We start from the raw sequence: 132,145 nt of genomic DNA on the forward strand, positions 1-132,145 counted from the left end.
GGGACCCTATATATATATATATATATATATATATATGTTTGATATGAATTTTTCCAAGAAAGCTAGAGGGCTGCGGTATTAGATTGTTAATGGGATAAACAGGGAAAGTGTTTTTCATCCTATAATGGTTTAATTAGATTTGGACCCATTTGGATCTAACGAATTAAATTATGGATCCATTAATTGAAATCAGTATAATCTAAACAATTAATTAAAATTTTTTTTTTTTTGATCCTGACAATCAAAACCCAAAATCCAATGGTTAGATTTTTGTTCATCGAGATATGAATAATCACAATGCATATAAGTCACGACATATGGATTTTTTTGTTTCAATGGCTGGGATCATGCGTTTAGAGCATTTAGATTCCCAAAAGTCAATTGGTTCCAATCCTTTAAGCTATATTCCTGAATCCGGCTCCTGAAATAATTAGATCAGAATCGATTGAATTTTGGGTTTTATATGTTCCATTAACAAGGTAATATTGCTCACAATCCAATGATCCCAGCCGTAGATCTATCACTTTTGTTCTTTATAAATCTGGACCAACCGCTTTCTTTTAAAGCCCAAATATGTGGGCCCACACACTCATTTATCAGGGTTAACTGTATATTTAGAGACCCAGCAAACATGTCCACGTGTAAACCTATGAAGTTGTTTATTTTCTACCATGACATGGAAAACTTTTTGACTTAAACAAAGTCGTATTCGTGAAAATGTAAACCGTTCACATTATAAAAGTCAAAAGTCAGGGTCAAAGATTCAAGATCTGAAACTGCTCAACTTTAATTTTTTTCCACACGTGCAACGGACTTTGACTATGTTTTTTTACAAAAAATCAATCGCCTTCAATCTTTCAAAACTTAAATTTTTTTTTTCTTCTCTTTGATTTAGAGGACTAAGTCATAAAAACAATCAAATAGTTGATTAAATTGTTGGAAGAACAAGTGGCAATCTTGTCACTAAAAGCCAAGTTTGAAGACAATGACTTTCGTTGAAAAAATTCTAGTGCTTTTGACAAGATGTTAAAGATTGATATTTTGATGACTTTTCGTCGAGCTTTCATCCATGATTATAGTCAGGACAGAGGCAGGGGAGGATTTACGATAGACGATAGGGGCAATGGGGGCATTTGACAAGATGTTAAAGATTGATATTTTGATGACTTTTCGTCGAGCTTTCATCCATGATTATAGTCAGGACAGAGGCAGGGGAGGATTTACGATAGACGATAGGGGCAATGGGGGCATTTGACAAGATGTTAAAGATTGATATTTTGATGACTTTTCGTCGAGCTTTCATCCATGATTATAGTCAGGACAGAGGCAGGGGAGGATTTACGATAGACGATAGGGGCAATGGGGGCATTTGACAAGATGTTAAAGATTGATATTTTGATGACTTTTCGTCGAGCTTTCATCCATGATTATAGTCAGGACAGAGGCAGGGGAGGATTTACGATAGACGATAGGGGCAATGGGGGCATTTGACAAGATGTTAAAGATTGATATTTTGATGACTTTTCGTCGAGCTTTCATCCATGATTATAGTCAGGACAGAGGCAGGGGAGGATTTACGATAGACGATAGGGGCAATGGGGGCATTTGACAAGATGTTAAAGATTGATATTTTGATGACTTTTCGTCGAGCTTTCATCCATGATTATAGTCAGGACAGAGGCAGGGGAGGATTTACGATAGACGATAGGGGCAATGGGGGCATTTGACAAGATGTTAAAGATTGATATTTTGATGACTTTTCGTCGAGCTTTCATCCATGATTATAGTCAGGACAGAGGCAGGGGAGGATTTACGATAGACGATAGGGGCAATGGGGGCATTTGACAAGATGTTAAAGATTGATATTTTGATGACTTTTCGTCGAGCTTTCATCCATGATTATAGTCAGGACAGAGGCAGGGGAGGATTTACGATAGACGATAGGGGCAATGGGGGCATTTGCCCCCCCCCCCCCAAGCAAAATTTCTAAAAATTCAATTTGGTTTATGTTGAGTTTACCCACACAAGCTTTTGACAGTTACCCCCACTCACTCAAGTAGTTGGGTTTATTAGAATCCTTATTTGGTTAATATTTAGCATTTACCCCTACCCCAACTAATGACATTGCCTCTGGAATAAGGTATTTTCTCATACTAATAAGAAATGACATAAATTCTCCTTTCTATAATCTCTAACAAAAAAAAAAAAAAAAACAAATCAATCATGAATTTTCGCCTAAAAAAACAGTCATCTTCGTGTTCTTCAACCTTATTGAGTAATCATAGTTTGCCCTCACTAAGAGAAAATTCTGACTCCTCCCCTAATCATAGTCATGGAGAGGTCAACGGTTTGAATATCTAAGGGGTATCTTTAATATTCACCAAAAGCCATTATGCTATTAAGTCATCCAAGAGGTATCTCTTCCCAGAGAATCCCTAGAAAATCTCTACTTATCTCTTGGTAATCTATATTAATTTTTGAGATATCTTTCACTTTTCCATCTCAGCCATATTTAGATGTAAAACCTCAAATAATATTGTTTGGAAGGGGTGCAACTTGGTTCTGTTTGAGGTCAAATTGGAACGGAACCAAATTCCATTGGAACTAAATCAATCCAAATCGAACTAAAGTCGGTTTGGTTCAGTTCAGTTCTATGGGTTGCCAATATTTTATAAATTGTAAGAAACATTTTTTTAATAAAAAAATAAACATATAAATTTCATACACTAAATCACTAATCTTTCTATAAAAAGTCATTAGTTTATCCATAAAGATCATTAATCTATATCCTAACTCCTAAAATAATTCATAATAATTATAATATACATATATATTTATTTATTGTATAAGGGCTCGGTTCTTAGTTTGGTTCGGTTCTATACAAACTTGATCCGAGAATCAAACCAAATTGATTGATTCTCCATCTTCCTTACTCGGAACCAAACCGCAACTTGTTCCAAACCAAATCAAGTTGCACCCGTAACTCTAACACGACTCAAATCCAATAGCCAGTTCAATATTTTTTTGTAAAAAAATACTTGATCCTTAATTAAGAAAAAACGATAGGTGGGGCCCACTAGTTTAATAGTGAATCCCACTATTTGTATGAGTCAGTCCAGCATATGTACTCAATCCGTGACCGTGACCCACAATAGAAAAAGGAGTCGTGCGGGGGTGACACAAACGGAGACGTGACAAAATGATGCTTTTCCGCGAGATATGAGTAAAAAGCATCTATGGTTATGTGCGCGCCACCACATCATTTTGTCACCTTTGTGTCTCCGTTTGTGTCATTCCAGTATTTTCCTAGAAAGAGAGACAATAGAAACAAAGTGAGATTAGAAATTAGAAATAAAGCCGGATTAGAAGAAACGCAGGTATAGGTCTTGGATGTTATAAATACAGCTCCTTGCCTCTCAATTTTCTCTACTATTCAATTAGAGATTAGAATTAGAGATCAGAGAAGAAAGAAACAAAGAAAGAAAGAAAGTTGTTGATTTTCTTAACATTATTTCGACAAAGAAGGTGATCACTTTGATAAGCAATGATGGGGAGAGATTTGAAGTGGAAGAGGCCGTGGCCATCCAATCAGAGATGATCAAATACATGGTCGAGGCCGAATGCGTAGCGGATGGTATCCCATTGTCGAATGTGAAGAGCGATATAATGCCAAAACTCATAGAGTACATGAAGAAGCATGTTGGTGATTCTTCTTCTTCGGATACTACTGATATTAATGCTGAGTGGGATTCTGAATTTATAAGCAGTGCTGATCAAGCTTTATTGTATAATCTCATCATGGTCTCTAAGTATCTAGAGATAAAGGACTTGTCGAATTTAGTGATCTAGAGACTGGTGGACATGATAAAGGGCAAGATAGTAGAGCAGATTCACGAAACATTGAACGATTTCACTCTAGAGGAAGAGAAGAAAATTCAGAAGGAGAATCAATGGGCCTTCGAGTAAATCTATACTACTTTGAGATTTACATTTTTTTTTTTTCTTTTAGATTTTCAAATAAAAAAGATTTTATATTTGACTAGTAGTTAGTAGAAGAAGATGAATTTCCAAGAAATTAATTAGAGGGTATGTGCTATTTGTTAGTATAATATGAGTATGAAGAGAGTTGATAAATTGAACACAGAACAGAGGAACAAACTGAGTTGTTTTATTCGTACTGAAACTAGCCTATATATAGGCATACAAGCAGCTGAAACATAACAAAGGACTTCCAACTATTGCATAAGAATAGGTCCACTAAAACACATTCTTACTGACTTGTAACTACAACCAAAAGACCAGGAGAAAAATAACAAACCAATAAACTACTTCCTATAGACCAGGACAAAATAACAGACTCAACAATACTAAATTAAAAAACTACTATTATTGAAGACTTGGTCAAATGACTAACTACAGACTTCTTTTAACACCCTCCCTTAAACTGATATCTGCAGAATTCAGTTTAGGAATAAACTTCAACACCTTGCAACATTCACCCTTGAACATCCTTTAAAGAACATAGTCCAAGCATACTTCGAAGCTTCATGAAAACAGCAGGCTTGAGGGGCTTGGTCAAAATATCTGCAATCTGATCTTCACTTCTACAGAACACCAAATCAATAACTTCATCTTTACATAAATCACGCAAGAAATGATACCTCACATCAATATGTTTGCTTCTCCCATGTAGAACTGGATTTTTTGACAGCTTTATTGCAGAAATATTGTCACAGTAAATCAAAGTTGGACCTTGTTGCTGGTTGTATAATACCTCAAGTATCCTGCGTAACCAAATAGCTTGACATGAACTTGATGCTGCAGCAACAAACTCAGCTTCAGTTGTTGACAAAGTCACTATTTGTTGTTTCTTGGAAGACCATGTAATAGCTCCATAATTGAACATGAACATAGTCCCGGAAGTACTCTTTCTATCATCAAGATCTCCAGGATAATCACTATCTGAGAATCCAATCAAGCTTGAATTTTCATCACTTTTGTACAGAATTCCAAAATCAGTAGTACCTTTCAAGTAGCGAAAAATTCTCTTTGCAGCTAAGAGATGAACTTCAGTCGGATTCTCCATGTATCTGCTGATTAAACTGACAGCATGCATGATATCTGGTCTTGTTGCTGTCAAATACATAAGACTCCCAACAATTTGCTTGTAAAGAGTAGCATCTACCCTTTTACCTGCTCCATTCTTTGTGAGTTTCAGACCATGTTCAGTTGGAGTTGAAACTGAGTTGCAATCTTTCATTTTAAACCTGTCTAGAATTTCTAGAGCATATTTCTTTTGAGAAATGAAAATACCAGCAGATGATTGCATCACCTCAATGCCAAGAAAATAGTGCATTAATCCCAAATCTGTCATATCAAATTCTTTCATCATAGACTTCTTAAAATCAGCAAGCATGGCTTTATCATTACTAGTATAAATGAGATCATCAACATATAAACACACAATTAAAATCTTCTTATCAGCACCGTATTTAGTGTAAAGTGTGTGTTCATATGGACATTTGATAAAACCTCCCTTAGTAAAATAAGCATCTATGCGACTGTACCAAGCTCTTGGTGCTTGTTTCAGTCCATATAATGCTTTTTTTAACCTGTATACCTGATTCTCATAGCTTTGCTTCACATATCCAGGGGGTTGGTCAACATAGACTTCTTCCTCCAACTCTCCATGCAAAAATGCCGACTTTACATCTAACTGATAAATAAACCATGAGTTCTGGGCAGCCATGGATAACACCAAACGAATAGTGTCAAGCCTTGCAACTGGAGCAAACACCTCTTTGTAATCAACACCATGTTCCTGCTTGTACCCTTTTGCAATAAGCCGAGCTTTGTACTTGTCAACTCCCCCATCTTTTTTCAACTTTGTTTTATAAACCCATTTAACACCAATGGATTTATGTCCTTTTGGAAGATCGATTAGCTCCCAACTATTATTTTTCTCTATAGACCCAATCTCTTCATTCATGGCTTTTTGCCATTTTGAATCCTTGACAGCTTCTTGGAAGGTAATGGGATCACAATCTGATAACAAAGCATAATGGGCAATTGTATCATAATTATCAGATTGAACACCACTTACCTCATAATCTTCCATCCATGCTGGCCTCCTTCTGATTCGTTGAGATCGAGAAGTTTCCTCTACTGTTTGATTTTCGTTGGAGTCTTGTGGTTGTTGTAGTTGCTGATCTAATTGCAGCGATGTAGTACTAGTCGACGGAGGTGGTTGCATCTGCATTTCTTCTTCCTTTCCATCAAAACTCACAGGTATTTGCTGCTGCCCTGGACTGTTTTCAGCCCAATTCCAAGTGTTTTCTTCATCAAAAACAACATCGCGGCTGATGACGATCTTCTTTGTGGTAGGATTGAACAATTTATAAGCTTTGGATTGTTCACTAATTCCAAGAAAGACACATGTTTCACCTTTGTCATCTAGCTTCTTCCTCTTCTCATCTGGAATGTGTGCATATGCAATGCACCCAAAAATCCTGAAGTGATCAACGGTTGGCTTTCGTCCACTCCAAGCTTCTTCTGGTGTCATGTTTTGAACAGCAAATGTAGGACTCTGATTTAAAACATGGACACTCCAATTCACTGCTTCTGGCCAAAATTTCTTCGGAACTCTCCCAGTTGCCAATATGCTTCTCACCATATTTAGAATTGTTCGGTTCTTCTTCTCCGAGATTCCATTTTGCTGGGGTGTGTAGGCTGCTGTCAATTGTCTCCGAATACCATGCTCATCACAGAAAACATTAAATTCCTTTGAGCAAAATTCTCCACCACGATCTATACGAAGAGTTTTAATTGTTTTGCCCATTTCATTTTCAACATGTGCCTTGAAGCTTTTAAATGCACTAAAAGCTTCTGATTTTTCTTGCAAGCAATAAACCCAAGTTTTTCGACTATAATCATCAATGAAGGTAATTAAGTATCTTTTACCTCCATTAGATGATGGGTTTATAGGTCCACAAATGTCAGAATGCACCAACTCCAAGACTTTCTTCGTTCTCCATGATTTTCTTTGTGGAAATTGCTCCCGATGTTGTTTGCCGACAACACACTTTTCGCATACTCTGTTGGGAGGAATAATTTGAGGAAGCCCAGTCACCATGTTCTTTTGAGAAAGAGTCTTCAACCCATTGAAATTCAAATGACCATAACGAAGATGCCAAAGCCATGTTGAATCATTTTCCTTGACTATTAAACAACTCTGAAGAGTCTCAACTTGTAGTGGAAACAATCTGTTTGCTGTCATCTTAGCATGAGCAATTAGACCCCTTTTAGAATCATGGATTTCACAAGCACCATTCTTAATTGTAGCCTCGTATCCTTTTTCTTGTAGCTGTCTAAGGCTCAATAAATTACTTTTCAAATCAGGAATATAAAAAACATTTGACATAGTCTCAATGTTATTATCTCTAGTCCTGATTTGAATGTCACCCTTTCCCATAACATTTACTTTAGAATTATCACCAAAGCTTACAATAGTACGAAATTCTTCATTTAAATGAGAAAAGAATGACTTACTACCACACATATGATTGTTGCAGCCTGTATCCAAATACCATATGTTTGGTCGAAGCTTGTTTTCATTTACATGGAACGCCATCAATAAAGTTTCTTCTTCCTTCTCTGCAAAATTTGATCTCTCCCACCTTCCTTTGTCTTGGGGCAATCTGGTGTAACATTCAGATTGATAATGCCCAAGCTTGTGACACCTGAAACATTCTACCTTGGATTTGTCTGGTCGTTGATCACGTCCTCTCCCTTTGCCTCTAAAGTCAGAATCAGATTTTTGATATTGTCTGCCTCCATCTTTATTACCTCGGCCTCCTCTTCCTCTGCCTCTCCCTCGACCTCGATCTGCTGATCTATTTGGCGTCGAAGCGTTGTTGTCAGTTGAAGCCTTTAGAGCTTGCTCCTCATTATCTTGCTGAATAATTTTTTTCTCATGAACCAGCAATGATCCTTGCAATTCATTAATTGAAAGTGCATCGAGATCCTTCGATTCTTCAATAGTACAAACGATGTAATTAAATTTTGGAGTCATTGATCGAAGAATCTTTTCTACTATTGTAACATCTGTTATAGTGTCGCCGTGGATACGCATCTTGTTGACGATTGCCATCGTCCGTGAAAAGTAATCCATAACTGGCTCTCCTGACTTCATCCGAAGTGTTTCAAATTCCGAACGAAGAGCTTGAAGTTGCTACCTTTTTGACCTTGCTGATCCTTGATACTTCTTTTTCATAGATTCCCAAATCTGCTTGGAGGTGTCTTTGCAAAGAATGGTCTCCAAGATTGAGCGATCAATTGCTTGAAAGAGATAATTTTTGGCCTTGAGATCCTTCAACCTCTGTCCGTCAAGATCAGTTTTTTGTTGGTCTGTTAGCATTGTGCCTGCTGCTGGTTCTACCACTCCAACTTCAACGATCTGCCAATACTCCTTAGACTTAAAGAAATTCTCCATCAACATGCTCCAATGATCATAATGACCATCAAAGCGTGGAATTGCTGGTTGAACAAAATTTTCAGAGGCCATAATCACTGCTGCACCTAAAAAAATGGTAAGCTGCTGCTTCAAAATTGTCTCACAAAACCTCTCTTATCTCACTTTTGGCAATGTCTCAGTTTTATAGACTCACCCTCACTCTTTTTGGCTCTCTTAGCTTCACTATTTTTTTTAAAAAAAATTGCTTCTAACTCACTGATTTTCTAACCTGGCTCTGATACCACTGTTAGTATAATATGAGTATGAAGAGAGTTGATAAATTGAACACAGAACAGAGGAACAAACTGAGTTGTTTTATTCGTACTGAAACTAGCCTATATATAGGCATACAAGCAGCTGAAACATAACAAAGGACTTCCAACTATTGCATAAGAATAGGTCCACTAAAACACATTCTTACTGACTTGTAACTACAACCAAAAGACCAGGAGAAAAATAACAAACCAATAAACTACTTCCTATAGACCAGGACAAAATAACAGACTCAACAATACTAAATTAAAAAACTACTATTATTGAAGACTTAGTCAAATGACTAACTACAGACTTCTTTTAACACTATTTCCTAATTATTATTCAATATATCACTTTTCTTTTCTATCTAGCACCCAAAAAAAATCAAACTTTGCTTTTCTTTCTTTCTTTATTTATTTTGGCTAACCGAGTGTCCGGGCTAGCTTGCGCGCACCACGACTAATCTCTTGGAGGACTACCACAGCAACCCACCGTCATGGTCCCCCAGTTAAATCATGAGAAAAACCCAAGAGAGGAATCGAACCCGTGACGTGCGCCTAACCCACACTTCACGTGCTCGCCCTTACCACTTAGGCAACCCATGGGTGGGTTACTTTTCTTTATTTGTATGTTACTAAATTTTTGGATTTCCTTTGTTCTTTTTCCTTGCAAAAGTTTTTGCACACTTCATCCACTAGCAGTGCTAGGGATGCAACTTGGTTCGGTTTGAGGTCAAATTGGAATCGAACTGACATAGATCTATGTCTATTCCACCAAATAAGAACCAGAATCGAACCAAATTCCATTGGAACCAAACCAACTCAAACCAAACTAAAGTTGGTTTGGTTTAGTTTGGTTCGGATCTATGGGTTGCCAATATTTTATAAATTGTAAGAAATATTTTTTAATGAAAAATAAACATACAATTTCATACAATAAATAAATATATATATATATATATATATATATATTTATTGCATAAGGGCTGGGTTCTTTGTTTGGTTCAATTCTATACAAGTTTGATTCGAGAGTCAAACCAAATTGATAGCTTCTCCATTTTCGTAATCCGAAACCGAACTAAACCACTCCAATGCTATCAATTTGGTTCAATTCTCGATTTGAACCGGACCAAGTTGCACCCCTACTATGAATATCCAATCAAGATTCATGTAATATTCATCCAAGAAATCTCATTAAAATCAGTTCTCACACTCATATCTTCAATCCTCAAAGTTGGTAGTACACTTTGCCGACAAGGTCTGAGATTACCAAATTCTATCTCTTTGAGATAACAACAAGAAAAGAAAAATTCATTCAAATGTGGAATGATCCCCACAATAATTCAGAGATTTCTTAGCATCAACTTTAATCTCCTCCAGTTTCTTCTCATCCACAATCTCTAATCTTTTGAGGTTCCAAGCTGGCATATAGAGTTCATAAAGGTCAAGGAGTTTGCAAAGGCTGAACATGTTTCAATAGCAATGCTTCTATTGCAGGGAATCAATAGTAATGCTTCTATTAACCAATCCTGCAACATCTTCGTCAGCTTTACCGCTCTTAAATTTATCAAATTAAGTCAAAACTCAAGGCCTCGATATTGAGGTTAGTGTGTAACCAACAGTTAGCGGTGTGCAACTAGTCTGTCCCTAAATTTAAGTGAAAGACACTTTTATCTTTTATTAGGGATAGATGAATTTGACTCACGAGTATTTATCAAGCCCAGCCCGATAAAAGCCCATTTATAGATGGACGGGCTTGGACCTGGAATTTGGAAGCCCAATCTACTCCTTGATCCCTCTTTTTTTTTTTCTTCCCCCTGACCCTAACAACTATTTTTCTTAAACAACCCATTAGAAAAAATAATAATGTGGAAGGGCATATCTAATCACCCCAGAAGTAAAGCGTCATCTCATTTATTAACGTCATCCCTAAATTTGAGTAGCTCCAACACATTACCCATCCCCTCCTAACTGCTGTTTTGGGTAGTGGAGTCAAAAAAATATTTTCTCCAACCCAAGACCTATCCCTTAACATTTTTTGGGTCTTGAAATTTTCGATACCCAAAATATGTACTTCCACTTGGTTACCCATCTTTTTTTAGAGGGAAAAAATTTAGGCAGTTATGTTGATAACAATTCAATTTTTTTTTTTTTTTTGATAAATGATAACAAGTCAATTTCAGAAAGTTTTAAATCTGAATTGAAATAAAATATATTAAACAATTTAGAGGTAACACAGTTGGAGTGCATACTCCATGGATACCCATAATTGTTACCCCCAGTGCCTAAAATAATCATTTATGAGTATGGTAGAAGGTGCTGCTTTGGAGTTGCTCTTACAAAACTATCGTTTTTGTGAAATCTCGAATTAACTATTCTCCCACCAAGAAAGCTCTCTTTCCTAACCGCATCACTTGGTAGGATTCTGACTTTGAAGTAGGTAGCAAGTTTCAAATTTTGAAGGAACCCTCCTCGTTACAAGACACGTTGAGTTTTGAATTTATTTCACACCTTATATTTCTGCCCAAATTTGAAACACTTCCTTGAAAATGTCACATGTAATCCAATGGAGAGGGTTCCTTCAAAATTATGAAGCGGGCTCGCCGCTTCAAAGTTTTTTCCACCTTGTAGCCATCTTCCGCATCTCAAAATTGGCTGTACACATCGGTTTAAATTCCCATGGCTATCTGGGTGACGTCTAAAATCAAGCTTTTTAGTCATTTGTTAAAACTAGATGTCTAAGGTCATAGAATACACATCGGTTTTACAAAAACAATGTCTATTGTCTGATTTTTCCACATAGACCTTATTTTACACATGCCCACCTGTGATTACTGGACAGAATAAAAATAAATAAATTTCATAAATAGTAAATACATTCAAAACAAAACAAAAGATTATAAATTTGATTTACAATTACAATCAACTTTAAAACTCGAACTTCAATTTACACCGTAAAACCTATAAAAATGCAATGAAAAAATGGATTACAAAGTTCCATTAAACATTGCAAATATCAATCAAACTAGACCTATAGAAATTATAACAATAAACGTTTGCTTGAGTTAAATAAAATAGCCCGGCACATCCAAGATCCGATGTATAAAAAGTAACATTCGCACGAGTTAAAAAAAAATATCCATGAGTGATGTCTACTACATTTAAAATGTACCAGGCAAAGCACCTGCTAAAAGTCAATCCATTTACACTCCAACTAAGAAATCATCTATAGATTAAAAAAAACAAAATGTAACTTTCTGCTTCATAAAGGTAATTCGGGGAAGCCTGATACATATTTTGGTGAGAAATGAATGTAGGATTAGTCTTTTTTGGAATTTAGACATATTGGCACTTCACAATTCAGAAAAAGAAAGTAGAGCTACTTAGCTTTCACAGTGGCAGCCCCAATTAGCTCATAAAGCCTGAAAAATTCAAGAGCGACTTCAAATCCTACATTTGGAAAAATAGGAAAAAGGAAGGTTCTGGTCAATTGGACAAAGTACTTGCAAGAGTCTTGAAAGTGCAACATTAAATAACAGCCCATTTATTCATGTCTACCAATAAAAATTCACCGAAATTGTTAGAAAGAACCCTATAATCCGAAGTATAAATCAACAAGAACACAAAAATCTCACAAGACACAAGATATACGTGGTTCGGTCAAAGCATTGACCTCCCTCCACTGGTGAAAATGGCGATTTCACTATAATAACCAAAGAAGAACTAGATTACAATTTCTCTTTGCCTCTCGTATATCTCTCTTACCCTTTCAGGGTTACAAAGGGATTAAACTGGTCGGATCCAAAATCAAACCAAATGATACACGACAACTCTCCATATACAAGAATAGAAGACATAACCCAACAGTAATCAATAGAAAAATATATGCACATTAAAAAGAAAAAAATTTCCTCTGATATTCCTAATAGTTCGATAGTTTTATTCAACACGACACTTCCAAGATATGTCTTCAACTATGAGAAATGCTATACATTCAGATTTAGCATACTAAACCGAAAATGTCATGACAGTGTCAAAAAACAGGGAATAATGAAAAGGTACGAGAACACTCATAACTCGCCTATATCGATTCCCTAACATTAGTCTTAGTGTCTTCTTCTGCAGTATTGTTTGAATTGTGTTTTGTGTTGGTTTCCTTCGTACCTTAACTCCAAGTAGATCATTCTTGTTACCTCCACTCAAATTGAACACAAATCAATGTAGCATGGTTGGCTTAGGGAGATTCAAAAAATATCTAGAGAACTTTATAACTTAAAATGCTTAGTATGTTTCTATTCTTCTGCCGTAGACAAATGGCAATTGAAGATTAACATGTTAGACTCGAAATATGCAGAAACAAACGGCAATCCATGCCAATTAAACTAGGCATGTAAAAACTTCGTTGATGAAGCAACAATGACCAATTGTTATTTTATATTATTTTGAAATTTTATAGAAAATTTTTACATTATTTTGAAATTGACCGACCCGGTCCATTCTGTCTTAGACATCATCTTAACTAAGATGCCACAATAAAACTTGGATGAAGGCTCATTGTAGACAAGAAAGTTGGAAGAAGGCCCATCTTAATTGTTTTTTGACCGAGAAACTGATGTATGCTTTGGTTCCAAACTTCCTTTGTGGGTTGGTATTTGGTTTTTTTAATTCTTTTTAGGGAGGGTTAAGCCTTTACAAATATGATCTCTAATGAAATCTGGTTAGGTGGCCAAACCACGTCTTAGGAAGCGGAGGTCTTGAGTTTGAATCCCTTCTTAAGGGCCACCGTCAAGGATTTATACAAGACATTACCTGGTGCGTGTTGGGTGGAGGGTGAGATTGCACATGGCCCGATGGGTGTTCGTAGAGGATGGGGTAACTCGGTTCCCAAAAAATATATTTGTTTCATAGGGATCAGTACAGTTTTTCTAGGATCAAATCCACGGGAATCCCTATGAATATCTTTCTAGGCATTTAAGTATAATTGTAGCACAATGTTCATAACCAATTGATCCTCCTCTACATCATACTCCCAACATCCAATTCATCTCAGCCATAATATTCTTAATGAAAAGATAGATATATTGAATGATGAAAACATAAAGCAACAAAGTAAAACTCAAAGAAGATAAACTTGATGAAATTAAAACTCATAAAAAGACTATATTTATGTAGAGGACATAATATATTTTTAGTAAGCATGTAAGGGACATTGCTTATTAATAATAAGGTGAAGTCAAAAGGTGTCGTCTTATTGTATTCAGTACCACTCATCCCATACTATGTTATCTTGATCTTCTTCTCCTGTTCATCCTTCCCTTTCCCTTACGATCTTATCGACTTCCATTCCCTATTTTACACGGATTTCAAATACTTGGGTCACCATCTTCATCGATAAAACACAAAATTCCCCATAATTAGTATCATTGAAAAGCAATCACAACCGTCCATATCTATAACCATCACATCAAATAAAATAATGGCAAAGAGATGGAGAATCATATCTTTAACTCATCTACGTCAATTTTAACAAAGTCAACATCTGTGTGCGATGTGAGGTTGCAACCTAAAGTCACTTCAGCATTATTCTTTTTAAGTTCTAAAGAGAATTTTCTTCTAATGGCTATAGAGCATGGTATCAGATTCCTATGGTCCTTCGGCTTGAAAAAATGATGTGACTTCCAATCTCATTTTCATCGTTGGTGACGAATTAAGACATACATCTCTCTCTCTCTCTCTCTCTCTGGATTCTAATGAGATCGGTCAGTGAGGCTTGTTGGTGGAGTAGAAGTAGTTCGATGCCAAATTGAGTGGCCACAAATGCCCCTACTTTTATTTTTAAATTTGATATAATCCAATTATTTTAATAAAAAAATCAAGAAAATTGATTAACCGAACAAAAACAACTTTTTCCTCTTATCTGTTCGAAATTTCAAAGCATATAAAACTCTAGCAAAACCTCTTTGTCGAAAAATCCTATTAAAGTTCAATCGAATTCCATCTAAATGTGACATATATTATTTGTTCTATTTGTTGGGTCTTTCACATGCTATTAAACAACTTCTCCCTTTTCTCATTTACTAAAATTTGTTCTCCTCATCAAACTTAGATGTATTAATATTTATTTAACTTTGAAAGAAAAGAAAAAAAAAAAAAAACTCATATTATCAAATCAAAGATGAAAATTTTTATGCTTCTTGCACTAAATATTTTTCATCATTTACTTTATACGTGCTTACCTTGTGTGATAAATATCACGTTGTTGGGTTATGTCTTTTAGTTTTGATATATGAAGATTTGTCGTGAATTCAACCCGGATCTTTTGATGCTCCGCTAACGACCCGTATGACTCATTTACGTCAAAATATTAGACTCATTTGGTTTGGACTTGAATCCGGCTTATTTACCCTCTTTGTAACCCTAAGTATATAAAGAATAAGAGATGAAACCTTAAAAGGATAGTAAAGATATATGAGAGGCAGAGAAATTGTAACTATGTTCTTTTTTGGTTATCATAATGAAATCGTCATTTTCGACTGTAGACGTAAGTCGACACTTTTACCGAACCACGTATATCTTGTATCTTGTGAGATTATTTGTGTTCTTATTGATTTATACTTCGGATCTAAGGGTTTTTTTTTAACACATGCATAGTTGTTAAGATTTTTATCATTGCTATAAAAAAAAAATTCATAAATTGAATATAAGAATTAAGTTAAAAAAAAATTCATAAATTGAATATAAGAATCAAGTTCTTACTCATTAAAAGAAGAATACTTCGAGTACATATTAGTTGAAGTGCCAGCTGCCTAACTGGCGCCTTCATCCGCATGCTTAAACATAAAAATCTCCTTTGATTCATGTTGGAATTATTTCATTTTGAAGATTAAAATGATTTTTTTTTTTAAATATATATAATTAAAATACTAGAGGAAATTGAAGATAGAAATTTGTAAGGAGATTTATTATTTTTATTTGATTTAAATGTAAAACATAGTTTAACTTTTCATTGAGATAAAAGGTGGGACTAAAAATTCTAAATTTTTTGTTCCTTTCACATGCAAATTAATAATTTTCAAATAATGAGTAGATTGAATTTCGAAAGAATTTATAAACCTTAATAAGATTTCAAATCTTACTAAGTAAGAAAGGATAATTAGAGGTTAATTAATCTTAAGGTTGAAGATTGGGGTAACAAATTTTATCCAAGAAATTGAAGTTAATCGGTTGACTTTTGTTTCAAATTGAAGATGAGGGTAATAAAGTCATTTTACTTTCAACTATTAGAGAAGAGTAAGGTCTAATCCCGTCTCAATAGCAATTTCGGACCGATAAGCGGTTAATGCCAATAGGTCGTGAGTTTAATACCCAATATGAGCATTAATTCCTTAGGGGCCACCCACGAGGCAGCACCCTCACTTACCTGGTGCATGTGATATGCGGGCATTGCACATGTCACTGAACTAGTCTTTGGACAAAACCATGGTCTATGGACTGGGCAAAGCTCAATTATGGGCCGGTCTGCTGTCTACAAGGATGCATGGTTATCAAAAAAATTAAAAAAAGACCGAGGTCAAGGGGCATGTAGGCCTATAGGTAAATAATTAAAGTGCCCTATGTTTTTAAACTAATAACATTGCCCCCTTGATTAACGAGAAATGATCAAAATACCTTCTTTTTTTCCACCCCTGATTGGAAGGAAAAAGTTCGTCATAGCTTCCAGTCAAGATTGAATTACTATCGAGTAATTTCAAAATCGTTATTATGATGATAAAGATGATGATTCTGCAAGTATTTACGATTATGTTGCTTTGATATTAAGATGTGTTTTAAGTTCCATTGTTGCTATTTGATAAAGATCAATGGGATGCATATAAAATTACATATTTTTAATTATAACGTGAATTGAGATGATTTTAGATACGTGGCAAAGTTTTATCAGCCGAAATCATGTTGAAAATTTCTCTTTGAAACATATTTCACTATGATTTCTTATATCTAACATTCACCCGATTCTAATAGAAAATGAAAATGTAATATACATTCTGAGGAATGTGTCCTCAAGAATAGAGCCCCTGTTTCCCCTACAGCCCATGGTTTTAAATCTTATCCAAGACCAAGACAACTCGTCTGATACGTGGACGAGACTGATAGACAAGTCAAGCATATTGGACGATATTTAAAATCATGCACGATTCATCTGTCTCATTGTTGAATGAAATAACTCAATGACTCGATCTTGTTCATGGACGAGATGAGACATCAAAACGCATTTTAAAGCCATGCTACAACCATAATTAATGTTTGTGCTAATAATTAAGATTTATGATAGAAACTTTGTAGAAAATTTTATAATTATTTTGAAATTAAGTTTGAAAAACCATCCTTTATTAGATATTATCTAACTAAGAGGTCACAATAAAATTTGGACGAAGGCCCATCTTAATCATTTTACGATGAAAAACTACTGAATGCATTGGTTCCAAACTTTTATACTATTTCGAGGAATATATATATATTTTTTAATTTTTTATGATGGGATTGTCTGAACTTACATCCGACTAGGGGGACAAGAAGAGCCAAGTTTGGAGCCGAGGCATATGGGTCCCTCCCTCAAGAAATATAATTCACTATGCTGTGTTCTACCAGATACCCAACTTGGTAAAAAAAATTCATTGTTATTTTGAAATTAACCCGACTCCCTTTGAGAAATCAAACTGTCTTAGACAAGAAAGTTGGAAGAAGCCCCATCTTAACCATTTTTGGACCAAGAGACTAATATATGCTTTGGTTCCACATTTTCGTAAGGAAAATGCTAAAATGACACAAGGTATTTATTGCGATTCTCACAAGTCTGATGTGGGATGTGCACATAACCATAGATGTGTTTCCTCATGATACTAGTAAAAACCATCTATGATTATGTACACATTTCCACGTCAGACTTGTGAAAATTGCAGTAAATACTGTCACCCCAGCACGACTCTTTCCGTAATGCATTGGTATTAGGGTTTTTTCTATTTTTAAATTCTTTTAGGGTTAGTTAGGGCTTGACAACAAATGGCAAGATTTCATAGAGATCAATATCTGTTTCATAGAACCATTTAAGGGTCGGTGTGGTGACCAAGACCTCACCTCAAGAAGCGAAGGTCTCGAGTTCGTATCCCTTCTTAGGGGCCACCCTTAGGGATTTATCCATGAAACTACCTGGTGTGTATGTGGGTGGAGGGGACTGCACGTGCCTCAAGAATTAATTGAGTGCTCTTAGAGGTTCCTAAGATCAAATCCATGGGAATCCCTATGATCTTTCTAAGCATTTAAGTATGATTGTAGCACAATGTTCACAACCAATTGATCCCCCTTTACTATATACTCCAACATCCAATTCATCTCAGCCATAATATTCTTTATGAAAAAATAGATGTATTGATTGGTGAAAACATAAAGCAACAAAGCAAAACTCAAAGAAGATAAACTGGATGAAATTAAAACCCATAAAAAGACTATATTTATGTAGAGGCCATAACATGACCAAGCCAACATAATTTATTTTTAGTAAGCAAGTAAGGGACTTTGCTTACTAATAATAAGGTGAGGTCAAAAGGTGTCCTCTTATTGTATTCAGTACCACTCATTCCATACTTAGATCTTGTGCATCTTGATTTTCTTCTCCAGTTCATCCTTCCTTGTCCCTACGATCCTATCGACTTCCTTTCCCTGTTTGACGAGCACCAATGTTGGCATCGCTTCTATTTCAAATTCTTGGGCCACCATCTTCATCATCAATCATATGGTTGATCAAGTACAAAAAATCACCATAATTAGTATCATTAAAAAGCAATCACAACCGTCCATATATATCTATAATCATAACATCAAATAAAAAAATGGCAAAGAGATTGAGAATCATACCTTCAACTCATCCACATCAATTTTAACAAAGTTGACATCTGTGTGTGTGGCAGACAACTCGTCAAAGATTGGTTCGATGAATTTGCATGGTCCACACCATGTAGCAGTGAAATCGATCACCATCTTTAGAATCACAAGAAAAAAAATATCAATTCCCTTGCCATATTGAAAAATGGATTGACATTTTCATTTTTTCAAATATTTTTTTGATAAAAACTTTTCATGAAAATGAGTTAAGGGCTGATTTTCAATATGCATTTACAAAACTAATATGAGAGTTATCTCTTACTATAGTCATCATTTATGCTAAAATTCAATTATTCTCACGAATTAAAAAGGATATTCATGTGGAATCCATGATCACATTTATTCCTTTGTGGGATCATAATGATTTAAGTTTGGATGATTCTAAAACTTTTACCAAAAGAAAAAAAAAATTATTTTATAAGAAATTTTTTAAAATGAAAAATGTTTAACTATTTTTCACTAAAGTTTAATTTTTTTAATTTTTAATTTTTAATTTTTAATTTTTAATTTTTTTAATTTTTTTTTTTTTAAATTTTTGTGACTATTCATGCTGAAATTTAATCACTTTCATGAAACTCATTAAAAATAAAAGAATAATGATGAATGTGCGTGGTCTTGGTACACATTTGGATATACGACTGGCATGACAAGAGCACATAACCGCACATCTATTTCTTGTGAATAGCAATGAAAACCATCTATGATTCTGTGCTTTTGCCATGTCAGCCGCATACGAAGTTAGGTACACAGCTGACATGGTGGGGGCTTAGAACCGCACATCTTTTTCCTGCGTATCCCAATAAAAGTCATGTACGGTTCTGTGCCCTTACCACGTCAGCCGCTTTCCAATGGCCTACATTCATCACGACTCAAAATGAAGTGATTTTCTAATTTCAAATTACGTTTGATGGATGACATCAAATATACGGCTGAGAGGAATCCATTTCGTTTGAGAATCTCTAGGGAACGTGTTTCCATCTCATCCGTATGTTTAAAAAGAGAGGGAGAGAGAGAGAGAGAGAGAGAGAGACCAATTGGGAGGATTGTTTAAGATTGTTGAAGTGAGTCCTCCACTGAGTGATAGAGTGGAATGGTTGAACTCGAGACTGAGTCGAAGACCCACCAGTACTACGGAAGGAAGATTGGTGATTGAGCGGTCCAGCAAAGGAAGATTGGCGAGTCATTGATCTACCAAAGGAGGATGATGGTTGACGACAAAACGGTTTATCACCAAAGGATGGTTGATGACTCAAAGACTGATCAAACGATGGTCGATGGTTTAATAGTTCCATCTTTTCTATTCTTCGATTAATAGTCCACATCTTCTGTTCTTCTACAACAAACCCCAACTCAACACAAAAACACGTCAAATCTTTAGTTTGACACGCCTTTTCTTATCTAATGTTTATTGGTCTCTGCATGGCTTCAGAATGAGGTGGTGGTTTTGTTTATATAGTAGATTTTTTTTTTGTTTTTAAGAGAACTTTTTCTCAGAGTCGTGCGGGGGTGACACAAAAGTGACTTAGATGCTTTTCCGCGTGATACGAGTGAAAGGAATCTACAGTTATGCGCACGCCACCACATCTTTGTGTCTCCGTTAGTGTCATTCCAGCACGACTCCTACAAGCCGAATTGACAGATATCGTAAGATTCAAAAAAAAAAAAAAAAAACTTCTTAATTCTTGAACAACGATGAAAATGAAACTGGAAGTCACATCATTATCCGATCCCATCCTCCATATTCCATACGCATTAGAAAAGGAAAATGCTGGAATGACACAAACCGATAACCAAAGGTGAAAAAAATGATGTGTTGGCGCGTACATAACCGTCGATGCTTTTTTATTGGTATCTCGCGGAAAAGCATCTACCGTAATGTGACCACATAATTTTATCACTTTTGTGTCTCCATTTGTGTCACTCCAACATTTTCCGTGGTGATAATACTCAATCGACGCGTAATAGTCAAAGTCATTTTCATTATAAAAAAAAGAAAAAAGCCAGAAAATTGGTTCGTGCATGGTTTTCGAAATGACAAAAGTAATCTTGGTTTACTATGTAATCTTTGGGTGTCGTGATAATCGGACTACCCCACGTGGCACACTCAATCCACTCTCCTGACATAACAAGTTGGGAAACGTGATAATCTGTACGTCTCAGGTTACACAGTTCCCTTGGAATGCATATTTTTATGGGGATGTGCAATGTTGTATCCTAATAAGTACATATCTATACTTCATGAACTTGTCACTTCAGGAGAGTGGATTGAGTATGTCATGTGAGGAGTCAGATTATCACGACTCGAACTTAAAAATCCTTCAATTAATCATTTAATTATAAATAAGCCCTTTTAATATATGTGTGTTTGCAAATGCCACCTAAAAATATATAAGAGTAATAATTTTCTGACTCTCATATGTGGCATACTCTCTTGATGTGGCATGTACTGGAACCATAGGTCTTTTTTCCTCCGATACACAATTGCACATATCTATGGGGATGTGCATATGTATAGCTCAAGGCATAAATCTATGGCTCTAGCACATGCCACATCAAAAGAGTATTTTGAGTATGCAACGTGAGGAAGTCAAATTATCACGACTCAATATATAATTAAAAAAAATAATTAAATATACAAACTTACGTGTTTAGTCCTACATGGGCTAGAAGTTTTGGAATTACCTTATTTTTAATGAGGATGATCTGTATGATTAAGAGATCATCTTCACCAAAAATCAGCCCATTCTAAAACTTCAAGTCCCATTATATTTATATTTCACAAAAATGACAATTCACATGAGTTGAGTCAGTTTTATTACATTATACCATTGGACCACCAATGTGGTCTAATTTTTAAAACACTCATAAAAGCAATTCCAATTGGACTCTCCATCATCACTAGGCATTTCATTATAGATATTCAAAGGGTATGTACTCTAAACTTGTTATCCAAAATGACTCTCCTTAAATCTATAATCAACGATCATCCTCATTAAGGGCCAAAAGATAGAAAGAGAGAGAATCTCACTCTCTTCTTTTCTTTATTAAAAAAAGTTTCTCTCCAAAATAGATAGCAGAATGTAGAGTGCGTTGGAGTCCCTTCAAAGCCCTTTGGCTCTCCAAAATGATAATTGGGAGGGGATATAAACCCCGAGTGCAAGTGCATTGGAGTTGCTCTAAGAGACATCTATCTTAATGGGTAAACCTGATTTTAAAAACATTTATCCACATTAGTGGTAATGGATGAGAAATCAATGTATTCAACCCGATCTAATTACATAAAAGGATTCAACTCACCATGTTTCTCAATTTTATTTTCTTAAAGTTTTCGGGATACGAAATCATCCAACAGTTGTGGTTGATTTGTCAGGTGTGATGGATTTGACGCGATTTGCATCGCACGACCACGTTAATACCCGATTAAATGCAATGAATCAAAATGGTACCTGATCGAGAACGATCTGGTGCGTTGGATCAAGTTAGTACCTGATCAGAATCGATCAGGTGTGTTGATTCATAATTGGTATTTGATAAAGGACGATCGGATCCGTTCGATCAAATGACAACTGATCGGACGCGATCAAAACCATTAGATCATACAAATTCAACTAATAGGTATTAATTAAAAAGCATGAGACACATATTTTCAATAAGATGCGATCTACATCGTTAGATTTGATATCAGACACAATCCAATGACTATTAAACCAAGAGACATTAAATCATAGTTCTTGATCAACAGACACAAAAATGATTATAAAAAGTATATAATCTTCAGTTTCTTATTATTTCCGAGTGTTCTAGATTAAATCGGACCGTACATAATTTGAGTGTAGACTTCTCTGTATGCTAAAGGCATTTCTTTTTTAACCCCTTGTGTAATATGGTTTTATCTACTAGGGAATAATATTTGTTTAAAAGAGATCAAATCAGAAGTTATATTTCTTTCTTCATTGAATTACATCCGATTTTAAAATCATAATATCCAACATTCAATACCACTCATCCCATACTATATTATATTGTGCATGTTGATCTTCTTTCTCCAAATCATCCCTCCTTGCCCCTACCATCTTATTGACTTCCATTTCCTGTTTATCGAGCACAAATGTTGCTATCTCACGTATTTCAAATACTTGGGCCATCATTTTCATCATCAATCATTTGATTGATAACACACAAAAATTCCCATAATTAGTATCATTGAAAAGCAATCACAACCGTCCATATCTATAACTATCACATCAAATAAAATAATGGCAAAAGAGATGGAGAATCATACTTTTAACTCATCCACGTCAATTTTAGCAAAGTCAACATCTGTGTGCGATGTGAGGTTGCAGCCTGAGTCACTTCAGCATTATTCTTTTAAGTTCTAAAGAGAATTTTCTTCTAATGGCTATAGAAGATGGGATCAGATTCCTATGGTCCTTCGGCATGAAAAAAATGATGCGACTTCCAGTCTCGTTTTCATCGTTGGTGAAGAATTGGGAGATTAAGGCATATATACAGATCTCTTTCTCACTCTGGATTCTAATGAGATCGGCCAGTGCGGCTTGTCGGTGGAGTAGAAGTAGTTTGATACCAAATTGAGTGGCCACAAATGCCTACTTTTAATTTTAAATTTGATATAATCAAATTATTTTAATAGAAAATCAAGAAAATTGATTCACCGAACAAGAACAACTTTTTCCTCTTGTCGGTTCGAAATTTCAAAGCATATAAAACTCTTGCAAAACCTCCCTATCGAAAAATCCTATTAAAGTTCAATCAAATTCCATCTAAATGTGACACATTATTTGTTCTGTTTGTTGGGTCTTTCACATGCTAATAAACAAATTCTCCCTTTTCTCATTTGCTAAATTTTGTTCTCCTCATCAAACTTAAATGTATTAATATTTGTTTAACTTCGAAAGATTAAAAAAAAAAAAAAACCCCTCATATTATCAAATCAAAGATAAAAATTTTCATGCTTCTTGAACTAAATTATATGTGCTTATCTTGTGTGATAAATATCACGCATAGTTGTTAAGATTTCTATCATTGTTATAAAAAAATTTCATAAATCAAATATAAGAATCAAATTCTTACTCATTAAAAGAAGAATACCGAAAAGCTATTTTAATCATTTCTTCAAGTACATATTAGTTGAAGCCACATGGTTTTTAAACTCGTCCGAGACCGAGACGTATCGCCCGAGTTAACTCGATATCAGAGCTGAACGAGACCAACTCACAAAGACATTTTTTGTTCGAGATTTACGAGTTACGTTCTATTTTTTGATTGGTCTCACGAGACGTCTCAAACATATCAGAAAACTCGTTCGAGATGACTCAGTATGGGAGATGAACGAGACAAGACGAGATACCGAATTTAAAAACCATGAGTTGAAAGAGCCAACTTCCTAACTGGCACCTAATGCAAGTGGGAATGTCATAGACCTAGGATCAAACATTGCCTTCGTCCACATGCTTAAACAAAAAAAGCTCCTTTGATTGTGTTAGAATTATTTCATTTTGAAGATTAAAATGTTTTCTTTAAATAAATAGTTAAAATATTAGAGGAAATTGAAGATAGAAATTGTAAGGAGATTTAGTATTTTTATTTGATTTAAATGTAAAACATAATTTAAGTTTTCATTGAGATACAACGTGGGACTAAAAATTCTAAATTTTTGTTCCTTTCACATGCAAATTAATTACTTTCAGATAATGAGTAGATTGAATTTTGAAAGAATTTACAAACCTGAATAAGATTTCAAATCTTAACAAGTAAGAAAGGTTAATTAATCTTAAGGTTTCAGATTGGGGTAACAAATTTTATCGAAGAAATTGCATTTAATCGGTTGACTTTTGTTTCAAATTGAAGATGATGGTAATAAGGTCATTTCACTTTCATCTATTACAGAAGACCAAGTCAAACCCCGTCTCAATAGCAATTTCGGACCAATAAGTGGTTAATGCTCGTCGATCATGAGTTCGATACTCAATATGAACATTAATTCCTCAGGGGCCACCGGCAAGGGTGCACCCTCACTTACCTGGTGCATGTCATGTGCATGTGTTGCTGGTGTCCCTGGACTAGTCTTTTGACAAGACAATGGTCTATGGACGGGGCAAAGCCCAAATACAGCTCCGATCCGCTGTGCACAAGGAAACATGGTTTTTAAAAAAAAAAAGAAAAAAAAAAAAACCGAAGGTCAAGGAGCATGTAGGCCTGTTGGTGAATAATTAATATGCCCTATGTATTTAAATTAATAACATTGCCCCCCTTGATTAATGAGAAATGATCAAAATACCCTTTTTTTTTTAGTCCCCATGATTGGAAGGAAAAAGTTTGTCAGAGCTTCCAGTCAAGATTGAATTGCTATTGAGTAATTTCAAAATTGTTATTATGAGGATAAAGATGATAATTCTGCAAGTATTTACGATTATGTTGTTTTGATATTAAAGACACTGCAAGATGTGTTTTAAGTTCCATTGTTGGTATTAGATAAAGATCAATGGGATGCATATGAAATTAAATATTTAAATTATAACATGAATTCAGATGATTTTAGATAAGTGGCAAAGTTTTATTAGCTGAAATTGCGTTGAAAATTTCTCTTTGAAAAATATTTCACTATGATTTCTTATATCAAACATTCACCCGATTCTAATAGAAAATCAAAATGTAAAATACATTCTCAAGAATGTGTCCTCAAGAATAGAGCCTTGTTTCCCCTACAACCCATGGTTTTAAATCTTGTCCGAGACCAAGACAACTCGTCCAATATGTGGACAAGACTGATAGACAAGTCAAACGTATTAGACGAGATTTAATACCATGCATGATTGTCTCATCGTTGAACGAAATTACTAGATGACTCGATATTGTTCATGGACGAGACGAGATGTCATAACGAGTTTTAAAACCATGCTACAACCATAAGGTCTCTTGACGTTTGTGCTAATAATTAAGATTTGTGATAGAAACTTTGTAGAAAATTTTATAATTATTTTTGAAATTAACCAGACCCGGTTTGAAAAACCATCCTGTATTAGATATTATCTAACTAAGACGTCACAATAAAATTTGGATGAAGGCCCATCTTAATCATTTTACGACGAGAAACTACTGTATGCATTGGTTCCAAACTTTTATACTATTTGGAGGAACATTTTTTTCTTTTTTTTTTTTAATTTTTTATGACGGTATTGTCTGAAATCAGAAGAGCCAGAGCTGGAGCCAAGGCATATACATCCCTCCCCCGGAGAAATATAGTTCACTATGTTGTTTTCTATCAAATACACAACTTGGTAAAAAAAAATTAATTTATTATTTTGAAATTAACCGGACTCCCTTTGAGAAATCAAATAGTCTTTGACAAGAAAGTTGAAAGAAGGCCCATCTTAATTAATCATTTTTGGACCAAGAAATTTAGAAACTAATATATGCTTTGGTTCCAAATTTCCGTAATGTGTTGGTATTGGGTTTTTTTTTAATTCTTTTAGGGTTGGTTAGGGCTTTACAAGATTTCCTAGAGATCATCAATATTTGTTTCATAGAACCATTTAAGGGTTGGTGCGGTGGCCATGACCACATCTCAAGAAGCGAAGGTCTTGAATTCGAATCTCTTCCTAGGGGTCACCCTCAGGGATTTAAGCATGAAACTACCTGGTGTGTATGTGGGTGGATGGGACTGCACGTACCTCAAGAATTAATTGAATGCTCTTAGAGGTTCCTAGGATCAAATCCATAAGAATCCCTATGAATATCTTTGTAGGCATTTAAGTATGATTGTAGCACAATGTTCACAACATTGATCCTCCTTTACCACATATTCCGACATCCGATTCATCTCAGCCATAATATTCTTTATGAAAAGATAGAAATATTGATTGATGAAAACATAAAGCAACAAAGTAAAACTTAAAGAAGACAAAACTTGATGAAATTAAAACCCATAAAAAGACTATATTTATGTAGAGGCCATAACATGACCAAGCCAACATAATTTATTTTTAGTAAGCAAGTAAGGGACTTTGCTTACTAATAATAAGGTGAGGTCAAAAGGTGTCCTCTTATCGTATTCAGTACCATTCATTCTATATTTATATCTTGTGCATCTTGATCTTCTTCTCCAGTTCATCCTTCCTTGCCCCTACGATCCTATCGACTTCCTTTCCCTGTTTGATGAGCACCAATGTTGGCATCGCATCTATTTCAAATTCTTGGGCCACCATCTTCATCATGGATCATACAGTCAATAAAGCACAAAAAATCACCATAATTAGTATCATTAAAAAGTAATCACAACCGTAATATCTATAACCATAACATCAAATAAAAATATGGCAAAATGATTAAGAATCATACCTTCAACTCATCCACGTCAATTTTAACAAAGTTGACATCTGTGTGTGTGGCAGACAACTCGGTGAAGATTGGCTCGATGAATTTACATGGTCCACACCATGTAGCAGTGAAATCGATCACCATCTTTAGAATCACAAGAAAACAAATATCAATTCCCTTGCCATATTGAAAAATGGATTAACATTTTCATTTTTTTCAAATATTTTTTTGATAAAAACTTTTTCATGAAAATAAGTTAAAGGCTGATTTTCAATATGCATTTACAAAACTAATATGAGAGTTATCTCTTACTATAGCCATCATTTATGCTAAAATTCAATTATTCTCACGAATTAAAAAGGATATTCATGTGGAATCCATGATCACATTTATTCCCTTGTGGGATCATAATGATTTAGGTTTGGATGATTCTACAACTTTTACCAAAAGAAAAAAAAAATTATTTTATAAGAAATTTATTTATAATGAAAATGTTTAACTATTTTTCACTAAAGTTTTTTTGTGTGTGTGATTATTCATGTTGAAATTTAATCACTTTTATGAAAATCATTAAAAATAAAAGAATAATGATGAAGGTACATAGTCTTGGTATAAAGTTGGAAATACGGCAGATATGACAAGAGCATAGAACCGCACATCTTTTTCCTGTGAATTCCAATGAAAATCATTTATGATTCTGTGCTTTTGTCATGTCAGCCGCATACCCAACTGCATGAATAAATGATGGACGCATGTGGTCCATGTGGTCCTAGTACAAAGTTGGGTATGTGACTGACATGATGAGGGTTCAGAACTGCACATCTTTTTCCTGTGTATCCCAATGAAAGCCATGTACGGTTCTGTGCCCTTATCACGTCAGCCGCTTTCCAATGGCTTACATTCATCACGACTCAAAATGAAGTGATTTTCTAATTTCAAATTACGTTTGGTGGATGACATCAAATATACGGCTGAGAGGAATCCATTTCGTTTCAGAATCTCCAGGGAACGTGTTTCCATCTCATCCGTTTGTTTGTTTAAAGAGAGAGAGAGAGAGACCAATTGGGAGGATTGTTTAAGATTGTTGAAGTGAGTCCTCCACTGAGTGATAGAGTGGAATGGTTGAACTCGAGACTGAGTCGAAGACCCACCAGTACTACGGAAGGAAGATTGGTGATTGAGCGGTCCAGCAAAGGAAGATTGGCGAGTCATTGATCTACCAAAGGAGGATGATGGTTGACGACAAAACGGTTTATCACCAAAGGATGGTTGATGACTCAAAGACTGATCAAACGATGGTCGATGGTTTAATAGTTCCATCTTTTCTATTCTTCGATTAATAGTCCACATCTTCTGTTCTTCTACAACAAACCCCAACTCAACACAAAAACACGTCAAATCTTTAGTTTGACACGCCTTTTCTTATCTAATGTTTATTGGTCTCTGCATGGCTTTAGAATGAGGTGGTGGTTTTGTTTATATAGTAGATAAATTTTTTTTTTTTTTTTAAAGAGAACTTTTTCTCAGAGTCGTGCGGGGGTGACACAAAAGTGACTTAGATGCTTTTCCGCGTGATACGAGTGAAAAGAATCTACAGTTATGCGCACGCCACCACATCATTTTTTTCACCTCTTTATGTCTCCGATAGTGTCATTCCAGCACGACTCCTACCAGCCGAATTGACAGATATCGTAAGAATAAAAAAAAAAAAAAAAAAACACTTTTTAATTCTTCACCAACGATGAAAATGAAACTGGAAGTCACATCATTATCCGATCCCATCCTCCATGTTCCATACGCATTAGAAAAAGGAAAATGCTGGAATGACACAAACCGACAAACTAAGTGACAAAAAAAATGATGTGTTGGCACGCACATACCCGTAGATGTTTTTTTATTGGTATCTCGTGGAAAAGCATTTATGATAATGTGTGTGACACCACATAATTTTATCACTTTTGTGTCATTCCAGCATTTTCCGTGGTGATAATACTCAATCAAATCCCTGACGTGGACAAGTTTGGAACTGTAGATTTGTATGTCTCAAAATACATAATTGCACTTCCTCGTAAAAAGTGTGTCCCGAGGGAACTATGTATATCGACAAGTAATTGTCAAAGTCATTTTCATAAAAATAAAAAATAAAAAAGGTAAGAAAATTGCATCGTGCGGTTTTTGTAGATGCTAAATTTCGCTATACTCTGAGATGCTCTTCTTTCCTCTCGTAACTCGCTCGGACTTGCAAATGAGTCCACTCCGACGATCAAGTTAGAAACTGTATTGTTTTCTTTTTTGAATCTTATTTTTATTTTTTCAAAGAAAAGGAAGAAAAATGAACCCCTTTCTTCAGTTGTTTCCCTCCCTTTATAGGAAGTCTTCTATCCTCGTTCTCTGAGCCCTCCCCTGAGATGACTCAAAGTAGTTAACTTACTCTCTGGTTTGTTAGTTGTAGGGGTGGTTACAACTACTCTGACAATCATGGAGTAATCAGGACTGATCTGTCACGGTATGGGTTGCCATATCAGTCCATTGATGGTACACCTATCAGAGTCGTCTTACCGACCTATATTAATTTCTGATATTCACGAAACTTTCCTCCGAGCTACATGATGGGTTGGCGACGCATGTACGAGCTGCGTATCCGCATATCCGAGAATTTCCCATCATTATATCCACCGTGTTTGTTATCCGAGCTACTTGATGGGTCGGTGGCGTCCGTACGAGCTACGTGTCTATGCGTCCGAGAATTTCCCTCCACAATTTTCAAAATTACAAAAGTAATATTGGTTTACTATGTAATCTTTGAGAGTCATGATAATCGGACTACCCCACGTGGCATACTCAATCCACTCACTTGACATAATAGGTTGGGAAACGTAGATTTGTACATCTCGGGTTACACAGTTCCCTTGGTATACACATTTTTATGAGGATGTGCAATTTTGTATACCAATACGTACATATCTATGCTTCCCGAACTTGTCACTTTAGGAGAGTGGATTGAGTATGTCATGTGAGGAGTCAGATTCTCACGATTCAAATTTTAAAAATCCTTCAATCAATCATTTAATTATAAATAAACCCTTTTGATATATGTGTGTTTGCAAATGCCACCTAAAAATATATAAGAGTTATAATTTCTGACTCTACCATGTGGCATACTCTCTTGATGTGGCATGTACTTGAACCATAGGTCTTTTTTCTTCCGATACACAATTGCACATCTCTATGGGGATGTGCATATGTATAGCTCAAGGCATAAATCTATGGCTCTAGCACATGCCACGTCAAAAGAGTATTTTGAGTATGCAATGTGGGGAAGTCAAATTATCATGACTCAATATATAATTAAAAATAATAATTAAATATACAAACTTACGTGTTTAGTTCAACATGTGTTAGAAATTTTGGAATTAGCTTATTTTTAATGAGGATGATCTGTATGGTTAGGAGATCATCCTCACAAAAAATCAGCCCATTCTAAAACTTCAAGTCCCATTATATTTATATTCCACAAAAATGACAATTCACATGAGTTGAGTCAGTTTTATTACATTATCCCATTGGACCACCAATGCGGTCTAATTTTTAAAACACTCATAAGAGTAACTCCAATTAGATTCTCCATCATCACTAGGCATTTCATTATAGAGAGTCATTTTAGATATTCAAAAGGTATGTACTTAAAATATATTATTCAAAATGGCTCTCTTTAAATCTACAACTAACGATCATTCTCATTAAGGACCAAAACATAGAAAAAGAGAGAATCTCACTCTTTTCTTTTCCTTATTAAAAAAATTTTCTCTCCCAAATAAAGAGCAGAATGTAGAGTGCATTGGAGTCCCTTCAAAGCTCTCTGGCTCTCTTTAAATCTACAACTAACGATCATCGTCATTAAGGGCCAAAATATAGAAAGTGAGAATCTCACTCTCTTCTTTTCCTTATTAAAAAAAGTTTCTCTCCCAAATAAAGAGCAGAATGTAAAGTGCGTTGGAGTCCCTTCAAAGCTTTATGTCTCTCTAAAGCGATAATTGGGTGGGGATACAGACCCTAAGCCCAAGTGCATTGGAGTTGCTCTAAGAGACATTTGTTTTAATGGGCAAACCTAATTTTAAAAACATTTATCCACATTAGTGGCAATGGATGAAATATCAATGTATTCAACCCGATCTAATTTCATAAAAGGATCCAACCCACTATGTTTCTCAATTTTATTTTCTTAAAATTTTCGGGATACGAAATCATCTAATTGTTGCGGTTGATCCATCACGTGTGATGGATTGGGTGTGATCTGCACCGCACGATCACATTAGTATCCAATCAAATGCAATGGAATAAAATGGTATCTGATCAAGAACGATCTGGTGTGTTGAATCAAGTTAGTACCTTATCAAAATCGATCAGGTGTGTTGATTCATAATTGGTATCCGATCAAGGACAATCGAATCCGTTCGATCAAATGACAATTGATCAAACGCGATCAGAACCATTAGATCATACAAACTCAACTAATAGGTATTAATTAAAAAGCATGAGACACATATCTTCAATAAGATACGATCGACATCGTTATATATGAGATCAGACACAATCCAACAACTATTAAACCAAGAGACATTAAATTATAGCTTTTGGTCAATAGACACAGAACTAATTATAAAAAGTCAACCAGAAATTAGATTTCTTCATTAAAAATTTATATACTTTTCTCATTATAAGTTTAAGCTCTTGACATCCTCAGTTTTTTTATTATTCCCGAGTGCTCTACATTAAATCAGACCTTACATAATCCGATTTAGTTATTTGAGTGTAAACTTCTCTATATCCTAAAGGCGTTTCTTTTTTAACTACTTGTGTAATGTGATTTTAATTAGTAGGGAAGAATATTTGTCTAAAAGAGATCAAATCAGATTCAAGCCTAAAAATTATTTTTCTTCCTTTATTGAATTACACCCGATTTTAAAGTCCTAATATCTAACATTCAATACCACTCATCCCATACTATAGTATGTTATGCATCTTGATCTTCTTCTCCAGGTCATCCTTCCTTGCCCCTACCATCTTATTGACTTCCATTCTCTGTATAACGAGCACAAATATTGCCATCGCATGTATTCCAAATACTTGGGGTCATCATCTTCATCATCAATCATATGATTGATAAAACAAAACAAAACAAAAAAAAAAAAACATAATTAGTATGATTGAAAAGCAATCACAACCGTCCATATCTATAACTATCACATCAAATAAAATAATGGCAAAGAGATGGAGAATCATACCTTTAACTCATCCACGTCAATTTAAGCAAAGTCAACATCGGTGTGCGATGTGAGGTTGCAGCCTGAAGTCACTTCAGCATTATTCTTTTAAGTTCTAAAGAGAATTTTCTTCTAATGGCTATAGAGGATGGGATCAGATTCCTACGGTCCTTCGGCTTGAAAAAAGTGATGCGACTTCCAGTCTCGTTTTCATCGTTGGTGAAGAATTGGGAGATTAAGGCAAACATCTCTCTCTCTCACTCTGGATTCTAATGAGATCGGTCAGTGCGGCTTGTCGGCAGAGTAGAAATAGTTTGATACCAAATTGAGTGGTCACAAATGCCTACTTTTAATTTTAAATTTGATATAATCAAATTATTGTAATAGAAAATCAAGAAAATTGATTCGCCGAACAAGAACAACTTTTTCCTCTTGTCGGTTCGAAATTTCAAAGCATATAAAACTCTAGCAAAACCACCCTATCGAAAAATCCTATTAAAGTTCAATCGAATTCCACATGCTAATAAACAAATTCTCCCTTTTCTCATTTGCTAAATTTTGTTCTCCTCATCAACCTTCAATGTATTAATATTTGTTTAACTTTGAAAGATTAAAAAAAAAAAAAAAAAAAATTCATGCTTCTTGAACTAAATTATATGTGCTTATCTTGTGTGATAAATATCACGCATAGTTGTTAAGATTTCTATCATTGTTATAAAAAAATTTCATAAATCAAATATAAGAATCAAGTTCTTACTCATTAAAAGAAGAATACCGAAAAGTTATTTTAATCATTTCTTCAAGTACATATTAGTTGAAGGTGCCAACTTCCTAACTGGCGCCTAATGCAAGTGGGAATTATTTCATTGCCTTCTTCCACATGCTTAAACAAAAAAAATCTCCTTTGATTGTGTTAGAATTATTTCATTAAAATATATGTTTTCTTTAAATATATAGTTAAAATATCAGAGGAAATTGAAGATAGAAATTGTAAGGAGATTTATTATTTTTATTTGATTTAAATGTGAAACATAGTTTAAGTTTTCATTGAGATACAACGTGGGACTAAAAATTCTAAATTTTTGTTTCTTTCACACGCAAATTAATTACTTTCAAATAATGAGTAGATTGAATTTTGAAAGAATTTACAAACCTTAATAAGATTTCAAATCTAACCAAATAAGAAAGGTTAATTAATCTTAAGGTTGAAGATTGGGGTAACAAGTTTTATCCAAGAAATTGCAGTTAATCGGTTGAGTTTATTTCAAATTGAAGATGAGGGTAATAAGGTCATTTCACTTTCATCTATTAGAGAAGACCAACTCAAACCCTGTCTCAATAGCAATTTCGGACCGATAAGAGGCTAATGCCCGTAGGTCATGAGTTCGATACTCATTATGAGCATTAATTCCTCAAGGGCCACCTGCGAGGGTGCACCCTCACTTACCTAGTGCATGTCATGTGCGGGCGTTGCAGGTGTCCCTAGACTAGTCTTTGGACAAGACAATGGTCTATGGATTGGGCAAAGCCCAAATACGGCCTGGTCTGCTGTGCACAGGGATGCATGGTTATAAAAATAAAAATAAAAAACTGAGGTCAAGAAGCATGTAGGCCTATTGGTGAATAATTAGTATGCCCTATGTTTTTAAACTAATAACATTCCCCTTGATTAATGAGAAATGATCAAAATACCCTTTTTTAGTCCTCATGATTGGAAGGAAAAAGTTTGTCAGAGCTTCCAGTCAAGATTGAATTGCTATTGAGTAATTTCAAAATCGTTATTATGATGCTAAAGATGATGATTCTACAAGTATTTATGGTTATGTTGTTTTGATATTAAGGGCACTACAAGATGTGTTTTAAGTTCCATTGTTGCTATTTGATAAAGATCAATGGGATGCATATGAAATTACATATTTTTAATTATGACATGAATGGAGATGATTTTAGATACGTGGCAAAGTTTTTATTAGCTGAAATCGTGTTGAAAATTTCTCTTTGAAACATATTCCACTATGATTTCTTATATCTAACATTCACCCAATTCTAATAGAAAATGAAGATGTAATATACATTCTCAGGAATGTGTCGTCAAGAATAGAGCCTATTTCCCCTACAACCCATGGTTTTAAATCTTGTCCGAGACCGAGACAACTCGTCCAATACATGTACGAGACTGATAGACAAGTCAAACATATCAGACGAGATTTACAACCATGCATGATTCATCTGTCTTATTGTTGAACGAAATGACTCGATGACTCAGTCTTGTTCATGGCAAGACGAGATGTCAAAACGAGTTTTAAAGCCATGCTACACCATAAGGTCTCTTAATGTTTGTGCTAATAATTAAGATTTATGATAGAAACTTTGGAGAAAATTTTATAATTATTTTGAAATTATCCAGACTGAAAAACCATCCTGTGTTAGTATTATCTAACTAAGACGCCACAATAAAATTTGGACGAAGGCCCATCTTAATCATTTTACGATGAGAAACTACGGTATCATTGGTTCCAAACTTTTATACAATTTGGATAATATTTTCTTTTTTTTTTAATTTTTTATGACAAGATTGTTTGAACTTACGTCCAACTAGGGAAATCAGAAGAACCAGAGCCGGAGCCAAGGCATATAGGTCCCTCTCCCGGAGAAATATAATTCACTATGTTGTGTTCTATCAGATACTCAACTTGGTAAAAAAATTCATTTATTATTTTGAAATTGACCTGACTCCCTTCGAGAAATCATACTGTCTTACACAAGAAAGTTGGAAGAAGGCCCATCTTAATCATTTTTGGACCAAGAAATTTAGAAACTAATATATGCTTTGGTTCCAAATTTCCGTAATGTGTTGGTATTGGGTGTTTTTTTTAATTCTTTTAGGGTTAGTTCGGGCTTTACAAGATTTCATAGAGATCAATATTTGTTTCATAGAACTATTTAAGAGTTGGTGCGATGGCCAAAACCACACCTTAAGAAGCGAAGGTCTTGAGTTTGAGTCCCTTCTTAGGGGCCACCCTCAGGGATTTATCCATGAAACTACTTGGTGTGTATGTGGGTGGAGGGGACTGCACGTACCTCGAGAATTAACCGAGTGCTCTTACAGGTTCTTAGGATCAAATCCATGGGAATCCCTATGAATATCTTTCTAGGCATTTAAGTATGATTGTAGCACAATGTTCACAACATGGATCCTCCTTTAGTAGATATTCCAACATCCAATTCATCTCAGCCATAATATTCTTTATGAAAAGATAGAAATATTGATTGATAAACATTAAGCAACAAAGTAAAACTCAAAGAAGACAAAACTTGATGAAATTAAAACCCATAAAAAGACTATATTTATGTAGAGGCCATAACATGACCAAGCCAACATAATTTATTTTTAATAAGCAAGTAAGGGACTTCGCTTACTAATAATAAGGTGAGGTCAAAAGGTGTCCTCTTATTGTATTCAGTACCATTCATTCCATACTTATATGTTGTGCATGTTGATCTTCTTCTCCAGTTCATCCTTCCTTGCCCCTACGATCCTATCGACTTCCCTTCCCTGTTTGACGAGCACCAATGTTGGCATCGCATCTATTTCAAATTCTTGGGCCACCATCTTCATAGTCGATCAAGCACAAAAAATCACCATAATTAGTATCATTAAAAAGCAATCACAACCGTCCATATCTATAACCATAACATCAAATAAAAATATGGCAAAAAGATTAAGAATCATACCTTCAACTCATCCACGTCAATTTTAACAAAGTTGACATCTGTGTGTGTGGCAGACAACTCGGCAAAGATTGGCTCGATGAATTTGCATGGTCCACACCATGTAGCAGTGAAATCGATCACCATCTTTAGAATCACAAGAAAAAAAAATTATCAATTCCCTTGCCATATTGAAAAATGGATTGACATTTTCATTTTTTCAAATATTTTTTTGATAAAAACTTTTTCATGAAAATGAGTGATGGGCTGATTTTCAATATGCATTTACAAAACTAATATGAGAGTTATCTCTTTACTATAGTCATCATTTATGCTAAAATTCAATTATTCTCACAAATTAAAAAGGATATTCATGTGGAGTCCATGACCACATTTATTCCCTCGCGGGATCATGATGATTTAAGTTTGGATGATCCTACAACTTTTACCAAAAAGAAAAAAAATTATAAGAAATTTATTTAAAATGAAAAATGTTTAATTATTTTTCACTAAAGTTATTATTATTATTATTTTTTTTTTGTGATTAGTCATGTTGAAATGAACATATTGAATCACTTTTATGAAAATCATTAAAAGTAAAAGAATGATGACGAACGCATGCGGTCTTATTACACAGTTGGATACGCGACTGACGACGAAGACACAGAACCACACATCTTTTTTTGTGCCTCTGTCCCGTCAGCCGCGAACCCGTGAACCCTACCACATGATGAACCCATGCGGTCTTGGTAAGAAGTTGGGTGCATGGTTGACATGGCGACAGCACAGAACCGCACATCTTTTTCCTGTGTATCCCAATGAAAGCCATCTATGGTGATGTGCCTTTGCCACGCCAGCGGTGTTTCAACCGCCTACATTCATTACTGACTCAAAATAAAATGATTTTCTAATGTCAAACTACGTTTGATGGATGGCATCAAACATACGGCTGAGAGGAATCCATTTCGTTTCAGAATCTCTAGGGAACGTGTTTCCATCTCATCCGTTTATTTAAAGAGAGAGAGAGAGAGAGAGAAAGAGAGACCAATTGGGAGGATTGTTTAAGATTGTTGAAGTGAGTCCTCCACTGAGTGATAGAGTGGAATGGTTGAACTCGAGACTGAGTCGATGACCCACCAGTACTACGGAAGGAAGATTGGTGATTGAACGGTCCAGCAAAGGAAGATTGGCGAGTCATTGATCTACCAAAAGATGATGGTTGACGACAAAACGGTCTATCACCAAAGGATGGTTGATGACTCAACGATTGATCAAACGATGGTTGATGGTTTAATAGTTCCATCTTCTCTATTCTTCGATTAATCGTCCACATCTTCTGTTCTTCTACAACAAACCAACTCAACACAAAAAATACGTCAAATCTTCAGCTTGGCACGCCTTTTCTTTGCTAATGTTTATTGGTCTCTGCATGGCTTCAGAATGAGGTGATGGGTTTGTTTATATAGTAGATAAAAGTTTCTTTTTTGATATTTTTTTAAAAAGAGAATTTTTTCTAGGAAAATGCTGGAATCACACAAAGGTGACAAAAAAAAAAATTGATGTGGCGGCGCACACATAACCGTTGATGCTTTTTTCTAATGGGTATGGACCATGGAGGATGGTGATGTGACTTCCAGTTCATTTTCATCGTTGGTGAAGAATTGAGTTTAGGACCTCTCTCTCTCTCTCTCTCTCATATTTTCATCTCTGGTGAAAAATTGGGAGATTAAGACATCTCTCTCGTGGGATTCTTTTGAGATCTGTAAATGCGGCTGGTCCATTGATATTTGAGTCGTGATAATACTCAATCGAGTCTCTGACGTGGACAAGTTTAGAATCGTAGATTTGTACATCTCGAGATACATAATTGCACTTCCTCGTAAAAAAGTGTATCCACGGGAACCGTGTATCCCGACTCGTAATAGTCTGGGTCATTTTCATAAATAAAAAATAGTCAAGAAAATTGGATCGTACATGATTTTTGAAAGAGTCATGCTCAGGTGATGCAAATGGAGACACAAAGGTGATAAAATGATGTGGTGTCGTGCACATTATCGTAGATGCTTTTTCGCAAGATACGAGTAAAAAGCATCTGCAATTATGTGCACGTCACTACATCATTTTTGTCATCTTTGCATTTCCGTTTGTGTCATTCCAACATGTTCCTTTTCGAAATTACAGTGTAATTCGCACGTGGCACACTCTATCCACTATCTTGATCTAACAAGTTGGGAAACGTAGATATCTATGCCTTGTGTTACATGATTCCCTTGGGATACACATTTTTATAGGGAAGTGCAATCTTGTATACTAAGACGTAGGTATAATGATTCTCGAACTTGTCACTTTAGGAGAGTGGATTGAATAAGCAACGTGGGGAATCAGATTATCATGATTCAAACTTTTAAAACCCTTCAACCAATCATTTAATTGTAAATAAGTCCTTTTGATATATGTGTGTTTGCAAATACCACCTAAAAATATATAGGAATAATGATTTTCTGACTCCCCTATGTGGCATACTCAAAATATTCTCTTAATGTGGCATGTACTAAAACCATAGATCTTTTTTCCTTGGATACAAACTGCACATATCTACGGGGATATGCATATGTATATCCAAAAGCATAAATCTACGATTCTAGCACCTACCATGTCAAGAGAGTATTTTGAGTATGCAATGTGAGGAAGTCAAGTTATCATGACTCTGTATATAAATAATAAAAAATTAAATATACAAACTTACATGTTTTGTCCTACATGAGTTACAAGTTTTGAAACTGATTGATTTTTAATGAGGATGATCTGTATGGTTAGGAGATCATCCTTATCAAAAATCAGCCCATTCTAAAAATTCTAGTCCTATTATATATATATTCCACAAAAATGACAATTCACGTGAGTTGAGTCAGTTTTATGACATTATCCCATTGGATCATCAATTCGGTCTAATTTTTAAAACACTTATAAGAACAATTCCAATTGAACTTTTCATCATCACTAGGCATTTTATTATAGAAAGTCATTTTAGATATTCAAAGGGTATGTATTCTAAACATGTTATCTAAAATAATTCTTCATAAATCTACAGCCAATGATCATCTTCATTAGAGGTCAAAAGGTAGAGAGAGAGAATCTCACTCTCTTCTTTTACTTATTAAAAAAAAAAATGTTTCTCTCCAAAATAGAGAGCAGAATGCAGAGTGCGTTGGAGTCCTTTCAGAACCCTCTGACTCTCTAAAATAATAATTGGGCGAGGATACAAACTTTGAGCCCAAGTACATTGGAGTTGCTCGAAGAGACATTTGTCTTAATGGGTAAACCTGATTTTAAAAACATTAATCCACGTTAGTGGCAATGGCTGAGAAATCAAAGTATTCGACCAGATCTAATTCCATAAAAGTATCCATCTCACCATGTTTCTCAATTTTATTTTCTTTAAAAGGTAACTTTTAAGATGTGAGTTATGGGGGCTTTGTGTATCCACACCATCAAAGAATCTTTTTTAAGATGGTCCCAAAAAGAAAAATGGTTTCCATTTGCCTTTGATCTCTTTGGGTTTGAGAACATCGATTTACGTCTCATTGTTATACAAATCCAATGGGCAAAAGACTAAAGTGCAAAACCCAAACTTTATTCTTCACTTCTTTTCTGTTATTCTTTCCTTTATCTATTTTTGTTTTGTGGTTCGAAAATTTATTCTTCCATCAATTTTATATTTTTTTTAAATATGTGATCGCCAGTTGTAATAATTTGCGATACAGGGGACGAAAGCCATAAAGTAGAGATAGATACTCTGCTCTCTCCCGCTCCTTTTCTCTTTTTTCTTTTTTAAAAACAAAAATATGAAATTCTGACGATGTCAACTCTATCTTTCACTACATACAGATCGATCTCCACTGGAAACAGAGATGTAATATTCCTCTTTTTATTAAAAAGAAACGTGAATGGTGTAAAGGAGTAGCTGTTATAGAAATGCCAACTATTGATTTCGTCACAAATATAAGACTTCGATAAAAGTTTATTTTTCTTATAAAATATACTCTCGTGAACTATAAGATCACAAATATATTTATGTGAGCAAAAAAATACAAACTAAACTAAAATACATCTGGGGATAATTGAAGTATAGAGAATTTCGAATGAAAGTTAAGGTAAATATGCTTTCTAAAAAATTAAAAGTCTAATGCATGTCATAATTACTTGAACTAATCTAACATAACATTTTGGGAAAAGTACTTAATAGTTCTTGACGCGAACATTTCTTTTAGTTTAGTCCTTGACATTTAGTAAATCCCTTTTTTTTTCAAAATAGTCCATGAACCCTACTCTTAACATTTCTTACAATTGAAATATCGAAATTACCCTAACCATTCAAATTCACTATTTTCGTCCAAAAAAATTGGATTACTAGTATCCTAATTGAGTTTTCGAGGCTACATTTCGAGGAAAAGAATATGAGTAAGGCCAACAATGGATTGGTTCAGTACCAAATCAGTATCATTCAAATACCGAGCAAAAATTTTTTAAACATGTACCCAATTTGATCTGATCGGATTAATGAATATATGAATCGAATCTGATCCGTTTTATTTCATCCTTTATTTGAAACCGATTCTATCCAAACACATGCCTTATTTTCAAATTATTAATGTTCAAAAAATTGAAAAATATAAAATCATATAATTTTTTAAAAATCCACTTTTCAACTACTAATATAGAGGGAAACCAAAAAGACTAAAACGTTTTATCTATATGTATTTAAATGAAATTAAGCATAATAATAAAAAATATTAAAATATGTTCAAATTGGATAATCTGATTTTTTTCATGTTTTTTTTTTATTATTATTTTATTTTGGATCGAATTGATTCGAACCAATTTGGACATCGGGTATATTTCAAATCATTGTCAATCCTAGATTTGAAAAGGAAAAAAGAAGTCATTTTCAAGCATTTTGAAGTTGTATGTAAAAAATTAGGGTTTATTCAGATCATCTACACAAGTCGTTACGTCAAGTTTCAAGTCAATATATCCATGTATTTTAGTTGAAATTTTTTGAAAAAGCTAAAACAGATGGATTTTACAGCGTTGAGGTCAACAATTTTTATTTTTGAGTTCAATACTTTTATTGTCGAGGTCATCAATTTTTTTAATTATTGTCAATGTCACCAATTTATTTATTGTCAATGTCGACAATTTTTTTTAAAATTATTTGATGTCGACAATAATTTTTAAAAAATTGTCAACCTCAATATTGTAAATCCACCCGATTTCGTTTTTTTCAAGTTTTTTCAACTAAAATACATGGAAATATTGACTTAAAACTTGACATAACGACTTGTATTCATGTAGATTTCAAACTAAAAGAACCATCATTGATCGATTTTCATCTAAAGATGAAACAAGATAATTGAAAAACCCTAATTTTTTACATACATCTTTAGAATAATTGAAAAAATAGAAGAAAAAAAAATCTCTTGAAAATGACTTCTTTTTTCAAATCATTTTCATCGGAATGAACTCTCCAAAAGTCAATGGAATGGTTATGACAATATCGACATTTCAATCATGAGATTCAAGAATTGTGTTTGAAAAGAGAGATTTACTAAAATGGTGCAAAAGTCAAGGGCTAAATTGTAAGAAAAGTTAGAATAAGGGACTTTCAGGTAATTGTCCCTAATATGTTATATTGGCTAACTTGACAAAATTATCTAAAAAGAGACAATTTTATTTGAAGACGCACACCACGTATTTGAGAGATACCCCTGATTAATGCACGAAGGAGTGATTCCCTTTTGCCGAATCATATATTCGATAAACTATGAATCATTAGGTCATCCTCAACTTGAAATTGATCCTTCTACTCGAATAAACCAACCTTCAAATGCTTATGTGATCAGTAATAAAGAAGAAACTCCCATTTTTTCCCTCTTGGAAGACCATCTTTAAAGATTGGTTGGCTAGCAGGGGCAGGGGCAGAGCCAGGATTTTGCCCATGTGGGGGCAACCAAGAGTAGAAAATTTTTTGTGGGGACAACGGAGAGTGAAAAAAAATTAAAAAAAAAATAGTTGTTGGGGCAAGACAGAAATTTTTTTCTTTGTGAGGGGTAATAGTGGCAGATAAACTTTGGAAATTATTGTGGGGGTGGGGGTGGGGGTGGGGGGGCAAGTGACCCCATTGTAAACCCGCCCCTGCTGGTTATCAACACTGTTGTAGGTCCAACATTGAAATCATTTCAGAGCTTTATCCAGATTCTGTCAACCAACACTTCGAGCTAATAGCGACGTCCATAAAGATCTTTCTAACAAGATTGGATTTGGAACTAATTGTCCTTCCACTTTGTTGGTGTAAACCCATAGAATTTCTCCAAGTAATCAATCACTATTTTGGTAAACTAGATCAAACTCAAGTACTAAGTAGTAAATTTAGAAAGCTTCTTAGAAGATGGTTCATCAGTACACGTAGTCTTGAGAGAACACCCAGCTCACAGACTCAGAGAACCTCACTCATTTGGTGCCGATCCACACCATCCAACCACAAAACAGAAACACTGAATCATCAGAGCTAAGAAAAATGTGACAATTCAATTAGTTAGGCCAAATGGATTACCATAACCATCAAACAAACATCAGGACGGCCAAATGGACAGTCAGAGTCAATGAGTTTGTGGAACTTCTCTAACCTTAAATTATGATTCCAAAACAAATGTTCTCCAAGACGAAATGCAACACTAGGTCAGACATTCATAGAAATCTAAATAGGTTTCTAAACACAACATTTAACATTAGTGCAAACTGCAAAGATATTAAAGGCCTAAATAAAAATTTAAAAAAAAAAGTTGCTAAATATTTTTCAATATGGGTGGGTCCTTATCTTAGTTTGAACTACAGAAGTATCAGGGATTGGAACCAAGGTTTGTTTCAGATGCAAGCCTTTCCTTACCCTTAAAAGCCACTAATCTGACACCCAAAAAGGACTTCAACCCAGGTCACAAACCCCCCCCCCCCCAAATTACTCGACAGTGGCAGGAGTATTGCCACTTTCAGCAGTTGATCCATGATCGCTGTAAGCTTTCCCACCACCAGCACCTCTACCACCCCTACCCCTTGTGTTATAGTAGTTCCTTGGATAATAGTTACCAGGTTGTTCGTAGTATTGGCTGCGGCCATTCTGGTAGCCCCCACCACCACCCCTGCTGCCTCGACCACCACGGCCGTTGGGATAACCCCTTCGGCCACCACCACCACCAACACCTCCACGGCCACCTCCTCTCTGGTTTGGATAAGGTCTTCTCGGAAAGTAATGTTGCTCCCTTGACTCCACATCTCTCTCATTCTGCTCCTCCACCTCATTCTCTTCTTTGTATTGGTCTTGTTGAACTGAAACAGCATCCACAGTATTCAATGCATCTGGATCATCCTGCAAAACGAAAAAATTCCAATTTTCCATACATAAATAAATAAAAAATAAGGGCAAGTGATAAAGAATATTTCCCCTGCTACAAAGACTAAAGATCACCTTGGGGAGATCCTCAACAGGACTTGATTGATCAGCATCACTTTCTTGTCCTTGAAAATTTCCCAATTCTTCATCCTGCCCAAAAACAAGGACCAGTTGGAGAACAATAGAGCATATGTATATATAACATACTACAACATGCACGAAAACCTCTTTTTTTGGCATAAATATTGCTAGACTATTCTCATCCTAAAAAGGATCTGTCAATGAAATGGTTTCTCTTCCAGAAGAAAATGTAGCAAAATATGTGATGATATAATCAATTGATCAATCAATCAACAAAAGCTTGATGATTCTCCTCAAGGGCCTTTACATTATCATTGATAAGATTCAGTATTAGACGAGAAGTACTCATAGGAAAAGCAATTGCATTGATGGTTGAATTGATAGGGATTATCCGTCTGTTAAGGTCTGGCCCGTTTTCAGTATTCTAAGGTATTTATATTTGGAAGGTTTAGGCTAAGGATCTTGACAGGTCACTTCCACTTGCGCATAATTTGTCAATAAATATGTTTGCATTCTCTTATGAATATATGTATGTACATAGTACATACACAACCCGACCATTGAACACAAAATCAAATGGCCATGTTTTATCATAGGGGGGTATCTATAAGCCCCGACCACTGGATTTCTCTTTAATGTCGGGGTCATGTGTTTCTCCAAGAGTCACCCAACCCACAAGATTTAATCCCACCTACCTGTCTTGAGAATAGTTGGTAGTAGAAGTTGCCAATGTGAAATTCACAGAAAAGTTTGTGGGATCGAGGGAAAGCCGTAGTTAAAGACTTGATAGTCATAGGTAATGGGCTATCAATTACTGGATGTAAATTAACGACACCAAAGAGAGACACATAAGGTCAATGATATGCAACAATATATAAGGTCTCCAGTTTATAACTGATGCAGAATGCACAATCTGTGAAGTGAACTAAACTCTATTATAATCCACATGACAGGGAAGACAAAAAATATATAAGAATGGTTCCAAAATGTTTGGCAACCATGAAAGGGAGCTAACTCTCCTGAGAAAACGTGTGGCAAGAAAATTTGTAAACAATTTCACAACCCATTTGCTACTTTGTAACATAACCTCAAATATTTTGATGAACTGAATTAGATGAACCACAATTAAGAAACTGATGAGAGGAAACTTTGGTTAGAAAGCAACTACACTGCCCATAGTTGAAGTGGGGCGATATCTGAAGAAAAAAGGAGTGATAAATGAACACAAATGGAAATGAAAGAAATACCACCACAACCTTACAAGCAAAAAAATGACGAAGGATAAGCATTCAATAGGTGAAGCTTTTAGCTATCAGCTAGTCCACTCGATTTGTGGTCATCAGTCAATATCAGTGTTAGAGATCGCATGCATATGTTGGAGGTGGATACTTTAATTGAACCATAAGCCCTCAAGCTCACATAGTGAATGATTCAGTTCTCCAGTCAAATAATGATGCCCAGACTAAAATCCCAAAACATATTGTGTCGAACCTAATAACCAATAGGTATTAAAAAATTCCCCCTGATCGAGCCTCTGAAATAAAGGATGACGAAAATAATAAATCTAATTTACGTAGATTCCTCCTTTTTCTATTAGGAAGGTAAGCTAGAGCAGCGGAATCCTTCAGATGTGTCCCCGCCTTATAGATGCAATGCCAACAGCCTTCGTCTTGGGTTTGATATAAGTCATGGTCAATTCATCTTGGCTTCACATACTTGTAGCCTCATCTGCACACTACAACATCTAGGCCTTATGTAGGTCCACAGTATTTCTTATTCGAAGAGAAAAGTGATACTCATCTCCACAAAGTCTGTCAAAATTATCCTCAAAGATGTAAATCCCTTCAATGATTGACCTCAACTTCCATTTCATTGAGTCTGACATGCCAATGGGGCCACAGTAAACTTCAAGAACATCCCCCCGTCTCATTTCCAAACACACCACCAACCACATCCAACTGAATGATCTGGGTACAGCAAAACACAACTAGAGCGTGGTGCCATTGACAGAAACATTACAGTTAAAAGAGTCTGGCATAGGTACGTACGCCTTCCACTTTTAAGTGTGCAGGTAATATAGCAGCCAAGCCTAGATTATTTAATGTGCAGTTAACAAAGAAATTAAGTTAAACATTATTCCAATTAGCAAGATGGTTCAGAACCATACTTTCAACACAAGAATCTAATCAACTAGAGAAGTACAAACACAGGCACCAAATTTGACATTATTGAAAAAGTCATGATTAAATCATAATTTTTTTCCTTAACCAAATTAATCGCGAACATCAAGATTAAATTGGAAAAAAATAAAGATCACCTTGATGCACTCGTAAGAGAAGATGACCTTGATGAAGATGAGTGTGACTCTTTTACCGATGAAGCGTCAAAGAATGAGGATGACAATGAATTTGATGATTTTGACTAGTTGATGAATCCTAACTTGGATTCATGATTGTAATATATACATTGAACATTATAAACCTTGAATGTGTCGTGGAACTGTGGTTACTTTTTGTGGCTGTATGGATAATAACAAATTGGGTTTGGTGATTTATTATCCTAGTTAATATGGGATCTAATGATATAATATGAAAATACCACTTATTAGAACAATTGCACAGCTCTCACCCTAGCCCAATTTTCCCCTTTTTTTTTCTCCAAATTTTTCCCTTGCCTACTTCATTCCCAGATTTGGACTTGGTGACTATAAGTCCATCTAGCATACCATACTATTGGAACTCAACAACATGTCTTCAAAAGATTAAAAAATGTCAATACTTCCATATAAGACATATGTAGCATATGGTAGAATCTACAACAGCTCCTTGCCTTCGTCATCAAAGAGACAAAAGTGACGTAGGATAGTAGGGTTTGAAGAGTTGAGGATTGAAAAATGGATGTTTATATATAAGATTTTTGAAAGGATCAATTAAGGATTAGAGACGAAGGTGCCAGCTTGCTAAGTTGGTTCAAGTCTACAAATGTTGATATGACGACCTTGGTGCAAACCCTGCATAACCATTAATAAGAAGAAGAATAAGGGTCTTAGGCGGCAGATATTGAAGGTGTAATGGGGTTGAACGTAAGGGTCAAGTTCAGGGTTTATGGCTCGTTTTTATTTTTATTGTTTATTTATTTTTATTCATTTATTTTTAAATACAAGAAGAATAGGTGTAGAACTTTAAGCAGAATCACACCACTTAAATTTTAAGTGCATAGAGTCACACCACAACGAGTGATGGAATCACACCAACAAAAATAAGGATCTGACAACAAACCAAGCAATTTTTTCTTCGTCCCATTCCCTAAAAGAGAATGCACCATATTGGCTACAACAACCCAACTTGCCACATGGAAAAATAAAAACAAGGAAAACCAGATACTCTTAAATCTAAAAACTTACTAATCAAACAACTAATAGGAATCATAACTATAAAACATGTTGGATACTCCATACAATAAATAAAAATATAGCCTAACAAGACGCTAAGGGGCAACAAGTGCACAAGGAGAAGCATTTAACAAAAAAAAAAAAAAAACTAGAGACCCCAACACACAGCAGAATAAATAAAGCAAAATTATATTTCCTTATATTCTATAAATACAAAATTGTTGAAGAAAATCCATTTAACTCAATGCTCTGTTTATCCAAAAGAATAGACAATCTTTGATTTCAAAGAAAATATCATACTGGTTCTTCTCCATACCTTGGAACACTTCTTGCTCCTTCCAAGTAAGCTAATACATAAAAAAGGACAATATATTCCTAAGAATCATACCTTTCTTGTTAAGAGCATGATTTGTCCAACGACAGAAAAGGTCAAAGTCCAAATAAGGAAGAATCCGGGAGGATAGGGAAAAGCGAGAAATAAAAAAATTCAGGTTCTCCACTTTGTGTGAGTTGAACAAAGTCCTTATAACAGAGCATTGAAGGCAAACAAATGTTGATGAGGTGAAGAACATACACATCCATCTGCTTTTCCCACTTTCATTTCTTCATATGTTTGAATGGGCCATTTGAAGTTTCCTATCCTTGTTATAATACCCTTGAGAGTTGGGTAATGAAAGAAATCTGTTACCCCCTAGTATTCCATAAGATACCAACACACTCCAACCTCCTGAATCCTTTAAGAGTTCCCATTTCATCAATTTCACAACCTGGCAGTCTCCCACATCCAATTCGTGCAACCAGAATCGGAGCTAATTGTTCAATCATTTCATAAATGGGAAGAAAACTATCAGTCCTCTTGGTTACCCTTTTTTATAAAGAAAGGATAAGAATTTTACCATTAAAAAAACGGGTTACAGAAGGTTAGCACAGGAGAAAGAAAAGAAATGATAGATAGGTGACACCTCATTATAAATATCCCAATTAAACCCTTTTTTCAATGAGATGCAGTTATTTCATGTTACAATTTGAAAATAATCAAGAGATATATCGAGTCCAATTACAGTACCAGCTAAAAAAGGCACAATTTATACAATGGACATCTAGATCTAGATGACCTTCAACCAAACGGCACAATTTTGATCTAAAATTACAGTAATTTTCAGCAGTGACACCAAGAAATGCTCCAAATATAGGTTGACAGATAGATCAAAGTGAAGAAAAAACTGCAAACTGGTAAGAGATATCAGAGACAGCTGAAAGAATACAAAAACAACAAGCTCAATTGCAAACATGCTCATTTTAAGTCCTCCAAGTAATCTTGTTTCTTCTTCTTTTCAAAAGGTCAGTAATACAGATACTTGTACTTGTTTAGTATGCTTGTATCATCAATGATGCTAATACTACTGCATGCATAATAATAGGACAATTTTTTCCTATTTCATTCCACATTATTGACTATTTAGTATTTTCTAACCCCTAACAACTTCTTATTCACTTTTTTCAACAAAACTGCAAATGGTATGTTGCAAAAAGTATTTTCTAAGAAGAATACTGAAAATTGCAAAGGCTAAGAATTGATCTACCTCTTGGACGGAAATCTCTATACATGGTCAAATGATCAAGACAACCCGACTCTAAGTAAACTGAACAGGTTTCGGTTTCTGCTGGTTGGGAGGATCACTTCTTGTTGGTTAGGCAGGATGACTAAAAGACCACATATCTTCCGATAACTCTAGAGGTTGTTGAAGAAGGTAATTCTAGGACTAACCAATTTTAATTTGAAAATACATGATTCGAATATGGATATTTCTTTTTAACCGTGTACTTTGAAAGAGATGATATGACCTTAGGCGGATGACATTGAGTCTGAGACAATATGTTTAGAGCAAGGCCAGTGGTTGGAAAGATCCTTCAACAAGGAATAACTTTTTTAAAGGATGTTTTTAAAGAGACATTTCAAATTGTAATGTATGGTCTTAATTAATTCCAATGAGGTGGGAGGTTAGAAGCATTTTAAACCCATTAGCCTTTTGGGCAGTAGTTATAAAACAATTGCAAAATTATTGGCCATAAGGCTTATTATAACGGTTATGGTACATGTTCCTTTTGTTGAGCAAAGGGCATTTGTGGGTGAGAAAATTTTGATCATATCTTAATTAACAATGAATGCATTGGCTCTAGGATAAAAGAAGGCAAGTTGAGGCATGTGTGAAAATTATATTTGAAGAAAGCATAAAATCACGTGAATTGGAGATTTCTCAGAAGATAGCTAATGAAATGCCATCCTTCTCAATTTAATGGGAGTCTGGTAGGATTCTTTAAGAGTTATCACGGCTAGACACAATCAGGTCCTCTATCTCTTTTTGTTAATGGTTGATGTCCTAGGAAAGATGATATCCAGAGCTGTTGGAAATGGAAAACTCGAGAAGTTTAGAGAGAAAGGGCAAACTATGATTCCCATCTCCAATTTCTAGAGAATATGCTAATTTTTGCAAGCGATTCTATAGAGCAATTCAAAAACTTGAGAGGTTTGCTATGGAGTTTTTGGGCTCCCAATAAACCTCAACCAGACCAAGTTCTTCAAGGTGGGCACTAAGGGAAAATATAAAGAGGTTGAAGTAAGTAACATCTTCTAAAGTCGGTAAGCTCCCAACTATTATCTCAACCTTCCATTGAGTGAAAAATTAGATTCAACAGTAATATGGGATTTTGTGATGAAAAAAGTAGATAGCATATAAATATCCTAGTAGGGTAAATATTTATCAAAATGAGGGAAATTGACCTTGATAAAAAGCATATTTCCAACATCCCAATGTATCGCATGTCTTTGTTCTCCATGCCAATGGAAGTAATTAAGGCCATCAAGTAGATGGTTTGTGTGTGTGTGTGTGTGTGTGTGTGTGTGTGTGTGTGTGGAGATATAGTGAGGATTCTCACAAATACCACTTAGTCAAATGGAGAAGGTTGTACCCGAAAAAAGAATGGGGTCTTGGGATCAAAAGGATAAAGGGAATGAATTAGGAATTGTTGTGAAAATGTTATGGATATCTAAGTAAAAAACTTCTAGCCTTTGAGGAGTCTGGAGAATGTTTGGTTGGGATGTATTTTTGTGGGAGAGTGGCTACTCAAAAGCTTATTATAGGAGTAGAGTTTTGACAGAACCATTTGAATTAATAGATTCAAAAGAAATTAAGATATTGTGTTCAATGGAACACACAAAACCAGTTTGAATCAATAGATTCAAGCTTCGAAAAGAAAGAAAAACCAGAAAACTAAATTGAAACAAGAGAAATAACTAAATTTGAAAATTATTGAATGAATATTATCTCAAAATTCGTATGCGAAGCTCCTATATATATAACTTCATCGGAACAACTTAGAATCTTTCTAAAATACTAAAAATTAACATTCATAACCTATTTATAACATAATAGCTTCTTTCTAAACCTATAATAACTCTATTTGGATACTTCTAAGCACTTCAAATTATAGTCTAAATTTTAAAAATAAATTAGAAACTACAAAGAATTGAACTTCTAAAATAACTATGAAATAGAAATTCTACTAGAAATAAAAATATAAATCCTACTAAAACTAGAAAATATAATCTTACTAGAATTAAAAAACTATTAAGACTCTAACTAGGATTGTAGATGTCCTACATTAGGCCCCCGTTCTTGAAGATAACTTGTCCTTGTGTTCGGCACAGATAAAGAAATTCCGCCATCTAGATAGTAAGGAAAAATGTGTATGTCTTACAGTAAGTCCACAAAGTAGACATTATCGCTGATTTGCATGAGGATGCGAAGTAAGCCTATCTTATTGAACTTAGTCTTGTTGTAGGTGTCCGTTAGAAAACGATCCTTGTTAAGGTAGATCATTACAAAATCTCCTTCATACGATTTGAAACGCCCATACTTACGATCGAAGAAAACTTTTACAGTAAACAACCAATTAAGGAAATCGTCGATGTGAAGGCCATTGAATTGTAAGATGTAAAACAACTTTCACTTTGTTGTGCATGAAGGAGTAGGTATTGGCTTTTCCACTATATGTGACATTCTTGTCGTGGAGCCAAGGTCAAAAGTATCTGGCAAGCGCCCATAGGGTCAATGTCACACAAAATCAGATCCTTGTATGCACCTATGATGAATGCATGGTTGCATTATTGAGTGACTTTCTTGCGGTATTCATCAACAACCCAGCCTATTGTATAAGGTTTAAGGTGTGGAGTTGTGGGCAACTTGAGAGCTTCTACCATATGCAACGAGATGATGCTCTCGCTACTCCCACTATCAATGATCAACTAGCACAACTTACCTTGAACTTTGCAAATGGTGTGGAATAAACAATGCCTTGTGGAATGATCAACATGTTGAATGGAAAAAAGGTTGTGAATTACGCAAGAAATACGTTCTCCATCTTCATCATATCCATATGCAGCATAAACCTCAATTTAATCGTCATCTCCAACATTATCAACATCATCACAATGTTCACATTCGACCTCCGCAACTAGGGCTTGTCAATTACGGCACACCCTAGAGGTGTGACCAAGTTTGCTACACTTTAAGCACTTGTTTAGCTTGGGGTGTGCAAAAGAGTTGGTCGGTTTAGGTTTAGGAGGGGGTGACTGATTGTTGTTGGTTTGATTGGGGTAAGAAGGGGTGGAATTACTGTTGTTTTGGGGTTGTGAACGAAGGTCCTGGCTAGTCGGGAGAAGGTTGAAGAGTGTGTAAATGAATCATGTCGGTGTTGATTTTGAGGTAGATAAGTGTCGTAAGAGGGAGGGGCAGATTGAGGGTAATTGGGTCAACGATTATTGTTGTAGGAAGGCTTAGAAAAGGACTTGGGTTTGGTCATGAAAGACTCTACCTTCAGTGCGTTGTTGATAGCGGCATTAAGAGAAGTATACTGGTGAGTAGACAATTTCTTTTGGATATTTCTATTAAGTTTATTTAGAAAACGGCCAATAATTTGGTCTTTATTCTCATGCAACTCATTCCTTGAAAAAAGCCAGGAGAATTCGTCCACATACTCTTCAACACTTTGGGAGCCTTACCTACAATTTTGTAGGTTAATAAAAAATGTTAGGACCCAATCTGGGGGTAAGTACCTTTGCTTAAGCAATTATTTCATGGCTGACCATGATTGCATTGGCCTAAAGCCTGGACATAGTCAATCCCACCAAGACAATGCTGCTCCGATTAGCTTAAAAGCCACAAGTATGACCTTATCCTCTGAAAGTCCCATGTAATCAAAGAGCCTTTCAACATTAGAGATCCAATAAAGGAAATCTTCAATGTGCAAGAATCCATTGAAGCTAGGAATGCCCACCTTAAGCCTATATACAAAAGGCCTCTCTTGGTATCCAGTGTTGCCAGGATGTGAGGGTGGATCATGCATGAACATGTCTTCAGCCTCCTCAAAATCGTGGAAAGACTAATTTGTGGATAGGGGATAATGGCCTTGTCTTGCATTAGGATCAAGATATGAGAGTGGGTGAGTATGGGGAGGGTTAAGGGGAAGTCTATCCTAGTCAAGATAGTGATGTTTAGTTTGTGAGGAGGGGGGGTAGTATAAAGATCCAATTCATCTATGTAATCCACATACTGGGCTATTATGGTCCTTAAAGGATCACTGAAGTTGTTTGATAGATTTTGAAGAGTATTTGGAGGGTTAGGGTTATGAGAAACATGTTGTGGGGGCTAATATGTGGTTGTTGGAGAGTGAAGGGTTTAATTTTGAGGGTGTAGGAGTGGTGTGACATGGCTAGAAGGTTGAAAAAGGTTTAGGCAGTGGTGCAGTTTGGGTAAAACAAATATTCTAGGCAGGATTTTTGGTTTTGAGGGAATTTGGCCTCTAGAAGAGTTTCTAGGGGCTGAATGATGAGGACAATTGAGGGAGGGATAGTGAGAATCCTTGGGTTCTTCATCTCCAAGGGTTTTCTTACCTTTCTCCTTCTCAATAGTGTTGAGAATCATGCCTTAAACAAGAGGACTCCATTTTGATTTTTTCTTTAGACTTCTCGAATTGCATTGCAAATTGGACTTCTTGGACTGCAAATTTGGCTTCAAATTCAGCTTCTAGATAAGATTTTGTGGTAAAATCACCTTCACCAACCATCTTTTGTGGATCGTAGCAAGAGCTCTGAAACCACTTGACGTAGTGAAAGCATGTGAATTATTAGATTTGAAAGGAATTAAGATATTGTGTTCAATGGAATACACATAATTGGAAAAGAAAGAAAAATCAGAAAATTAAATCGAAACAAGAGAAATAACTAAATTTGAAAATTATTGAATGAATATTATCTCAAAATTCGTATGTGAAGCTCTTTATATAGATAGCTTCATCATAACAATTTAGAATCCTTCTAAAATACTAAAAATTAACATTCCTAACCTACTTATAACATAATAGCTTCTTTCTAAACCTATTATAACTTTATTTGGATACTTGTAAGCACTTCTAATTATAATCTAAATACTAAAAACGAATTTTAAAAACAACTAAGAAACTAATAAAGAATCGTACTCCTAAAATAATTATGAAATAGAAATTCTATTAGAACTAAAAATATAAATCCTACTAGAATTAACAAACTACTACGATTCTAACTAGGATTGTGGATGTCCTACATCAAGTTCGGATGAATGTCCTAGAAGAAAGTGGAGTTTAGAATAAACATATGTTTCAAGGGAGGAAGGGAAATCATATAAGATTTTTTTGGGGATAAATTGTTGGAGAGGAAATTCCTCTACAAAGTCTCGCTTCACTCAAATATTTTCTATGTAGAATAAGAAAAACACTATCTAGAGCATGGTTGGAAAAACAACGGAAGACCCATCTTAGGATTTAAGTCTCAAAAGAAACCTGAATAAATTAGAGACCATCATTACTTTGATGAATTGCATTCCTTTCCCTCATCTATGACCAAAGACTGGTGATAAAAAGGAATGGCTCAAGCGTTTAGAACATGTCACTTGCTTCAACCTCCTTATATTTTCCTAGTCGGGCCCAAAACCCCCGTCATCAAAAAGAAAAGAAAAGAAATCCTAGCCATCAAAAAGTTAATTGCTTGAAGAAAAGTCATTGTGAACTTTTGGGGGATGTATAATGAAAATGGAGAAAATAAGATTAAGGAAAACAGAAAGAATGTGTGTCCAGAATCTCAATAGCCATCTCAATTTGGTTTATTTCTTCTTGCTTTTCAACATAGCTTGGCCTCTTCCTGGATTAACTTAGGCTCTCTTTGAAAGTTGGTCTTTTCAAATATTTAACGCTAGAGGTAGAATCTTTCGAAACATATTCCCCTTTTTAGTGTGTGGGGGTATTTGGAGAGAGAGAGAAAGGAATGCTAAGACCTTTGAAGGTAAAGGAGAATAGACTAATCACTATTATCTTGCATGCTAAGGCTGATATACTTTTTTTGGTCTAAAGGGGTCCAAGAATTCAAGGAGTCCACCTTTGCCCATTTCCTTTTTAGATTGGATGTGTCAGCGTTAATTTTGTAACTGATACGTTAGTTGGGGGTTTCAATTGTTCTTTGTGGTTGTTAGCTTTCTCTAGACCATGGTCTCTTTGGTAGGTCACCTCAACCACCATTGAGCCTCATTTGTTGTCTGTATTTTGCTTCCTTTTAAATGAATTTGATTTTACCTATCCAAAAAAAAAGAAATCAGAAATATAAATTAATATTTAAAATGGCCACAACGTATCCAGATATTTGTCTTTGATTTTGGAAGGTAATAACTAATAAGTCAAGTCCCTGCTTCTTGCAAGCCATATCCATGCCCCAATAGAGTACTTCAGGAAAGACTTTTGTGAAGACTAAATTGGCACATAGCTTAACAAAATGGAAGTTAAAGAGTGAATTTGGATGTTGAGTGGAAAAAATCAAGTTCAGGCCTGTCTTTGATTTCTAAACCCATATCAATATCCATATCTGCCCAACTTTGCCGTTGGTCGATGGGATATACTCAACATCTAGGATGTGACAGTATGACAAAGAGAAGCCTTCAGAAAAGAAGCTTGGACCAAGGGATCAAACCCATTATTTCAGTCATATGTATATGAGGGTCGCTTCCCGAATAAAGATATTTTAACAATAATCCGAATAGGGGTTATCAAACTAAGGACCTATGGTAGATTAGCAAAGATGATCACAATTTTCATCATGAACTTCAGGTGATATGGGAAGGGCTCAAGCTAGCTAAGAGGGACTGTTCCAGGGTGAAAGTGGCAGCGGAATCCAAAGTGGCAAATTGGCAACCAATTGTATTACAGGAGCATTTCAAATACCTTGGCAGGAGAGGGATATCACTATCTCTAACTCTCTATTAGGGAGGTTGCCTCCTCTTTTTTGGATGTTTCTTTAGTGTATATCTATAGAGAGACTAACAGAGCAGCTGATAAATTAGCTTGTTAAATCATAAATGAGGGATATAGAAAGCTACACACTACAAAGAGATGGATGAGAGTTTCAGTAGGAACCTCCAAGAGGATAGGGAGGGAAAGATGTACTTAAGAATGTATTTTTTTTTTTCTGGTTGGGGACTGCCTTAACCACCATTATTATTCAAAAAAAAGGGGTCACAAAATTTTCAAAATATTTCCTAGTAACATTGATAGATGCAAATTCAGCATAACTAAATCAGTTAAACTTGTATTTTCTTTTGTTTATTTAAAACTCCCCAAAAGAAAATTATCCACAACCTGCTTTAAGATCACCACATCAATTCCCCAAAAGTGTGTACCTCAAAACAGCTCAAATATAATACACTACCTCAATTACTGACCAAAATTCCCCCAAATTAAAAGGAAAAAAAACACATCATGGAACCTTTTATCAGTCCAAATAAGACTGAATGAGGTGCATAACGCACTAAACTCTTTACATTTCAGATCAAATACATAATTCAGCTAAAGCAGAAAACTTCTCCAGAAAATTGGAATAGCTAAACAAGTTATGCCAATCCTAATACTAAAAGCTGCAATATATATAGATAAGAGATATAGATATATCAGAAAACTTCTCTAGCTAAAATATAATCTTCAATTAGGGGATGGGGGGCAATCTAGTACATTGAATAGCTATAAAAGTTATGCTAAAGCTGCTAAAAATATCAATTCTAAGAACAACTTTTGAACTGTTGATATTGAGGCATAAAAATGAATTGTCAACAGAAAATGAACCAAGGATCATACTTTCAGTGGTAACAGAGCACAAAGATATCAAGCATTTCACCACGTCCTTTACACCATGAAACTATTTAGACACCAATTCTTCAATGCAGACATGGTAGGGAAAAAAAGAGGAAAAGAAAACAAAAGTACATCCATATAGAGGACATTTCAAGATGCATTCATACCTAATAGAGCACATACGAACATAATAGAAAGATATGAAGACCAGGAAAAATAAAAACATAAACTTGTCGTTGAATTAGACAAGTAAATTCATCCTATCTCACTGTTATTAGGTGTGCAATCTTGAAAACCCATGTCACTCAACCAATGCTCCGCTCACATGTTGTAAAGTCGATAATTATGTCAATGCCCGAAATAAAACTTTCTAAAACTTATAATAAAATACCCAGATCATAAAATCCTAGAAACGAAAAATATAAACAAGATTCACCTTCTGCTGGTAAAGCATAAATGTGCCTTCGGTCTGAACAGGCACCGAGGTGTTGTGCACAGGTACCTGACAAGGCCCATACTTCTCGGCTGCTGCTGCCACTTCAACTGGAGCTTTCATTTCAGGTGTCGTGGTGAAATAATCCGAAGCCAGAATCTTGTTGAGCCGCTCTCTCAATCCCGCATCTGCAAACACTCGAAGGATCAATGAAACAAACCTAATCCCACAAATTAGAAAATTTTGGAAAATAAATAATCAAAGAATGAGTCCAATACAAGTAACACTCGCTCCAGCTTCAATGGGTTGATCCGAATTTGCGAGCCAGAGTTTAGCGTGCTCTACGCAGCTCTGTAAAGCGTTCTTGTGAGATTGACTCGAATGAACAGGCCGAGAAATCACGAGTCCTCCCAACGTAGAAATCAAATCCAAATCTTTCTCTCCTAGAAGATCTGTTGCATCGTCGGTCACGTAGTCGTAGGTCAAGCAACAGCCACGCTCGTGCGTCCTAGTTAGCATCGTAGAGGTGAAATCACTCTGAGGTTTCACATCAAATAGGCTCCCAAAGTAGAGAAGATTCAGAAGATCCTCTACAGTAGAGGAATCAAAACTATTTTTCTCCGATTCTCGATCTCGTTCTTCGTCCTCCTTGTTTTCTTTGATGGTTTCGACATCTGAAGGAGGAGGATTTGACGAGATCTGGAGAAGTTGATGAGCGAGATTGAGTTCTTCTTGAACCGCAACAGATAAGGGTTGGCGAAGCTTTTCGTATTCATCGATGAGAGTTAAAAGAGCCGGTTTGGATCGAAGGGTTTCTTCTTGTTCTTTGTTGATGGGTTTTCCTTGAGAGATTCCTTCCTCCATTTGAACGATTCGATTGTATTTTTTGCGGAGACCTCGAAGACGCTTGTTCATTAAGTTGAGGACTGGTCCGTCTGTGGCTTCTGAGGCCGCCATTGTTGTTCTGGTTTATCTTCTTCGAGCTTCTGAGACTAATTACTCGATTGTTGGTGGCGGCGCTACTGGTGGTGGTGGAGATGATGATGTGGTGGAAGACAAGGGTTTTATGAGGTTTTGCCCTTTTTTAGAGTTTTTATTTTTTTCACTTATAGGGGTGGGAGGAGATGAAGAGGGGGGAGAATGGATATATGAAGAGAGCTGCTATTCGCACATCAATTTTTACTTATAACACATTAATCCATAAGTAAACAAACTTGGATTCAGAGGATTGGTGTCTAATAAGTAAAAAAAAAATTGGTGTGACAATAAAATTTCTCAGCTGAAAGTGGATTGAGATCAACGGTTAGAAATAACTAATCATTCTGATTGATCATTTTTGTAGGTTCACGTGAAATGGAACATGTTTTCGATACACCCTTCCACATTTTGGTAAATATTTGAGATACCCACTGTTTTTTAATTGATGACATGCCCCTTGACCTCGGTCTTCTTGTGTAAACTATGTTGAATGACGTAAATACTCTCATCTTAAACCTTTTCCCCGAACAAACCCTTTATTTTTCTTAAAAATCTATCAACTTGAACTCTTACATATAGGTAGATTTCTTTTAAACCATTCAACCTTATCTTCAATCAATCGGTTTGCCTTTAACCATCTGTAGTAAAACCCTTGATTTTCCTATCAAAATTCCATCATTTTTTATTTTTTTTCCCAAGAATCATGTATTGCCCTGAAATATGAAGGTTGGAGTAGATAGAATTGAAGATTACTAGTTTTTAAAGAAGAAAAAAATCAATAGTTTTGGATGTAGGTTGAAGACAAGGGTACTCAAGTCATGGCATCAAGTTCTAGAGGGTATTTTAGGTTTTTGTTCCGAAGTTTTGCCATGTATCTTCCCTAAATGTAACCAATGGTGAAACAAACAAACATTCAAATCAAAACTTACGACTAAATCTTCAAAATTATGAGTCCAACATTCTCTGCTATTAACTCATTAGTACAAATCATCAACATCTAAATCTTGAAAATTATAAATATATTATTCTCCATTCATCATTCAGTCACAAATCGGTAAATAACTAGTAATTGCCATTGAAAAATTCAGGTGTTTTAAAATAGGAGAGAGAGAAGGATATTTTGGTAATTTAAAACTTTTCTTAAGGGGAGGGGAATTAAGAAAAAAAAAAAAAAGTCATTGGACCATCAACTTACAGCTCAAAAAGTAAGGTGGATTTAGAAAGAATCCTTCCCTGGAGAGTGCATCAAGTAATTTTCCCTAACTAAAAAGACTACTTCATTTCCATGAAGTGCACTTAGCCTTGTCCTTAAAAGTCCCATTTACATCCCAAGGACAATTATTTTCCTTAACTATACTAATGTGGTACAGAGGATCAATAATAACACCTACAAATTGTCCTTCCGATCTCATTTACATCCCAAGGACAATTATTTCTCTAAACTTCACTATAGCAAAAAGCTGTCAATTAGACATCCAGACCCATGAACATGATGCAAGGACAACACAATCCTATTGAGAGGCATCTTACGAGTCCACAAATTTTGGAGCAAAATCTCTATTGCATCACGAAAATATGTTACCAACTTTTTCCTCGATATTATTCAAGGGTCAATTTCTTGAGGAAACACGTATTTTCCCATGTAGACGTACAGCATCTCTTCCTTCCACGTCTGCAAAACAATAAATAATTAAATAGCGACCAAAATGCCTTTATTAAACATGCTTCTCCAAATCAATTGGATCAATTTGTAAAAAAGTCACCTCATGTCGATAGGCAATCCTTAAATCCGGTACATTAGTCTTGTGAATATCATTTCCTTCGGGGCCCCGCTTGAAAAACTTTTCCCCAAGCCAATGCAACTGCATAGTAACAAGAAACCAAATCAAACAAATTTGATAATGGCCAAGGCCCTCTGTTAATATTTAAGTTTCATACCTTCGATACATGAGTAAAACCGGATTGATAAACTGAATTCCTTGCTATTTCACATAGATCAGAAGGCGTGAGCTTCCAGACCTGAAAAGTCATTGGTTTGTTAAGAGACACAATGAACTCAACATTTGCCTTGACCAATTATAAGAACTATAAACCATCGAACCTGGGCTGCAACACTATATTCTTCCACAAGTGGTTCTTTTGTCAAATGTATATGCAGAGGATCATCGGTTGAGAGTGAAACATTAAGGCCACGCTGAAAGAACATAGGGAATGGGTTCCAATGATAGTCTTTGAACAAGGAATTGTAGCTCAAAGGCGACATAGCCAATCCAATCTGAACAATGATGAAAGATACTTATTGTTTCATGGAACAAAGAAAGTAAGGCATGATGATGTAAAAATAAATAAAAAATCCAAGGTAACCTCTAGGTAGACTGTAAGATGGTCAACCTACAGACTTTTGAGGTCTGTTTGCCATATTTTTTTACTCCAAAACACATATAATCAACCAATCATGCCATTGTTTTAGCATAGTTGGGACCCATTGAAAGGTGGATTCCAGTCCCCTGCATTTGTCCCATGACTATATGTTTTTGGTAGACCATTCTTACAATCTAACTTAACGTTGCTCATGTTTTCTTTAGCATTATATAACAAGTAATTCGTGTAAAGTAGACAACCTGAGTGAGGTAATACAAATATTGCAAAACTGGAGACTTCTTAAGATTATTTCCGTGTGCGATGCTATGGCATAAAAGGAATGCAGCAGCTAAGTGATCAATGTCTCCTGCCTGTACAAAAGTGTTGGAGAATGATATTCTATACATGAATCAAGACTTCTTGTGAATGAACACATGTAACAGGCATGGGCTATTAAAAACAATGGTAATAGAGCAAACATTATACACAGAGGTCCTCGTTATATTTTAAAAATCGTGGTTCTAACTGAAAATTGAATTCATATTTAAAATTTAAAATTTTAAATCTAAACTTAAATGGCAGTAAATAACAGAGGCTGTGTTTCTAAATAATGATGAGTAAAGCAGTTAATATAAGTTAGAAAACCATAATTATTAGTATTATTTTTTTGGCAAAAGTAGAGACACTGAAATAACGCCAATACATAATGTCGTAAAGGTTTATTTGCATAAAGTAACAGCTGTTATGAACAGTATGCATGACAATAATGGACACAGTTTTTTTCTGAAAAATGGAATGGGTTTTGGGTGTTACCATTATAATGGCCATTTTTACCAGGCTATGAAATGTTATATAAAACCATGGATAAATTACAAGTGAACCTTAAGGAGAAATGAAATAAAACCTCTCCACAGTGAGGCCGGAATTTGATTGTAGGTATTCCTTTGGATTCACGAAGCTGCAAGCAAAAAAAGAGAATGAAAAGTACTATATATTCATTTCCAATGCAAAATAGCAGAGAACATGCAACTTTTAGTTCGGAAATAAAAAAGAATTATGATAAATTGTTGATGGAACAAAAAGATGAGTACGGCATAGACAACTGCATGGTACAGGATATATTTTATATAAAATATAGCTGCACCAGTTCTGGTGTTTGTGGAAATGACTTTAACAACTAGATTTGTTGGTAATCACTCACCACCTATTGGTTATTCTTCATGGTTCATTGTGTTGCATGGACTCAAGAACTGACTTCCAGTTTCACTTGCATTTTTTTCTTAGTAGGTAGATCAATTAAAGCAAATAAAATGGTACAATGGATACAAAGCATACTTCAGGGACGGAGCCAGGATTTTGGCCATGTGGGGGCAATAGCGGTGGATTTTTTTATCCACCACTGTTATCTGTCACAATAACTCATAAATCCCTAAAAGACTGAGAAATCTTGTGGGGGCAAGTGCCAACCCATTGCTCCCACTGTAAATCAGCCCCTGCAAGAGAAACCCCGGTATCAAAGGAAGGCCAATATTAGATCTCAACAAATGACCGCCACCCGAAAAAAGAAGTTTCTGGACCTGCACCCCCTGAAGTGCAGAATAGGCGCTTTGGTCTTCATGACAATAACTTTGGGAGGCTACTCCACAGACCAACAAACACAAAACGCAGAACATTCCAGAGCACCTTTCCTTTTAAGGAGAATGCTTTACCATGCCAACCTTCAAAAGGATCCTTGATTGCTAACAAAAGCGTCCAGCAAATATCGAAACACAAGAAGAAGAAAAAGGAACAACAGCAACTGGTTGTGGACTCATCGGTGGAACTACAAGACGAGCACATGTTGGGCATGGAGACTCAGCTCACAAGATAGACAATGGTGAGAATCTCATCCAGGATTGCAATGCAAACAAACAAAAAAACCACCTTTGATAGGATAGGTGACTTCCAAATCATCTTTGTCAGAAAAGGAGCTAAAAAAGTGTTGAAGAGGTGTTCAACTAAGAAACTTATCATACTAGCTCACCTTTTCAATTGCTCGGTTCCCTCATTAACCACCTGTTTTTTAGCCATCCCCCCTTCTTTTGAAGATATCAACTTGCACCACTGCACCATCACTAGTGTGGCAGTCCCATATTTACTCATTTCTGTTTTTTTCTTTGGTAGTATTGCTACTCATCCAATTCGAAATCCACGTCTAAACAATGATCATTCTGTGTACATGTTTCTTTCTTTCTTCTGATTGCCGAACATTTTGATCCACGATGCATAGTCAGTCTACAGCATTTTCTAGGTAAACCTCTTCTTAATAGCATTGCCAATACGGCTTTTGGTTTCAACTACCTGTTGTGTAATTTTAACTTGAGCCAATTCTAATAGGGCTTGGTTTTTCTAAAATATATCATGAGAAAGGTATTGAAGTTGAAGATAGAATATTTTTGACCATTTTCAATGCATTAACTGCATATGGTTATGCATAAGTTGGATTTGTTACACCTTGACTCAGTGATCATCAGTACTGTAGAAAACTGGAGCTTGAAATTTTCACCAATGACATCATTTCATCATTAAATTCGAACTTCATCTTACAATTCATGTTGAGTGGTACGATTTAACAAATATCAGGAAATCAACGTGAAAGGTGGAGCAAGTGAGGCAAACAATTCTGAAGTCAAGGTAATAGATAGTACTAACCTTGTTGAGGACAAACAAATTTGCATAGCAATAATATGCATAATATGAGTATGCAGGATTAAATTCATTGGTCCATTCAGTTGGTTTGGGCATGTGCTTAGTTGGTCTCCTTTCATGTTTGCTTTCATCGTCTACAATGTCAAAACCAACGACCTGCAATGAGAAATTAAGAACTGCATTAAGCACCTGTTTGAACTGATCTCAAAATTGTGGGATAAGGCTTTGATGATTATGATTTAGCACTTCTGAAAAAATAGGATAAACAGGAAGCAACCATGCCATAAACATTCAATATAAATCCTTGTAAAAAAAATTCAGGAATCTCAGAATCAACATGAAACCACCACCATTATGTGATAAAAAACGCATCAACCCAGTGAAGCTTGCAAGCAGAATTTCTATCCACCTCCATGAAGAAGGATGAACTGACGAAACTGTTTTCTATTGGTATAATACAGCATTAAGGGGCAAGGTCCACCTTAAATGTACCCAAAAAATATGCTGATAAACATTCTTAGTCACATAAATCATGCTCTGTATACATTCTACCTTTTTTTTATATGACCCACATGGATTAATGTAATTGCAAGCTCTTGCAGGTAGTAATGATACCGAGGTAATAGATGAAGATACTTGGTTCTATAGGTTCCAGGGTTTGGGCTCTAGAACATTACAGAAAAGAACAAGCATGACAAGAGGAATGATGAGAAAATGTATGCGAATTCTGTCCACGGCATAAAATTTATTACGTAAGTTGGACGAGTTGAAATAATCATGTAAAATTTCCAGCTGCTCGTATTTGTTTCAGTTTTGTCAGAGCTACAAGACAGAACTGACTTTTAACCTTTGTTCTCTTTCTAGTCATTAATTCACTATCGCATGAGTGAGAAAAGAAACAAAATGAGTGTAATCTTCCTTTGTTAGTAATCTCAATAAAATATACCAGCACTATACAACATGATTTTCCACTGAGAAATATGAAACAGTGTAACATATAAATTTTCCATAGAAAATCATTTTCCACCTGCAATCAACATAGCCTTACATATCATCCACATTTCATATGGACAGTGTGAGATCACAGCCTTCACTTGACTCCTAAATCAAATAAATTCTGAGGACCAGGTTGTATTGCTTCAAGGCATCTATAACATGCAAGTGGTATATCAACCTTACAATGATGGATGTAAGAAGCTTAAAAAGCCATAACCCATAACAACAGTAGGGACAGAGATCAGTGTTGCCTTTGCATCTGAAAACTATTTTCCTCTGAGAACATTTGAAGGGGTTGAGGAGGGCATGCAAGACATTATATTGACCACTAAATCATCTTGTTCTTTTGGTCAAAGATCCATCCAGAATTTAGAAAGGGTTTCTTGACTATTTCTTTTCAGGTGGAATTAGTTATCATATGAGGAGAATTAAGCGCAAATTCTGGTATTGAATAATCCTGTTTGTAGTTTTCGGGGTGGGGCTGGTTGGCAAGAAGGCTGCCTAAGTTTTTTTTTTTTTTTTTGATAAGAGTAAAAAAATTATTAATAAAGAAAAAATGAGAAAAGGAGGCTGAGATAGCCCCCATACAAGGCAAAGAAAAGAAAGAACAAACAAAAACAAACCCAAAAGCAACAAAAAAACACAAAAGAAAGAAAAGAAACTAAGGCTGCCTAAGTTTTGCTGCTAGCTTCCTTGGTAGACCACCTCAACCTCTTAAGACAGCTTTGCTTTGTTGCCCAGCTTCTTTTAATGAATCACTAATAACGAAAAGAGAAAAAAGGTACACAACTCAATAATACAAGGAATCTTCTTCTTCAACCATTACGAAGAGACCAAGATAAACAATGTACTGCCAAAATAAAATTAGGAGCACAAAGAGCTACACAATTAGGTGGTAATCATATAATCATTTAGACATAATCTGAGATTCTCATAAACCTATATATATTAGTATACGAACGAACCTGCATAAGGAATACATGCAGCTGAGGATGAGAATTGGGATCAATTGTGACTTCAAAAAGTGGAATGAACACATTATCTAAAATGTCCTGAAAGGATGTAACAGTTCCCATTTTCCGGTACACGTTGTATAATCTTGGTAGCTGAAATACAGTAATGAACATAAATACAAAAGTTCTTAGAAAAATTCTGAAGCAAATAATGAGAACAGTAGCAGGGAAAAGACAATTGTAAAGATATTATGTAATGTAGATGCTACAATTCAAGACCACATACAAAGCTACACCCTGATAACACCAAAGATAATAAGTCATTTGAAATGGTAATATTTTTCTCCTTTCATCTTATCTAGGGTTGTTATTCAACAATTACACACCAAAACATTACATCTTATGTAATGTCCACAAAAAAAAAAAATTTGACCAAGTCAACCAATATTGACTGGGTCAAGTCAAGTAAATCAAGTCTAGGAATCAGATTAATTGAATGTAGATATTTATTTTTGCTTTGAGATAAGATGGTCTTTTGGTTTAACTTTGTTGTATGACTAAACCATCAAAGAAGGGATAGCAAATGTTTATCCTCAAGTCTTTTCAAGAACTTTTCTTCAGCTCTTCTTTCATCTTCTTCACATTGAAAGAAAGAAGGAAAAGGAAGAGAAAAGAGAAGAATAAGAAAATAAGTCCTTATAATTTCTTTATGATAGTCTTAGTAATATTTAAGAAAAATATTTTTGATTTTGTAGTTGTAAAATAGAATTTATTTTATAGTTCTAAAACATTTTTGATTTGGTAATTTTAAAACAAAATTGTTTTGTAATTATTTTCAACAGTATGCACATGTTTTATATATACTTATACTGATGTTTTTATGAGCTTAATGCATACTCATAGTTGTTGTTTTGTTTAAAAAGAGTTTATCTCAAGCTTGTAGTTGTTATATACATATTTTATACATGCTAAAAAATAAAATACAATAACTATGAAAGTTGTTATTTTTGCACAATATTTACACAACAAGAGATGCTTCGGTTAATTGTTGTGTAAGACATGAAAGAAGAAAAAAAAAAAGAAATGAGGCAGTACATTTAAGAGTGGATTGGATATTAAAACACGTGTATGTTTTACTTTCAATGTATTTTGACAAGAAAACAAATACCTATATGTAGTATTTTAGTGATTTATTAAAGAGAATGTGAAAACCTATAAAGAATAATGTGTTGTGACATTTCCAGAACGATGTGTTATTCTAAGAAAACAGTAGTGTTGTTTGAATTCTTATGTATTATGGGATGTATAAGAACACAACATCACAACAAAAATCTGAGAATTTCCTTTCTGTCTTTAATAGAGAACAATACATAGATAGTTGTATAATTGATAGAGATTATCAAGGATCACATGCACGCCAGATTGTCATAGATGAAGATGGCTGGCTAATGATTATTAATAGTGTAAAGTAGTCAAGAATGAATAACCTACTTGATTTGGCATGTTTCTTAAACCCTTGGTTAACAGCCAACCTGAGCCGAAAAACAATTACCCAAATTATGACAAAAGCTAGCCATAGAATCAGGAACTAACAATGGGGTTCCACATTGGTGAAGTATAGGAATAATCGTATTTTGACTGAGAAGTTCATATCAGTCGTGACCCTCAACTCTCTATTATAGCACTCTATTATTTGATGTTATATTATGAACAGTTGTTTTTCAATTCTTTAATTATATTTCAATTTCCTAGTAGGTTTTATGATATCCGTATTCAATTATTTTCAATTATGTGTTAAATATATAATATGCACGATTTACGAATTCCAAGAATGTTTAAACTGCATGTAGAGTGCTAGTATTTAGAATTGTAAAATTCCCCTACTAGGTAACTCCCCTGTTACTCACCCTTACGACATCACAAATTTCAGGCACATCTAGTTTAGGTGATCCTTCCGAGGAGGCTCAGTACCAAGTCTTCATAGATGACCAATCCAAACTTCTAGGAGAGAAGCATGGGTACTACTAATGAGTCTTTAACTAGAGTTAGGTTTAAAACTTTCATTGTCGTTTTCTTATGTAACTATGAACACAGTATAATGTCGTTGCTGTTTTATGTATATATGTCAAGGGTGCTGATGTTTAAGGATACATATCTGTTATGTTAAGCAATGATCAGGTATGACATATAGTTATTTATTTGTCATTTACGTCTATATATTGATTATCATGATATGAGTTATATCATACCTCTGGATTCAACTTGGGAATCATGGGAATTCGGATTGAATTTTTGAGGGATGACATCTTAAGTTAAACATCACTTGCTTCCCTTCTTCTGTATAAGAGATATTGAAACCGGAATTATTTGTAATGGGTTGTTTATATTCAACTAACATTCTCAGAATGTTGAATGATTATTGAAGAGTTGAGAGTTATTCTATCCTTACTAGAAATGATTGGTTTGGAAGCAAGGTTGTTGTGGGGGGTTTTTTTTGGATCTCCCACTCCTTGAGATCCGTACTACAATTAATGATACTCTCTGGTCTTCTTCTCTGATGATCCTCTGAATTTTCGATCGTCTTCTTCGACGAACCTTCCTTTTTGGATCATTTCTTCATTTGCCTTTACCTAAAAAGACACGTGTGGTGCCAGTCAAAGAGCCTCCGACGATCAAGTTAGTAATTGATGAAAATTGCAGAGTAATAAGAAAATATGAGCACTAGAGTCGTGTGTGACTTGCGCCTTGGGTTTGAGTGGGAAAAGCCTCCCTATTTATAGAGTGGGCTTTTTAATGGGGGTAGTAAACTCAGTTATAACCGCTCACCCATGTTCTCTAGCATTTATAATCATAAAAGCCCATGATGCTTTGATGATAATACAAACCCACTGCTCATGGTTCTTGTAACCAACATAAGGAGTAGCCTTATACATGTAACTACTCAAACTCAATGATTGTCAGTTCCTCAATTTGACTAGGTTAAGTAATGTGTTTACAACTCTTTCGAGCACTATGTGTGTTTTACCTTGGTGGTAGAGCATGTTGTAATGACCTTTAGTACTTGGGTAGTTTTATGGTGACTAGTTATAGTACTTTGATATGTTGCTATTTGGATAGCTTTATGATGAGTAATTACAGTACTTCGATATGTTACTAATCAGATAGCTTTACACAATTCCCTTAGTATATCAATCTCCTTAAAGTAATTCCAAAAAATAGGAGTAATAGTGTTGAGTTTAGTCCCACATCAGACACTCATTGCCTTGTTTTCTCCTTATGAACTGTTGGGCCTCTTCACTCATTGCCAATTTGTTTTGAGTTGGACCCCCAAATTTATCATGGTATCAAAGAGAGCCCTTCTCTCCACATCACCCAGTTCATATCTCCACGTGTTTTGGCCCAATCCGGCCCACACATACAAGGGCATGTTGAGTTTAGTCCCACGTCAGACACTCATTGCCTTGTCTCTCTCCTTATAAGCTCTTACACCTCTCCACTCATTGCCAATTGGTTTTGAGTTGAACCCCCAAATTTTCCAAGGTATAAGAACGGGCCTTTCTCTCCACGTTACCCAGTTCATATCTCCACGTGCTTTGGTCCAGTTCGGCCCACACGTGCAAGGGCGTGTTGAGTTGAGTCCCACATCGGACACTCATTGCCTTGTCTCTCTCCTTATAAGCTCTTGGACCTCTCCACTCATTGCCAATTGGTTTTGAGTTGAGAGGCCCAAGAGCTTATAAGGAGAGAGACAAGGCAATGAGTGTCCGATGTACAACTAAACTACACAAATAATAGTATCAACTACTGAGCAAGAGTACGAAAAGGAGGAAAAGTAATAGCATTAGCTACTGAGCAAGAGAAGGAGAAGAAGTAGTAGTAACTCCTACTGCTAACAGAACTTGGTCGAATCACTTTAAGTGTTTGAGAAAAGGGTTGGCTCCTAGGGGGGGCCAAACCTTGTTTGGATACTTTAATAAGGGAAGTTCTTTAGAGGGACCGAACCTCCTTAGGATGATGTAGCAAGGGGTCAACTCCTTAGAAGGACTGAACCTCCTTTCGATGAAATAGCAAAGGGTCAGTTCCTTGAGGAGGCCAAACCTCCTTTAGATGTAATAGCAAGGGGTTGGCTCCTTCAAGAGGCCAAACCTCTTTTGAGCGAAATAGCAAGGAGTTGGCTCCTTGAGGAGGCCAAACCTCCTTGGGAAGTAATAACAAGGGTTCAACTCCTTGAGGAGACCGAACCTCCTTTGGGAAAAAAAATAGCAAGGGGTGGTCGACTCCTTGAGGAGGCCGAACTTCCTTTGGACGAAAATAGTGAGGGGTCGACCATTGTAGCTAAACCAACTAGATGTAACACGAAGAGGGAAGGGTTGGACAAGGTGGCCAAACCTCTTTAAGAAGGAAAAAGAAGGGTTGGCAAGGTAGTAGAACCACTTAGAGAGAACAATAGAGGGGGGTCGGCAATCCGCCTACATTTTTTAACCGAGTTTACTAATTGGATCGGATTAAAACAAATTTGATTGTCTTGATTTAGTAATTTTGTTAATCCCTAGGAAGGGGATATTTTTGGTTCCTGCGATTGTGAAGATGAATCAACTCTATTTTATTTGTAAGCATGCTAAAAATGGAACTTATCGTTGACTTCCAATACAAGAGTTAGCCTTATTGTCTAAGAAACATCTTGACTTTATGCACTTTACTCAAAATGGGGGCCATTTTGAATGAGTTGACCAGCCATCCTATTCAAATTTGTCAATTTTTTTCTTATTTTCATTTTAGATAGTTCTTCCTTGGATCAGGTACTACTTAAGATCCATCTTAAATTCTAAAATAAGTTTGAGAATAAAGGAAGGCAAAGCGAAGTCATCATATACTCCAACATTAAGTGGTCATAAGATCCTTTATTGGAGAGGGATTACTTATAGTGTGGGTTTAGGGGATAGGATCAAGTTTTGGGAGGATAGTTGGTGTGAAAATTCATCTCTGACAACTCAATATCCTTCCTTGTATGCTTGTTCATTGAGAAAGAATTGCTCGGCTGAACAATGTCTGATTCGCAATGGAAACATCACTTCTTAGGATCTGGGCTTCAAAAGGAATTTCAATGACTAGGAGATAACAGAGGTAACATCTTTTGTCAATCTTTTGAATTTTGTCAAATTCAAGATAAATGATCAGGATATAAGGGAGTGGAATTTGGCAAGGAGAAGAGATTTTCAGTTCACTCCTTCTATAATTTCCTTCTTCTTTTGCTTGATATTTTTATTTTGGCATCTATCATTTGGTTGGCCTGTGTTCTTTCCAAGGCTTCCTTCTTTGTTTAGTTAGCTTCCTAATGGAAGATTCTCACCTTGGATAACTTGATCAAGTGTGGTTGGATCACTCCACATTGCCGCCCTCTTCGTTTGAGGGCCGGGGCATTTGTTGATTACACCCTAATCCATTGTTCTTTTTCCTGGGGTATTTGGTCAAAACTTCTTTCCCGGATTTACATGGATTGGGTCTTTCCATTATCTTTCATCTTGTTATTAGAATGATGAACTTTGAATATCTTCTCTCATAGAAAATGTTACTTTTGGGTTATACTTCCTTCAGCTATTGCTTGGGACCTTTCGAGAAAAAGAAATATCAGGGTGTTCCAGGGCAAGGATAGTATATCTCACAAGGTGCTTCTGAAAATTTTGGGGCTACTTTACCTTTGGTCAAAGTTGAGCACAGATTTTGCGGTGCTCTCTTTCGATGATTTTATGTTTAGATGGGATTCTTTAAGTGTTTCTTAGTGTTTTCTTTGGTTGTTATGTTGTTTTCTTTGGCTTTGTATTTTCTTCCTGCTTTTGCCTGGGGGCTACCTCAGTCTTTTCCATTTGTATTTTCTTTCTTCTCCCCTTTGCAATATAATTTTACACTGAATCAAAAAAAAAAAAAAATTTGACCACAAGCATCACTTAAGTCTAAAGGATCCCATCATGAAGATCCTATGATCATTAAGGAAGGCTTTACATGCCAAGTGTTGAACTCCAAATTCATAAAGAATTTCACTCAATCCGCAACTCTTTCATGTTTTGTACCGTGAGAAAGCTTTTTATGGATCCAGTAACTACCAAAGTAACTCAAGCATGTGAAAAATAAAGAAGGGACGAGGAAAAAACATTCCTTCAGTTAGACAGAATAAAAGAAAAGTCGAAAAAAAAAAAGTGGAAATGTGTTTTAAACAAAGCCAAGGAAGACTAGCAAGCTCAAGAATCATCATTGAAATATAAAATCATTGCATGAACACACAAATTAAATAGTAGAACCCCACAAGCTCATGATAATGCTTTGCAAACAATCATCTAGTAGAACAGTAATCTACTGTCAAAATCCTACACCCCACATCTAGCTTACAAATGTCAAGTGAAATTTCATTTCTTCTGAATAATAGTGGTCAAATGGAAAGAGAAATTCTAAATGTTATGCATGTAAACTGATGGGGAACAATTAATTATTATAATATCAGGTGAGTCTGAAATTAGCCGAATGGTTACAGAGAACATAGATCATGTTGATACATGCACGCTTTCTCCTCGTAAGTCATTGATAATAATAAGTTATGAATAAATGTAGCTATGTACCAGGATAAGCATAATATGTATGGAGCTTATCCAATCAAGAGGTTATTAATGAACCAGTTAAACTGAAAAATCTCAGTAGACAGGGAAATAAACTAAATTAAAATACAAGTCATGGGAAAGGGAAGCTAACAATAAATAATGGAAAAATAATGGGGCCACTACCAACCTGAACTAACCAAATTGCATTTACACTGCAAATAACATTGTTAATGAACCAGCTCGCCAACTCATCCCATTCACTTTGCTTCCTTCCATAGATGGACACCCTGTACTCAGCCATCTGGACATTAGAGAATGGCTAGAGTTAGATAAATAATCCTCCTACTGTTTGTATGCATATGAATAAGACAACCCCTTCTAGATATTAAATGTGTACTACTTTGTTTTTTTTTCTTTTTGGATACATGGGTATCCAGACTTAGTCCGACTAAGCCCATTGCATGTGTATTACTTTGTAATGGATGAGGGAAATGCATTGTGGCTAGATTTGTTGTGCAAGGGGCCGCAACACCAGTATTCCTCCTACAAACAGTTATAGACTGATAGTTGTGGAATAAAGAATACGCTCTGGCACAAGTTTGCTTGGGATTAAAATTGAATGCTGCACTTGGCTTTGTTGACTGGGGGCACTGATGGAAGATATGTTATTCAATTGGCCTAAAATATGAAACTCATGAGAAGAAACTTATGTGACATGCTGAATGAGGGAGATTGGCAAGGACATTCGTGCAGAAGAAATATGTAATTGCCCATGGTTTATGCAATAAGTTCCTTCTAGTTACCAGGGCAAGCTACCTCCTGATGGTGCAATTTTCCAAGGTGACCAAGACATCTTGTTCCTCTTCTTCATATGGTAGAGAAGGTCTCAGCTCACCCCCCCACCCCAATACTAGGGGTGCACATTGGATCGGTTAAAACCGAGAACCGAACCGAACCAAGTCAATTTTGATTGGTTTGGTTTGGTTTTAAGGTCATCGATTCGGTTCTGGGTTGCTTTTAAAAAAACCGATTGATTCAGTTCAGTTCTCGGTTCAGGGTAATCCTAGAACCGAACCACATCCTTATATATTATTTAATATCAGCACAGTTACATTTATTTAAAACATAAAAAATAAAAAAGAGAATGAAAGAGAATCAGCAACTCTTTCTTTCCCATCTATACTTTGGTGAAACCTTAGCCATCAAACCTCAACCTTCGTCACTCATCATCCCTCGCCGCCGCTACTGCCTCACCAGAAAAAATGAAGAGGTACTCTCTCTCTCTCAACTTGATAGATTTATGTTAAAACCCTAACCTCAATCAAACACCCATCTCTCCTTCAATATCTTTCAAGAAAGAAACAAAGATCAAATCTCACCAATCTCACAAGAAAACCTCAACAAAAAACCAACAATGGCGTCCCTTTCTCATCTCCGCTTCAAAAAAATCGAGCCACTCTCACTCCTCAAATCTAAAAAAAAAAAACTCATGTTGGATTGAATTTTTCAAAGCTACTTAGAGGACTGTGGTGCTATATTGCTAAGGTGGTAATCCAGTTGATCAAAACAACCCTTAGAAATGGGGGTTAATGTGGTGGTGGTGTGGTGGCTGGGTTTGTAGAAATGGGGTTGAATTGAATGTGTGGTGGGGTTCATGCGATGCTGCTGTGGTGACTGGGTTTGTAGAAATGAGGGTTGCAAACTTGTATGCGGTGGGGTTATATGTTTAGAGAACCGAAAACCGAAACCAAACTACGGTCGGTTTGGGTTGGTTCGGTTCTAAGGGGTTTGTCAGTAAGGTTCTGGTTTCAGATTTGTAGACCCGATCAAGTTCGGTTCAGTTTCAAATTTGCCTGCAACCCAAACCACGTGCACCCCTACCCAATACATTGATTTTCTGAAAAAGATGAGCTCTAAAAGGTAACTGGTTCAATAACACCCCTCTCTTGTGTGCATGGCATCCAAAAATGGGTGTTATTAGAATTATTGTGCAAGGTCAAGGTGAATGGGAAATGGGAATCAATTAACTGTTCACTAGGAAAAATATAATTGTAGCTTTGTGTCTCTATATAGTGGACTGTCCTTTACTGGGGCCCATTGACCGCCAAGCATAGTGTTGCAATGCAAAGCTCCTGGGGGCATTGGTCCAACAATGCAAGGTGCTCGGCAATAGGAAATAGAGACCTTGAGTGCTAATCAATGGGTACAACTCGTGATATCCATGATAAGAAAGCTGAAGTTAAACTTCAGCTTTCAACCAAAAGGCCTATGTGAAAAGTGTATATTGTGAAAAGATGGCCTTGGATAGAATTGGATCTGTAAATGGATTCGTGTTGCTTAAACCAAAAAGCTGGGATAAGGCAATGACTAGGAAGAAGATATCTTAGTGAATTGTGATACAAAAACATACATTGTGTCTATCCTCTAGTGTCCATTAGGGTTCAATATCGGTTTGCTGTGTTGTAATTTACAACAAGCATTCCTAACAAGAATTAGGGTTATCTTTAATTATTAGTTTGCTGTGTTGTAAATTACCAAGTCTTGTTAGTAATGATTAATACACAAGTGAGGTTCAATTATAGGTTTTTTTGTTCCCTACCCATACAACGTTAACCATAAGATGTACATTCCCAAACTCCATTAGAACAGAGTCAACAAAGAGGGAAAGGAAAGGTTGGACATGTTTTGAGAATTCCCCTTTTTGGAGAAGGAAAAGAAAGTGTTCTCCAAACGTTAGCATCTTGGGTTTTCTGGAGACACCCTATCTGAGACCTTTTACGCATCTCTGGAATTGACAAAATTTCCAGGTCTAAGTTTCTCATAGCCAAATATTTTTGGTCAACCATCACTTATTCACTTACGAAACCCCAAAACAAGCAGATGGCTGTTAAGATCGGTAAAACTGTAAAGTAGCATCAGATACATGAACTAACATAGACTAAATCTGACCACAGAAAGATCATACACAAATCTGTATAAAACAATACCGCACAAGGAAGAAACAGAAGCATAAGAAGAAATCAAGAACACAATGCAATGATCAAACCTGGTATTTGCTTGCTTCCAGGTCAGACAGAACTTGCTTTGTCAACTCAGCTAGAAAACGCCCTGAAATGTTTATTTGAAAGGTATAAGCAGATATCAACTTCATGTGGAATGCAAGTTGATAAAAACCAGCACATACAGTAACTCTTAGCCTAGCAAAAAAAAGTAACTTTAATAATAGAAAGATTGACAGAGAGAAGGGAGTCCACATTAAAAGTCATAAGATCTTTTGAAGAGTTCCAGGAGATGATGGTCCACACTAGACAAGAGACAAGCACGTCTATAGAATAACTTTTCATAAGTGAAAAAATAGAAGGTTATGTATTCCAAAATAAGTGCCAGATATCACCATCATAGATCATACAAACAAAGCAGTAAAAAAAATTAATGGGCCAGCATTGCCATTCACTAATCCCTTCATCCATGAATGCAATTGATCTAAGTCCAAATAATCAATACTCCGTGATTGATGGGACCAATCCTAATAATTCAGAGGGAAAACCAAGTGGACTCTGAGTGTGATAGAACTCAAAGTCTCAAATGGATAGTTGAGATTTCTTTTTCAATGAGAATAAGACACCAAATGAAAATATATATATATATATATATAACCAAACATAGAACGCGAAATGCAAAAAATGTACTCAAAATGTGCTAGATATTCAAAATACCCAGTCACTCATCAATGATGTGATATCATTCATTTGATTCTTCTGTCTACTTGATTTATAATATGAATCACTAAATTTGATTGTTGAAGTTTCAAGAATCAACCAAATGCCTAACAAAACAAATATCAAGTATTATTTTTGGTTGTCATTCATCAACTTATAAAGAATAAATAATCAACAAACACCATGTCAACTGGGCATCTCATATTCAACTTGGTATGTCTTCAACAATATCACTCTTGTATGAGGTTTGAAAGGTAGGTCTGGTGAGAGAAGGAAGAGAGATAAAATTGGGTGTCAAACCATGTGGCTAATCTTAAGTGCCCCAAACCTTGGATAAGATTGTCTTGCTTTAGGAAGATTTCTCTGAGTCTGCTCTGTCCACAAGGATTATATTTGACATTGAATTTATTGAAGTGACGAAATGTATTCTTATCAGCATGCACATCCAACAAATCAACATTGAGGTCATATCTGCAAATGCCATTGGGAGGTGTTAAAAAGAGATTTTTTTTTTTTTGGAAAATTGATCAATGGTCTATCGAAAGGTATACCCTGTCAAGTCCAAACTCTCAAAAACTTCCTTAAGAGTAAGATATTTTCCATCTCGGAATATGACAACCTGCATGATGAATCCAATAGTAAGTGAAGTTTCATATTCAAAGCCGTGGAGGCTGCAATACTTTAGAAGATAAGGTGATGGCAGGGAGAACTTGTGTTAATTAACCCAAATAAGTTAAAACTTAAGCAACAGCTTGCTGACTATTCGAAATACATATTGTACCTCATCAGGTTCTTTTCTTAGTTTTGACTTTATGAAGCGCAAAAGATGCTTCTGATTCATGCATGTGGAATGATGTACATGTGTATCAACCTTCCTAACATTGTAGAAATCACGATGAGGTGCACCCTTCTGGGCTAAAAATTCCTTATCCCCATGTCCTGACAAATGAAGACGGAACTTCTGCAACGTACTCAAATTTAGTTATAAAATGTGACTTTCATAAAAAAAAAAATAGTAATAATTCAAATCAATGTCTAAATATTTTACCTCCTCAAGAAGACGCAGACGATGATGGCATGCAGAGCGGACATTTCCAACAGATATAATTCGTAATATGTGATGCATATCGGTGAAGAATGCTGTTGAACTTGCAACGGGGTAAAGATCTTCAGTAGCTGAAAGAAAATTACTGGAATTTTAAGCAATTGTTGTTGTTGAAAAATTAAATGAAAAGACTTTGAAGGCATCTTTGACAGTTTAGCACCATTACCACAAAAGTATACGATTCCAAAAAAATAAAGAAAGTTTCGAAGGAATTCTTACCATCTTTGTTTACATAGACGCGAACAATCCCATCCTCCATATTAAAATAATGCTGTTTTCAAAATGAAAACAACAATGTTAGATAAATACCTGACCAGAAACTGAACAAATTGACTAGAATGCTAGAACGTTCATAATGGTAGTACATATAGCAAGAATTCATGCTTCAGAGCAGAAGAAAGTTATCAGGGAATGAAGGGTAACTCACTCCAGTAGGTTTAACAGGGTCAAAATGAAATGGATCAGTGTTCAGTGTTTGAACAGTAGATTTAGTACTTTTTTCCTTCATCCAAGGAGTGACATTTTCTCTATACACATACTTCTTCCGCAAAGCTAAACATTCACGGAGCATCATACATACTTCTTCCTCTTCTCCATTTGCTGCTTCTAATTTCAGAAATTTGAAATAAAGATGAGGTTGCATGAGGAACATCACAGATGTAAGCATATAGAATCCAAATTGGGGGAACAAAACAAATGATTAATCAACTGATGCTCCAGTATGCTTCAAATGTCTACTGCTAAATAGATTAGAATTCAAAAAGAGTTGGTAAATAATTGAGAACTAAGAAAATCAAATCTCAAAAAATAAGGAAAAGATATAGGGACATAAATTAAATAAACCTTTTTGTCATTTCAGAATAAAAAGTTGGATGCATATTTGACTTAGAGTCGTGCAAAGCAAGAAAAGATAGTTCATAAGCTGCATATGAAACTGAGGAAAAACAATAATGTGGCAGAATCAATCATAAACATAACCAATAAATCCAAACTCATTTCCAGTGACTTGCTTCTCTAGGTAATGAGGCATATGTGAAACCAAACTCAAAATTTAGAAGGATTTTTTAATAATTTAAAAAATTTTAAAGAGAGATTCACCGGGCAGGCCTATCTTTTGCAATTTTATTACAAAAACTCCCTTACTTTATCAAGTTTCTTACTGAACAAACCTTACTTTCTGAATTAGGCTAGCATGACTAACTTAGTAAGATTTCAAATCTTACTAAGAGTTGTTGGGCCTATATGGATTATCAAATTTGCAATCCAAAACCACAGCCTTCTAGATTTAAAAGAAAAAAAAAAATTTAATCCTTTTTGAGCTTGATCGAAGGCGTTGAAAGTGGATGGCTACCGAACTCCCAAATTTAAAACTAAAATTCAAGGGTGCAAATTAACTTTTTTTTTTTTTTTTTTTTAATTTCTAAGTTTTTAGAATTTTTTCCTTTATAACCCTGCGGCATTAGATCATGTTTTTAGATGCCACAAATTGTAGTGATTAGGATCCACCCCAAGGTATGTTAAGTAACAAACTAACCGCATCAATTTGAATAAATAAATATATATATATATATATATATATATATATAGGAGTAGACTTAAATAAATAAATAATCATGTAGGGAAGGAAAATTAAGGTAATGACATACATGCTTGTTATGATGGTTCATGGAATTTGGGGTGCTTACAAACATGTTTAACAAAGGCCAATTACAACCCCAATTAGAAGAAATATTCAAGTTGAAGGTCCTTAAAAAGCGAGGAGGATACCCAAAGAATGAAGATGTAGGTTTGTTATCTTGTAAGCAGTCAGCTGATCGCGCAAAGGGACATGAAAATACATCAACCCATCCATACCAAACATATAATGGAACCAACAAACTAAAGTGCTTGAGCCAAGAAGCTATTATCATACATGCTTCTGACAGCTTTGATAGAAAATGGAAGGGAAAACATCTTTCTATGGAACAACTTAGGTGTAGGAAGTTGACAATACCATGTGAAGTAGTTTTAAGAGATATAAAAATGTTTGCAGGGTCCTTCCTCACAGTGTGTGTCATAACCATGTCAACCTTTTGATTTTCAAGCAAATTTGCATCATTGTGTGACCTGATTACTGTTGCTCCATTCATTTTATCTTGAGCAGAATTAACATTTGATGCTTCACACGAAACAAATGTTGGATCTTGAATATTAGAACCCGCATCCTGTTACACCGCCAACAACTAATGGTACTCATTAAAAGCATTAAAATCATTTAACAAGTAGCAGAATAGTTTTTTTTAATGGTAAGCTGGACTTGAACCCACGACCTCAAAGTTGCTTTGCATTGTGTCAAACCAACTGAGCTATGGGTCTAGGCCCAGCAAAAATAGTTATTAAAAGTTAAAGAGAAAAAAATATACATACACAGAATTTCAGGGAATAAATAATACTAAGCCTCTTTCGGCCAATCAATGGATTAAGTTGGCTGTTCTATGTACCCCTTCAACATGGGACTGCCATTCATCAAAAGGCTATAAGCCACCTTGCAACATATCATGAACTGCTGAGGTGGACAAACATGTGTCTTTTTAATAAATAAAATTTTAGAACAAAAGGATAGAATGTACAAAGAGGTAATCGAGATGACCACCAAAAAAAAAGGCCTACAGACTAAGGAGGGCAAACAACATTCCACCTAAATACAAAATCCTCAAAGAAAACAAAATTATGCATCTTCTATATATAGAAAAAGGACATGATTTATCTTCTTGTTTTGGTGTTCTATATGTGCTAATTAATAGATATAGTTCAATGCAGTTGTACTTACACGTGCAGAATTCTTATATCTTTAATAATTATATGAAATATGAAAATGTTTATACAACAATGTATTACACAAATTATAATAAAACTGTCAAGATATGCAGTGGGTCTTTGGAGGCTGCCAGGTTTAAAACTTCACAATGATAGCACATCTGTTTCTAAGTTGCATAGCTAATCGCCACTTTCTATTAACAACTAGAGTGGGTCTATAAAGAAGTATACACAGAAACTGAGTAAACCATTTGAAGGTAAATCTCCTAAGGTGAACAAAGATACCAGGCACACCTTCATTTGCATGCTTAAACAGTCAATTAGAGAAGAATCTCCGTAGTCATAGATGAAAGTGTTGTCCTCTTCATTTGGAAGTAAAGTTGCTTCCTCATCAGAGTCCTCTACACTTTCAAATGCAAGGGATTTTGGGGTGGATGGCCTACCAATGGATATCAACCTTGTTCTAGAACCAGAGTGCATAAGAGATTGATTGCTTCCTGCAAGAAGTCAAATAGAAAACAAAAGTTTGTTGTTAAATACAAGATCTTTATAAGATTCCTCCTTCGAATGAAATTCAATGGGGTCAATAGAAACTGTCTTCATCCATAGGATCCCAAGTGCCTAGATCAATCAAAAGTTCGATTCTATCTTAACTACTTATTTTCAAATGATATCCACATTGTTCGATTCTATCCATAACAATTTTCGCATCGAACCCACAAATGCCTTTTTTTCGCTAAAATATAAAAAAGCAACAATACATGCACACTAATTTGTGTGGTAAAAAAGTATAACACATGTGCCACATAGAACATGGTGTTTTATTGTTTACAACATCAAGGTGTTTTATTGTCATACTTTGGAACTAAACATCAACCTTAAAATAATCATCTGAAGCTGAACAATTTCAATGTTAGTAGTCAACCCACTTTATAAATAATAAAAAAACTGCTTCTTTGCTACTCCAGTACTCCTTCACTTCCTAATCTCCTAATAAAAGGGAAAATTCTAAAATCCGTGGATTTTTAGAAGAAATGCATCTAAAAAATAAAAAAATTCCATAAAATCTTTTTCTTCCTCAAGTAAATTTTGGAAATGAAAATAATCATCCGAAGCTGAACAGTTTAAATGTTAGTAGTCAAATGGTCAAACCACTAAAAAGAAAAACTGCTTCTTTGCTACTCCCTTACTACTTCACTTCCTAATTGAAGGGTGTATATAAAGATCCATGAATTTCAGAAGAAATACATTTAAATATAATTTCCCTAAATTCCTTCTCTTCCTCCAGTAAATTTCAGAAATGTGCACAATGAGTAATTCCCAAATCACTCCTGGTACGAGAAGTTACAAAGTTCTCTGCTTTTTGTTTCTTGTAATTCAAACCTAAAGAACAGATAATTAACTAACAGAAGGAAGCAAGAAGAAAATACCATCTCTTTGGGTGGTCTGAAGGCGCTGAAGTCCAGAAGGAATGGAGTTGAGATTGCTGAAAGAAGTAGAAGGCCGAAAGAATTGAATCTGATCGTCTTCAAGCTTCATCTCATCATCCATCCAATTGCTATCCAACACTACATTTGGTAGTGAAGATGAGATTCTATAACGATAAGATCCGTGATCCTCTAAAGACCTAGAGTATCTCTGTTTCCATAATCTTCGATTAATCTCTGGATCAGAACCAACATCTTCGTCTTCATCATCATCGTCATCATCTTCTTCTAGGGTTTCTTCTTCTTCGTTGTATACTACTTGTAATTGATTTCTGGACTTGGGAGCAGGAGACTTGCGGAGTTCGATGAGGCGTTCGAGAATCTGATCGACGCTTCGTTTGTGGATGTAGAAGGCTGAAATGGCCATTAGAGAGGCTCCAATAAACGCGGCCATGGCGAGTTGCAGAGATGAAGCTGACGAAGAAGAGTCCATTTTTTTGGTTTTTCGGTTTGGTGATCTTCTCAGTTAGTTTTCGCTCGCATTGTGAGCGATGATGGAGAGGGCGATACCATATGCAGTTGAAACTTTGAAATATTCCCAAAAATCTAGTAGGGCCCACTCTTTAATGTGACAGATGGCGCTCACTGATTTGACGTTCTAAGTTAAGAAGTACACTATACGTATATAAAAGAAACATCTTCTTATACATATCTATTCCGATTCCATTCCTAAGAAAATTAGAACTATATTTATAATTTTAATTAGGGGTGCAACTTGGTTCGAGTTGGTTCGATTTAGAGCAAAATCAGAACCAAACCGACCAAAATCGATTCCATTCTATAAGAACCAAAATCAAATCGAATTAGTCTAAAACCGAACCAATCCAAACCGACCTTAACTCGGTTTGGTTCAATTCAGTTCCATGGGTTGCCAAAAGCAGAAATTCCCTCGTCTGTTAGTTTGTTTTGCAAGAGAGAGAGAGAGAGAAATATGAACTAGTAGGTCGTAGCCACATATCATAGCTTGCAGTCGGAGGTCGCAGCCGCAGAGAAAAAAATGAGTCGGTGATTCAGCTGTAGAGACGAGAGAGAGATGAGCTGGTGGTACAGCAACAGAGAGAGAGAGAGATGAGCGGTGGCGCAACCGCAGAGAGGAGAGAGAGAGAGATGAGCAGTGAGTTGGTAGCACAGCTTGCAGGGAAGAGAGAAAGACCAGTCAGTTGATGGCGCAGCCGTAGATTCGAGAGAGAGAGAAATGAGCGGTGAGTTGGTGGCGCAGCTCGCAGGGACGAGAGAAAGACCAGTCAGCCGGTAGCGCAGCTGTAGATTTGAGAGAGAGAGAGATGAGCGGTGAGTTGGTGGCGTAGCTCGCAGGGACGAGAGAAAGACCAGTCGGCCGGTGGTGCAGCTGTAGATTCGAGAGAGAGAGAGACGAGATAAGGGTTAAATTTGAAAAAAAATTTACATTTTATTTTTATATAAATAGTAACTTTGTTCGATTTTCGATTTGGTTCGGTTATGTATAAATCCTGAACCGAAAATCGAACCGAATTCATCGGTTCATTTTTTTTTTTAACCCGAAACCGAACCGCCCTTAATTAAAACCAAACTAATCCAATCTAAAATTCACGGATTGGTTCGATTCTCGGTTTGAACCGAATTAAGTTGCACCCCTAGTTTTAATTGAATTCCTAAAAAATTAGAATCATGGGTACTCAGTTTGTTTGAGGTCTCAAGAATTGAATACGAAAAAAATATTTTAAAATTAAAAAAAAAAAAAAAAATCTTCTAAAAATAACATATTATTTACTAAGTATCAACTTAATTATAATTTGTTCCACTCAAACTATGATTTAATGACATTTTTTTAAAATTAAAATTCATGAATTTACAAGTAATAAACTTTTAAAAGGAGATGACGCATTTTAAATCCCAATATTTAATTTATATGAAAAATTGTAGAACTTTATATACATATGCTAATTTTAAAATATAGGAAAATCTTAAATTATTTATAATGTTAAAATAGATGACAACATAAATAAGTTTCTGGTACCTAATGGTTTTAGTCGCATATTAGACTAGTGGCAACTTAATATTAAAATTTATATTGTCACACCAACTTTTGCTTATAAGAGCAACTTCAATGAGGATACCCATCTCCATACGCATGTGTGGGTAATCACGAGGTTATGGATAAGTCCACTTTAAATATTCATGGGTTATGCACTCCAACCTCGCTACTTAAAAAAACTATCTATAAATATTTAATATATTTTTTTAAATTCAATCATTTGTAAAAATTGGGGTGCCAATAATAGTCACCTTGAGATGAATATTGAAGAACCCTCTTCTCGTCCTCATACACCTAAAATCGAAAACCATTAAACTAAAAAGAAATAGAGAGATACTGGAGACACTATTAATGGAGATTTGATGCTTGATTTTCTTTCAAACATCGGTTTGAAAGGTAGTTTCTAGGATAAAAAGAAAGAGACATCAATGATCTAAAAACTATCCTTATGATCAACGTTCATGGAACTACTACCCTAACCAACAGTCTGAAAATTTTTCCTCCAAAAAATGATGAAGTTGTGTGGAGTAGTGGGATGGATTGTGCGTTGGAAACCCTTGTTTTTGACTTCACAATCAAAAATGGCAGTTGAGAGGGGATGGGTCATGCTTTAGAGTTGCTTTAAACATTTATCAATGAAATGTAGCACATCGAGTAATAATAGACATCATTTAAATATTTCTCTCTTAATCTTCTTCAAAAGAAAATATTCAAGAAAGATTAAGACAAAAATTAAAAAATAACAAAGATTGAGATTGAAGCTAACCTAAAAATATTATTAACATTTTAAAGAATTGATGATAATAATAAAAAAAATTAATAAAGATATGAGATTGACACTCAAACATAGCAAGAAGGAAGCACTGGCCATAGCAAGCACTGTAGATGTAATTACAAATTATGAAAGATATTTGTCCATTGATTTCATGTTCTCTATCTTTATCAACTTAAAAAATATATGTTATCAAGTCATAATTTTAAGGGGTATGAAGATGAAGAGATCGATGATGTTTGCAAGAACATCATTATGCGTTAAGATGGATGCATTTGGGGATTAAGTAGACTGAGTGAAGGGTGCACGTTGTTGACTCAAATCTAAATATATTGATTTAAAAAAAAAATACAAAAATTAGTAGATTTTAAGCATACAAAATCTTCAACATAACCACTAATCTATTATTCTCAATATGATCTAAAATCATACACATGTCTCAAGAATACTATTCAAATTATCAAGAATCGAAGTTAGGGTACTTACCTTGTGCTATAACCAAATCATTGATTCAATAATTCGTTGGAGGTGTGCCTTTCGCAATCCACGTGTTTGACGAAGTGCCAAAACCTTAATCATAAGTTCTTTTAGTTCTAGACTCATCTTCTCCCTCCCCTCTACATGCAACGACTAGAGTTTTTGTGATTAAGGGATATCACTATTACAGAACTTTGTCTATTATGTGCATTTTTCACTCTCTATTATTATGGGATTGTTAATCATCTTTTCTAGATGAAAATAGAGGGCCTAGTGTTCCCTTTTTAGTAAAATTCCTATCTATCAAGGTTTGCTACTAAACTTAAAAGAGTATTTTACAATTCCAACGATATTAGGAATCCCTTTTAATATTGAAATATTTTATTTTAGAATCATTGTGCAATTAAATCACTAAAATCGTGAGGTCAATGGGACACATGTTCTATTGAGTTCTAACAAAAACACCCAATCCTATATACTAAAATTTTAAATGCAAACTATTTATATATTTTAAAAGTAAATAAGGTATTAGGGGTTAATGGAGATGAAGATGGATTCAAATCCTTTGAATCTATGTCATGGGATCAACTCTCTTCAAACCTTTGCCACTTAACCATAGGAACCTTCAAATGCAAGTTACATTTACTATTATAATAAGAAAAAGGTGAGCGTTGCTTATTTAAATTTATATTAATTAATTTTTTAAATTACAAAAATATCTTTACTATATATTAAATTTTTTAAAAGGAAGTCTCTTTATTATTACTGGGTGGTGGCACGTGCAAACACACATGTATAAAAAGGGCTTATTTGTAATTTAAAATATTGATTAGAAGATTTTTTAAGGTAACATAGTGAAAAAATGATACATTTGTAATTTAGAGAACTAAGATTATATTTTCGTAGGTTGCAATTTTCTTTATTTTTTTTATTTATCAAAATGACATCAATTATATTAAATTTAAATATAAAGTTGGGGGCATTTATGACCACTAAAATTTTGACGTCAAACCACTTCTACTCCGTCTTCTCTCATTATAATAATAAAGAAATACGAATGAAAGGTGATTACTGCTAATACAAATCCATTAGTTAATTTTTTAAATTGACTACAAAAATGCCCTTTCATTACATTAAATAACATGAAACATTATAAACCTAAACTTTTTATTTGAAATTTCTTAAACAATCTCTCAACATAGTAACCAAGAATAATTATAAAGATATCCTTAAACCTTACATAAATACTAACTTTTGTAACTCCAGTGTAACAGATATACCACCCACCACCCACCACCCACCACCCACCACCCACTACCCACTAGTAATAATAAAATAGGTCAGAATAGATACCTAATAATAGAACTAGTTGTTTAATTTAGGATGAAGATGATGATTTTGATAATGATAAATTTTATTATTGGAAATCAGAGTTTTTATCTATAAATAATCCTTCTATCATGATTTGAAAAGGAGACCTGTTATTGCCTCGCCAACTTTTACTAATGCCACACCAATTCCCATGTAAATCACCAAAGAATTGCACAGTTGGTGTGGCAATAGTAACTCTCTTTGAAAAGAAATGAGAAATATAAAAATGCTTCAGATTTAGATAGAAGATTGAAATCCAGGTTACTCCACTACCTCAGCCATTTTCACTCCCCTTTTGCTCTTTTTTATCTTTATTTTCTGCACTTTCGACCAACATTTTTGGGATGTGTGATTCAAACTTTTGATGTCTAGCAAATTCATCTCCCGATACCCATTGCACTCTTGCCTATATGAACAGAAAATTGGTAACTAAGCATCACACACACGTATACACATGCATATAACAAGCCTTGTTTCTCCATCTAAAGAGCCTTACTGTTCAACACTTACACCATATTTGTCTTTTTCACAACTCTTGTTGAGATATCTTACAGCGTGTGAAAGGCCAACCCACCTGCTGCTTTTCAAGACCCGACTTTTGTGACTTCGAAGAGATGAACTTATCCATTTCGGAATTTCTTTTCCTACTGCCACTTCTACATACTTGAAATAGGGACGATACCGTTTCAGATATTTTAGAGTTGTTCGTGTTCCCGAAAGAGGAGGGTTCAGCTCGCTCGCTTGGATATGTTGGGGCTTGTTGTCTCTCATGTTGTAGTACAACATTGTGATGTGTGAGATGAGAGTCCTACCGGTAATAAAGAAGTAAAGAATTGATTAGGACGCATTCTTGATATCAATGAGAAAAGAAAAACGAAAATGAGTACAACCACTTATAATCATCTGTGCCCATTGTAGTGAATGTTTCTCAAGGGTTCATATACACCTTTCTTCTATTCAACATACAAGAATGCAAATACATCACCATTACCATGCATGCCTAGTCATGCTCGTACATCATCATCCACCGTGGCATGCACATCACACAAAATTGGTTACATGTAGTGCTTCAGAGGATGCCAAGGTAACCAACCTCCCATAATGCAGGACCCATCCTCTCAGTACGATACAAGGTTGACTCGGTCAATGAACAAGGCATCACAAAGGATATGTTTGGTGATTCGAGGGTGTACCCAATATTATCGAGGACAAGTTCCACTAACAGAAAGACTGCCCAAAGGAGGACACTCATGGAGAAGAAACCGATGGGGTATCAGGCTTAGGTGACTAAGCCATCACATTTGCTACATGTCATTTAGAAGGGTACAAAACGCATTTTAAATGAGGCTACTAAGGTTTAAAAAAAAAAAATGAAGTTTCTCGTGACTAAGGACTTGCCATATATGATCATGATGAATATAATGCACAAAATGAATGGGATTCCTCCAATAAACTATATAGCATTATCTTAACAAGATTATGGGTTTTCCACAAACAAAGAAGGGGATCCATATCCCAAGGTATCAAAATGGATGTCTGTTATGTGTTATAATGGTGAACTAAATACATGTTTATGGTGTCCAGAGCTTGTACATGCCACCTTATTTTATCACTCCAACTTATGAATTACCTACATTTTCATGGAAACAAAGTATACAATTCTGATGATAGTTGGAAAAGTTTCATACCAGAGAGAGTTTATTAGCAACATCATCATTCGATCTGTTTTCTGTCGAGTAGTCATTCTTCTTTAAAGCCGACCAGTATCGAAAGAATGCTGAATCAGAAATGCTGTAATGATCCTCAATCACTCTCCTCTGAATGACAGAAATCACTCCCTCTGATCTTCCAGCACAATTACTATTGTTGTTAATGAAATTCCTCTCACTTCTTAAGAAATTCTTTTCTGTAAACTGTTTTCTGTGGTTAGGGGGAAACCAATTATCTTTTATAGGGAAATTGTTCTCCCTCTCCTCTTCTTTTTCAATAAGTGACATCCTCTGCAAAGAAGCAGCAAAGCCAACATCCCCATTTGAGTTTTTCGACCCCTCATTGAGACCCATTGTACCATTGTGTCCATCCGAACCCACACCAAGATCAACAAGGTTCCTCATTTTTCTTATCTGAAAAGGGCCAAAACCTTTAGCAAGCCAAATTTCACGATTTAGTCTTAAAGGAGACAATTTTTTGGTTCTCAAATGAGGATTCGCCTTGAGGAGCTTAAGAATGCGACGACGGAAGAAAATCTTGCTTTGAATTGGAAATGGGTTTATCTGGGTCGGTTGAAATGGAGATGGTTTTATCTGGGTTGGTTGAATTGGTGAAGATGGAGGTGAGGGTCTCAACAAGCGACGGATCCATGAAGAATGAAAAACTCCTCCATTGCTCTCTTCCCCCTCTTGTTGGTAGTCCTGAAGCTGAATACCCCTTCGCCCAATACTACTTTTGCTTCCCTTCATCATTGTTATTTGTTACAACTTACAAGTTTACAAATAAGGAATTGTACCTCTGTGTTCCAATTGTTTGTACAAATTACCCAAAGAAGAACAATAAGACAGGTATGGAGGTATTGAGAAAAAACTGAAAAAAGGGTGTTTTATATAGCTGGATTTGTTTCTTCCCATTTCGGTGACATCTAGCAAAATTCCAAACCCTATATTTTTGGCTCAAACTAAGGTCGATTGCTCAAGTTCCAATAGCAGGGACTGAGGGAGGTTGAGCATGTTCAGATATTCTCAATCATCCCCCCTGGAAATAAAGCCAAATAACAGATAAGTTCTGAGACTATTTCTACTTTTTCTAGAGGATAAAATGATGTTAGACACTTGAGTGTCCAACCAACTCTTGTGATGGAGAGCTTACTACTCCTAGGGATTAGTTTGTTGTTAAAAGATCAATTTGGACGTGCAGATTGGTTCCACGTGGCATATTCTAATAATCAAACTGATTTGTGATATTTGGTCGCTGGAATATTTTGTCCATTGATTTTAATGCTTTTACTATTATTGTAGATATAAACAACCACTAGCAAATACTTTTTGAGAAAATTCATTTGTGCAAGACCATTTCTATCTCCTTCTGCATAACATTTTCTCCATCATTATTTATTAAAGAGTCCGACTAGCCTTACTAAGTTAGGATTTCACCCTTACTTCTTGAGCTCACCTTGTGGCATTAAAAAACATGATCCGATGCTTCAGAGTTGTAGAGGACAGAATTCTACGAAGAATAATGATCCCCCATGCAATCACAAAATTGTAGATCATTTTTCTTGGGATGCATAGAATCATAAATCTTTTTCTTATGTATCCCAAGACAAATGATCTACAGTCTGTAATTGGCGTGTATGTCAGAATCATGTTTGTTATATGAACTTTGAAAAAAAAAATTCAAAAAAGATTAAAGTTATTTTTTACCGTTGAATTTTAATTTTAAGTTTGAGGATAAGGTGGAAGTTCAATAGCAATCCATTTTCAAAACCTTGGATCAACCAATCTTAAAAAAATTGTTTTATGATTTTTGTTTCTTCTTATCTGAGTTTTTCAACAAAATTTTGAGGACCGTGGTGTTTGATTGCTGATGCCGTAATCCATTTGAGCAAAACGACCCTTAGCATGACTTAAAATCTTACAAAGTTGGTAAGGAAACGTGAAAATATTTCTCTTTGTTAAAGTGTGAAGGTCAAGGAAAAGGTGGGCCCAACATTAATGGGCTAACTGGCCCAAAAGATTATGCTACTCTGGAAAATGGAGGTGCACAAGTTGCCCCTCTACTTGAGAAGGAAAGAAAATCTCTTCTTCATGATCCAAGCAGTTTTCCATTTGAGATGATTTTGATTTAAATGTTATTTATAATGTCCATTCAAGTTCCATCTCTTGTTTGGATGGTTTAGATTTATCCATATGCTTTTATTTTTTGGCCTTATATCACCCATTCAAGAGATGGTCCAACAATTGGATGGCATAGATCAAGGCAACAGACAGCCACTTTAATGATTTAGATGACCAGTGGTACAAAAGTATAAATAACAATATAGATCATATATTTCATACACTCAAGAGTGTTGAAAAAAGGATGAGTTTGAGACTAAATCATACATTATATATGTATATATATATAGACCTCAAATATTCCTTAATTTTGACCCTCTTCAACAATATAGCAGACTGGATTCTTGAGTGTCTAAAGGATCCTCTTGGAAGAACTCTTTGAATGATGGAAACCCAATTACCAGGGATATAAGCAATTGTGAAGAATTCAATTAATCCCATATGAAATTCAATTCACACTGATTGTTTTTCAGTTTGCTTTGTTTCCATGGCAATCTCAAGGTCAGCATCACTGGTACCCTTGTACCTATACCACCTAGCACAAACTAGAAAATACCCGAAATTCACGACACCTAAGGCTGCAATCATGTAATAAAAATAATCCAATCTCCCTTTGTTAAGATCTTCTGGTAACCAATTCCCCGTTGAAGATCTATCAGTAGTTCGATGAACTACGGACACCATGAATCCACTTAGATAATTCGCTCCAGCCATACCACAGAAGAAGAATGACCCAGCAATGCTTCTCATGTTTTCGGGAAACTGTTTGTAGTAGAATTCAATTTGCCCAATTGTGTTAAAAGCCTCAGAAAGACCAGCAAGAATGAGTTGAGGGGTCAACCAAAGTCCTGACATAGACGAAATGGCGCCAGTAGTACCTAGAGTTGTTCGGGTGAGAGCAAAATTCCTTCGCCGCTCTTCCACCAAGGCGGATGTGAGCATTGTCAGTACAGAGAGCACAATGCCAATACCCATTCTTTGGAGAAGCGTGATGCCACCTTCTTTGCCCGTGAGCCTTCGGAGTGAGGGGACAATGATACGGTCGTAAACGGGTATCCAAATGGTGAGGGCAAGCATGGTGAATACTGAGTAAGATGCTGCGGGGACCTTGAACTTACTCTCACCGAGGCGTCTGTCGGATTGAAGGGCTTGGAGAACTGCAAAGGTATGTTGTTGGACTATCGCGGTGTAGAAGATGATACCTGAGGCCCATATCGGAATCACTCTTATCAAACACTTCACCTCTTCTACTTGTTGCATTGTGCAAAGTCTCCATGGATCCGTGGCCGAGCCATCGGGGTTGGTTTCATCATCGAGAGTTATAATTGCAGCCTTATCAAGAGACCTGGTGCCCATCATCATATAAATGTGTATGTTAGGGTCTCCTATGGGGGAGAAAATTAGAATCAAGAAAGAGATCACCAATCAATTTTGTTTTGTTCTGTGCAGTGTTAATCAAGTGTCATTTGGGATACCTTTTATGAACTTTTTTATGAGTAATGTGTTGATTAATTTATCAAAACTATATAAATTGATTAACTTGTTCCTAGATTTAAAATACAGGGGAAAAGGTAAAGCGATTATTTTGCTACGTACCAACTTTTTAACATATCACACTCGACACTGAAAGTAAATATGGTGCTAAATAACCATTCTATTCTTAATGACAACAACTTTTTTCCGAAGGGTATTTTCATAATTTCATTGATATTATGTAAAACCCTAGTTACCTTTCTTACACTTTATTATGTAAAAATGTGTAATTGAGAATCTTCTCTTCATAGTAGAATTGGTGTAATCCATAGATGCACCTCAATCTTGAGGTAATCACGTAAAAAAAAATATTTTTGTTTTATTCTCTTTCTATATTTTTTCTTGGATCAATTTCTCTACAATATGTTCATACTCCCCATTCTCTAGCTATAAATTTGCCGTGCCGACAAATTCTTTCTAAATTTACATTTACATTTTTTTTTTTTTTGATAACTGGGTATCCCTATCGACACGCACCAAGCCTGTATTTAGGCTTTGCCCAGTCCACAGACCATGGTCTTGCCCAAGGATTAGTCTTGGGGCACGTACAACGCCCGCACATCACACACACCAGGTAAGTAGGGTGAGCCATTACAAGTGGCTCTTGAGGATTAATGGTCATACTAGGTAGCGAACTCACGACCTATGGGTATTAACTACTTATCGGTCCAAAATTGCCATTAATCCAACCCCTCGAATTCTAAAAGGCCTTATTCCTAACTAACAATGAAAGAAAGGAATCGTAATCTATAGTAAACATGGTGAATTACCTGAATTGATCTGTGTAAGAAAGTTTGGAATTTATAGAACTGGTGCGATGGTGATTAAAGAGGGAGACTCCAGGGTTGTCGGGACGCTTTAGTCCCCGCTTCTTATAAGCAGCCACCACAACCTGAACTATGGTGGTCAACGGGCTACCCTCAGGTTTCACCTTGACGTAAATTCTTGTACCCACGAAGAATAGCAAGCACGATATGAACATTAGAAGTGTAGGAATACCCAATCCAATAGCCCAGCTAATGTTGGATTGCACGTAGACGATAAGCGTAACAGACACCATCATAGCAAATGTGAAGGTGAAGTAGTACCAATTGAAGAAGCTGTTGGTACCCCTCTTCCCTGATTCGGTATTTGGGTCGAATTGATCTGCTCCAAATGCCAAGTTACATGGTCGGATACCACCCGCACCAACCACTAAGAACCCGAATGCACTTAATAGGAATGTCAATTGCCATGTTGTGGGTCCAATGCAACTTTCGGTGTTTTTTGTTTCACAGTGTGGAGGATGCATTTTGGTGATTGCAGCAGTTAGTGTCAGAATAAGCATTCCCTAATAATAATAAACAATAAAAAATAAAAATAAAAAAAGATGAAATTGCATGTTTCTTGAGTAGAATTAAAAAAAAATATAACATAAAAAGAAAAATGAATGAAGAAAAGTGAAATTAACTTTCATTATAATGCACCAATAAATGAAACTAAATATTACACCCAAATAAACTAAATGAACATCAAATATTTATCTCATAATCTCCTCCTTCTAAGAAATTTTTTTAATCTATTTTTTTCTTAAAGAATCAGAGAGTTCTAACTTTTGTGAAATTTTTGCATCCACAATGATCATTATAAGTTATTATTATTAGTTTTTTTTATCACCGGTTATCACTGAAGAGAGTGGATCGAGTCTTTAATAAAGATGAATTTTTTTAAATAAATTTTAATTTTAAATTTGGAAGTTCAGTAGCTGTCCATGGATCAATGAGATTTGTATTATTCCATGAAATCTTGAAGAAGATTTAAAATCTTACTAAGTTAATAAAGAAAATAATTTTTTCAATGAAAACCTATAAGTGAATATAGTTACATGTTACATCCTCTAATAAAATCATCTCTAGCTCTTGAAAATTACATATGAGAATGAGAGTGAAATTATATATGAGAATAAAATGATCATATACTCATAAAGTCAGGATCCTGTACTTTAAGGTGTTAATTAATTTAATAGCTTCTGAATCTAAACTCCCAAATTAATTAAATTTATAAAACCATATTGGTAGAGGGAGAGAGTGAGGAGGAGGAGGAGTACCGTAAGGGAGGAGATGGATGCAAATCCCAAGGTTAAATAACGGCCTAAGTAAGCATCAGAAAGAAAAGCTCCCATCAGTGGTGTCAAGTTGGTTGTCCCACTGAAGACATTAATAAGCGTTGTAGCAGATACTTTCTTCATGTTGAACACAGTAGTGAGATACACCAGAAGGTTGGAAGAGGTTCCTATAGTCCCAAGCTTCTCAAATGTCTCGTTCCCTGCATTATCAGAACATACAACTCAGTACAGGTGTTCACACGTGTCATGACACAAACATATATATACACACACACACACTTGTGTAACTTATTACCTATAATGAAGGGCATGGCTTTAACACCTCTGTAGTTGATCTTAGGCTCATCATGAGTTGCACCCATATCATCAATCTTCTTCTTCTCCATTGTTGTCGTTGTTGTTGTTGTTTCCTTTACGGAGATGTCTTATAAATAGTAAACTAAAAGTTGAGGAGAAGAGATGAATAATTGAGAAGGACAATAATGGAGAAATTCTAGTCAAACCTTCTTACCTCTTTGAATCATGTTGCCTGTGAGAGACGATGTTCTACTCATCATCATTACACGCAGTATTTCTCTCTTTTTGTTCACATTGATATTATTAATTATTAATTAAGATATCTCTTTTTAGTTCCAAACTGTACCCAAATGGTCCACACTGTGCGTGTGAGCCCATCGAGTGTGAGTGCTCATAAAGAGCATGGAAGAGAATGAGATAAGGTCAACGATCATTTAATCATGAAAAACACTTTCCTTACTGACTTTACTAACTTATCAGTTCGGATTATTTAAATTTGGAAAATCCTTGGGGACTTTGTTTTTCACTGTGATTCTCACTGTATTGATGTGATAGTCATAGATGTCTTTCACCGAGATAGGAGTAAAAAAGCATATACGGTTATGTGGCCACCTCCATGTTAGAAATGTGAGAATCACAGTAAATCTTTGTGTCACCCCAGCATTACTATTTAAATTTCATTTAATCCATATCTGGATCCGATCCGAGCCAAACGAATTGTTTGATTTGAATATGATTGGATAATTCTGGATCGTTCAACATTTTTTTTCTTTTATATTTGTTTGTCAATTGCTATACTATTCTATTTTATTATTATAATTATTTTATTTATAGAATTTATGTTATATTAAAATAATAGAAAAAGATATTCAAAAAAAAATAAAAATATAATGATCAAAGTAATAAATAATTTGAATTTAGGTGGATATATGGATGGATCTGTATCTGACTTGACTCATGACATCAAACCATACTCAACCCATTTTTTATTTGGATATACTCCAAGGACCCAAACTTACAAAATTCGGATTTCAAATAAAATCTAACCCATTTTATGCCCTATTGATTTCATATAAATTTTTTAAATTCTGAGGACACCAAGTTGACTAGGATAAGTTAGAGAGCCAACACGTTTGTCTCATATGGATTAGAAATTTTAGAATGGATTGATTTTTTTTAATGATGATTTTTTTGGTGAGGAAATTGAAATCGCCTTGACCTTTTTCACTAAATGGCAAAAAGGAGTCTAACTAATAAATTAAAAGATTTTTTGAGAATTGGGAGTCGTCACCTAGTTTAGATTTAAGAGCAAAAAATAACTCCAAAACGGATCATAATCGGTCCACAGATAAGAAAAATGGGTAAGGGTCAGATTATGAGTTTCGAAAGGTGTTAAGCATCGAACCTGCCAGGGGCGGAGCTAGGATTTTCTTGTAGTGGGGGAAAATTATGGTTAGTTGTATAGTGAATATGAATGGTTTTAAGGAGAAATTAAGAGGTTTTTAATTAGAAATTGAAGAAAATGATATTTAAGGTTATTCCAATTAATATTTGAGAAGTTCCAGTCAAGAGACAATGTCATCAACAAAAAATTGAATAGGTGAGGGAGTGGGACAAATGGGGCATCTAATTAGTTGAAATATAGGGGTGTCTCAAAGTTCTATGGGGGTAAAAATTGGAGGGAGGTGAGGGTGTGGGGGCAAATGGGGAGAGAGGTGAGGGAGTGGGGACAAATGGGACATGTAATTAGTTAAAAATATAGGGGTGTCTCAAAGTTCTGTGGGGGCAATTGCCCCCGTCAGCTCCTTACTAGTTCCGTCCCTGAAACCTGTCCAATCGAGATGATTGGTCTCCAATCACTCCAAAATAAGGGTTTTTAGAGGTTGTTTTAATTAGTTAAAAATATAGGAGTGTCTCAAAGTTCTGTTGGGGCAATTGCCCCCGTCAGCTCTTTACTAGTTTCATCCCTGAAACCTGTCCAATCGAGATGATCGGTATCCAATCACTACAAAATAAGGGTTTTTAGAGGGTGTTTTTTTTTTTTGGCGATTTAGTGAAAAGCCACTTAAACAACAACATCAATGGCGGTTTTACATTAACTGCCTCCCAACAGATTAAATCAATGGCATTTGGTGAGAAACGCCTCAAAAGATCGAAAAATAGTGGCGATTTTTGGTAAAAGGGATGATTAACAAATGCGATTTTGGGGAAACCGCCGACGAAAACCCTAACCCTCATTTTGGCTAACTCAAACCCTAACCCTCTTCTTCTCTATTGCTACGACAACTCCTCATATTTCTTCTCTTCTCCCATCTTCTCTTCTATGAGCCCTAATCCCAAATCCTAGATTTGCTGTCTTCTCCACTCAACGATGATGACGGAGACAGCTTCACCTCATCTCCTCTCTTCTCTTCTCTCTTCCTCTATTGTACTCTCGAGGTATGAATTTTAGTTTGTTTTTTAAGGTAAAATCTGATGAATGTTTTCAATATTTTTCTCTTCTTGTTTGTTTCTTTAATTTTGTTTGGCTAATTTGTTTGTTTGGTTAAAATCTGTTTGAAGTTCTCTCCATATAGATTTAAATAGAAATGGATGTGGTAATACTCAGATAAACATGAAAAATGAGGTAGTTGCCTGATGAATGATCTATGGTTGAATTTTAGGGTCTTTATACGAGAAGAATTGTTTAACAAAAAATAGTAAAATACAAACTATCTTCCTTGAGAGCATTTGAAAAAAAAAAAAACTAGCTGAAAATGTTTTTTGACAACAACTAAAAATCATACCTTGAATTAAAAATTGTAGATGGAAAAGGAAGAAAATGAAGACTAGCTGAACAATTTGAAAAATAAATAAAAAATAGAAAAACTACTTTAAATTCCCATCTTAAAAAAAATGAACACATAACCAACTTGGCTTTCACCCTTCCAGAGTACCTGAGGATAGGTAATTACTTCTTCTTTACACAACTACAAGTCTTTGATTTTTTTAATAATTATAGTTGATGATCTATATATGTTTTACCATCTTGATTTTCATCCATTTGACGGGACGATTCCATGACTTGAAAAAAAAATTCAACTATTGTAGCTTATGTCAAAGCTTTAGTAAGAAGTTTTGTTTTGGTTGATCATGGCCTTGTTAAGGCCTTGTATTGTAGTTCCACCTTTAACTAGATAAATAACCATGAACAATTCTTTTTGAACTTCTTTGACCACTTTCACTAAAGGGCACTTTCTTAGGCCATTGTTGTTGGACTTCTTTGATTTAGGTTTTTTTTTTGTAGTACCGGAAAAGCTTAATTTAGCTTTGTGTGGTAGGTTCAAAGATTTTATGGCGAATAAATGGAGAGAGGAAGGCCAAAATGATTTGGATTGTAGTAGTGCAAAAAGATCTAGAGACAAATGTCTTGACAAAACATTGACCCTTGCAAGAGTTTAAAAGTGAAATAGGATACGTGAGATTAGGCATAGATGATGATGATGATGACATGTTTGCCCGAACCTGATGAATTTTTGTCGTGTTGACTAAAAGGTTGCATATATTCCTCTAAAAAAGGTGATGGGGACATCAAAGCTTGAAGAGTAGAGTTTTTTTGGTTTTTATTTTTCTGGTTTATTTCCAACCAGATATGTGCCTAACTGCCTAACCACTATGGTGACATGTATTACATTATCTTTATCTTTTATTTCTCCTGAAGTTTTTTATTTTATTTTAAAAATCTTGGATAATCACAAGTTTGCATCGTTCTTTCTTTCCTTTTTTTTAGATATTCTACTTCACTGAATAAGCGTTTCTTTTCATATTTGACCTTTTCTTTCATTTGTAAGACATTTTGTACCTAATTAGGGTGTTCTGTGGGATCCTTTTACCGAATTTTAACTAAATGGGAGTCTTCTATTTAACTGTGTATCTTTGATGTGTACTTCGAACATTCTTCTGAAATTACACACTGATCTCATGTGTCATCTGTGACCTTGTATGCCATCTCTTTTGCGCTTTGGACCTTGTGACACATGCCACGTATTCTGCAGTGGTTAGTGACATGTAGCAAAATAAACAAGTCACATTTTGGTACTCACAATCCTTGATTTAGACTCTTGAACCTTGTTTAGTATGGTCACACTTTAGTAAACACGATTGAATGGGGGGAACAAGACTAGTTCAGCCTATTCCAAATTTAAGGCTTTGATGGTGATGAATATTGTTTTATTTCTATTGAGATAAATAAAATAAATTATCGCATGGACTTCACTGTTTTCTATGGCTAGGCATCACCGCCTAGTGGAGCTCATTGTAATTTGCAGTTCTTTTCAGTGATAATGCACTCATGCTATTATCATGTTGTTACTCTTTGCTTGTTTCTCCACATATTTGGGGATTGTAAGGACTTCACATTCTTTTTTTTTTGATAATTATAAATTTTATAAATGAGGAATAAAAAAGAGGGAGGCTGAGATAGGCCCCAAACAACACTACAAGCGCACCAAAAAGAAAAAAATACACGAATGGAAGCTAATCACAAATGGCTTCCCAATTAAATAAGAAGTCTTGGAAGCGCACTTTCTCAAAAGCTTTATTCATCTTAGACCACAAGAACAGAAGTCCAGTAATCTCTAAAATCACTGCGTGGGGAGAGCTCTCCTTGCTATGGAATACCCTGTTGTTGCGCTCTTTCCAAAGACCCCAAGCAATGGCCGAGGGAAGGATAGTCCAAAGATGCCTCTTTCTAGAAAAAAATATATTGAAACTCCACCCCTCTAGAAGGTCAAAGAAAGATAAAGGGAGAACCCAATCCACCTGGAATCGGGACAAAAAGAACATCCAAATAGTACGGGTAAAAGGACAATGTATAAGAATATGATTAATAGACTCCCCATCCCTCGAACAAAGAGAACAAAAATTTGGAGTGACCCACCCCCGTTTGATCAAATTATCTAATGTGAGGATCTTACTCAGGGAGGCAAGCCATACAAAGAAAGACACCTTAGAAGGAATGAGAGCGGACCAAAATACTGATGGAGAAAAATAAACTTCGCATGATGGAATCAAACAATTATAGAAAGACTTGACAGAAAACTTCTTATCCTTAGCTTTGATCCATTCTCTCCTGTCCAGCTCATTCTCTCTGCATCGAATCAAATTTAGGAGACCTAGGAGAGATGTAACCTCCGTCAATTCCCAATCATTGAAGTTTCTCCTAAAACCCAAGTCCCAAGAATCTGTGTTTCCGTCCTGAGTCAGACATTGCCTCACAGTTTTATGCTTATTCAAAGAGCAAGTGTACAAGGATGGAAATTGAGTAGACAGAGATGAAATTCCACACCACCAGTCCTCCCAGAATCTAACCTTATCCCCTGACCCAACTTTGAATCTAATCTCCCTATCAAACTCATGAACCCCTTTCATAATACCTTTCCACACACTACACCCATAAATACCTTTAACCTCATCACTATACCAACCAAATCTCTTCTCTCCATATTTAGCTCGAACCACTGTCCTCCACAAGTTATATTTTTCTTCTCCAAATCTCCAAAGCCACTTGCCAAGGAGAGCTTTATTCGTTACTCTAAGCCCTCTAATCCCCAATCCTCCATTCTTCTTAGGAGAGCAAGCCACCTTCCATTTCACCAAATGATACTTTTTATTGCCATTATTATCATTCCACAGAAAATTCTTCATGAGTCTCTCAATCTTCACTTCCACTGCCTTAGGCAACGTGAACAGAGATAAGAAATAAATCGGAATACTCGATAAAGTACTTTTGATCAACGTAACCTTACCCCCTTTGGAGAGATATCTAGCCTTCTAAGAACTCAATTTTTTTTCCATTTTCTCGATGACTCCCTCCCAAATGTTTTTACTCCGATACTGAGCTCCTAATGGCAAGCCTAAGTAGGACGACGGAAGCGAGTCACTACTACACCCCAGGGTAGCTGCTAAAACTTGAAGGTTCATCACTTCTCCTACCCCCAACACCTTACTTTTCTGAAAATTGACATGTAAGCCTGAAATTGCTTCAAAGCAACATATAAGGACTTCACATTCTTAACAAATACATTTGTGCATAGAATTCTGATCTCTTAAGCTATTTTAGCTCCACAGATTAAGGCACATCTTGGTGATTATGATGCTATTCATGTTCGTCGAGGTGACAAGATAAAGACCAGAAAGGACAGATTTGAAGTTGTAAGGAGTCTTCATCCTCATCTTGACCGGGATACCCACGCAAAATTTATTCTACATAGAATTACAAAATGGGTTCCAACAGGGTGAACTCTTTTTATTGCATCGAATGAGAGGGGACCAGGATTCTCTTCACCCCTCTCTGCCAGGTAAACCTTTGCAAATGCAATTTCTTGGTTCTTCTGTGAGAAAACCTTTGAGAATATGTTTTAGCAAGAATGTAGATCTACTATTTTCCTAGTGTTAACTCAAGAAAGCACATGCCTCATGAGGGTAGTATTTTATCATGGTATTGGATTCCTTTTTTGTTATTGGAGTCAACCTCAAAGCCATAATGTCTCAAAATGAGGCCATAGACATAGAGAAACTCTTTTTTGTTCATTTATCTCAAATTTCGTGAAGAACTCCAATCTATGTCTACCTCTTCATGAACAAAAAAACTGGGCTCATCAATTTTCTTTTCAACTGTGCCATGGATAACAGGTTGAGGAGCACGCTAAATTTCTGTCCTTCAAGATTAAAACTTACGTACGCCCACACGTCTTTAGGTTAATAATTCTTCATGGCATCTTATGATATCCATTGGTGTTGCACACCAAGCTGAACATGTATCAGGAAAAGTTGTGGATGCCATGGGAGAGAAAATCACGACAAAGATTAAAATCACGACCAAGAATAATGTGGATGCCTTGGGGGAGAAAATATCGTGTTTGGTGTGCCTTCAGGTTCAACTTTAATTCTTAATCAACTTCTCTTATCTAGACAAATATAAAGAATCTTATACATTTGAGTCTCTGATATTTTTTTTTTCAGGATTTCCAAGTGGGAGAGATGGTTTGAAGCTTGCCTCACTATCACCACATGTTTCATCTACCTTGCATTGATACATCGCTCTTTAAGCAAGGTTCTTACCCACTATGCACAAGGGATTTGTAGTGTTTTTATTCTAAATTACAATATCAAGAGTTATTTTTTCTACTAATATCTTGAGGTTCTTTTAATTGATTCAATTCTTAATTGTTACCCAATACGTACCCTGTTTGTAACTAAATTTTTTAGGTATACGATGTCAACATTGATATGTAATGGGCTAGAAATTATGTATAAAATTGTTTAGAGTTGTTCCTTTTTTCTTTGTTTCTACAAGATTTTCAACTACTTTTTGTTTATCTCCACAAAGAGCATCCATATCTCCTCATTAAGTTAGAAATTAACATTGTATGATCATTATGAAGAACTAGAAAGACTAATCTTAGATGGATTTTCTACCATTTGATCATCTAGTCATCTTTAGGCTATAAGGTTGGTTCCGAGAAGGGAATGGATGCAAATGTTGACTATTCTATCCATTTGTCTGATCGAATATTCTATTGAGCTGTGGATCAAAGGTAGCTTAGCAGACCAAGTCCAGTCTACATTTGTGTGTTTTTTTTTGTTGGACCAAAGACATCTTCTAGAACTTGTGTGGGGTTCTAATGAACTTCCAACTATAATAGAAAACTGGTGTTCTACTACAATCACGAACCAAGGACTCCCATTTTTAGCTTAATTACATACAATAATATTTGTAAATATCAATTTTTTGAAGGGTAAATTCCCAAATAATTACAAAAGCTTTTGGTATTTTCAAAATTTTGCTAATGCTAGACAAAGTCGTCATGTAATGTTGACATTTCGAGGTAGTTTTGTCAACATTAGCAAAAGCTTGGACATACCGAAAACTTTTGTAATTATTTGTGAACTTATCCTTTTTCGAAATTAATAAAACAAATTCTAAGAAAAATCGATTGTCATTCTTACTCTTATAAGTATTCATATAAATTATAGTACATGGTTGATGAAGGCTTCAATGGGTCCAGGCCTGTAATGGACTTGATTGCAAATATAAATAATATTTGTTGCATGCAATTCTGGTATGGTTACTTGATTGCAATATTAATGACCTTGAGCTGTGGTTTTCAGGCCTGTAATGGACTTCAATGAGATTGCTTACCACTTCATAGAGTGTATATATGTGCATGTTAGCAACACTAAGCTATAGGTATTGATCATTAGACCTTGTGTTATTGTGCTATTAACTATACATCGACTCACAAATATACATGTCTACGCAAGTGTGTGCATTTGATTGATGCATTCTGTGTTTGAGTCGATAGAAATTTGATGGAAGTTTTAAACTCATCACTATATTTTTTCCTGTTTATCGAATATGGTAGTCTTTTTTTTGGTAGTAGTAAAGTGGCAATTGCTCCAAAAATAGTGTAAAGGAGATGAGATGGGGCATACAAGTCTTTCTCATCTCATTGTTTTTTATTAATTGTTTTCTAAGATATGCCCATTGGGGTTGAACCACTTCCTCAATTGGTTGAAGTGCTCATGTACTACATTAGAACTATGTACTACATTTGTGATTTGGTTACTATGGCATGGAAAAGAGATCCTACAAATACTAATATGAAGATTTTTTTTTTTTTGGTTACTTTGATCATGAGATATATAGATGATAATATTAATGGGTTTGTTTGATTTTGATTTAAAGAGATGTGAAGATCATATTTCATTTTCTGGTTTGACCAAATTCTGAATTATCTACAAATTGAGAGATTTGATTAATTATGTTTTGTTAGATGAACTATTGTGATCATGAGAAACCTTATAGTTATAAGTGAGAATCTTAATGGGTTTGTTTGATCAAGTGATGTGAGGATGGAATAACACTTGCTTGGCTATTGAAATTTGATTTGAAGGAATTACCAAACTTTGGCACATGGGTTCATCAATTATTGTGGTTTTCAGGTGGTGAATTTTTTTGTGGTACCATTGTTTGTTCTATGTTATAACTTGTAAGGTTATACCCGCTATGAATTTTGTTCTTCCTTAATAACTGTTTTTTGCCTAGGGAAGGTGTGAATTTACTGGTGCAAATATTCGTGGAGCGAATTTAGCTAGAGTTAATCTTCAAAGTGCAAATCCACAAGGTGACCTGCAATTTTTTTTTTTTTCCTTAAAAAAAATAAATTACCATTATCAAATTTGTTTTTATAACTATAAGTAATGTATTAATGAATTTTCACTAAGTACTCATTAATGCATGAACAATCCACTTAACAACTTGAAATGCAGCAAAAGTAGAAAGGATGGACTAGAAGAGATGATATTCATGTATAAATTATTAGGTTTTAAAATACTATCGATCAATGTTTGAGTTATTTATTTTGTTTATAATTTATATAGTTGCCTCTTTTTTTTATAGTGAAAATGTTCGTGAATGCGTATTTTGTTTTTGGATTTCCCAAATGCATGTTTGGTAGATTGTAGTTTATGTGGCGCAGACCTCCACACAACACATTTATAAGTTGTGGCATCTTTTTATAAGCATGTTATAAGTGAAATGTGGGGTGCCAATAGCAGCTTTTGTTCTTTATATAATTGCAAGTTTTATTTTGGAATGAATATTTTATTAATTTTTTTTTACAACATTAGAGGCGGTTTTGAACCATCTCTAATGTTGTTTTTTTTTTTTAAACAAAATTTGTTGTTAGGGACGGTTTTCAAATTGCCTCTAAAATATAAAAATCGCCCTTAAATTAATATTATTAAAAGCGGTTTTAAAACTGTCTTTAAATTATTATTATTAGAGGCGATTTTCAAACAGCCACTAATAATATAAAAACCACCCTTAAATCATATTCTTTAGAGGCGAGTTTTAAACTGCCATTAAATTATTATTATTAGAGGCGGTTTGAAAACCGCCTTTAAAAGTATAAAAAACGCCCTTCAATCACATTTAGAGACGATTTTAAAACCGCCCTTAGTTGGACGCTAAAGGTAATTTGTGACGCCACTATAGTAGGCGTTTTAACTCAACCGCCCTTATACATATTGGAGGCGGTTTAGTCAAAATTGGTGGCAGTTTAAAACCGCCTCTAAATACCTCATATTGTGTAGTGAATCATCGTCAATTTATGCCAAATTTGTTAAATGGATCGTATGGTTAAATTTTTTTCAAACATTACATGATTCCTTGAATTTTGCATAAAAGGAAAAAAAATATTAATCGTATGAAAAAACCCTAATCATATCCCATATTTTAAAGTTCAGTGTCAAAAATCTTGAATCCAAATTACCAAATTGGTAAGATATGTAAACATTTCGAGTCAAATTTTTTTTTGTTGAATTAAAAATATATGAATGTATATGAACTTTCTAAATTGGAAATCATTAATTTTAGCAAAATTCATGAATTAGAAAAAGTATAAATGAAATTTTAAATTAGAAAGTTATGAATATGAAATTTTCAAATTAGAAATGAACTTCCAAATTAGAAAATTATCCAATCTAAAACAATATGAACATTCATAAATCACAAAATTGACGAAAATCAATATCATATAAAAATTATCAAATTTAGAAAATATGAATATTCATAAATTACAAAATCGGTGAAAATCACTATCATGTAAAAATTATTAAATATGGAAATTATGAATATTCATAAATCAAACAATTGATGAAAATCAATATCATATAAAAATTATCAAATCTAGAAATTATGAATATTCCTTAATCACAAAATTGATGAAAATCAAATCATACAAAAATTATCAAATCTGAAAAGTATGAATATTCATAAATCAATATCATATAAAAATCATCAAATCGGAAAACTATTAACATTCATCAATAACAAAATTGATGCAAATCAATATCATATAAAAATGATCAAATCTGAAAATTATGAACATTCATAGATCACAAAATAGATGAAAAACAATATCATATAAAAATCATCAATTTTGAAAATTATAAACATTCATAAATAACAAAATTGATGAAAATCAATATCATATAAAAATATCAAATCTGAAAAATATGAATACGAATATCAATTTGAAAAATGTAAATTACCACTAGAGTTACAATGATAAAAAAGTCAAGAATATCAATTTGAAAATAAAAATAAAGGAAAGAAAAATAAGAAGAAATAGTTAAAAATAAATAAAATGAAAGATAAAAAATAAAAGTAAAGCAAGAAGGTAAACTCCTTGGGGAGAAGGAGAGAGTCTCAAACATGGGATAGAAAGAGAGTTTTATTTTAAAAAAATACCTTATAATTTTTTTTTCTTTCCTTCCATTTTTTAACGTTTTTTCTTTCCTTTTTATTTTTTTTCCCTCTATCTTTCACATTTTTTTAAAACAAAACTTTTCTTTTCTTTCTTTTACACGTTCATGTCTTTTTTTTAACAAAACTTTCTTTTTTATTATTATTGCACATTTTCTTCTCTTTTTTAGTTTGTTTTTAAAAAAGTTTTTTTTTATTGGTCGATTGAATTTGAATTTGAATTTTTATTAGTTGATTTAATTTTAATTTGATTTTGATCGGTTGATTAATTTTTGATTTTTGATTCGATTGATCGATTAAATTTTAATTTTAAACTTTATCGATTAATTTGGTTAGTCGATTTAGGTCATTAGTCAATTGTTGATCAATTAAAATTTTCAATACCAGAATTTTCAATTTTTTTAGATTTTTGATGCACGTAAATTTGTTGATAAATTTATATCACTTTTTCCTAAGAATGAAGGTCTCTAGGTAAAAATAGAACATCGAGGGCCATTTTTGTGATTTCTCGTAAATTTCTTCATTTTCGTCAATTTGGGTTATGTTAGACTCGAAATCATACTCTGAATGTAATGAAAGTACTTTCGAGTCTTTTCAAAAGTATAGGATTTATGAGGCGTATTTTCATCATTTTGTTAAATTTTGCAAATTTTATGAATTTTAGTGTGAGATTTCTTTTAGTCCCAATGTAATTATTTATAAGTCTCGAGGTCACATTTTCCTAGCGTCGTGAAGTTTATAAATTATCGAAATGTCTAGCGAACTTAAGTTTACGCACTTGCTAAATTGAGTATAAGATGTAGTGATCTTAAGCGTGCATAAATTTCTATGTCGAATTGTAATAAGTGAAAGAGGTAGAAACGAAAAAAATTGGGAAAGGTACTCTCTAACTTTCGAGTTTTTGGTGCTCACCATTACGAATCCACCACAATCGAGTAACAAATTCTCGAATTAAGCATATGCAAAAATGTAGTGTCTACAAAGATTATCCTCACAAAAAATCATCATAATCTAAAACTTTTAACCCCATCAAAAGTGATTTTTACATTTAATTTGTAAATCACTTTTAATGGAGTTAGAAGTTTCAGATAGAAATCATCCTCACAAAAAATCAGCCCAATCCAAAAAATTTAAGGCGTATAGAAACAAATTTTGTCCCCCCTAATATTGTTTGCTAAACACTACCCAAATATATATATGATCCTCATATTGGATTTTCTTTCTAAATTCCCACTAATTTTTGGAATTAACAATCCAATCCAATTAATGAAGTTTTTTCAACTAAATTCTCCCTGACTCAATAAAAGTAATGAAATACCCAAAATACATATTATTTGTCATTTCTTTTACTTAACCTGAATTTTTCAATTGTCATTGCGATATATTTATCGATGATTTATGACAATTTCATAGGTTTGATTGATGAATTATTGCCGTTCTTACCTATCTCGTTGAGGGGAGTGATTCCTCTATGATAGGGTTTTTTGTTTTTTTTTTCTCTACAATTCCCTACAATAGTTTTGAGTGATTGTGATATCGTCAAATCAGCAAAATATTAAATCTATACCGTTTAAATTTAAAAGTTCAAGGACTGTTCATTTTTTAAAGGAAAATGCTAAAATGATAAAAAGAATTTACTGCGATTCTCACAAGTCTGACATGGGATGTGCACATAACCAGAGATGTGTTTCCTTGCGATACGAGTAAAAGCCATCTATGGTTATGTATGCATGTCCACGTCAGAATTGTGAGAATCACAGTAAATCCTGTGTCACCCCAACACGACTCTTTTTTAAACCTTTTATAGTAATTTTAGAAAATCTTTTTGTGATTTTTATTTATTTATTAAATCTAATCTAATATGCTCGGAAGATTAGAGGATTTGAGTATTATTGAGTTTAGAAGTGATCAAAGCCTTTGTAAACGAAAAACTACTATAGAAGATGGCTCCCCATTTGAGATCCCTTGATACTGGATCGGACAATATCGGAACGAAACGGCATTTTCAAAGTAGGACAAAAGACAGGGTATCAGGCACATTCTTCACATGCCCATGTCTCTGACTCTTCCACATATCCTCTCCTTCGTATATAAATATTATTTTTGTTTGTCACGAAGTTCAGAGGTCTTTTGCTGATTTTCCTAACCAATAAATTTCTAAAATGAAGTTGATTTTCAAAAAAAAAAAAGAAAAAAAAAATTCTCAACAAATACACAAACCTAAGTACTAGAATTTACAATGATCCAAAATATACCTGATGTTTGAATCGATCTGATCCAATTTGAAAAATATAAAACATTAGATTTTTGGATCGCATTCAAATTGAAATCTTAGATCCGAAATAATTTTGGATTGAATTTGAATGCAGCCCAATCTGATTCGAATATATTTCAATAATTATTTTTATTCTTAATTTCATATAAATACATATAGATAAAATGTTACAATTTTTTTTTTTTTTTTTTCCTATCATTGTAGTAGGAAAGTAAATTTTTAAAAAATTTTGAACATTAATAATTTGAAAATAAGGCATGTGTTTGGATTGGATCGGATCAGGGTGGCACTGATCCAGTACCAAACCGATCAATTACTAGCCCTAGTACGAAATAAGAGGAGGGGAACATTCATGGGTGAATTGGCTCAAAACAGGAAAAAAAAAATTTGCTTACATAATCCAGGATCCATTAGTCACTTGAGCTCACGTGTATTGAATGGCATCCCTAATTTATAGAACTATCCTTGTTAGTTACAAAATTACTCTTGCTATAGTTACAATTGAAGTGGCACTGTGAGCAAAAAAATCACTCACAAAAGAGAGCTACTTTGCAAAGAATCAGATCAAGAACGTACAAAAAAAAATGTGCTCACAATATTTGGGATCCACCAATCACATGAGCCTGCATGCATGTATTGAATGACATCTCCAATTTACAAAACTACCCTTGCTAGCTAAACATGACATGCACTGAGAGTTTGTGAGCAAAAAATCTCCCCAAAACGATAATTGTCTCATTCATATTTTGTAGGAACAGTGTCTACGTGGCATGTTTTGGTTCATGAGCTTAGCATATAAATTTAGAATTAGTAAATCTCTGTTCGAGTTTTTAAAACATCTGAGGCTCCTACACAAGCCATTTTTCTATTCTCACGCAGTCGATGTATTTAATCTCCAATAAAAATGTGCCATGTAGACATCGAAGGTTGATATGCATGGGAAACTGACTCCTTTAACAAATGTAAGTAGGAGCATTAGTTAGTGGTTACCCCCTCCACTTAAGATAGGGAAAAAAAAAAAAACACTCCTCTTCATAATCCAAGCATTTTTCCCCCCTTTCCATTTGAGAAGATTTTGGTTATTCTTTTCCCCCTTTTTAATGAAAAAAATTGATCAAATGTTACTTATGCTGCCCATTCAAGTTCCATATCTTCTTAGGATGGTTAAAATTGACCCAATAGATGGTCCGACTATTGGATGGTATGGATCAATGCAAGGGAGAGCCAATCTAATGATTTCGATGAGCGACTACAAACAACTGGTTTAAAATCTTGTCTTGAGACAATGTCTTGATCAAGAGAAAAATTGATCTTGTCCAGCTAGAAACATTCCAATACTATCTGAAACATTCCAATACATTATAATTCACGACATTTGGAAATATTCATTTGGTCGTGGTCAATGTTTCTTATCGGTCTTGGCTTTAACATTCCCATATTTTGGATCATGCAAACAACATTGCACATAATCTTCCCATATGAATCTTATATATATATTTCATACATTTATCAATGTTGAAATAAACATGAGCTTGAAACTAAACCATATGCCATTCAGACCTCAAATATTGCTTTTGATTCTCAAAACAATTATGCAGACCGAATGCTTCTGTGTCTGAAGATCTCGATCCTTGGAAGAACTCTTTGAATTTAATCCTATAGGACTTTCAATTCACACTGATTGTTTTTCAGTTTGCTTTGTTTCCATGGCAATCTCAAGGTCAGCATCACTGGTACCCTTGTACCTATACCACCTAGCACAAACTAGAAAATACCCGAAATTCACAACACCTAAGGCTGAAATCATGTAATAAAAATAATCCAATTTCCCTTTGTTAAGATCTTCTGGTAACCAATTCCCCGTCGAAGATCTAGCAGTAGTTCGATGAACTACGGACACCATGAATCCACTTAGATAATTCGCTCCAGCCATACCACAAAAGAAGAATGATCCAGCAACGCTTCTCATGTTTTCGGGAAACTGTTTGTAGTAGAATTCAACTTGCCCAATTGTGTTAAAAGCCTCAGCTAGACCAGCAAGAGTGAGTTGAGGGATCAACCAAAGTCCCGACATAGATGAAATGGTGCCCATAGCACCTAGAGTTGGTCGGGTGAGAGCTATATTCCTACGCCGCTCTTCAACCAAGGCAGACACGATTACGGTGACTATAGAGAGGACAATGCCGATACCCATTCTTTGGAGAAGCGTGATGCCACCTTCTTTGCCTGTGATCCTTCGGAGTGAGGGGACAATGATACGGTCGTAAACGGGTATCCAAACGGTGAGGGCAAGCATGGTGAATACTACGTAGGATGCTGCAGGGACCTCGAAGTTAGTATGACCGAGGTATCTGTCGGATTGAAGGGCTTGGAGAATTGCAAAGGTTCCTTGTTGGAGTATCGCGGTGTAGAAGATAATACCCGAGGCCCATATTGGAATCACTCTCATTAAACACTTCACCTCTTCCACTTGTTGCATTCTGCAAAGTCTATATGGATAGGCGGCTGAACCATCCGGCTTGATTTCGTCTTCAGGAGTCTTGATTGCAGCCTTATCAAGGAACCTGGTGCTCATCATAATATAAACACATCTTATTATTATAAAAGAATTGTGAAGCGCACAAATAATTTATTGTGACTTTTTATTAAAATCTTTTAAGTTAGGTTTAGCTAACCTGACTTACATGGTCAGGCTCTGGTTGGTGGTGGGTTGGAGAATTAGCCATAGCCAGTTATCCACTAAGTGGGGCAACTGGCTATAACCAGTTTTCCCCATGAACATTGCACACCCCAAAACTTTTGTTAGGGTGGCAGCCTAACAAAATTTTTTTTTTTTTTTTTGAAGTGTCGTGATAAGTTGTTTGAAAAAAACATACTCAAGTGATGTGGTATGTGCATAGAACTATAGATTTTTTTTCCTAAAGATACACAAGGCAAAAAATCTATGGTTATATGCACATTTAACGTCAGTTGAATATCTTTTTTTGAGTCAATTTATCATTATTCTTTTTTGAAAGGTAAAAAGAAAGAAAAGGTGGCATAACTGGTCATATAACCAGTTACCCACTAAGTGGGGAAATAACCAATATTCCCCTGCGCAACCAAGAAGGAAGTTAGGGTGGCAGCCTAACACATAAAGTCAGCTTAGCGTTTTTCCTTAGGGCACTTGAAGTACCTCATCCTATCCCTTTTTATTAAAAACATTTCATCTATTTGAATAAATTATCATTTAGAAAGTTAATATACCACTTGGTTCCCTCTTTGGTTTACGTTAAAGAGTTGTAGTGGGGAAAATAATAATTCCAAGAACAAAATGGGAAGAAAAATGAGAATCGAGAAAGAGTCACCAATCAATCTGATTTATGTTTATTTTTATTTGTGTGTGCGTGTGGTTGAGTTAGTCAAGGGTGTACTAAACATCATTAGGTCAGTTGTCTCAAGATATTGTCATTTGGAATACCTTAATCAAACTTTTGATAGTTAATGGGTTGATTAATTTTTCAGAACTACACAAATTGATTAAAATGTTCCTAGATTTAAAACAACACTTCCGAAAATTTTAGAGATTATATTCCACACCATTTTTTTATATTACTCACCCATACGACAACACACTTTTCCATTTCTTTTCCTTCTATAAATTTTCTTAGAAGAGGTATTTTCTTAGACAAACCATCTTCTATCTCCCCCTCCCCCTCCCCCTCCCCCTTCCCCTTTTTTGGGTAAATTACTATTGACAAATTTACGATTCTTGCTCACTGTTCAGTTTAATTACCAAAATGCGAACGGGGCAATGAATTTGGAGGTTTCAAAGTGACAATTTTGCAGGTTAAAGGTGAAATTGTTACTTTAAACCTGCCGAATTCGTTGCCCATTCACGTTTTGGTAATTAAAATAAGCAGTGAACCGAAATAGTAAATTCGTCAAAAGTTGATCACGTTTTCGTAAATATCTTTTTTTTGTGTATCTATGTTCATATTTGTGGTGTTTTATATAAATTCATTAATTGGTGTATTAAAAATAAAATCTAGTGTGGCAATATATTATTCTAAAATTTACCATTTTTTTTCCTCCAGTAACCATATCCAATGCATCCTATATCTAAATAATTAACAATGAAAAACAAAGTACTAGATAGTATGGTAATTAAACATAGTGAAATTACCTGAATTGATCTGTGTAAGGAAGTTTGGAGTTGATAGAATTATTGGGATTGTAGTTGAAGAGGGAGAATCTGGGGTCGTCAGGTTGTTTTAATCCCCGCTTCTTAATAGCCGCCACCACAACCTGCGCTATTCCTGTAAATGGGCTACCCTCGGGTTTCACCTTGACATAAATTCTTGTACCCATGAAGAACAACGCGCAAGATAAGAACATTAGAAATGCAGGAATAGCGAATCCAATAGCCCAATTGATGTTGGATTGCACGTAGACAATGATTGTGACAGAGACCATCATAGCAAACGTGAAGGTGAAGTAGTACCAATTGAAGAAGCTGTTGATACCCCTCTTCCCCGATTCGGTGTTTGGGTTGAACTGATCTGCTCCAAAGGCCAAGTTACATGGCCGGATACCGCCTGCTCCAACCACTAAGAACCCAAATGCACTTAGTAGGAATGTCAATTGCCATGGTGTAGGTGCAATGCAACTTTCGGTGTGTTTTATTTCACAGTGTGGAGGATGCATTTTGGAGATTGCGGCAGTTAGCATTAGAATAAGCATTCCCTTCAAAAAAAAGAAAAAGAAAAAGTCTAATGAAGTTGCATTCTTAAGAATTCAAAGCCAGTCAAACTAAAATGATTCGTGATAATCTAACTACCCCACGTCGCAAACTCAATTGACTACTTTGACATGACAAGTTCGAACCGTAGATCTGCTCTTCCCGGGATATACAGCTGCACTTCCCCATAAAAAAGTATATCTCTAGGGAACCGTGTATCTTAAGAAGCACAGATCTACGATTCTCAAACTTGTCACGTCAGACAGTCGATTGAGTTTGCCAAGTGAGGTAGTCAGATTACCACGATTCAACTAAAATGAAAGAAAATAAGTACTCCTATTATTTCATTGGATAATTATAAAAGCACCCCACAAATTAATAAGGGCAACCCACACTATAACGAAATTGTTTTGATTTATAAGGGTTCAAAGTTTCGGAATCAACTGATACTTGTAGAGAATGAGGAGATCATCCTCACAAAAAATCAGATAGTTATTCGGACACTTATAACAAATTATTTAATTACTAATAAGCCCTTTAGATATATGTGTATTTGCAGATGCCACCTTCTAGTTACAATATAATAGAAAAGACAATAGTTTCTATAAACAAAAGTTATTTGGTTGAACATTCAATCATTCATCGAAAGAATTTAATACCAAAATTAGGTTAAACTTGGAGAGAAGTCATATATCATTATCCGATATCTTAACAAAATCACCAATCAAGTTGATCTATGGTACATAGGTCTAGCTCTCAGTGAGAGAGTGAAATGTGCCACACAAAGCAGACCTACAGTCGTTTAACCGCATGCTCCTTAGAGTATATGATCTAAATTCTAAATTTTCAATCTTTAAACATTTAAACTAATTAATAGACCCATACAGCAGTTATGACTAGTGCACAACACACAGAATTCTCGTCACCAAGGCACACTCTTTCAGGCCTTCCGATCCATAAATTTTGGATTGGGCTTTTAATGGACCCATACAGCAGGAAATAACTTGATTGGTGATTCTTGATTGTATGGAGTGAGTTCCAAGTAAGGGTTTCAATGGTAACCTGGGTTCCCCTTAATTCAAAGCTAATTAGTCGGTCATCATGGATCCAATCAAATTTTCAATTTGATTCTCCGTAACCATTTTAAGGGCCCAATAAGAACTAAAAACCGATATTTCATTTAAGAATCGCGATCCAAACGGTATCCCATTTTTGTAACAACGTTAGGTGGTGAGTGATTTTTTTGTTCACAATCCAATATTCGTTTGACATTTGGCACAAATGACATAAGCAATTGAGATAAAATTTCTCTTTCTGGCCGACACATACCCTGCCCACAAAATTTAGTTTTAAGATTTCAAATCTTAAAAGGGATTGTGAGACCCAAATGGATTATCATGTTCGCAATCAAACACTGCAGACTTCCAGATTTCATGAAACTAATCATGGTAAAAAAAACTTGTTAAATTTTTTTAAAGAAAATTTCATAAAATTTCTCCCACTATAATACTGTAGTAATGGATTATGTTTTTGAATGCTAATTGGTTATCTAATCAAGAAAATTTCATTTTTCCCCAGTGAGCAAGAGAGAAATTCTCTCTCTAGTTGTTTACATCATCTGTGCCATATGTCAAATGAGTGTTGGGTAGAGATGTCAATGGGTTGGTTTCGATTCGATTCCTATGAAAATGAGAACCATAATCACTATTTTTTTCGATTTTGATTTTAAAATAAGTGGAACTGGAATTGCAAAAAATCATGGGTACCCGTCAGTTCCGATTCTCAAAAATCGAATGGGAAAAAACATTTCTAAATCATTATGTAAAAAAATTTCCTTCTAAAATTTAACAAATTATTTGCAAAGTATTAACTTAATAATAATTTGTTCCACTAAATAGATGATTTAATGACTTTTATTTTCAAAAATTAAAATTCATCTTTTTAACAAGTAGCAAATTTAAGAAGAAATTACCCATTTTAAGTTTTAATATTTAGTTTATACGAAATTTGAATAACTTTTTATTCGTATATGTTAATTTCAAAATATAGGAAAACCTTCAGTCATGTATAATGTAAAAATAAACGTCCAAATAAATTGATTTTGAGTACCGACGGGTATTTATTGGATAGAACCTAATGATTCTGATTTCTATCGATTCGGTTCCATATTAGACTCAGCTCTAATCGATTCCAATAAAAAGGGTATCGGAACCGGAGTAAATGGGTACCCATCGACACCCCTAGTGTTGGGCTGTGAGCAAAAAATTACTTGTTAGGTGTCTAAGTTGCGTATTTTAGTTGGAATCTAAACACATCGGACTGCGTACACGGCTTGGTTAAGAGCCTAGGTTTTCCAAACTCCAGCAAGAACGTGCCATGTAAGACACCTTACCTTTATTATGGGAACGGGACACCGTATTGGATACCGAGTCTTTATTTAAATTCCAATTCTGTATATACAGTAGCTCCGAGTGGTAGAGTCCAATGGTTATGACTGGCCAATCAATTTAGTGGAAAAAAAAAATTGGCCAATCAGATTAGCTTACATCTGATGGTGTGTATGTCCACCAAAAAGTCAACCAATTATCGTGGGCTGGGTAGTGTTAACGTTACACATGATGCAAAGGGAGTGCAAAAAGTGGACCAATCATGATCCTATACTTTACGGTGCTTCATAACTTCTGAACACCCAAATTCAACTTTTACAACTAGATTGGGTTGTAGAGGAAAGTGAGGTGAAGAGTACCGTAAGGGAAGACATTGAAGCGAATCCCAAGGTAATGTAACGGCCAAAATAAGTATCAGAGAGAAAAGCCCCAATCAATGGTGCCAAGTTGGTTGTCCCATTGAAGACATTTAGAAGCAGAGTAGCAGATACTTTCTTCATGTTGAAGACAGTTGTGAGATACACCAGTAAATTAGAAGAAGTTCCTATAGTCCCAAGCTTCTCAAATGTCTCGTTCCCTGCATTATCAAAATATACAGTTAACTCAGTATAATTTCTCACACGTGAGATGACACAAACATATATATACACACGTACACGTCACACGTGTGTAACTTATTACCTATGATGAAGGGCATGGCTTTAACACCTCTGTAGTTGATCTTAGACTGATCATCATGAGTTGCACCAACAATATGATCATCATCAACCTTCTCGTGCTTCTTCTCCATAGCTGTTGTAATTGTGGACTTGTAAGTCTCTCCTTTGGTCTACAGATCTTATCTTATAAAGAAGAAAATGAAGGAGTGGAGAGGAAGAGATGACAAAAAGCCAATAATTGAGTGTGACAATGGAGAAATATCGTCAAACCTTCCAACGACACGTTTGAGTCATGTCGACAAATAGAGACGACCACAAGCAGGGTTTCCTTCTCTTTTTGTTCTTATATTTAATATTAATTATGAGTTATGACCTCTCTTTTGTATCAAAGTGTACCAAACTGGTCGACACCACACACACTACGAGGTGAGATAGTGAGTGAGACACGAAAGGGTCCACAAAAACCTTTGAAGAGAATCAGGATCCAGCTGGTACATTGGTAAGTTTGGTTTCATATTGTATAGTTTTAAGGGAAAAATACTAAAATAGGATTAAATATTTTAATATTTATAAAAAAGAATTTTTTTTTTTTTCAAAAATTACCAAAATCGATTTAAGTCGTTGTACAGTCTAGCGTTTTAATAACTTGTTGGATTGTCTCAAAAATATCTTCTAGAAGATTAATTAGTTGAACTCTTCAGTGTTTTAATAACTTGCTTTAACACCCCAAAGGAGAATAACATATTAAAAGGATGGACAATCTAGCAAATTACTAAAATGTTGACTTATCCAATGACTTAAATTAATTTTGATAATTTATTTTTAAAATATTTAAATCTCTTTTAGTGATTTTCCCTAATTTTAATTTAAAATTGGAAAGATGCTAAGTTGACTAGGGTGAGTTGGAATGGACTACAAGGTTGTGAGTATTTATAAATAAAAAATGTTGAAGTAACATTAAAATTAACATCAAATCTAGCATTGTTGACTTGGATGTATATATGGAACCATAGATGCTTTTCATCGAGATAAGAGTGAAAAGTATCTACGGCTATGTGTGGACCTCCACATCAGGAGTATAAGAATCGATGTCAATTTTAATGTCACTCCAGTACGACTCTTTATAAATTGGTCGAGTCAGCTATGATCAGAATAGACATACTTTTATAAGTAATACGAGATGTGTAGTTCATTTTGGCCAACATTTTAGCCAACCATTTTTGTCCTACATGGGCTAGAAGTTTTGGAATGGGCTGATTTTTGGTGAGGATGATCTCTACAGTGAGAAGATCATCTTTACCAAAAATCAGCCCATTCCAAAACTTCTAGTCCTATATTTACAAATTGAAAAATCGTGGACCGTCCATTTTTTGTAAACCATTTTTGATGGGGTTAGAAGTTTTGGAATGGGCTGATTTTTGGTGAGGATGATCTCTTTTGGTGATGATGATCTCCTCACCATAGAGATCATCCTCACCAAAAATCAGCCCATTCCTAAACTTCTAACCCATGTTTTGAAAAATGTTTTGCCAAAATGTTTGGTGCCGAACATTTCCCATATATATATATATATATATATATATATATGGTAAAATTAAATTAAATATACCTTAGGTTTATCTTTATTGATAATCAATTACTAGAAGATAAGTACAAATGATCACTATGTGAAAATTGAAAAATTCGATAGAAAAAATTGACGGCCCAAGACCCGCGAATTTTAGAAACTGAATTTTGACAGTTTAGGACTGTCAAAATTCTTGATGTTCCAAGATTTTATGGTTTAGAATTGTCAAATTTCTCCCATCCTTCATTAATTTGATAGTTTTGACCCATCGAAAAAAAATTTACAATGAAAAATTCGACCGTCCGTCAATTTAGGCTTTTTCACATTGTGGATACAATGATCACAATCATTTTTTCAATCTCACTCATTGACTTTTGCCTTAGATATTGCAAACTTTAACGCATTAAATACTTATGGGTGTCTTGTATTCAACAATGAAAGAAATTAAAACTTTTATTTTAAAAAAAAGGAGATTGTAAAGAATCAGCATTTATTTTTGTTCAAAGATAAGGTCTCATAGTCATATCACACATGGGTTCATAGAGAAAGGTCTCATATTTATAATACACAAAGGGATGAGGAGTTAGATTTCACATTTATGTGATAATGTATTAAACTCTTTTTCACAGGGTAACCCCTCACATACATGCATCCATGTATATAATAAAAAATGTGTTTTTTACATTCCTAGAACAGAAAAACTTCAAGTTATTTGATTTAATGAGGCTCTCATGTAACTTCATAGGAATGGGCGAAAATTCTCAAGTCACTTTATTAGTGGAGATTTTTCAGACACACATGAAAATTAAATAGAAGGGGATGGTCACTTCTTTCTAGGCATGTACATTCAATAAAGTGAACATGATTTTCTTAAAATGGTAATGAAATAGTGTAATGATTTCGTGATGCCCCCTACACCCCATCACCGAACCATAGATCATTTGCCTCTAGATACATATAAACACAAATCTTCTTTTAGGAAGATCCCATGGATCCAAGACAATATTACCTAAAGAATTCATATGTGAGGCTAAGAAGTCAGCTGCTTGATTGCTTTCCCTAAAACAGAAGCTGAAGTCAATCCTTTAGAATTGAGTTGCTCTATTCTTGATGGCTTTAACAAGTATTTCTTCTCTCCAAGGCATTTTGCTTTTCTCATTGATGCACTTAATGACCACTTTGAAGTCAGCTCTAGCCTTCAAGGAGGTTATGTTTAAGTTGGTTGCCATCGTCATTCCCTTCAACATTGCCTGAAGCTTATAGAATAGAACTGACCTCCATTGGGTATTATCAATGAAGGCGTAGTCTCTAATTACGCCTCCTTCTCCTCCAACATCATCTTTGAAGGACCCATTCGAGTTCAGCACATGGAAACCCTTAGGAGGTTATCCCATTTTCATCTTACAAGCATTCTCAATTCGAACCTTGGGTTCAGGTTCCATGAGGCCATAAAGGCTCTTGTGGAGGCATTGTTGTCAAAGCTGGTTTCCATGCATTGGATCCTAAGTTGCACATCACGCACAATGAAACACTCTAGAAGGTTTGGGGGTAAGTAATTATTCTTGAATAGGCGTCTGCATCTTTCGAGCTATCGGTGGTGGATGAATACATTGAAGGCCGGCTTTTTAATTAAGGAGGTCATAGTCTTTAGCCAATTCACTTTGGTGTTTCATGAAAATTTATTTTCTTTAATGAAGAAATCACTTAAACAAATGTATGCATTTTATCATATATACGGCTTTTGTTAACATGATCCCTAAGGGCACATGTTAAAGTACAATAAATACACTTTGGAAATTGGAATGCAAGAGTATTTTGGTAAATTGACTATTTTTGGAGAATACCCCCTGGCAATACAATGTAGTTATAAATTTTGAATCAATATTAGATACTTTTAAATTATTTAATGTAATATATATTATTTATTCGATTCTTTCAACACTATGAACATCACGGAGTCCAACCTTCAATTTTCAAATGTAAACTCAAGCTACAATATGATCAAATACATATTTTTTTGGATTTGTAATGAACAAACATTGTTAGAGTACCTACAATTCCAAGTTTTAAAAATAAAATATGTAATATATATTTATTTGACAAGTTATCGAATTGACCCAACCATATTAGATATCTGAGCAGAGTCTAACACTCAAAGTCCCCGTTGCCAAAGAAGCTTTGATGCTTAACTTAGATTCACAGTTAATATGACATAAAAAACTTGAATACATGCATCCAATATATTTGTGATATAAGCTTACCATATTTTATTGGGAACTCATCTTATCCCTTTCCATTTATTGACACATCCCTATCTCAAATGATTTTCGATGAATGTGATCATCGTTTTCAAGAAGCGTGTGTGCCGTCAAGTACATGTCTATGGAATGTATATGGGACATTCTTGAGTTATCGTCTTCTAATTGTACTAGCTCTCATGATGGAATCCTTATATATAAGATGGCAAATACCCTCTGGTGGATTCCTTTCTTTGTATCATACATATTCTTTGATCTTTGTCCTCATTAATATTGTTGATCAAAGTGTTGTTTTCACTATGTGAATAAGGGGGTAAATTTGACGCCAAGGTCAATCAAATTTAACCCTTTTTCATGTAGTATTTAAAAGAGTCATCTCAAATTTATCTTTTTTTTATGTAGTGTTTGCCCATTAGTACAATTCGACGATTAATTCATTAATTTCCAATTCAAAATGGTATAGGAGTGTTGCAGTCAAGATTGTGTACATTTACCTCATTTCTTTATTTACCTATGGATTTTTAAGTTCCAAATAAACATAGCATTCTAATCATAGTGTTCTCAATATCAATGATGATTTTTGTCAATCTTTGACTTTCGTGTATCATTTATTCTACATGAAGGCCACGTGTTGGATTGGTGTCATAGTCGATCTCTCAATCAAGTTAATATGTGCATTCTATGACAAATTATACGTATACTTGGGTAATGTTCCTGTAATGATTCTTCACATAGGGTGGTCCACTAGGGGGATGCACCCGCCCAAGTTTGCACTGAGATCCATTCCACTCTTGTGGGCCCGAATTGATACTTCCAGGACTTAGTCCCCACACTACGAATCAACCAGTCAATGTTTATGTATCTAGGAGTAAATCAAGCAATATACTAATCCCGATATCTTTTTTATTCTTTCCTCCTCTCATACCTCCTTAGAAATGGAAATTCACCCCTTCGACGCTTGCCTTAGAACTGAAAATCTTCCCGTTTCATAGTCGGATTGATGAACTACTCCCACTAGTACTACCTACTCTATTGAAGATCCCAAGAAGTTCGATCGATTTACCTTTTTTCACATTGTAACTATTCGAAAAATATACAACTAAATCAATTTGGCACTGTAGATCCGCGCATCACATGCCCAAGATTCTTTTTTTGTCACAATCCATGTCCTAAGTACTTGGATGGACCCTATATGAACAATGACGAGGCTTTGTGGACTTGTGGTGTGAAACTTTGGGTGTGATCTAGAAAGAGATGGAAGCCTGATTTTTTGGTTTTGTTTGTTCTGAGTTGTAGTCATCCTCACGTTTGAATCACCTCACATATATAGTCCCCACTTGGTCCTTTGGACTTAGGTGTTCTTAATTTTCTCATTGTCAATAATTGGAATAGTTAGTAAAACAAATGTTCTTAATTTATTCTTGATTCCATCTTAAAGTGTTTGGTCAACTTTCAAAAATATGACTTAGACAATAATGATGATAATCTAATAAATGGACCATTCACTTGATATCTAACACAAACTAAAAAAAGCTGTGTTTGATAGTATTCTCACACACAAAAATATACAATTTTTTTCGTATTTGATTCCTCGTTTACCAAGAAATCCATTTATTAGAAAAATCAATCTTTGACCCATCCAAATTTACCTCAACTAGGTTATGATTAAATTTTTGGTAGAATCAAATTTTCCATGTGCAATAAATTGTTGGTAAATGATTTTCTCGTGGAATTTTCAAGCAATCAAACACCCCTTTGTGGAAATATTCTTTCTATGATGATGTACATAGTGACAAAAACCACCAATTTTTTTTTTTTTTTAATTGCGATTTAATCGTCATTTTCTCACCAATCGATTAAACCACTCTTTTTATAATTAAAAAAACGACAATATTTTGACGAAAATGATGGTTTTTTTAGAACAATCGCGTAACATTATGTTCTTTCAAAGATGACGGGTTTTACTCCGGTTTTCACGCCACTTTATTATAGAAGGGGTTTTTTTATTAAAAAAATATTTTCTTTACTAGTTTAGTAAGATGTAAACTTTTACCAAGAATTGTTGAAATAAAATGGATTACCACATTGGCAATCCAAGACTACATCCCTCTAGATTCATGGTTTTGTTTTCAAAGTTCATAGAATTTTGTCCTCTACATCCCTTTGACATCGGATCGTGGTTCTGGATGCCACAAGATGAGTTCAATGGCCCTTAGTAAGAACTTAAATCTTACTAAGTTAGTAAAGCTAACGTTACTCATAACATATTCTATACGAAGTAGAGAATAAAGTAACATTTTTCTTATAAAATGTATTGAAAAAAGGATTTTGTTGTTTGACACGAAATCAAGCAGTCAATAATTCACACTCATAGCCGCATTAACAATAAGAAAAAAAAAATTAAAAATTAAAAATAATATATAAAAGACAAATCTCTGTATTTTTTATTATATATAATTTATTTGATCTTTTTTTTTAAATTAAAATAAATAGCAACTAAATAAAATAAGGATCCTAACATTTTACTAAAGTTTTTTAGATTTTACTGATTTTTTCCTTGATGAATTATTTCCGAATCACAACTTTGTGATCAATGGGACTTATATAATTCATAATTTATTTTTTATTATCTAAAACTGTACTTTTATTAAGAATAATGATAAATTAATTCCCCTCACTCCCCCACATGTCTAAGCACAGAATTATAATTTTTTTATCGGGATACATAACTGTACATATGAAAATATGTAGTGTGTATCCCGAGAAAAAATATATAATTTTGCTAATCCCAGTTGTTTATAAAGTAATGATTTTCAGACTCCACCACGTGGTATATTAAAAAAAATTTAAATAATACAACTTTTCAACTCTCACTAACTACTTTGACGACTATAGTCTATATAATTTCTTTATATAATTATAATTATAAAATTCATAACTTCTCTAGCCTCGCAAGTCACGACCTACTTTCCTAAATATCCATCCATATAAGATTAGATACATTGGGAAATACGTGTTTTCTTTTTGGACTTTTCAAATCTCAAACGTAAGGTTGATACTCTCTGCTTCGAAGTTCAAATGAGCATCTCTTCCTAAAATTGACGACAAAGACGTTCTTTTGTTTTATTAGGGAGAACAATAAAGGATGACATTTTCCTTTGACCACGGTCTTCTCATTATAGATTAATAAAAAATGACCGACATACCTTCTTCTTCAATCTTATCTTAAAGAAAAAAAAAAATCATTATTATTATTTTGTGGAATCGAGGTATCAAGTCTTCTTAGAGCATTCAACTAATCATCAGGACACACGCAGTTCTCCCCAAACACCCAGTAATCTTTGGGATAAATCCTCAAAGGTGAAATGTTTGTCACACCAAAAATGTCCCTTATATACATTTAACATTATTAATATCATTATTTATCTTAAAATGAATTAAATTACCATCCCACAACCCATAGATCTATGTTAGTTAGTCTTTTAAAATTATAAAGAAAAATGCTCAATTAACACAAAAAATTATATATTCTTTTTACTTGTATCTTAAGGGAAAAAATCAATGTTTCTGTGCACACTATCACACCTTTTTTGAATTAGTTTAGATTGACTCACTTACAAAATAGCCTTTTTTTTATTAAGTTATTTTTAAAATTTTCTTTCTTAACATTTAAATAGAAAAAGGTATTTATAATATATTAATATTGAATAATAAAATATGATATAAAATTAGATAATCTATTAAAAATTTCTAGACTAAAATTTTAAAATATTTTAATCGTGCATAGCAGCTAACTTTTGTAACATATTATACGGTCGTATGGCAATAATCAATAATGGGTTATGTTTGTAAGATGACTACTAAAAGAGTCATGCTGAATAACGATGAAATTGACATTGTTTGGGATATTGGTGTGCACACAACCATAGAAACTTCTCACTTATATCTTGATGAAAAGCATCCATGTTCTATAGATACATTCACCTCAGTAATATTTGAAATGATGTCAAGTGATACTCTTAATGAGTATTCTATGACTAATGGATGACAAATCGCTTGAAAATGGAATCCAAATGTCCATGATTCAACCTCTACTCTGAATAAACCCCACCAATCACGAAGAATATTGATCATATTTGCCAATAATATAACATATAAAAGAGTATTGGTCAATACGCAATACCATGTGCTTTTAGTCAAGTTCATAGATTCACGAGACATGTGTTATGGGTCTGAAATGGATCTAGACTCAACTATATTTAATTCAGCTAAAAATCAGATTCCATTAGGTATCCATTACATGCCCAAAGACGTCAGATCTGGTTGTCCAAGGCTAATCCCAATATTGTGAATTTTGATATTCTTCGATTAATGAGATCGATTGATATAACCAATCACCTTTCTTATTAAAAAGAACTAGAAGTTGATGTGCAAAACACACGTATCAAAAAGATTTATCTATAATTTAAAATATTGATTAATAAAGGGGTGAAGTCATGATTTTCTTGTAATGGGGGCAAATTATAATTAATGACACAGTTGAAGAACTTGAAGATTGAATGATTTGGGGGGAAAAATTCATAGATTTTTGTTTGAAGTTGAAGAAAAGAATATTTAGATCATTTTCAATTAGTCTACCAGAGAAAATCAGTCAAAAAGCCAGTGTCATCTTCAAAAAATTGGAGGGAGGGGGTGGGGGCAATTAAGGCATGTAATTAGTTGAAAATATTAGGGATATCTCAAAATTCTATTAGGGGGGCAATTGCCCTCACTATCTCCTTATTAGCTCTGTCCCGGTTGATTAAAGTGTTTTTAAATATTACATGGTACAAATGATATTTTTATAATTTTAAAAAATAATTAAAGTGATTTTAGATTCATAAACGACAATTTTTTTGATTTTTGACTCAAAAAACAACCTTCTTTATATTATATTTAAATGTAAAGGTGGGGGTATTTTCTAATATCCAAAATTTTGTGTTGAACCACTTCTACTCCACATTCCTTCATTATAATAGTAAAGACATGCAATTGCAAGTAATGTCTCACCGTAACCAAGAATTAGAACTCTAACTATGTACAACATCTTTTTGCAAACCTTGATGCACATTCATGAATTTCAACAAAACTCCTTCAAAAATGCATGCATAGTACATGAATAATATGGTTACTCGACAACTACCATACCTAAAATTTGTGTGGGGTGATTGATAATGACAGCACACATTAAATATAAATCGATTCAAGGATACAGGTGTAAGTCATGCGTTCTAACTTGTTCATATTTGATAGAGTGGTCCATCGACATAATTTTTTCGTCAATGGGGCCACTTTATCAAATACAAACATATTAGTGTGTAGTAGTTGGACCATACTTTATAGTTAAGAGAGGGAGAATGAAAGATACATGGAGACTGGTGCAAGAAAGGTAAATGTTATCATTATTAGTCAGCCCACTAAAATTATTGAATCCAATTATTCATGGCCAAACGGCGAGATTCACGTTTGTAAAAAGGTTGATCTTGACAATTTGAGTCATTGCTCTCAATGATTCATGTTCAAATATTGATATCGATGACTTATGGTCATTGATATCATTGTTCGTTGTAGAATGAGGTGATTTGAAAATAATAGAACAAATAAATTAAAATCTAATTTAATTTGGTAAGTAGGATCGTTCCATTAAGGATTAAAGGATTAATTTATCTGAATTAAAGAAAATCAAAAGAAAATGGTTTAAAATTAATATTGGAAGAAAATTAATTTATTAAAACTATAAAAAAAACATTGTAATTGAGAAGACCTAGAAAAATTGAATCCACTAAAATAATTTAATTAAAATATAATTTTAATCTTAAGTTCTTTTGATAATCCAAATCAAGAAACTAACAAAGGTTCTTAATTCGGACGATTTAATAATAAAAACACACAATTTTGATAAATCTAAACTATTTGTCAAGACTTCTTTCCCTTCAAAAATTGTATCGCCTAATAATCTTTCATCACAACGAGCATCTAACATTTGTCAAAGAAAAATAAAGTACGTTATAAAGAATTAATTGGGCAGTTGGCTATTCGAGAGCCAAAAACTCGTTAAATGAATTTGATGATTCATTTTGAATTACTTTTTTTTTTTTTTAATTTATTAGATCTTGAATTTGGATGAACTTCATTTCGTTATGGGAACTTAATCCAATGACAATGGATCATTAAGCATGAGGGATAATGGGAAATAAATAACATATGACGAAAATTCAAGATAGGATAAAGACAATCTATTAAAAACATCAAAGCATTAAAAAAATATTAAAGAAATAAAACTAAATTATTATGACTTTATCAATCTCCCTAAATTGAGAGATTAACCAAGAAACATCCTAGAAGCAATAATGAAAAACTTGGAAAAGAAATTTATCTTTATTACTTCTAAATAGTCTTAAAATAAAACTTTTGTTGTCTTCTTCAATTACTGTAAAATGTAAAACCTTAAAAACTAAAAAATGAAAAATAAGTAAGAACTACAAAAAACTAGAAGAAAGCAGGAATGAATAGAAAATAAAAAACTAGGGACTTGTGATTTTTTTATAGAAGAAACTAAGATTACTTTGAAAATACATTTTCACCCATAAAATGTTCCAATTAGCTTTAATTCGTGAAATATAAATATGTTATCTCAATTAGGGTTTCAACTTAACTAACCTTACTCTTTTTCAATATCCGAATCAAAAGTTATGTCTAAAATGGTAAAACGTGATAAATTATGAATCTTTGACTTGTTCTTTATTTTTTTTATCAATGAAAAGTCTAAATTCCATTTCTTCATGAAATACGATTATGTTTTCTTCTGAATTAATTTTTTAATCCCACTGATCTTATCTTAATTCGATAAGTCAGTAAAAAATTATGGGCAAAACGACATGACGTGATAGATTTGAAGTAAAGGAAAACTTGATTTTGATCATCTTTCCGTGGATCCAGACCATCGAATCTCTTGGATCGTGCCTTGATCTTGACCTTGACTGTGACTTTTACAGTAATAGTTTTTTCACTCTTAGCTTCTTGACTTCGTCTAATTTATCTACAAAAATATAACGCATAATCAAGATTAGTAAATTTTATGCAATTAACTAATAAAATATGAAATGTAATGATTTAAGTAACATGCATGAATTTATGATTAAGATCGACAATATGAGTTGGAAAATATATTAAGTGCCTTAGGAAATGAAGGAAAAATAAAGACTTTTAAGGCACACTCTAACTTACCTAGTGTGTGTGATGTGCAGGCATTGCATGTACCTTGAGACTAGTCTTTGGACAAGACCATGGTCTATGAACTGGACAAAGCTCAAATATGGGCCCAATCTATTGTCTACAAGGATACCCTAGTTATTAAAAAGAAATAAAAAATTATTATTGTAAAAAGTGATTTTAACAAGTGCATCAAATGTTAATTTCAATGATTTGAAATGTTGATCTTTGATAATTTGCATCATCGATCTCACTAATTGAAAGAAGTAGGAAGGGGCATTAAAAGAAAGAAAAAAATTTACTAAATGGATTATCAAAGTTATTGCAAAAAAAAAAATTAGAGGGTGTTTAGAAAACATTCCTCCACCAAAGGTGGTTACCATGTTAGTCAGGCTGACTAGCCCAGTATTACTGACATCAATTTTCAATGAATGCCAGCCCCCACCACAATGTTCCTATCATGTTGATCACATAAAACACGGCGCATTACAAGAGTGACACGAAATTCAAGTATTGTTTATAAGTTGAAGAAAATATCATATTTTTCTACTTTCACATAAAGAAAATTGTATCCAAATCTAACTTTTCTACTTTCAAGTGGATCCCACAAAGATATTTTTGAAACTTGTCGGATAGACTCTCTGTCTGAATTAGTTAAAAAAATGCAACAGTGAAAAATTCGATGTTAGATCAATTAGTCAATCATTCAAAATCGAGCACTTTATGGAAAACTAATTTTATTGATGATTTTTTAATGTAAATACGTTCTTAGATTAAAAAAATCCTCTTTAATAAAAGGTTAATGTTGGAGTGACTTCAATGAAACACACAGTGACATGTCGACGCGGTGGCACATGCATGTAAATGCATTTTTTTGAGATAAAACACATCTACGAGCATACGTGCACCACCACGTCAAGGTGTTCCCTGTTGTGGTCACTCCAATTCAACTCTATTAATAATTTTAACTTTCTAATAATATTAATAATAATTCTAAATACCATTCTTAATAGGGAAAATTACTAAAAAAAAATTAAATATTTTAATATTTATAAAAAGAATCTAGTTCTTCAAAATTTACCAAAAACAAATTAAATTGTTAAATAGTTCATCATTGTAGTAACTCGTTGGCCAGTCCAACGTTTTATTGTGTTAAAATTTTATTGTTTTACCAAAAATGTCTTTTAAATGACTAATACACTAGAATGTCCAGCAACTTAATTTGTTTTTGATAATTTTAAAAAAAATAAATTATATTTTGTACATATTAAATTATTTAACCCTCTTTTAGTAATTTACCCATCTTAATATCTACCACAACCTTTCACGTCATACAACTTGCCATTAGTGATGAAATATATGAATATGATTCAATGCATCTCATGAACCAAATTATGTTTCATCACATACTTTGATGAGTCACATTGGAGTAACATTAAAATTGACATCATTTGAGACATTGGTGTGCACAAAATCATAAATACTTCTCACTTATATCTTGATGAAAAGCATCGATTCTATAGACACATCCAAATCAACAATATCCTAAACGATGTCAATTTCAACGTTACTTCATCATCTTCCTACTTTTGAAAAATATTTCTTTCCCTCTTGAGAAATGTAAAATTGAAGAATTGTTACAAATTTACCATCTTGATAGTTTTTTAACATATATATTTTCAAAACTATATTGATCCAATAATTAACCAATCTTCTACAAATGATATGATAACCAATATAATATATTGTTATTTGTCTCATTCAAGTCAACTTGCGAGTTGTCGATTCAAGTCGAATTTTCGAATCTTAAAATAATACTAAACAAAAAAAGTTACTTGTACAATAAAAAATAATAATAATAAATAAATAATGTCATCATCCTAAATGGATTGAAACAAATAGCCCAACAAGAATAAAGTTTTGGCACACCTAATAAAAATATAGAATTGAATAATGAAGCAAAATTTTCACCCAACCCTTTCTTTTTGGATAAGAAACCAAAGACAGATGAACTGAGAAGGGAACTCAAAAGAGAATTGTCATGACAATCTATACATGGGCCAGCTATCCTCACTGTCATTGCACGTTGGTCTAGCTTGAAAGGGGATATTATTTGCATGACGATATGATTTACTATGTCAAGATATGCCTCATTTGTCAACGATGCTGAAATGAAGTTCACAAACCTAGCTAGAATACGACTGTTGTCTTCTCCAATCCCTTAGTTTGTTTAACAATCATAAGAAAATGATGCTGCCGAGAGCATCAAAATGCCTAAGAGACCTCTTTTTTAAGAATTGAGATTTGTTGTTTTAAAAGTTTGTGCTAAGCTGATGAACCAATGGCATGATGTCGTGTGTGTTACGATTGTATTGTATAATTGTATGGAAAAATCCATTAATTTCTTCAAACATGCAGTTTGTTGGGTTACATGGAATTTCTTTCGTTTTAATAAAATAATGATTTTATGTTTGAAAGAAGATGTTATCTGATCTAATCTAATTTAATCTAAAAACCAAAAACCAAAAACCAAACTTTCTTTCTAGGCATAGATATTATCAATCACATTAAATTCTTTTCAAGGAAATTAATTTTCTTTCAACCATTTTTAAAAGGATTGGTTTTTAATAAATGAGAAACATTTAATTCTCAATCATACTCGCCCTTAGTGTAAATGGAATTTGAGGTACAACTGTCCAAGTCTATGATAGAAGCATTTGACTTGGAATTTGCGGGCATTGCACGTGCCCCGGGACTAGTCCTTGGATAAGACCATGATTTACGGATCGGTCAAAACTCAGATAGACGGCCAATTTCTATAGGGATACCCAGTTTTCTGGAAAAAAAAAAAATTCTCATTTTGGGTGATTATCCAATACTTCACGCTTAAGAACTTGTACACTTGAAATCATCTCGATTGGTGATTCTAGCTACATGTTGAATTTGACCAATTTTACCATGGCAAGGGCCATGGAATATGAACATTGCTAAAATGCGTAAATAAAGTTCCCAATATTGGAATAAAAAAAAGTTTATTTACCGAATCACAAAAACGGATATCATCTTTTCAAAAAAATTATAGACTCAAAATATTCCTTTTGACCCTCTAAAACAATAAAGAAAACTGAATGCTTGTGTGATCGAAGATCTCCATGAAAGAATTCTTTGAACGATGGAAATGTCACCCTTACCATGCATTAACATTAGCAAGGGATATGAGTAAAGAAGAATGGAAATCTATTAATTCTTGATTGATGATTACAAAATCCTAAAAGGTTTTTTATTTTATTTATTTTATTTTTATTTATTTATGATGGGGGTGTTCAGACCTGTAACTAGCTTGGGCGAGGCAATTGGTCTTTTAGAGCACCATATCTCGTCCAAATTCCCCAAATACATGCAATACCCCGCAAACCATACATACCAAGGTAAGTTGGGATAAATCCATATAAGAGCCCAACGAGGGATTTTGACTTCAAGTCGTCTCCTTTTTTGGAGAGAGACCCTACTAAAACTTTTATAGAGGATAAAAAAATCAAATTCATATCTAATAAAATTTTATTCTAATCAAATCAGATCTTAATCCTAACTTAATCTTTATCATGATCTTCAAATGGTTGGGTTTATCATAGAGCATGTTTTTAGACCAAAAGAAACTTGATCACTAGGATTCAAAGACTTTTGGGCTAACAGTAACAAATGAGATTGGGCCTTTATGGGCTAAGATGAGCTTGATCATGAAGGCTTTAGAGGTTCAAAATTATATGAAAAAGACTTTTGTGTATCTAATTTATGTTTATTTAAGGCTACAATTAAAATAATGTCCAATTTACTACTCTAACTAAAAGTGCTTCTTGGTTGGGCTAAACCTGAGCCAACAGAATTGGGCCAATTCAATCTTGAAGTAGATTGGGCCTACATAGTATGGGTTTGTCAACCCAAGAATGAAATCCACAGTGGCTATAATATTGGGACAATAACCACAAAGACCTATAGTTTGAAAATATATATCAAAAAGCCCCTTCTAAAAAACTATGGGTTCTTTAGTATCCAATTTATCAAATATTAGTCTAAAAAAGATTTTTGAAGTCAATATACCATACTTACCCTTTCAATGATTTTTGAAGTTTAAAGAAACATGTTTATTTGAGAATATTTGAACTATTCCTATATTTTATAATGACATGCTCCTTAAATACAGCCATCTCGCATAGATCAATTAAAATAAATAAATAATTTGTTTTTCTTATCAAAATTAGTAATTTTTAAATCACATAAATGATGATGACTACACCAATGACGATGATAGAGATGAGTACGATCATCATCAAGCTGATTTGGTCTATGTATATTAGATTTATTAAAATATATAAATAGTTTAAAAACTCGACTTGAATATTCATCGAATTGATTTAACTCAAAAATTAGCAAATCGATACAAATGAGTCAAATAAAATTATATTGAATTTAGTTTTTAATAAATAAAGTATTTATTTATTATTTTTTACAGAAATATTAATAACTAAGTAAATTGGTCCAAGTTTTTTATTTGACTTTTTATGTTTAGATCAAACACTTTGTAAAGTTGTTAAAAGAGTATTTCAAGTATTTTTCTTAAAAAAAATCTTCAAAAGATCCTTAATAGACTAATATTTTATTAAGAGGGACTTGAATAGTTCATATTCTTTAACAGCAGACTATTCGGTACATATTCTCTGTAAAGAGTCCTTCAAAGTCATCCTCCCTAATATATATGAAACTTTATAGGTCCAACAACATCCCATGGAAGCTAATACTAGTTTCCTAGATATTGAACATAACTATATACCTCTGGCTTCGTCTGAAAAATTTCCATTGAAGCAATATCTGATTTAAAAAAACACCTCCATGGATCAAGAGAGGCGACGATATAAAGAAATCTCTCTCTCTCTCATTGTTTGATCAAAACTCATGAAACTTTTCGCTTTACAAATTACAACAATGAAGCTAACTGAATTACAAGAAAGGCATATATGATTTTTGTGGGTGATAGAAATAAATTGAATCTTTTGGCTAGAAATTACCAATCAACATGATTTTTCTTACAAAAATTTATTGATCAATACCATAGATATAAGGTCGTAAAATAGCTATGATATTATTGATTACAAATTTATCGATTTTTAGTACACTGAGAGTTTTCGGTCCATTTTTCATTGGTCTATTAAGAGAGAGGGGGCATGTCATCAATTTGAAACATAAGGAAGTATCTCAAAGATCACAAACATTTACAAGTAAGTGAGCACTGAGAAGCCCATGGGCCTAACTCATCCTCACAAAACCGGCCTGTAAGGTGAGGATTATCCCAGGTTTATATATAGCCAAGGTTATGATACCCAGTTGATGTGGGACTATCGCTCACACTCCCCCTCAGAGCAGACCTTTCTCTCCTCCATGTCATCTAATTTATATTTTCATGTGCTTTGGCTCAATCCAGACCACACATGTGCGGCACGTTGAGTTTAGTCCCACATCGGACACAATTTACCTTGTCTCTATCCTTTAAAAGCTCATGAGCCTCTCCACTCATTGCCAATTGGTTTAGAGTTGAACCCCCAAATTTACTGAGCACGACCTTTTATGGATGGATGGAGAAACTTACTTTGCATAGTTGAGATCAAATTGATGGTCTCCCTGCCTTCCTCAGCAATTGCTGCCATAAGGGATTCAAAATCGCACAAAACATATAAGAAACTCTAGAGATCAATATCTCATTCAAATTTCAAACCCCATTAAAGATTAGAATTTGTAAACAAATAGACAACTGGAGAGAGACAGAGAGAGCCTCATGCCCTTCATCATTGGTAAGGAAATATATGATCCATCAATCTTAGCCGTCTGATTATTATTGTCTTATTTTTCTTTTTCCTTACTAGAGTGCAATGGGTCCAACATTAATGTTTCAAGAACAAGCCATAGCTGGACTGTACAAATATTTGTCAAATTGGTTGGACCCATTTGTGTTTCTTGTAAGAACTTTGAAGATATGTGATTAATTTACTTGCCCAAACAATCAAATATTTTCATTAATTTTCTTCTATTTCTACGGTGTACAGAAATTTTTAAAATCATTTCATTTTTTAAATACATTAGTGCGATCTTTTTTTCTCAATTCAGATACGATACAAACGTGATACCTACTAAAGAGTCTCCAATGCTCAAGCCAAATTTGAATAACACTATAAGGTGGAACCCAATAAATCTAAACGAGTAAATCTCATGATCACATTCTTTTATAAGTCCGATCCCCATCTTTTTTTCGAGGGTTTCCTTATTAGTTTTTGTCCATTATGATCATGTCAATAACACATCCCCATGATCTTCAGGTGTTGTGGTTATCATCTTTCATGGATCACGTCCTCTATTTAGCGCTAGTGGGGCACCCCCCGACTAGCCCTATCTAGAGAATCCATCCTTGACATCGGGAAAATTTCATTCTTCAATTGTGAACTTAACCTCTCACGAGAATCAAGATCCCCACCTCGGGTGGGGGGTTATAGACTTATAGTCATCTTACCCATTCTCCGGATTTTGGGTATTTACTACTTGCTTCCCTGCTCTAATTGTTTCATTTGTGTGAATCTTGAGGTGGTAGGTGTAGTTCAAGATCATCCCATATTTTTACCCATCAAACCGTCTTCCCAAAATTAAATTTATTCCAAAATTTTGTATCTTAAATTAATTCACAAAAATACAAGAATGGATATGGTTGGACTATCTATTTGGTTTGGTTTTATAAGATTTATTCATACGTAATTCTTCGGAATAATTTTTTTTTTATGTCGATAGTCACATTATCTTATGGTGTCTATACATAGAAGACATGAATTTAAACAAAATTGAATGAAAGAAAAAGATTCGTTTAGCCAAGTTCAGATATTTAATACCAATGACGACAAAAATGGGTTTTCTTTAAATTTGTTGATAGGTAACGAAACCTTCGAGAAGATGGCATCACTGAGTTTGATTGCGAACATGGTGGTGTATTTACACACCCTATACAACATGGATGGTTTGGCTTCGGTCAGTGTGTT

The 132,145-nt window shown here is 34.6% G+C and overlaps 7 protein-coding genes and 1 long non-coding RNA gene across 15 annotated transcripts; 1 reads left to right on the forward strand and 7 right to left on the reverse strand.

Annotated features, from left to right (window-relative positions):
* Positions 1–26,633: 26,633 nt before the first annotated feature.
* LOC147401187 (thioredoxin H2-like) lies at positions 26,634–28,500 on the reverse strand. The gene is made up of 3 exons (XM_086442364.1): positions 28,099–28,500; positions 27,061–27,183; positions 26,634–26,927 (listed from the first exon to the last, which is right to left on the reverse strand). Exons 1-3 carry the CDS (start codon positions 28,387–28,389, stop codon positions 26,796–26,798), a joined length of 546 nt encoding a protein of 181 aa, XP_086298490.1. The 5' UTR covers positions 28,390–28,500; the 3' UTR covers positions 26,634–26,795.
* Positions 28,501–35,622: 7,122 nt separating this feature from the next.
* On the reverse strand, positions 35,623–37,454 carry LOC147401188 (thioredoxin H2-like). Its single transcript, XM_086442365.1, has 3 exons — positions 37,060–37,454; positions 36,039–36,161; positions 35,623–35,916 (listed from the first exon to the last, which is right to left on the reverse strand). Exons 1-3 carry the CDS (start codon positions 37,345–37,347, stop codon positions 35,785–35,787), a joined length of 543 nt encoding a protein of 180 aa, XP_086298491.1. The 5' UTR covers positions 37,348–37,454; the 3' UTR covers positions 35,623–35,784.
* A 5,195-nt stretch (positions 37,455–42,649) lies between these two features.
* On the reverse strand, positions 42,650–57,699 carry LOC147401189 (glycine-rich protein). Its single transcript, XM_086442368.1, has 4 exons — positions 56,852–57,699; positions 56,577–56,761; positions 43,537–43,611; positions 42,650–43,437 (listed from the first exon to the last, which is right to left on the reverse strand). The coding sequence occupies exons 1-4, from the start codon at positions 57,528–57,530 to the stop codon at positions 43,030–43,032; spliced, it is 1,347 nt and encodes a 448-aa protein (XP_086298494.1). The 5' UTR covers positions 57,531–57,699; the 3' UTR covers positions 42,650–43,029.
* A 1,065-nt stretch (positions 57,700–58,764) lies between these two features.
* On the reverse strand, positions 58,765–80,761 carry LOC147401190 (AMP deaminase-like). 3 transcript variants are annotated; one of them, XM_086442367.1, is made up of 19 exons: positions 80,190–80,760; positions 79,054–79,256; positions 77,957–78,167; positions 76,391–76,563; positions 76,183–76,234; positions 75,907–76,034; positions 75,640–75,819; positions 75,410–75,477; positions 75,187–75,329; positions 74,186–74,247; positions 71,327–71,440; positions 64,562–64,702; positions 62,604–62,756; positions 60,817–60,870; positions 60,173–60,283; positions 59,653–59,826; positions 59,490–59,570; positions 59,315–59,413; positions 58,765–59,223 (listed from the first exon to the last, which is right to left on the reverse strand). In XM_086442367.1, the coding sequence occupies exons 1-19, from the start codon at positions 80,677–80,679 to the stop codon at positions 59,155–59,157; spliced, it is 2,706 nt and encodes a 901-aa protein (XP_086298493.1). In that variant the 5' UTR covers positions 80,680–80,760; the 3' UTR covers positions 58,765–59,154. The 3 variants fall into 3 exon arrangements, 2 of the variants coding, with proteins under 2 accessions (XP_086298493.1, XP_086298492.1); XM_086442366.1 differs by having other exon boundaries at positions 76,391–76,569; positions 80,190–80,759; XR_015178350.1 differs by lacking the exons at positions 58,765–59,223; positions 59,315–59,413; positions 59,490–59,570 and having other exon boundaries at positions 59,689–59,826; positions 60,794–60,870; positions 76,391–76,569; positions 80,190–80,761.
* A 4,526-nt stretch (positions 80,762–85,287) lies between these two features.
* Positions 85,288–87,652, reverse strand: LOC147401191 (uncharacterized). The gene is made up of 2 exons (XM_086442370.1): positions 86,569–87,652; positions 85,288–85,688 (listed from the first exon to the last, which is right to left on the reverse strand). The coding sequence occupies exons 1-2, from the start codon at positions 87,340–87,342 to the stop codon at positions 85,407–85,409; spliced, it is 1,056 nt and encodes a 351-aa protein (XP_086298496.1). The 5' UTR covers positions 87,343–87,652; the 3' UTR covers positions 85,288–85,406.
* A 1,236-nt stretch (positions 87,653–88,888) lies between these two features.
* On the reverse strand, positions 88,889–92,804 carry NRT1.6 (nitrate transporter 1.6). Its single transcript, XM_086442371.1, has 4 exons — positions 92,643–92,804; positions 92,330–92,547; positions 91,014–91,573; positions 88,889–90,055 (listed from the first exon to the last, which is right to left on the reverse strand). The coding sequence occupies exons 1-4, from the start codon at positions 92,731–92,733 to the stop codon at positions 89,164–89,166; spliced, it is 1,761 nt and encodes a 586-aa protein (XP_086298497.1). The 5' UTR covers positions 92,734–92,804; the 3' UTR covers positions 88,889–89,163.
* A 1,773-nt stretch (positions 92,805–94,577) lies between these two features.
* On the forward strand, positions 94,578–102,042 carry LOC147401193 (uncharacterized). Of its 6 annotated transcripts, none has more exons than XR_015178358.1 (6): positions 94,578–95,083; positions 98,753–98,982; positions 99,317–99,558; positions 99,647–99,737; positions 100,796–100,874; positions 101,733–102,042. It is a non-coding gene; the product is annotated as an uncharacterized LOC147401193 (long non-coding RNA). The 6 variants fall into 6 exon arrangements; XR_015178355.1 differs by having other exon boundaries at positions 94,579–95,083; positions 101,738–102,042; XR_015178353.1 differs by lacking the exons at positions 100,796–100,874; positions 101,733–102,042 and having other exon boundaries at positions 94,586–95,083; positions 98,745–98,982; positions 99,647–99,960.
* Positions 102,043–107,689: 5,647 nt separating this feature from the next.
* Positions 107,690–114,190, reverse strand: LOC147401194 (protein NRT1/ PTR FAMILY 2.10-like). The gene is made up of 4 exons (XM_086442372.1): positions 114,019–114,190; positions 113,697–113,914; positions 110,396–110,955; positions 107,690–108,794 (listed from the first exon to the last, which is right to left on the reverse strand). Exons 1-4 carry the CDS (start codon positions 114,125–114,127, stop codon positions 107,903–107,905), a joined length of 1,779 nt encoding a protein of 592 aa, XP_086298498.1. The 5' UTR covers positions 114,128–114,190; the 3' UTR covers positions 107,690–107,902.
* Positions 114,191–132,145: the final 17,955 nt, after the last annotated feature.

This window comes from Akebia trifoliata, chromosome 5, assembly GCF_017979445.1.
Source record: "Akebia trifoliata isolate Shusen 1 chromosome 5, ASM1797944v1, whole genome shotgun sequence".
Taxonomy (NCBI): domain Eukaryota; kingdom Viridiplantae; phylum Streptophyta; class Magnoliopsida; order Ranunculales; family Lardizabalaceae; genus Akebia; species Akebia trifoliata.

Coding starts and splice junctions, on each gene's coding strand:
- LOC147401188 (XM_086442365.1), bottom strand. CDS start 37,347: ATGTGGACGATTAATCGAAGAATAGAGAAGATGGAACTATTAAACCAT. Junction 36,162..37,059: donor TTAAACAATCCTCCCAATTG/GTCTCTCTTTCT, acceptor GTGATTCTAAAG/ATGGTGATCGATTTCACTGC. Junction 35,917..36,038: donor TTGACGTGGATGAGTTGAAG/GTATGATTCTTA, acceptor TCGACTATGAAG/ATGGTGGCCCAAGAATTTGA.
- LOC147401190 (XM_086442366.1), bottom strand. CDS start 80,679: ATGGACTCTTCTTCGTCAGCTTCATCTCTGCAACTCGCCATGGCCGCG. Junction 76,570..77,956: donor TCTTAAAACTACTTCACATG/GTATTGTCAACT, acceptor TTCTGAAATTAG/AAGCAGCAAATGGAGAAGAG. Junction 75,478..75,639: donor TAAGAAAAGAACCTGATGAG/GTACAATATGTA, acceptor TTCATCATGCAG/GTTGTCATATTCCGAGATGG.
- LOC147401191 (XM_086442370.1), bottom strand. CDS start 87,342: ATGATGAAGGGAAGCAAAAGTAGTATTGGGCGAAGGGGTATTCAGCTT. Junction 85,689..86,568: donor TTGCTAATAAACTCTCTCTG/GTATGAAACTTT, acceptor TATTACCGGTAG/GACTCTCATCTCACACATCA.
- NRT1.6 (XM_086442371.1), bottom strand. CDS start 92,733: ATGGAGAAGAAGAAGATTGATGATATGGGTGCAACTCATGATGAGCCT. Junction 92,548..92,642: donor AGCCATGCCCTTCATTATAG/GTAATAAGTTAC, acceptor CTGATAATGCAG/GGAACGAGACATTTGAGAAG. Junction 91,574..92,329: donor CATCCATCTCCTCCCTTACG/GTACTCCTCCTC, acceptor TATTATTATTAG/GGAATGCTTATTCTGACACT.
- LOC147401187 (XM_086442364.1), bottom strand. CDS start 28,389: ATGTGGACTATTAATCGAAGAATAGAAAAGATGGAACTATTAAACCAT. Junction 27,184..28,098: donor TTAAACAATCCTCCCAATTG/GTCTCTCTCTCT, acceptor GTGATTCTAAAG/ATGGTGATCGATTTCACTGC. Junction 26,928..27,060: donor TTGACGTGGATGAGTTGAAG/GTATGATTCTTA, acceptor TCCATGATGAAG/ATGGTGGCCCAAGAATTTGA.
- LOC147401194 (XM_086442372.1), bottom strand. CDS start 114,127: ATGGAGAAGAAGCACGAGAAGGTTGATGATGATCATATTGTTGGTGCA. Junction 110,956..113,696: donor CTTCAATGTCTTCCCTTACG/GTACTCTTCACC, acceptor TTTTTTTTGAAG/GGAATGCTTATTCTAATGCT. Junction 108,795..110,395: donor CCTTACACAGATCAATTCAG/GTAATTTCACTA, acceptor GATGAGCACCAG/GTTCCTTGATAAGGCTGCAA.
- LOC147401189 (XM_086442368.1), bottom strand. CDS start 57,530: ATGGCGGCCTCAGAAGCCACAGACGGACCAGTCCTCAACTTAATGAAC. Junction 43,612..56,576: donor TTATGCTTTACCAGCAGAAG/GTGAATCTTGTT, acceptor GTTTTTGGGCAG/GATGAAGAATTGGGAAATTT. Junction 43,438..43,536: donor CTGTTGAGGATCTCCCCAAG/GTGATCTTTAGT, acceptor TTCGTTTTGCAG/GATGATCCAGATGCATTGAA.